Source organism: Neofelis nebulosa, chromosome 5 (assembly GCF_028018385.1).
Source record: "Neofelis nebulosa isolate mNeoNeb1 chromosome 5, mNeoNeb1.pri, whole genome shotgun sequence".
Taxonomy (NCBI): domain Eukaryota; kingdom Metazoa; phylum Chordata; class Mammalia; order Carnivora; family Felidae; genus Neofelis; species Neofelis nebulosa.
The window spans coordinates 37,199,032-37,300,484 of NC_080786.1; the positions used below are offsets into that span (position 1 = coordinate 37,199,032).

Sequence of the window (101,453 nt, forward strand, 5' to 3'; positions counted from 1 at the left end):
ATACTTGTATTATGATGAGGCTGGTGGGGGTACCAAGGGCTCAAGAGGGAAATGCCCAGGTTCGAATCTGTGATCCTCCCCCTTGCTGGCTGGGGGAGTCCAACCCAACCCAGGCTCTGCATCTTCTTGAGTTAAATGAGAATAATATTTCTACCATTTATTGTGTACAAGTGTCAGACACTTTACAAATTAGCTCATTTATTTCTCCCCAAAGCTTGAGCAGATTTTGACCCCAGGCTATCTGACTTCAACCAATTTCTTTGTAATAGTTGATCCTCTACCTTTTAAACTGAAATGATTCTTTTGTGATTCCCACTGCCCCAATCTTTGAGAAAGTTAAATAGATACGTGTATAAACACCTCTGTGACTCAGTAGTTGTCTTGGTCTCCTTGTTTCTCTGCGCAATCACACAGTCTTGCTTGTCCTCCACCAGAGTGGTCTCACAAGGTGCACAGAGGGGCCCTCAATCTACATCACAGATAATACACCGCAGACACAGAATGTTTGCATCAACTATGATTGGCTCCAGAAAACACTGACCTCAGTCTTTGTAAATACACACAGACACAAAAATACGTGGGCACAATTTTTCATCTGTGAAAAACAACACACTGTTAAAAAGAAAACCACAGGCCCAAGATGGAGTCACTTATGCTAGACCAAGTCACCAAACCAGGATTTAATACTTAACCAAATTGCACTTTCACCCTCCCCCAGAAAAGTAGACTTAACGAGTTAGGAATTTTCTGGTCAGCACCAATGAGGTAATCAGCACATGTATCTTTCCCACCGCACCCCCCCCCAAATAGAAATGAGGTAATCTGCATAAGACCCTGTGTCCCCTCCACCCCAAGGGAAACTGAACTTTCCAGAAACAGTTCTTTCTGGTTTGTTGCTAATAACTTCCTTGCCCCACCCTCCTTCCTATAAAAACCTTCTATTTTGTCCAACCCTTTGAAGCTCCCCTCTATTTGCTAGCTGGGGTGCAGCCTGATTCATGAATCACTTAATAAAGCCAATTAGAGGGGCGCCTGGGTGGCGCAGTCGGTTAAGCGTCCGACTTCACCCAGGTCACGATCTCGCGGTCTGTGAGTTCGAGCCCCGCGTCGGGCTCCGGGCTGATGGCTCGGAGCCTGGAGCCTGTTTCGGATTCTGTGTCTCCCTCTCTCTCTCTGCCCCTCCCCCGTTCATGCTCTGTCTCTCTCTGTTCCAAAAATAAATTAAAAACGTTGAAAAAAAATTTAAAAAAAAAAAAATAAAGCCAATTAGATCTTCAAATATACTCAGCTGAATTTTGTTCTTTAACACATACCTAACAATCCACGAAACATAAGAAAGAAAGCTTAAAGAATTATTATATAAGCTGAATACACGTGTAACTGCCCCCAGGTCAAGAAATACCTTATCACCAGCACTCAGAGGCCCCCTCATACCCTTTTCTAAACACACCTCCCACTCTGTCTTACCAGAATTAACCACTACTCTTTCATAGAAATCACTTCCTTACTTTTCTTAATAATGCACAGCCCAGTAGGTATCCCTAAACACTGTAGTTACATCTTGCCTATTGTTGAACTTTATATAAATGGGGTCATACAATATGTATTCCTCTGTGTCAGGCTTCTTTCACCCAACATTATGTTTTTGAGAGCCACCCATGTTCTGTGTGAAAGCAGTTTGTCCCATTTCATTGCTGTATAGTATTCCGTTACATGAAAAAACGTACATACCATCCAGCTGCTATGGTTTATTTTGGATTTCTCTTATTTCATATATATACATGTACACATGCACATATATATATATATATATATATATACATGTATATATACATACATCTATATGCATATGCACATACACATATATACATATTATATATATACATATGTATATAATAAAGTATAATTTACTTATCACTTCTACTACAAGTAGGTATGGGGATTCCTCCATTTGGGGGCTATGATGAATAATGGTATTTTGAAGACCCCTAGTGTATTGAGTCCGGTGGTCTTTTTCACTAATCCACAGGTGTATTCCTTCTCTCTTCTGTTAAGAAGTGACACTTTCTCCCCAACACACACTACCTCACCCCTACCACTTCATCCACTATTTAGCTTGGAAATGTGAGAACATTACAGTACAAGTTAGAAACCATAAGCTATTAAAGAAATAGGAGGTCAGAGACTTTCCGGAGGCCTCCCTTCCTTTCTGCTTTAGATTTGACTTCTGATAACAAGAGCAACAACGACAACAAAATACTTAAAAGCATGGAAAGAATTCTTATTCATTTCCTCCAGGTCTTGGAGGGAAGCAGGGGAGAAAATGCTGATCTTGTTGGTATTGCTGGTAAGGCTGGGCCCAGGTTCTTAAAAACCTCAAGCAGAGAAGGGGTTCTACTTCTGCACCAGCGGAAGGCAAAGGAGAAGTGGCTGGGCTTCCCGTTATCTGGGTTTCTGCTTCCATGCAGGGCTTGATCCATAGCCAGGTTTCAGATAATTTGGCAGGGTTGGGAGTGAGGGGAAGGACAGTAAGACAAGTAGCAAAGGGGCTCATGCTAGTTGCAGACTATGCAAGAAGCTGGTTGGGCTATCTGGGCTATCAGCTTGCTCCATCAACCTGGCTCAGAGAAAGTGGGCCCAGGTGAAGTGGAGGGAGGATTCCCTCTCCAGCTTATGCCAAGAGGTGCCTGAGTGAACTTCCCCACAGTGGAGAAGAATCAGAAGCCTGGAAAATATGCTTTCCCTTTGACCTAGCAATTCTACTTCTAGGAAGCCATCCTAAGGGAATAATCAGAAATAGACACGAGAAGGGGTGCCTGGGTGGCTCAATCAGTTAAACGTCTGGCTCTGGACTTCAGCTCAGGTCATGATCTCACAGTTCATGGATTCAAGCTCCACATCAGGCTCTGTGCTTACAGTGCAGAACCTGCTTAGGATTCTCTCTCCCTCTCTTTCTGCCCCTCCCCCACTCTTGTGCTCTGTCTCTCTCTCTCTCTAGAAACAAATAAATAAACTTAAAAAAAGAAAAAGAAAAGAAAAGAAACAGACACAAGAATATTCATCCTAGTATTGTGTATAATACAGAAAAACTCCAGACAACCCACATAGCCACAATAAGGAATCAGTTAAATAAATCTCTTTTCGTCCTTATAGAAATGTTATCAAAGAATGTTTAATAGCATGGGATGGTGTTAACTCATATGATAACATGATACTTAAGTGTCCTCCTGAAGGGGAAAAAGACTGAAATATATCTATGGATTCATATGTAATTGCAGAATCAGTCTATGCTATATGTAATATTTTCAAATATTTTTTTATTGCAAAAGTGATGCATGCTCATGCGACTCACATCATTCTTCAAGGCCACTCCCTGAAGGTAATCACTGTCAACAGTTTACATTTACATTTTCAAGTGCTTTACAATTCACAAAACAAACATCTCTTAATTCTCACAATACTGTGATGTAGTAGTTTTATTTTCCTGATTTTTACAGCTGAAGAAAAAGGCTCAAAATGGTTAAATCTGGAATACCATCACTATTCTCTGAAATACAAAGTGTACATCAACATAAAGACTCATATTGTTGACTGGTCCTAGACCACCTTGTAGTGTCAGTTCTTTGGCCCTTGGGAGAGTTTTGAGGTGATGGCCTTCAACCCCCTCATGGTGCAGGAGTTATCTCTGCTCTATTCAGAGAGGTGGCCCTTCAGCCACTTCTTGCACATGCCCAGTGACAGGGCCCCTGCTTTCTGAGGGAGCCTCTTTCACTTCGTGGAGCTGAAACCTACCTGCCTGCAATTTGAATTCTCTGGCCCCAGTTTCTCTTCCGAGTCCAGGTTCTCTTGGTGAGTCCTGGCAAACCTGGCAGAGTATTGACTCAGAGGGGTAGAGGTAGCATTCTAAGAGGAGAAATGCAATCATGAAAAAGAAAAAGAGAGCCAGACCAGAGGTTAGACCAAGGGTCAGGTTTGAGAGCCAGCTTTTAGACCCCAAAGAGAAAATGAGTCAAATGAACTGGAGGCTGAAGAAATAAGCCAGTTTGGAGGTTGCCTGTATGTTAGGGCAAGCATGCTGGGATTGGACGGTATCCAACAACTAGCCCTACGTCAAGTTGGGCTAGACACTGGAATGGTGCACAAGTCCACTTATTCTTCCGCATGACAGTACGCCAAATATTTGTACCCCTGCCATCACAACTCACCTTAACCTTCTCTTGTAAACAGCCCTGCAAAGTTCTGATGTCCTTTCCTATCCAGTTAATATTTATGGATATATGGTACATTGAATCCTTTCCTTGTTTTGTTTTTGCTCTTGTTTTTGTTCTAAGGGGGGGGGGGGCAGAAAGAGAGAGAGAGAGAGACAGAAAATCTTAAGCAGGCTCCACACTCAGTGTATAGCCTGATGCAGGGCTCAATCCTATGTCCCGGGGATCATGACCTGAGCAGAAATCAAGAGTCAGGCACTCAACTGACTGAACCAGCCAGGTGCCCCTGAATCCTTTCTTTGTTAATTTGGTTTTATTTAACTGTGTTCTCAGATCATTGGAAGAAAGTCCTATATACTTTATTCATTGGGAGTGGGACACAAGGGACTTCACTAATAAGGGTTGGTAGATATCTGAGCATTTGTTGTATTATTCTTTATATCTTTGTGTTATATTAAATATCTAATGAAGAACATCTCAAGTCTCCTTAGAGGATGTGGGAGCACAACTGCTTCTACTCATGCACAAACTACCATGCTAGCTAAAGGGTAGCCTGGTAAGCTTCACACCCTAAAGGCTGGATGACCTCCATTTCTTTTCTTTTCTTTTTTTTAAGTAGTCTTCAGGTCCAGTGCAGAGCCCAACGTGGGGCTTGAACTCACAGCCCTAAGATCAAGCCCTGAGCTGAGATCAAGAGTCAGACACTTAACTGATTGAGTTACCAGGCACTCCTGGATGACCTCCAATTCTAAGGAAAGCAAAGACTCTTTAATGAAACAGCTGGTTGATTTTTAGGTTTTGCTCTTTCCTTAGGCTTCCTCCTAATTTAGTGGAATTACAAGGAAGTTTGTTGATTATACCAAACCATAGAATGAAATACTTGATACTGAGCCCCAAGTGGTCCTTTCTGCACACACATAAACACACACATCTACCTAATTAATGGACAGTATCCAAATTAGATTGAATGTGTTAGCTTGTTAATTTGGCAAGACTAGTAGAAACTTCCAAGTTACATTCATTTTATAAATAAGAAAATAGAGAATATGAGATCTAGTGATATAATTATTCTAGTCCCTATAGTTTTGATTTAAAGCAAATCCCCCTGGGGCACCTGGCTGGCTCAGTTGGTAGGGCATGTGACTCTTGATCTCTGGGTTGTGAGTTTAAACTCCACTTTGGGCATAGCGTTTATTTAAAAAATAAAAGTAAGAGGGGATGAGATCCCAGTGCATAGGTTGGTTGGTATGGTAGAAGTGCATGGAACTACTCTTTTGATTGCTGCTATTTTCTCCTTGGAAACAGGTAGGAGTCAGAAGGTGATAAAGAGGAGACACAGGAGAAGTGGAGGACTGAAGAGAAGAAAAATTGGAAACAGCAGTCTAACAAGGAAATGTTGGAGGACATTACTAAACACCCGACTGAAGTATTTGGTCATTAAAGTGAGGTGAGATGGGTGAAATAGGTAAAGAGGATTAAGAATACACTTATTGTGAGGCAACTGGGTGGCTCAGTCACTTGAGCATCGACTCTTGATTTTGACTCAGGTCATGATCCAGGGTTGTGGGATCTAGCCTGGTGTTGGGCTCTGTGCAGAGTGTAGAGCCTAATTAAGATTCTCTCTCTCTAAAATATAAAATTTTTAAAAAAAGGATCCATGGGGCGCCTGGGTGGCTCAGTCGGTTAAGCGGCCGACTTTGGCTCAGGTCATGATCTCACAGTCAGTGAGTTCAAGCCCCGCGTCGGGCTCTGTGCTGACAGCTCAGAGCCTGGAGCCTGTTTCAGGTTCTGTGTCTCCCTCTCTCTCTGACTCTCCCCCTTTCGTGCTCTGTCTCTATCTCAAAAATAAATAAACGTTAAAAAAAAAATTAAAAAAAAAAAAAAAAAAAAAAGGATCCACATCATGATGAACGCTGAGTAATGTCTAGAATTGTTGAATCACTATATTTACACCAGAAACTAATATAACACTGTATTAATTATACTTCAATTAAAACCATTAAAGGTTTTTTAATGTTTATTTTTGAGAGAGAGAGAGAGAAAGAGAGAGAGACAGAGTGCCAGTGGGGGAGGGGCAGAGAGAGAGGGAGACACAGACTCTGAATCAAGCTCCAGGCTCTGAGCTGTCAGCACAGAGCCTGACACAGAGCTTGAACTCACGAACCAGGAGATTATGACCTGAGCTGAAGTCAGATGCTTCACTGACTGAGCCTAATTTCTAAATTAGGCACAGTAAGAGATTGAAACAAGAACTAACAATAAAATAGAAGAATTATAACAATATAGTACTGTAATAAAAGTTATATGAATGTGATATCTCTATCTCAAAATATCTTATTGTGTTGTATTTGCCCTTCTTCTTGTGATGATGTGAGATGATAAAATGCCTATCTGATGAGATGAAGCAAGGCAAATGATATAGACATTGTGGTGTAGTATCAGTCCACTCTTGGCCTAATGATTCCTCAGAAGCAGGACCATCTGCTTCCCAGCCTGATTGACCTTGGGTACCTAAAACCATGGAAGGCAAAACCACAGATAAAGAGGGACTAGTGTATAGAGATCAAGTATTTTTGATGAAAACTTAGCTTCTGAATTGATATGTACTAAAAGTATAAATCACACATTAGATTTCAGAGCCTTAGTGTAAAAAAAGAATATAAAATACAGTTGACCCTTGAACAACACCAATTTGAACTGTGTGGGCTCACTTATACATGAATTTTTTACTGTACAGTATTATAAATGTAGTTTCTCTTTATAATTTTATTTTTAAAAAATGTTGGCGTGTCTGAGTGGTTCAGTTGGCTAAGCCTCCGACTTTGACTCAGGTCTCCCTGATCTCATGGTTCATGAGTTCAAGTCCCGCATTGGGCTGTCTGATGTCAGCACAGAGCCTACTTCGGATCCTGTCTTGCTCTCTCTCTGCTCCTCTCTCTCTGTCTCAAAAATAAATAAGCATTAATTTTTTTTTAAATGTTTACTTATTTATTTTTGAGAGAGAGAGAGAGAGAGAGAAAGAGAAAATGCATATCCATGCATGTATGCAGGGGAGGAGCAGAAAGAGAAGGAAAGAGAGAATCCCAAGTAGGCTCTGAGCTTTCAGCACAGAGCCCTACGTGGTGCTTGAATTCATGAACCATGAGATCATGATCTGAGCCGAAATCAAGAGTCAGTCACTCAACCGATTGAGCTAGCCAGGCGCCCCTCCTTAAGATTTTCTTAATAACATTCTTACACTAGCTTACTTTATTGAAAGAATGGATAATACATATAACATGGAAAATATGTGTTAATCAACTATCTATGTTACCGGTAAGGCTTCCAGTCAATAGTAGGCTCTTAGTAGTTAAGTTTTGGGAGAGACAAAAGTTATGTTCAGATTTTCAACTACACGGGTGGTCAGCACCCTTAGCTTCATGTTGTTCATGGGTCAACTGCACCTTATTAATACTTTTTACATTATTACATGTTGAAATAATATTTTTGATGTATTGGGTTAAATACAATGTATTATTAAAATTAATTTCACAGGTTTCTTACTGAGTTTTTTAAAGCAGCTACCAGGGGCACCCAGGTTGTTCAGTCAGTTAAGCATCTGACTTTGGCTTAGGTCATGATCTCATGGTTTGTGCGTTCGAGGCCAGTGTGGGGCATCTCGCTGGTGTCAGGGCAGAGCCCGCCTCGGATCCTCTGTCCACCCTCCCTCTCTCTCTGCCCTTCCCCGGGTCGCGCGCTCTCTCTCTCTCTCTCTCTTTCTCACAAAAATAAACATTAAAAAAAAAAAAGGCGTGAAATCTGCAAGTCCTCTAGATTTCTTCTACATCACATGTGTATCAACTCTGCTTTCTCTTCCTTCTACTAGACCATGAGTTGTTTGGGAACAGGAGCTGTGTTTTGTTGATCTTGCCTTTCCCAATGTGTAGTATGGTACCTGCATCCGGCGGTGCTTATTAAGTGTCTGAACTACTGAACTGAATAATTCTATCTGACCTTCAATTCTACCTTAAATTATAACCTTTATGTAATTTACCTTACTTTTTATCCCCTTGTATTTGGAAAACCTGTTACTCAGTATAATCTTATGCTACTTTTCTTAATAATTAACAATATTAGCTTTATATTAAAAAGGAATTACTAGTTTGTTTCTTTTTTCCTAAAAAAAAGAAAGAAAAAAAAAAAAAGAAAAAAGCAGCTACCAGAAAGTTTAAAATCACATATGTGGCCCACATTACATTTCTGCTGGACAGTGCTGTTCTAGGCCCTCGGAATTCTCCTTTGGATCTTCTCCATCTGGCTGGCAGATAATGAGAGGGAGAAAGCAGGGAGCTACACGGGCGGTTTCCCTATTCCTTTGTGCAGAACTCAGTTATGATACCACACCCAACTCTGAAGGAAGAGGGCAAACACAGTCTGTTCAGGAAGGAGAGGAAGCAGCTTTGGACAGCAGCGAGCTGGCCTCTGGTGCAGATAGGGTGGAAGGACAAGATCACCAACAAGAGGCAGCTGAGGTGCCGACAGTCTGTTGGCAAGATTACTCACATGGGTTTTGATATTACCATGAATTTGCAAAGAGTGGCAGGGTACAAAACTCTTCAAGACCCCCAGGGACCACAGTTGATTAGACAAAGGGGAATATTTAATCTAGTCTGACAACACATGCACCAGAGCTCAGAGCTTTGGAGGAAGAGGCACAATAATCTGGAAGAAGCAATCAGGGGAAATGAGGATACTTCTCCCACCCTCGGGCCCAGTGTCCCATAGTGTGCAGGGACGAGGAAAAAAATCCCCTCCGTGTCTTTACCAGAGACTGATGTTCAGTGTGTGACCTTAAGTTACTTAACCATTCTTTTTGAGGTTTCCTTATCTTTTTTTTTTAAATATTGTTTCAATGTTTATTTATTTTTGAGAGACAGAGTGTGAGTAGGGAAGGGGCAGAGAGAGAGAGGGAGACACAGAATCCGAAGCAGGCTCCAGGCTCTGAACTGTCAGCACAGTGCCCGATGCGGGGCTGGAACCCGAACCATGAGATCATGACCTGGGCAGAAGTCGGATGCCCAACTGACTGAGCCACCCAGGTGCCCCTGAGGTTTCCTTATCTTAAAACAGGGATAATAATACTTATCTTATAGGGTTGTTGTATTAAGTACTAAGACACCTGTAAAGTATTTAGCATGTTGAAATGATGATATAAAACAAGTTCCTAACGTTGTACTTAAAGCACACTGGTTTCTTCTTTGTTTATATCTTCTTCCTTTGTGTATTTACTTTCCTTTGTGTGAGCATTCATCTGGCCTTGCCCTCAGATAAATGAAAGCAATCTGTTAGTTCTGCCCTTGTTCTAGGACATGATTCACTAGCAAAAATCACCAGTTTCATGCAAATTTATGTTGCCATTCAAAAGAAAGGGTCAGCTTTGATATGAGGTGAAACTGATTTCATCTCAGAGTGTAGTTTGGGAAAGGAGCACACATTTCTTCTATAAATAGAACAAAAATGTCATTTTCAAAAGGAGAAAGCTTTGTGTGTGAAGGGGGAAGTCCTGAGAGGAGGGTGTGGCTACTTTCCAAATCACAGTAGATGAAATTGCAGAGACTTTTTTCTTACTGCCTAATATGGATTTGTATATAAATGGCCAAAGGAGGAAAGATGCTGAGCAGTCCTTCCAATGCTCACACCATTTCCAGAGCAGTGCCCAGAGAATCGAAGCCTTCCATTAGTTGTCCGAAATAAGATCTAAGCAGGACATCCTGAGCATATGAATTAAGTTAGTGCTCTGCACTACTCTTTGCTTTCCTAGAGGGGACATCCTACAAATCACTCTTCAAATCTCACATCAGAAACTAAAGAGCTCATCAGGCCTTCCTTTGAAATGTAATTGTGCTGAGAGACAGGTACCGGTCAAAGGCGGAGGCTAGGAAAAGAGGTAAGTGATCCTTCTGTTCCCCTTGGCTAGATGAGAACAGTGAAGCCCAGCCTCTCAGTTAGAAAGCTTCATCCCGTGTGTAATTTTTATTTATATTTATTTATTTATTTATTTATATTTATTATTATTTTTTTTAAATATAATTTACTGTCAAATTGGCTAACATATCGTTATATGTGCTCTTGGTTTTGGCGGTAGAGTCCCGTGATTCATCGCTTACGTACAACACCCAGTGCTCATTCCAGCAAGTTACCTTTATTTTTAAGTAGGCTTCATGCCCAGCATGAAGCCCAACAGGAGTCTTGAACTCATGACCCTGAGATCAAGACCTGAGCTGATCAAGAGTCGGATGCTTAACTGACTGAGCCACCCAGGCACACTTGTGTGCCTAATTTTTTTTTTTTTAATTTCTTATCGGGGTACATGGGTGACTCAGTCAGTTAAGCGCTGGACTTCCATTCAGGTCATGATCTCTCGGTTTGTGAGTTCGAGCCCCACATCGGGCTTGCCGCTGTTAGCACTGAGCCTGCTTTGGATCCTCTGTACCCCATTCTCTCTGCCCCTCCTGTGCTTGTGCTCTCTCTCTCTCTCAAAAATAAAATAAACATAAAAATTTTTTTCTGATCAGTTACTTGGTCGAGGAGAGAGCAAATCTGACCCTTTGCGATGGTTTTGTGAGTTTCCACCAAGTCTGATATGAAGGGCACTCTGCCCAGTGCTGGGTGGGTCTGTGGGGCCTACCCTGTCCACCTTCACCTCTGTAGCAAGTCCCAATTTTTAAAATCAAAACTGAGTCCAAAAGTCTGAGGCATTTCCAGGATGTGAAACGTTAATTTTTCAAAAGTTTCATTCACCTGGTGTTTCATACCACCTACACGTAAGTTCTCCTCAAATCCTGTAAGGAAAGTGTTCCTGTCCTTGTTTTACAAATGAGGGAGATGAATCTTGGAGCAGTTTTGTCTTTTCCAAGTTCACACGGTGATAAGAAGAGAGCAGAGGTTAGGTTAAACTGACCCTCTGATGTGAAGTCCTGGGCTCTCACACAATGCCCACCCTTTCTCGTGATTAAAAATGAAACTGAGCCAAAATGAAATTAAGTACTGCTTCCTCATATAGCTGATTTTATCACAGAATCACTGTGACCCATGAGTCACAGTGTACAGGGCACCCACTTTCTCTATGAGGTGGTAGTCATGGCCACCAGTGGTTCCTGGGCCCTCCCAAGGTATTCCCAGCATGGGAAATCTTGGGCAACACGTGTCTAATGCAAATGGAAGAAAACTGCCCATGTCGCTCTGCGACATGGTATTTTCTTGGTATTTTCTTCATGGTTCCTCTATATTAGCTATTAGTAACTTAGGAAGTGGGTGGGGTAGAGGGCATTTCTGTGCCTGATCATCGATCACTTAAATTAAAAAACCTGGCTGTCAGTTCCTCCCCCAAGTGCTGTAAACCTCACAGTTGATCCCCATCACTTACAAATCCCCCTCTAAATTTTTAGCCAGGAATTAAGGGCCTATATAACCTAACCTACCATTCAAAGTTTATTTCCCTGGAATCCTGTGTAAAACTGTTTGCCCTCTCTAGCCGGTGCTTCCGGCCCTCCCAATCGACAGCTTCTTACAGTTATATTACTTCCCAGCCTTCAGGCCCTCATTCCAACCTCATCTCTTTAGATGAGACTCCCCTGACCTCTACAACTAGGAGGGATTCCTCCTTCTTCTGAATCTCAGTAGTAATAATGGTTTGATAGCTAACCATCATCTTATCTTATCAATAAATATTTGTTAACTGAATGAGTATTCCCAAACGGATTATAAATCACCAGAAGGAGGTAACCAGTTCTTTATGTCACCAATACAATGTGTCTGTTTCAAGGGGATGTGATTGATGGATGGATGGATGGATTGACTGATTTTCCTTCTGGTGTTTGCTGTTTGCATTCCAGGGATTAATCTATTACACCTGGCTCAGGAGCAAGCGCTGGTGAAAACAGTTTGGCCATTTTGTTATATCCTATAAACAATGGTGATTCTTTCTGAGAGCTAATGGTGCTAATGGGGCCTGTGGCCTTCCATTCTTTGGGTGGTTATATGAAGGGACAAATCAGATCTCTCTTGTTCACAGTGCACCGTGTACCCCTCTCAGGAGAATGGAGACCTGTGGCTGTTGTCCTGGCTATCCATCTGTCTGTGTTATCCCCTTCTATCTATGTATTCATTTACTGATGTTCCTAATGGCCATGGTAAAATCTCGGATGCACATCCTTTCAGTTTCTTGGCCTTTTAATTCCGTATCATTCAGCTATTTGATGATTTTTGGAAGATGATTTTTATATATCACCCATCTTTTTTAGTTATGTTCAAAGGATGAGTCTTTCAGAAATATTTAGTCCACTGATTTCAAAAATAAGTCATGATATTTTTCCCTTTGAAAGGTCAATAAGTAGTGCGTTGCAGCTGTAATGTCACTTTCTTAAATGTTGAATGTGGTGTTATTTTAAATCTTTAAAATTATTACAAAACTAAATGCAACATTAAAGTAATTATGACAGCTAAAAATGTCTCCAGATATTGCCAAGATGTCCCCTAGGGAGCAAAATCATTCCTGGCTGAGAGCTACCTTTCTAATGACTCACTGAGTCCAATGACTTGAATTTCTTTGTTTCTGTTTCCCTACATGAAGGATTCTACTGGAGTCAAATATTTCATAAGGTATCGCATTAGAAAAAATTTGAACGTAGAAAAGAGAAATATACTAGTTGATTGAAATACATGAAATCTTAGAAATTCCAGATGTCCGTAACGATGAGGGAAATCCAGGAAAAAACTCCTTTGTCACCATTTGAACCACTTCTTTACTTTGAAAGTGGAAAACTAAAGAGAAATGATTAAGCATTTAACTTGCCTGTCAGGTAGCAACTATATTGCAGAAACCAAGTGGCTCCAATTGAGAAGGGAAGGGTCACTTTACGGAAGAATCATTTTATAGTTCCTAATGAAATTATTGATTCCAGCAAAGACTACTAATTGATGCTAAAACCTCTATGAATGGGGTATTGGTTATTCATATGGTATGAAAGCGATAGCATTTTGGTTACTTTATGGCCATAAGAGATAAAAATTTAACCATATAATGGAGGGATAGGCTAGTGGTCATTTAGTCTAGTGGTCATTTATCCCATTACCATCACTAATAGTGAGACAAGCAACTATTATGCATCTTTCTGATGTGATGTGATATGAAGTATACAGCATCACTTCTATTGCATTCTAGCCAAAAGTGTTTACCTTGAATCTAACTGAATGTTTATATATAACTTATTTACATGAATTATAGGCATATAGGGACAAGCTGAATAGTAATAATGGGGAAGCAAAGCTAAAATGTGGCACGTTCTTTAGGACAACTGGCCTGGGCTCTTCAACAAATCAATGTCATAAGAAAAGGGACTGTTCTAAGTTAAAAGGTACTTTAAAAACATGACAATTAAATAGAACATGTAGTTCTAGATTGGTTTGTGATTTGTACAAACCAGCTAGAAAGGACATTTTGGGGCCAAATGAGAAAGTTTGAATGTGTGTTAAGTATCAGATAATATTAAGGGGGTCCTTGGGTGGCTCAGTCAGTTAAGTGTCTGACTTTTGATATCAGCTCAGGTCTTGTTCTCAGGGTCATGGTTTGGGCCCTGTGTTGGACTCCACACTGGACATGAAGCCTACTCAAAAAAAAAAATCAACATTAATTTTGTTAAATAGGAAAATGTAATTTTTGTCTATACAGGAAGATGTTCTTATTCTTTAGAAATACACAGTGAAGTATTTAAGGCTGTATCAAGAGTTTGGAACAACAAAGATTTATTTCTCACTAACACTACTTGGTTGTCTCAGGTCAGCTGCCACTCTTTATGTCATCTTTAGTCTGTCACACAGGCTGAAAGAGCTGGTCTATCTTAGCACACTGCTCCAGAAGGAAAAGAAAGATGATAGAACCAGACCATGACTCAAAATGTGGGTTTCACTTCCACTCATATTTATTGGCTAACACAAGTCACATGGCTGAGTCTAGCATCAATGGGGTAAGGTATAATTCTCCTTAAGGGTGGGGCAGCAAAATTATTAATAATTAATAAGAAGAATTATTAAGCAGGATTATTAAGAAACCAATGACAATGAGAACAAAGCATCTTAAACTCGAAGTCATAACAAAATTGTTTCTCAGGGAGCAAATTGTAATGTTAAATCCAGATGTTAGAAAGCAAGAGAGACTGAAAACAAATGAACTTAGCTTTCAACTGTAGAAACTAGAAAAGAAATAACATATAAACCAAAGAATAGAGAGGGAAGGAATTAATAAAGATAAGATAGATAATATGAAATAGAAAACCAAAAACAATAGACTTAAATTCTATGTTTTGACAAGATCAAAACAAAGAAAGCCTTTGGCAAGTATTATCCAGTAAGTAAGGAAAAAAAAAAAGACACAATAAAATGAGAAATGAAAACAGGATGCAGAGATTAAAAAAAATATTTTTATTGAGATTAAAAAAATTTTTACATGCTATGTGCAACTTTATTCCAATGACTTTAAAAATCTAGACCCCGAAGAGTGACTTTCTACAAAAATGTAAATTACCAAAATTAATTCAAGAAATGAACTTACTTACCAAGGGGTGCCTGGGTGGCTCAGTCAGTTAAGTGTCCAACTCTTGGTTTTTGCTCAGGTCATGATCTCACGGTTTGTGGGATCGAGCCCCTTGTCACGCTCCAGGATGACAGCACAGAACCTGCTTGAGATTCTCATTCCCTCCCCTGCTCACATAGGTGCTCTTTCTCTCTCTCTCTCTCCCAAAAACAAACAAACAAACAAACAAACAAACAAAAACAAAACAAAACTTAAAAAAATAAGAAATGAACTTACCAATAATAATATAAAAAATAGACAGTCAAAGGTCTACCTTCAACAACAACAACAAAAGTCCACACAGCCCATAAGGGTAAATACTACTAAGAGTTTAAGGGGCAGATAAACTCCATAGAATATGAAATGTCTCATGGCTTAGTAAAAGTACAAAGCTTACCAATGGCAGATGATCACTTTTTAAAGATTCCATATGACTAAGTTCTGGTCAATGAGATGGAACAAGAGGGAGAGGGGGGTATGTGCTTTGGGGAAAGGTTTTCTTCTCCAACAAACAGAAAGGGATGTCTCTGAGGAGACCCCACTCCTTCCTCCTGGCCTGGGGACATGTCCCGGTGGATCTGCTGCACCTGTCTTGTCACCCTGAGGGAACACATGGCTGACCCACTGAGAATGAGATGGGAAGCCTTGGATTCTCCATGATGTTGTTGAGCATTGAACCAACTCTGGAACCTCCACGTGAGAAAAATGTATTTTTGTTTTATGAGCCACTTTTAAAACAATGGTTTCTGTTACAGGCAGCTGAAAATACCCTAATTAAAATATGTGAGCCCTATCAAACTTCTACAGCATAAGTACCCCAAGTGATATCAATGGTTTCAGAGCCCAGAAAAAAATGCAAGAACTTTACAGCTCATTTTGCATGTATTTGTCTTATATAATGTTCATACTGCAACGAAATATTTTCATATACCATTTCTAAAGGGAATTTTTTCTTTTATTTAAAAAAATTTTTTTTTTTTAACATTTATTTATTTTTGAGACAGAGAGAGACAGAGCATGAACGGGGGAGGGTCAGAGAGAGGGAGACACAGAATCTGAAACAGGCTCCAGGCTCTGAGCTGTCAGCACAGAGCCTGACGCAGGGCTTGGACTCACGGACCGCGAGATCATGACCTGAGCCGAAGTCAGCCGCTTAACCGACTGAGCCACCCAGGCACCCCAGGAATTTTTTCTTTTAAATCCTGTGCTGTCATTGGTCTCTTGAACCCTTTCAATGGTAACATAGAGACAGAAAGCCCTTTAAGAAGCTCCAAACGAATTATCTCTGAAGTTGAAACACATTTTTTTTCTGCCAAGATAAACTTAGAGATGAAACAGAATATATCATTTTCACATCCGTTTTTTTGCCTCCTGTTTTAAATAGCAAGATGATTATGACAATTGTTATGACTTCAATGATTATTAGTTCTTAAACTCCTTGTCTCTTATAAAGAATGAAAATGGGATTCTTGACCAAATGGCTATTACAGTAGGTTCATATTTTATTGAAATGTTTGTCCATATCTTTATTGATCTTTAAGGTTCTTTCTGATTATATTATGAGGTGTTAGGTATTGCCAAGTTTATGTGGCCTATCTTGTTTATATTCTTGTCAGCTGACACAATTCAATGTAAATAAGTTAATGAGTTGTTTTCAGTGAGATTCAGGGCATTCTATAAGTTTAATGGCTCAGGTGTGAAGTTTTCTGTTTATTAAAAATAAAAAAATTGGGGCGCCTGGGTGGCTCAGTAGGTTGAGCGTCGACTTCGGCTCAGGTCACGATCTCGCGGTCCGTGAGTTCAAGCCCCGCGTCGGGCTCTGGGCTGATGGCTCAGAGCCTGGAGCCTGCTTCCGATTCTGTGTCTCCCTCTCTCTCTGCCCCTCCTCCGTTCATGCTTTGTCTCTCTCTGTCTCAAAAATAAATAAACGTTAAAAAAAATTTTTTTAAATAAAAAAAAATTAAAAAAATTAAAGCTAAGTGATATATATACCCCAAATGAAAATGCTAACACTCTCCTACCTGTGTTAGGTAAGTGATTGCATGCCAAGGAGGGTGAAACGTATGCAGAGGATGCAAGCATAGTTTAGGACTCAAGGTCAGACAAATCCAGTTACTGGAGGAAACAGAGGGCAGTAATCTCACTGAGGGACTGGGAGGGAAATGCAATTACTAAGGACTCGGGAACAGAACAAGAGTCAGCCATGAATAAGAAGGTAGGCAAATACCTCGTTACTAGAAACCTGGAAACAAAGGTCGAAGCAGTGGCAGGAAAGAGCAAAACCAACTGTATCCTGAGCCAGTGAGTTCACCACCAGGGCTCTAAAGACCTCATGCCCACAAGCATTGTTCCTAGGGTTGGAGGCAAGGCTGATCCTGGAGGTGGGAAGTGGAGATAGTTAGGAGCAAGGCAAAACCTCCAAGTCAAGTTCATTACACCAGACAGGTGAACTACTTCTTCAGAATCTCAATTGCAATCAGGAAAGGGTGACAAAATACTGCTATAGGAAGAAGACCCATTTATCTCCTGGGTCTAAAAGGAGCTGAATCTGGAAAAAATTATGAAGACATCACGTTTTATGTTTAATGTGTGTAAACCCCCTTCCAGGCCCCCAAGTTAACTCCAGTAATCCAAACACATTCATTTTATTTTGACATTTATTTATTTTTGAGAGACAGAGAGAAACAATTCACAAGCAGGGGAGGGGCAGAGAGAGAAAGAGAGAGAGATACACACAGAATCTGAAGCAGGCTCCAGGCTTCTAGCTGTCAGCACAGAGTCAGATACGGGGCTCGAACTCACGAACCACGAGGATCATGACCTGAGCCGAAGTCAGATGCTTAACCCACTGAGCCACCCGGGTGCCCCCAAACACATTCATTTTAGAAGGCTGGCTCCCATCCCGGAAGTCCAAAGTGCTTGAAAGACATCACCGAAATTAAGCCCTTCTTACGAAGCCCACAAGTAAACACCTCGCCCCAACTTCCAAAATAACTGTTTGAGGATCAGCTCTATTTGTAAACCTGCAGGACACAAAAGGGAGTTTAGTGTCTGCTGGTATTAGCCTGTTTGAGAGAATCCATCCCTAAAGGCCACAGGTAGCAAGTACAAATGTCAGCTCAGAAGCCATCCTCTTGGGAATGTCCTACAGAAGAAGAGCACGGAAGCAGGATGGAGACTAAAGCTTGGATTTGAGTTTCCTCCTGGCCAATGTGCGTTTATCTTAAAGATCCCACTTTTCTCTTGCGCTGCCATTTTTCCCCCTCAACACCTAAAGGACTTCCACTAAAATATTTGCTGAAGATACAGAGTCAAATCTTGGTAAAAATCAAGTTACATCTTTTTTCCTACTATTTTGCAAGTTGGGTCAAAGGCCTGCTGTTGTCTTTCTCTACTTTTCCATTTTCTTCTCTTTTGCATTTCCTCTCTCACCTTCCAAGTGTACGTCAGGTGTGCCTGCTCCCAAGCAAGGGCACTGAACAAGTTTACATTAGGAAGATCAGAGCATCCCCGTTGAACACCAAAACATTTACTCCCCCCAGAAAAGGAAATAGAAAGAATCCTCAAGGCCCATAAATCTAGTGAGATCAATTTTAAAAAAGCAGCAGCTGTGCTTAATATATGGTACAATCACCAGAGCCCCCCACCCCTTTTCATGATGCCCGAGATATGTAACAACTTCATTTGGTTATTTCAGAATGTTTTGTAAACAGGGCACAAAGAATGGTTAAAAACATTTCAGTTGTATTTGTCTCTCATTTTCTGCATGTGTTTTCCCAAAGGCTTCTTTCTCAAAGTGACCCTGGAGAGGGGCCTCAATCATCTGTTCTCTCTCGTTGCTTCCTGCTCAGTCAGTGGGAACATTGAAATATATGAACATTCCTTGTCCCTTCCTATTTTGTATAACCCATGTGCTCAAGAGAGTAAGTTTTCAGATCTAACTCCACCCAGGACTTGGGTGGCATTTGGGAACCCAAGTCCAACCACTATATGCTGTAACTACCTCTCCCCTCAACTTAGGTAAAAGTTGATCTCGCCCAAGAAGTAGAATGTGCTTGTCCTTCTTTGGCCATTCAGAAAAGCAAGACTCTGTTTCAATGTCACTGTCAAAACATAATATCATTGTAAATCTCATATCCAAGACTGGATCACCTATATCTTCATGATAATATTAGCCTAAGGGTTCTTAACCCTGGGCCTGTGAATGGGCTTTAAGGAGTCAACCTCCAAATTGTAAATGATACAGCTGGAAGATATGCCTGGGTAGGGTGTGTGGATAGTGGGATGCTGTTTTCTCTTCCTTTCCCAGAAACCTGAAAATGTAAGGAATGGGTCCTAAAATATGGAGGTTTTGGGAAACCAGTTTTCCTAATCTCTCTCATAATTCTTCCCCCAATCTGAGGTCCAATTCTTAGATTTTCCTCTTGCTTTTAAAGGGGAACCTGGAAATGGAGTGAAAAAAATGGAGTCAAGACCTCACATATAGGGGTGCCTGGGTGGCTCAGTCGGTTAAGCATCCAACTTCAGCTCAGGTCAGGATTTTGCCATTCATGAGCTCAAGCCCCATGTTGGGCTCTATGCTGTCAGCACAGAGCCCCCTTCAGATCTTCTGTCTCCCTCTCTCTCTCTGCCTTTCCCCTCCTCGCTCTCTCAAAAATAAATAAACTTAAAAAAAAAAAAAGACCTCACATATAGTGAGCCCTGAAAAAATATTAGTTGAATGAATCAATGAATGCACAAATGACTCTAGGTTGAGATGCTAGTGTCTGAAGGCATTTAAATAGAGGGCTGTAGGATTGGGGTGCCTAAGTGGCTCAGTCGGTTAAGCGTTGGTTGATCTCAGCGCAGGTCTTGATCTCAGGAGCATGAGTTCAAACCCAACATTGAGCTCCACACGGGGCGTGGAGCCTACTTAAAAAAAAAGAAAAAAGAGGATTGTAGGATTTATCTCCCTTTCCTTCTCCCTAACACTATTTGGAAATTTCTTTTTTTGATTAAAAAAATTTTTTTAACTTTGACACAGTGCATGCAGCATGGGTGAGAGAGGGGCAGCGAGAGCAGGAGAGAGAAAGAATCCCAAGCAGGCTCCCTTTGTCATCACACAGAGCCTGACATAGAGCTCGATCCCAGGAACCATGAGATCATGACCTGAGCCAAAACCAAGTCGGACATTCAGCAGACTGAGCCACCCAGGCTCCCACTATTTGGAAATTTCTTAATCATGTGTTTGAGAGGGATTGACCCCACCCCAGGTGGACCCTTCTGGGCTAATCCTATCAGCATGTCCCATCTCCCTGGCCTTCACAGTTGGTTTAGGACAAATATAATCATAAGTCAGGGAAGTGAGGAGCCAATGAGACTACATTTGGGAGTTTTTATTTAGATTGCTAAGTCTCTTTTCTGCTGGATATGAACCTGGAAGTATGTAGGTCCAGAAGCTTCTGGAAACTGACCCTCAATAATGAAAGCCAGAATCCAGGATTTATTTAATCCATTTGGGCCCTGAGTCAAACCTTTCCTGAAGCCGGGAAAACCTCTGGATTTTAAGCTATGTTCAACTGTAAATTCTCCTTACTATTTAAATCCATCTGAGTTTGCTTTCTGTTTCTTGATATGGAAAGATCATTACGCAACATAAACTTACGTGCTTTGCAGGAAGTTGAAACACAATATGCATTTATGAGGATTTCCTAACTCCCAAACCATCACTTAACCCAAAGACCACTTTCCTCATAATATTGCCAGTAAGGCAGAGTTATATACTTGTACACAATGAATTAGAAATAATGAATTTGTGTAAAAGTAATTAAGTTATGGTCATAGAATGAGTAGGTTGCAAAACAATAATTAGAATCAAGGAAATTGGATTCCCACGCCCCTGGAGACATTATCAAGTCTCTTAGGAAATAATGTTGAGATATTGCCTAAAGTGACATTTAAATTTTCCCTCATGTTCCTCTTAGTCGGATTGTGACAGATAGTTCCTGCTTAAAAGAACATAGTCACTTCTCTGACACAATTATTTTCCACTAAAAACAAAACATCACACTGAAAGGAAAAGAGATTGTAAATAATAAGTCAGTTATTTATTAATACTATCAGATAACACAATCCTGCCTGAAACTAGAAAATTGGATCCAAGTTATGAATTGGTCCCACTTTGCCCTAGGAGTTTTCTGGCAAATGCACCAGAAGCCCACAGCTTATTTGAATAGAGGGAAATGAGTCTTGATCATGATTTGTGAGATATCTTTGTTCAAATAAAGATGGAATATGGATAGATAGAACCTTCTATTCTTTCAGACCACATTTCCTTATTCATAGAAAGATGCCCTAGACTTCAGGATATGGAAAGAATTTTGTTTACCATCATTATTCCTGACCTCTAAGGGGCAACATTTTTTTATTTATAGAATTTCTGGAGAATCATAATTTTCCAGATTTTCAAAAGCCCCTTTTAAACTAGTTTCTTGGCTTTTAAACACTGATATTTTTGATGGTGAGTGTTTGAGTTAAGGAAACAACAGTATAACAAATTCTCACCAGGAGCTGAACACTCTTTGGTCATTTTATATATCTCATTAATTTTTTTTAAGTTTTATTGATTTATTTTGAGAGAGACAGAGATTGTACAAGCAGGGGAGGGGTAGAGAGTGAGGGAGAAAAAGATAATCCCAAGCACTGACAGTGCAGAGCCAGATGCGGGGCTCAAACCCATGAACCGTGAGATCATGACTTAAGCTGAAACCAACAGTCAGATGCTCAAACGACTGAGCCACCCAGGTGCCCCTATCTCATTAACTTTCTGTGGAGACTAAATTTCTCAGTCTCCGAGCATCAGTTTCTTCATCTATGAATAGTGGGGCTTAGACCAGCTGATCTCAAGGGTCTCTCCCTTAGAGACATAGGAGTCTATGAGCAATATGCTTATCCTACTGTAATGTCAAGAACTAGAATCTGAAACTACACATCCTCTGTAGCTTTTAGTATTTCATGGTAACAATCAGAAATAAACTGTCACATACAGAATGAAGGATTCTTCATGAAGGACTCTTAAGGAATCAAGTACCTCAAATTTGGCAGGAGCATTTATTTGAGTTTTATAAACAATAACAACAAAAGTCCTAGAGCTAACTTGTGAGATTTAGATGCTATCAAGTTATGCTATAAAACAATTATTAAATATGATACATTATTCTTATAATTTATTTATTTTTGAGAGAGAGAGTATGCATGCATGAGCAGGGCAGGGTCGGTGGGGGGGTGGGGGGGCAAGGCCAGAGAGAGGGAGAGAATCTCAAGCAGGCTCCATTCTTTCAGTGATGAGCCCAACGCCGGCCTCAATCTCAGAAACTGTGAGATCATGACCTGAGCTGAAATCAAGTGTCAGCGCTTAATCAACTGAGCCATTCAGGCGCCCGGAGACATTATTCGTAAATCTGTTTTGCCTTTATACAAGGAAATTGTTTCTGGCCCCTCTTTAGTTAGCACTCTTCATGAAAGAAGTAAACTGAAAAGTTGCAGTGCGTGTATTAATTCAACATAACACATGTGCAAGGAGCCTGACTATTCATTAGATGCCTTCATATGACACTCTTTTAGTTTCAAATTTGTGTTAAATTAGCATGCTGCTTTGCAACAGACATGTGAGACAACCAACACTCACTGGAGACTGATGGCTTAGCTCTTTTCTTTTTTTCTTTTCTTTTCTTTCCTAGCTCTTTCTACCTATGATTGAAAGTTTTGTGTTTTTGACAGAGTCCTGTGGGGTAAAAAAAATTTTTGTTAGTTAAATTAAGTAGGAAAATCAATACAGAAACTAAATGGTGTATAACAGCCTATAATTTTGGTTTTGGCTTCATTTCCACACTTTAAAAAATGTTAGTTCTTACCCTGTCACTGAATAACTTGTATCTTCCTTTAAAGAGGGAAAAAAAAGTATGCAGGTAGGGATTGTGAGTCTCAGAGTTTTTAAGGGGACTCACAATCCCTACCTGCAAACTTTTATACTAAAGTGCTTTTACCCAACCACTTAATTTCAACTATCAAAGCAGTACAACACATACATTGGTTTAGAAACAATTAAATAGTACAAAAGGATTAAAAATGAAAAGTACACATATCCTGTCCTCCATCCCACTAGAAAAACATGATATTCATTGAACTCCCTAGGAAATGACTTTAAATCCTGTCTACCTTTATTTTATATGGTCACTGCTATGGTCTGAATGTTTATGCCTCCCAAAATCCATATGTTCCAATCCTAACCCCTAAGGTGATGGTATTAGGAGGTGGGGGCCTTTGGGACGTGATTAGATCATGAGGAGCCCACATGAATGGGGTTAGTGCCCTCATAAAAGAGGCCCCAGCTCCCTCCCTGCTTGACTATGTGAGGATACAACTAGAAGTTTACAACCCGGAAGAGAACTTTCACTCAATGCTGGCGCTCTGATCTTGGACTTGCAACATCCAGAACTATGAAAAATAAATTTCTGTTGTTTATAAACCACCCAGTGTATGGTATCTTGTTATAGCAGCCCAAATGGTTAAGAGAGCCACTGTCTCCTTAGCTCTAAATTACATGCTTATATACCTATTCTTTTTGGTCAGTTTTAAACACTGTTAACTCCCTGGAGAGGAAGATGATAAATGAGCTATTTATGTATTAAATCCTACTTCATCCTCCATCTCATATTTTGTTAGTTGAAGCATTATTTTAGTATTGAAAATACACAGCATTTACTTTTTTACTTCTAATTTTTGAAAAATTTACTATTGGGGCACCTGGGTGGCTCAGTCGGTTAAGCGTCCAACTTCAGCTCAGGTCAGGATCTCACGGTTCATGAGTTCGAGCCCAGTGCTGGCTCTGTGCTGACAGCTCGGAGCCTGGAGCCTGCTTTGGATTCTGTGTCTCCCTCTCTCTCTGTCCCTTCCCCACTCATGCTCTGCCTGTCTCTCAAAAAAAATAAACACTAAAAAAATTTTTTTTAATTTAGTATTTATTTTTTCTACTGGTTATATATTTACAACTTTAAAGAATATATTTATATTTTCACTTTCAGCTCTACCATCTTTAAACTCTTAACATCTCTCTCTCTCTCAATCTCTCTTTTTTAAAAAGACACATTTATTCAGTGTCATGACCAGACTATTACATTTAGCAATCAACAGCAAGTGTTCCAAAAGAGAAAGGAAGAAAGAAAAAAAGAAAGAAAGGGAGGAAAGAAAGAGAATCTACATTAAAACTTTGTTGGAAAAGCGACATTAAAGGTTTGTTGGAAAGCTTCACGCTTTCCGTAGAATAGAAACTAAAATAACCTGTTATACAATTAGTCACAAATACAGTCGTTGAGTTTTTTGCCCATACACATGAGTAGTGCCTAAAACATGTCTTCTTTGTTGCAGCAAGGCCCTGCCACCACTTGGCTGTTGTAGCCTGTAGCTTTCCTTGTCACTTTTCTGGCTTTTCTCTCCTGCTAAATTAAGTAGAAATGTTTCCTGGCAGTAATTAAAACCTTCTGCCACTGCCATAGCTGCTGCTGCTGCTGCTGCTGCTGGAACCGCCATAGCCACCTTGGTTTCATGGTTTGGCAAAGTATTGGCCTCCACCACCACAGGGGCCAGAGCTTCTGCCTCCAAAATTTTCTCCTTTCATAGGTCCAAAATGTGAAGACTGATTGTTGTAATTGCCAAAGTCATTATAGCTTCTGTCATCTCCAAAATTGCTTCAACCATTACCAAATCTGTTATAGCTGTCCCCATCGCCACTATATCCACCACCACCTTGACTTCCACCAAAGCCACCTCATCAGTGAACTTTCCTTCACGATCAAAGTCGTAGTTCCCACTAAAACCACTTCCATGACCACCACCAGAGTTTCCAGAATCACTTCGACATCTTTAGCTGGATGAAGCACTAGCCGTCTCTTGCTTAGATAGGGCTTTCCTTACTTCACAGTTGTGGTCATTCACAGCATGGTATTTTTTTAAATTTGTTTATTATTTTGAGAGAGAGTACATGCAGGGAAGGGGCAGAGAGAGAGAGAGAGAGGGTGGGGGGGAGAGAGAGAGAATCCCAAGAAGGCTCTCACAAACAATGAGATCATGACCTGAGCCAAAATCAGAGTCAAACGCTCAACTGACTGAGCCACCCAAGAGCCCCCAGTATGGTATTTTTGAATGACAATCTTGTCCACAGAGTCATGGTCATCAAATATTACAAAAGTAAAGCCTCTCTTCCTGCCACTGCCTCAGTCAGTCATGATTTCAATTACTTCTATTTTCCCATAATGTTCAAAATAATCTCTTAGATGATGTTCTTTAGTGTCTAATGCCACCAACAAAAACCTTTTTCACAGCTAAGTGGGCACCAGGTCTTTGAGAGTCTCCTCTTGAGACAGCCCTCTTTGGTACCACAACTCTTCCATCCACCTTGTGTGGCCTTGCACTCATGGCTGCATCCACCTCTTCCACAGTGGCATACGTGACAAACCCAAAGCCTCTGGAGTGCTTGGTGTTTGGATCTCTCATTACCACACAGTCTGTGAGTGTTGCCCATTGCTCAAAATGGCTCCTCAGACTCTCATTGGTTGTTTCAAAGCTCAAACCTCCCATGAAGATCTACCTCAGCTGTTCAGGCTCTTTGAGAGATTCTGACTTAGACATGTTGGTAGTGGCAGGGGAGACTTTAATAATACTTGTTAGCATCCACGGGCAGAAAGCAACTCTTAACATCTCTTACCTTATTATTTATTATGTAAGAGAAAGAACACATCTACATTTCCCTTCAACTTTCTTCCTTCAACTCTCTCTCCATAGAAATCTCTTTTTACAATTTTTCTAAAGTGTATTTATTTTGAGAGAGAGAGAGCGAGCGAGCTTGGAGGAGGGGCAGAGAGAGAGAGAGAGAGAGAGAATCCAAGGCAGGCTCTGTGATGTCAGCACAGAACTGTAAGATCATGACCTGAACGGAAACCAAGAGTTGGACATTTAACTGACTGAACCACCCAGGCACTGCCCCCTCCATAGAACTCTTGACTTCTGTCAACTCCACCATTACTTTCATATTGTTAGAATTTATAACATTTACATCTTGTTCTGTGAATGGCCATTCAACTGACACTAATTATTGAAAGTCAATAAACTGTAATTATACTATTTTGCTTATGTAAATAGCATTCGCTGTAGAACAAAAGGCATTAGTTAGAATAGAAAAGGCAAATCTATATCGCTAGCCCGTGACACTAGGAGGGATTCTTCAAACATCAGGATTATATAATTAGATTTTCAAATACTCCATGAGAAGGACCAAATAATAGCACATTTTAGTTTGCTTTATATTTGTTCATATTTCTGCTAGTTTTAATTGCTTTCCATTTTTCCTCTTAACAAAGGAAGCACGTGCCTTCACCATATGACTAAATTTGTCTAGGATCTTAATCCCAGTCTTTGTAGCATGGAATCCACCTTCTGCCTGAGGACAGACATTCTTCTCCAGTTCAGTATCAGTTGCTCTGTCAGCCTGCTGTACAGCTATCCTTCTAGGCCTTCCTTTCATTGGGTTAGGGATTAGTGTTTGTTGGGTCTCAAGTTTTTCTTATTTGTGAATTCCTTTCTCTTTGTACTGATTGATCCTTAATTGATTTTTTCAGAAAGAATTTTTGAAAGGTGAGCTTTCTGAGTTCTTCCTGTCTTCATTTTATCCTTACAGCTGAATGATAGCTTAGCTGGTTATGATATTCAGATCCTCACAACTCTGAAAGCCATGCTCCACTGTCTTCTGGCACTGAGTGTTTTTGATGGGAAAACTATGAGTACCGATTGTCTTTATTCGTTATAATTGACCTGTTGCTTGTTCTCTGGAAGCTTTTAGAATCTTCTCTTGGTATTTAATGTACTATAAACTCACAAGTTTATAGTGAAGTATGGGTTTATTTTCATTTATTTTGCTTGGCACTCAGTAAGCCCTTTTACTCTGAAGACTCCTATCTTAACTCTAAGAAATAGTCTTCTATTATTGCTCTCGTTATTTTTTCCCCTGCATTTTCTTGTCTCCTTCTGAAACTATTAGTTGGCTATTACCCTCCTGGATTTGACCCTGTATAGTCTTCGGGCTTTTAAAAATATTTCTTCCCCTCTGTATTTTTGCTTTACACTTTGGGAGATTCCACCAACCTTTTCTTTCAGCCCTTATGTTGATTTTTTTTAATTGAAGGACTTTGGGATGTCTGGGTAGCTCAGTCGGTTAAGCATCTGACTTCAGCTCAGGTCATGATCTTATGGCTTGTGAGTTTGAGCCCCGTGTAAGGCAGCTCAGAGCCTAGAGCCTGCTGTGGATTCTGTGTCTCCCTCTCTCTGCTCCTCCCCTGCTCGCGGTCTCTCAAAAACAAATATTATAGAATTTTTAAAAAGGAATTAATTATATTTTAAATTTCCAACAATTCTTTTCCTTTCTTTTCTTTTCTTTTTTGTCTCTGATTGCTCCATATACATAAACTTGTTTTATGGATACACAGGCTTCTCAAATTTTCCTGAGGTCACTAATGAGAATACAAAAAAAATAAAGTAATTACCTATTTCCTCTGAAGTCAGCTTCTTTTTAAATAGTTCTTTTGAAAATATTAAAATTATACCTCCTTGTGGTTATTTTTCAATTAAGCGAACCAGAAAAATGTATATCAGGAAAATTGCCTAAACTTTTCTCGGTTAAAAAAACCAGTTCTATTTTGGAAAATTTCAATCATATACAAAGTAGACAAAATATAATGAACTCCAGTACTCATCACCCAGCTTCAATAAATATAAACATTCTGCCATTCTTGTTTCACCTGTACCTTCCCCTTCTCCTATATATTTTTATAACCAAATTATTAATTGATCTTCCACATTGAGTTAGTCATTTGAATTTATTTTTCATTTAGTAAACTATCCTGTTATATCGTATCATACATTTTTTCATAAGTCACCTAATATAGTGAATGACAGTATTAAAAATTATAACAAAACTCCCTCCCATTTAACAGAGCACTTTCTATGCTATATACTGTGCTCACGCTTTAAAAAAAACACTGGTTCATTTAATTTAAGATGATTATAATGTAGGTGTTGCCCTTTAATCTGCAAAGGATGTAGAGATGTTGTTTGTTAAAGGATTAATCAAAAATTAAAATTGAAACCGATGTTTCCATAAAGAGAATTGTGTGTTCATGACTGTGTTTCTCAGGTATAATAAAATGCCAACACAATTGGAGATGCTGTTTGTAAGGAAGGACTGATTCTAAAGAAATCTTTTTTTAAATGTTTTATTTATTTATTTTTGAGAGAGAGAGAGAGAGAGAGAGAGAGAGAGAGCACGTGCACATGTGAGTGCAAGCAGGGAAGGGCAGAGAGAGAGAGGGAGGCAGAGAATCCAAAGCAGGTTCCAGCCATCAGCACAGAGCTAGACGCGGGGCTCGAACCCATGAACTGTGAGATCATGCCCTGAGCTGAAATCAAAACTCAGACACTTAACTGACTGAGTCATCCAGGTGCCCCTCTAAGAAAATCGTAATATCTATTGTCTAAGGGACAAATAATGGCCTTTCAGTGATTTAGTACCATATTAGCATCAGTTATAATACCAAATTATAAATAAGATGCTATAAGAACTGAAATACTTTTTTACTGTGTACATACTTCTAAAATTCAAGAATAAACCAAGAGTTTTAGCAAATTAAGAGCCAAAAAATCTTGTTTATGCCCATAGAAGGCAGAAAATGGATTCTGCTGAGGGGGGGAAATATTTAACTAAGTGCCTCACAACCGTTTCTCTCATTCTCTCTCATTCTGTCTCGTTTAGCTTTATGAAGTTTCCCCAGAGCTCTGCCATCATTCACTGGTGAACCAGTACTGGGTAGTTAGTTGAGGGAAGATGGGGGATTTGAATCAATATACTGTTTTTTGATAGCTTTTTGACTATGGGCAAGTTACTTAATTTCTCTAAACCTCAGTTTCCTCATTTACAAAATTAGGAAAACAATACCTCCCTCTTAGAGTGTTTGTAAAGATTAAGAAATACACCACACTAAGCAAGTAGTACAGGGCCTAAGACTTAAATATATATAAATGATCATTATTATTCCTGTGGGATTCATAGGATGCTCTATGCTACAGGCAGGGTAGCCAGATTTGGCAAATAAAAATACAGGATATCCAGGTAAATTTGAATTTCGGGTAGATAATAATTTTTTATTATATCTAAATATATCGCAAATATTGCATGGAATATACTTATACTAAAAACATTATCCATTGTCTATCTGAAATTCAAATTTGAGTGGGCATCCTGGCAAAATAGCTTCTCTTTTAAAAGGGCAACTTTTAAAACAAACTTATACGGAATAAAGCTGTGATTAAATTTGATATTTCATCTGCTCATACTTGGTACCGTCTCCTTCCTCCAATACACTCAGTATTTTCTCTTCCAGGTAATGCTCAAGCATCATATATCAGAGAAACAAACAGTGCCCGTATTTTGGAGCAGAATGTCGACTTTTCCCCCAAATTGAAATCTGTTGGATCGGTTACTATCCCAAACTAGGCATGGGTTTTAAAACTACTTACTGAATTATATTTGTATTTAAATCTTTATTTGGAAAACCATAAAGCACTACATAGGGAAGTCATATTGAGGACCACTAAAAAATGTACAAACTACAAATCCCTGACAGCGCTCAATATCTCTGAAACACTATTTCAAATGTTCTCGTTTTCTTTGTGTGCACGAGGTTAATTATTTTTCAAACTGCTTGTGACTAGCACGGAGACACACAAGATAAATAAAGCAGATGGGTTTTACATTTTATTCCAAGCAGACCGTACAGCTTAACCTCTTAGCTAGACTAAAAAGCCTGTTATCCTACCGGTATTTTGGCTAATTTGTAGTTAGATTTTTTAATGAGATAAAATATAGCTTTCCTAAACGCAGGGGTTGGGAATTACTTTGTGGTAATATATTCTTCTATCTCTTTTCCACTTGCGGGACATGTAATCCATAATTCCTTGCTTCAGCAAGAAACGTGAGGAAATGAGAGACGCCGGAATGTCTTCATCCATTTACTCCTTAAAAGCATTTGCAGGGGCGCCTGGGTGGCTCAGTCGGTTAACCGTCCCACTTCGGCTCAGGTCATGATCTCGCGGTCCGTGAGTTCGAGCCCCGCGTCCCTGAGTTTGAGTCCCGCGTCGGGCTCTGAGCTGACAGCTCAGAGCCTGGAGCCTGTTTCAGATTCTGTGTCTCCCTCTCTCTGACCCTCCCCCATTCATGCTCTGTCTCTCTCTGTCTCAAAAATAAATAAACGTTAAAAAAAATTAAAAAAAAAAAAGCATTTGCAGGCTGTGTTTAAACTTCAGGTAGATTATAATGCAATTATTCCAAACGGTACTATATGTGCCACATTTATTTCCTCATTCATAATTTATTTGCCAGTACACTAGAAGCAGTGCTCCATTTGTTTTTCCTTAAAAACACGCACCTTCTGCTCAAACTCCCTATTTCTTTTCCTCCTGTCGCCAACAGTCGCAGGGCGCTGTACTCTTCAGCTCCATCTCGTGTAGAAAAATGTCGACTGCACCCTCAGCCCGGACCAAGGGGCGCATCCACTAGTGGAAAAGATGGAAAAGCCGGGAACTTTACTTAGGCGTCACCACTAAAGGAAGAAATGATTTCCTTTTAGATGCTGTCTCAGAAGAAAGCAGGTCTTTAGAGCTGACAGGAACCTCAGGAAAGCATATATATTGATTTCCTTGATAAATTCAACCGAATCTGGAGAAAAGCATACTCCATTTCGTTAGTACTGAAGTAGTTAGAGTGAAATTTCCATCGAGCTGCGATTCCTGGCGAAATCCTTCCGAAGAGCCAAGTAAGGGCATTCTCTGAGCGGCAGTACGTACTACGCTGGATGCCTCACGGGATCCTAAAGCAGAGTTTACGCACGTCAGAGAGCCCAAAGGAGAACGCCTCGAGGCGGTTTGGGAGGCCGGTCGGCGAGAGGGTGGTGAAGTCCTCTGCTCGGTGAAGAAGACCCGAGCAGACAGGAGTCGTTTCCGCGTTTTGGCCCCACGCTGCCGCAGGCAAGGAGCCGAGGGGCCGCCGGGCCCCAGTTGCCCACAGCATCTCCCCAGAGTTCTTCTCCTGAGAAACCTGCGGGTTACGGACGCCCACCTTTTGCTTGTTAATGTAAATGTGCTTATGAAGCCCTCGTGATTTTTAAAGTTGCCATGTGTGGTTTTTGCTTCCTCGGAACAGGGCAGAGGGAGCCCCGAGCGTCCCTAAGCCTGGCGGGGAGGCGCGGGGCGAGGGGGGCGGGGCGAGGCGGGGCCGGGGCCTGGGGCGGGGCGTCCTCTCCGAAACGGGCCGCTCCGGGCGGCGGCGGCGGCGGCGGCGGCAGCGGCGGCGGCGGCGCGGATCGAGCGGCGCGCGGATTGGTTGCGGCGGGCGGAGACGTCAGGCTCCCGCGGCCCGAGCGGCCGCCGGGCTAGCGCGGCGCAGTAGGTTCGAGTGCGTACCGCAGCGCGGAGGTGTCCTTTGCCGTCCCGCTTTTCGCCCCCGTCGCCGGGCTGTGCCGCTTGAAGCGGGACGCGCCTCCGCGTTCCTCGCCGCCTCCACCCGCGCGGCCGCCGCTCCCCTCGCCGTAGGCACACGCACCATGACGAAGAAAGAGAAGAAGTCCTTCAACCAGAGCCTAGCCGAGTGGAAGCTCTTCATCTACAACCCCACCACCGGAGAGTTCCTGGGGCGCACCGCCAAGAGCTGGGGTGAGCGGGCGGCGGTTGGGCGCCGGGACCGGCAGCGGTCCGGGGGACGCCGGGCGGGGTGGGGTGGGAAAGGAAAGGCGGGAGGCGGCTCCCCGCGCGGGGGCCCCCAGAGCAGCCACAGCCTCCGCCGCCCACAGCGGTGTTCGTCCCGGGCCGCCAGACTGTCGTACGGGCGGTGGCGGAGGAGGGGCAGCGCGGCCCCATTCATTTCTAGCGTGGCGGGCGGGCCGCCGCTCGCTCCCGAGGCAGCCGGGCCCGCGGGCAGCCCCGGCCGGGCCGCGCCGCTCCGGTTTCTTCCTCCCAGTCGGGAGCGGGGCGCACGTGCTGTGCTGCCCAGGCCTCCGGCCCCGAGCGGCGCCGGAGGCTGGGGACCCCTGCCCGGAGCCGAGTCCCGAGCGTGCGGTAGCCGAGAGCCCGGGCCTCCTTTGTACGGAGCGCGCGGTCCGGGAGAGGCCCTGGCTGAGGCGGCCGGTGGCGCCGAGCGGTTCGGGGAAGCCAGACCCTGCCCCACGCCCGGGGAGAGGAAATTTCCACTCTCGCCGCTATCTTGTGACTCGTCCACGCTGCCACCCCGGTCGGAAGAGTGTGAGTGAGTGTTAAGTGTGTGGGTTGCATCTTTGTGCCGCGGTTAGTTAATCACACAAGTACTTGGTACACGAAAATGCACTTGAATTCGGACAGTGAGAAGACCATTAAAAGGGTTGGTTCCTGCCTAATTCCTTTTTAATTAGAGACGTTTTCTTCCTGGCAGAGAGGCTTCTTTTGGGGAAAGTAAATCCCAGGGGGAACAGTTTTTGTGCCTTCAAAACATGTGATGGTTGTGTATGTTAGCAGTTTTTCTGTGTATGAGTTCTTTGTTTTAAAAGACATATTTAAGCCATCCACCAGTGGAGTGCTGCTTTAGGGTGCGTTTTTGCTTTCCGAAAATTTACATTAATTTATAATTTATAAATTAAATAAGGACTAGTGTTTTGTTTTTGCCTTTTAAAGAACACCTTGTTAGTAGGTCTTGACCTTTTTTTTCCGAGTGAGAATAAATTTCTAGAGTTGAGAACTATTTGGGCACGACATTTTTAAGAGAAACAGGGAGAGGGTAAATTAGCTATGACTCAAAAAATAAACTGTTGCTTTTGACTGAAATTGGCTCCTCCAGAGTGGAAAGGAGGCTTAAAGTCCTATCACAAGCTGAAAGGGGCCTTGGAGGTTTTTTAGCCCAACCCCCAGTTTAGAGATGAGAAAAATGAGATCTAGAGAGGTTGTGATTTTGCTTTGTGTAAAATTACATATTCCACAGAGCCAAGAAAAGAACCCAGTTGTCCTTTAATCCTAGTCCAGCAGTTTTATTATTTTACAGATGCCTTGCCTAACTAACACTCACGATTTTTATTTAGATAGCTGTCTTTTGGGAACCCACTAATGTGAAGAGGAAATAAATCTTGCATCCGGAGTTAAATGGGGGAAAAGTGGTGAACAATTATTGCTTTTAGAATGTGCTACCATTTTGCTGAAGGAATTTTTGAGTGGTGGAGAGGGATTAACTTTTGTAGACTACTTCCCTCAGTGCCTTATTTCCAGTAATAAGTACCTTCATTTTGTTAGAATGACATTTCTTAATGCAGGTAGTACTTCTTACCTAACCTTTGTATTTATATGATGTTGAAGTTGAGATTTTATTGAGTATATGCATTTAAGTAAATAATAGGCACAAACTGTCAAAGTGTAAAGGCATATAAGAGTTCTAGTACTACAGGTAAAGTTGGGATTAGTTTTAGAAGGATTAAGGGAGACTTATTCAAAATTGAAAATAAGGGTTATTCTTTTTTTTTTTTTTAACATTTATTTATTATTGAGAGACAGAGAGACACAGAGCATGAGCAGGGGAGGGGAAGAGAGAGGGGGAGACACAGAATCTGAAGCAGCTCCAGGCTCTGAGCTGTCAGCACAGAGCCCAACGCGGGGATCGAACTCACCAACTGTGAGATCATGACCTGAGCCGAAGTCAGTCACCCAACCAATTGAGCCACTCAGATGCTCCAAAATAAGTGTTATTCTTATCAACAAATAATACATTTCCGCGTTTATTGGAGTAATAGTAAACCAGTGCAAAATGGCATAAATTGCCATCCATAATCCTATCCCAACATAAGAGCATCTCTCTAAGGATATATGTAGATGTGGTGTGTAGAGGCTGAAGTCCATACTCCACTCTCCAGGCTGTGTACCCTTGAGCATGGGGAGTCTGCCTAGAGAAAAGAGTATCTTGTTCTAGTTCTAATTCTTAGAAAGGCACTGTATGGGCTAGCTGCCTGATCTCATCACCACAGAGATACCCACTGTTAATATTTTTGATACATATCTGGGCAGACTTAAATGGGTATAATGTCAATTTTTTTTTTTTTTAACAAAAAGAGATCCTACAACAAGTGTTGCTTTATAGTGTTTGGAATATATTGTGGGCACCTTCTCATGTTAATAAAAATCTGTATCATCATTTTTAATAGCTCACTAATGTTCTATTATATAGGTCCATGTACTACCATGATTTTTTAAAACAAACATGTTGATTAACATGTATATCTTACGTATGCATGGGAGATACCCAGAGAAATATGAATAACTCCTGATTTTTTTTTAACCAGTGCTTTATCGTATGTACTGGTCTCTCCTCTGCCCATTCCCTCCAGCCTTGCATGCACATTTCTGCAAATTTATTTCTTGATATATGTTTCTACTAGTGCAATTTCTAGGTTGTATTTAATATGTGTACCCTTTACGTTTTGGAAATAAGTTACTTTTTTTAAAGAAACTCATTTGCAAATTTTTTCTAGTTGCTTTTGAATTTCAGTGTAGGTGTAGGGGGGAGATGGTTATGTGTTGTTTTTTGGGTTGACTTTGGTAAAGTTGCAGTGTCTGCTGGCCTATAGAAAAAAGCCTTCTCTACCTCAAAGATTTTTTTTTTTTTAATGTGTATTTATTTGGGAGAGAGACAGAGACAGAATGCAAGTGGGTTGGGGCAGAGAGAGGGAGGCACAGAATCTGAAGCAGGCTCCAGGCTCCGAGCTGTCAGCACAGAGCCTGAAGCGGGGCTCGAACTCACGAGTTACGAGATCATGACCTGAGCCGAAGTTGGACGCTCAACTGACTGAGCCACTCAGGCGCCCCTACCTCAAAGATTTTTTTATTTTTTATTTTTTATTTTTTTTATTTTTTTATTTTTTTTCAAAGATTTTATAAAGACATTCATTTAACATATTTCCTAATTTTATTTTTTACATTGAAGTCTTTAGTACATTTATCCCGTCTAATTTGAGGTTCTTCAATGCGTGGGATATATTAAAAGCACTCATTTAAAGAGCAATTTTAGCATTTATACTTGGGATAGAGAAAATAGTGGAGGTTATACCATATTGTCTTACTTTATAATATTTTTTAAAATTTTATTCATTTGTGAGAGAGACACAGCGTGAGTGGGAGAGGGGCAGAGAGGCCAGAAGAGAGAATCTCAAGCAGGCTCTGCACTGTCAGCACAGAGCCCGATGTGGGGCTCAAACTCACAAAACTGTGAGATCATGACCTGAACCAAAACTAAGAGTTGGACACTTAACTGACTGAGCTACCCATGCACCCCACATTGTCTTATTTTAAATGACCATATAAAAGATTTTTTTTAAGATTTTATTTTTTTTTAAGTAATCTCTATACCCAATGTGGGGCTCAAACCCATGACCCCAAGATCAAGAGTTGTGTATGCTGTACTGACTGAGCCAGCCAGGTGCTCCTATATGAAAGATTTTGAGTTGCTTCTTGTATGTTTGGCAGTTTCAAAATACTCGCAGATATAAAATCACTTCAGTTGATTTTCACAACAACCTTCTAAAATAAAGTGCACTATGTAGATGATCAAAGTATACCTAGAGCTGGTTTCTTATGCTGAACAGTAATGACACATCAGGAATTAGTAGTTGCCATGTATGAAAATAGGACAAAAAAATAGCATCTTGTGGCTTATGTTGCAAATACTAAAACTAAATGCATTAAATACAATTAGAGTGAAAGATAGCTTAGAAATCATCTATTATTTAAACTGTAACAGACCATGTGTTGCAATTAACACTTTTAAGAATAATGAAATAGAGGGGCGCCTGGGTGGCTCAGTTGGTTGTGCATCCAACTTCCACTCAGGTCATGATCTCGTGGTTTGTGAGTTCGAGCCCCGTGTCGGTCTCTGTGCTGATAGCTGGCAGCCTGGAGCCTGCTTCAGATTCTGTGTCTCCCTCTCTCTCTGCCCCTACCTTGCTTGTGCTCTGTCTGTCTCTCTCTCTCTCTCTCAAAAATGAATAAATGTAAAAAAAAAAAAAAAAATTTAAGAATAGTGAAATAGAATAGTAAAAATACCAGTTTATTCTGCCTGATAAGTTTATTCTAAGGAAACATGTTCCATGAAACTTTTCTGTACTTTATATATACAGATACCTTGAGTAAAATGTATTTCTTATTGTGGCTCACAGTCAAAAAAGCTTGAAAGCCACTAATGTAGCCCTATGTCCTCATTTCATAGGTGAGAAAGTTGAACTCGTAGATCTGATTTGTCAAAATTTACTCAGCGATAGAATCCTTGGCCTTTAAACTACCTCCAAGGCCAGAGGCTTTTTTTTTTTTTAAACTATGCTGTGACTTGATGTCATTTAATGACATATGCTGTGGGCTTCTTTGGAGTTCATTATCTGAGGGCTGTCAGTAGATGCTCTATATTAATATTAACTTAAAACTTGAGTTACTGATTTCCAAGCATACTCGGGATTCTGGACCAAAACTATTAACATCTACATTTTGTTCATGTACCTTTTCTTTTATTATAGATCCACGAAGTGCCATTTTCTCAGTCACCTGCTCCCATTCTGGGTCATGCCTCAGTAAAAGCTCTGCTTTGGAGATCAGACTCCATCCCATCTTGGGTGTCTGACTGTAGGGGAGAAGGCAAGTGTGTTTATTTTCCCAGTATCACATAGTTTTGTAAGATGTTGTTCTTTGTCCTGTGGAGTGTGACATACTAAAGAAACTTTACAAAAATGTGCACTGTTGGGAAAGTAACAGGACTTGCCTTACCCTGTGTGCAGGCTATAAATGAAGGTCAGTGGTGGGTGTGGCAGCGGCAGCAGCAGAGGCATAATGAGCCATCACCCAGCAGGAGACAGCACTTCCTGGACTGGTAGTGGAAGGGAGGGGACGGGGTAAGTTTGTGTGTTATGTTCTAGATGTTGTAATTACAGTAGTATGTGCTTTACTATTGTTAAAGACCAACCTTCCTCTACCCCCACAATTTGATTCTTTGAAATTGACTTTTGAATTTATATCTGTAGAATTAAATTAATTATATTAAAAGAAGTTTAAAAATCTTTCTATCTTTAGTCACAATATTTCCACGATTTGTCGTGTTTAAGGACCAATCGTGTAATGGAAAGAGAAACATTTAACGTTGAAAGATAAGTTTATTATTTTCTAATTATGCATTTATTGCATTAATTTTGAAGTAAAATTAATCTGTAATCTTTAACCACTTAGAATAAGCACTATTAACATTTTAATAGTCTGTTTCTTTTTTGTAAATAATTTTTTTTATGTATAAGTAAAAATTTAAGTATACACTTAGATAGCTAGTTTTATCTTAATTTTTGATGTTTGAGGGGATGGTTTTTACTCCTCTGCCACCTTGGGGGCATAACCTTGGGGTTATGTGTTGGGGATAACCTTGCCCCACTCCATCACCTCTGTGGGAAGTGTTCACACTTCCTCTTAGAATTTATGTATTCTGGTGTCTTCAGTTATTCTATGTTGAAACTTCCAAATCTACATCTCTAGTTTGTATGGTTTTTTTATATTAATATAACCAACTGCCTGTCGGAAATCTTCAATTGGATGTTTCATAGGACTGTGGAATGTTCAGTACACTTCTTGTAAATAAATCTCCATTGTCCTCAGGGGCTCCTTAGTATGACACACACACTATAATCTTGCTGACTTATTTCTCTGTCTGCCATTCTCTACCCCTTCTGGGCCTGTTTCCTAGCTTCTGAATCTCTCTCTTTGACCTTGGCTTGGGTATTCAGATGTCAGCTTTGATAGCCTGATCTCTGGTACACATCTTTGAATGCCTGTTTGCCTTAAGACTGCATCAAGTGCCTGTGTATCCCACAATATTTTTTTCTATTATAGCATTTATGACTTTATGTAGTAGTGTTGCCTGTTTACTAGACTATACATTCTTATTTACTTGTCTTTGATTCCCTAACATTGAGCCTTTTGCCCAGCACTTAGTAGGAAGGTAATAAAAATAAGTTGAATGAGTGAGCTCTATTATGAAGTGTTCCCATGTAATTAGTCTTTTACAACATTTTAAAAACTGTTTTGGTATTGGTGTATCATAGTATAAAGGTTCCCGCATGTTTGGGCATCCCACTACCCCCCCCCCCCGTTTTGTTTATTTGTTTGTTTGTGTGTTTTAACATAGGCTTCATGTCTAGTGTGGGGCCCGAACCCATGGCCCTGGGATCAAGACCTGAACTTAGATCAAGAGTTGAATGGGGTGCCTGGGTGGCTCAGTCAGTTAAGCGGCCGACTTTGGCTCAGGTCATGATCTCGCGGTCCGTGAGTTTGAGCCCCGCGTTGGGCTCTGTGCTGACAGCTCAGAGCCTGGAGCCTGTTTCAGATTCTGTGTCTCCCTCTCTCTGACCCTCCCCCGTTCATGCTCTGTCTCTCTCTGTCTCAAAAATAAATAAACGTTAAAAAAAATTGTATGAATAAATAAATAAATAAATAAATAAATAAATAAATAAATAAAGAGTTGAATGCCCAACTGACTGAGCCAGCCAGGTGCCCCTACCACCCCCACCTTTTTAATAGCATTGTGAGTTTTCATAGAAGTTCAGAGGAAGCATCCACTTAACTTTCTTGTTGAAGATTCAGCTGAGTTTGTGACTGCCTGAGTGGTGCATCTGATTAGGATAACAGAAACGAGGTGATTATCCAGGTCTCCTGCTTCCTGCTTTATTGCTCTATTTAGCTTTTTATACTGCTCTTATGAGACCTGCATAAAGGACCTGTGTGTGTGTGTGTGTGTGTGTGTGTGTGTGTGTGTGTGTGTGTGTGTTTTAACTTTTCTCAGATTTAATGGGTATTTATTTAACAGTAATGTCCTGCGTCCTGCAGGGTGCTTTACAAATAATATTTCTGAAAATAATCCTTTAACTTAGCAGCCTCCCACATATCTGTTTAAACTTTGTTACTGATTGTGGACTGGCTCTTATTTGTGACTTCTTAGTATTTTGCTGATGCCATAGTAAGGTATGACTCACCCTCATCCAAAGATACTTTTCTTTAAAAAAAAATTTTTTTTAAGTTAATTTATTATGAGAGAGACAGAGAGCTAGTGGGGGAAGGGCAGAGGGAGAGAGAATCCCAAGCAGGCTCTGGGCTGCCAGTGCTGAGCTCGATGTTGGGCTCAAACCCACAAAACCGCGAGATCATGACCTGTCCAAGAGTCTGACGCTTAATGGGGCACCACCCAGGAGCCCCAGCATAAGGTACATTTCTGTTGGTAGATTCTGGCCCATAAATAGTTGCCCTTTGTGTGCCCTTACCACCCCCCTCCCCCAGTATCTCTCATAATCATTTTCCTGATTCGCTCCAGTCTGTTCTACCTTGTTTCCTAAACGTGTATTTCTCAGGTGCTGTCTTTGGCCTTGTTTTTTCTTCATCTTCTTCCCTGGCAGTCTCATAAAACAACTGCAAAGATCACTCACACATTTTACTTACTGGTTAACGTCTCTCTCAGATTCAGTTGCATCCTGCATATCCCATAAACCTTGAGAGAGAGAGGCTTAGATATCTTGACTAACTCTGTAACTAAATTACCTTATATGTCACCTTGCAAACAGAGCTCTTTTTTCCTTCCTCTACTGAAGTTCTGAGTTGCTCCTGTATTTGCAATTTTTGAAAAGAAGGTCACTATCTTTTTTGTCATTTGGGCTCTAAACCTGTCCAAGTCATGCCAGTTCTATAGTGTCTCTTAAATCTGTGACCCGCATCCTCATTGCCACTACTACAGTTAATTCAGGAATTAATTTACTCTGCCCTATTCCTCTCCCATTCCCATATCTTAGGAAAACCCACATTCAGAGGGGGTGCAGGGTGCTCGTTTTTCATAGCTTCATAATACTAACCACCTGTTTCAAATTTCGTAGTCCTTAACACTTGCATCAACCCTGTCTCCACTGTATCAGGGTCTGGTAGTGCCTTTTCTTATAAATTCCCTGATGAAGGCACCTGGGTAGCTCAGTCGGTTAAGTATCTGGCTCTTGTGATTTCGGTTAGGTTATGATCTTGTGGTGGGATTGAGCTCCGCGTTGGGATTCTCTCTCTTTACCCCTGCCTCCCTCTCTCTCTCTCTCTCTCTCTCTCAAATAAACATTAAAAAAACTATTAAAAAAAATAAAACTTAAAGCACCAGATGAAGAGCTTTCATAACTTTTCCAAAGTTGTTCCAAGTTCAAATAGACCATTGGCTTTCCAGCTTCTACCTGCTTCTTAAAACAAAAAAAGCTATAGTGTTATTGACTTTGGGGAAGCTCATAACTTCTGATGCATCTCCAGAAAAACCCAAGGAATCATTTGGAATCATTGTGACCTAAACCACTGCAACTTCACTGCTGTCAGGTTATTTTTAAGGCTACAGCTTTGATCATGCTACTTCCCATACCCTAAAATTGTATTTGGATCCCCACTGTTTTCAGAAAGTTTAAATAATTTCCAGACAGCCTGGCATTCCGGGCTTATTACATACTGGGTTAGAACTAAGTTTCCAACCTTATAACCTGTCATTTCCCACCGTACTCTACATATACCACATGTCATAGCCCAAATGGGTGGATCTGAGGGCCCTTGGTCTGGAATGCTCTGCTCATTCCCTCCCCCATGCCCTTTCATCTCTGCATTGAAAATTCTTTCCTACTTCACAGATCTAGCTTGAGTACCAGCTGTCATAAGCTTTCTCTGATGTGCCCAGATGAAAATAATACCACATTTGTCTCCTGTAACACCTAAAACTTTGTATCCTGGATTATAGTTGTTTATGTACATTGCTCTTACTAACTAGATGTTCTCACACATCAGGATTTCATTTGCACATCCCTGTAGCATCTGGCACATAGTAATAGTAAGCACTTACCTTTTTTTTTTTTATGCACAAATTGTCATTTAATCAATTTGTGATTGATTCACCTTGAGATTCACCTATTCCTTGGGCTAAAGTTGAAAGTATTGTTGGGCTAGTATGGCTACACACTGTGAAAGTCTTATTCGTGGAGATACTTGTACATAAAGGCATAATTCCCCATAACTTACCATGATTCTGCCCCACTAAAGTAATTCATTTTGAAGTTTCCACATAGGGCACTGTAGTAAAAGTGAGCCTGTGGGCATATATATATTTTTTACTTCATGAACCTTAGAAGTATATCAGTATTCTGAGATGACCAAACTAGGACTCAGAATATAGACCTAATTTTTGGTTCCACACATCCAGCTAAGCTTAGATAACCCATTTAAAATCTCTTGGTTTTAATTCTGTAGGAGAAAAGTTGAATGAGAGAGTTTCAAATGTCACTTTGAAATGAAAAAAAAAAAAAAGATGTAAATGCTTTAGAACTAGAGGTGGCCAACTTTTCCTTTAAGGGACCAGGTAGTACTTTAGCCTTTGCCAGTCCACTGGTGTCTGTTGCAACTACTCAACTCTATTGTAGCTTGAAAGTAGCTATAGACAATGTATAAACTAATGGACCTAGCTATGTTTCAATATTTGAATTATAAAAACAGGCAGCACCTGTGGTTTGCTGACCTCTTTAGAAGTTAGTGTCAGTGTAGGCTAACTCAAGAAGTCTGGACTAGTATTAGATGTAGACTCTTGGCTTTGTTCTTTTTATATAATGAAAGTAACCCTATTGGTTGAATTTTTACAATACAGATGTGAATAATCAGTAAGTCCACTGTCTTCTTCAGCTTCTTTCCTGGGTAACCACTGTTAACAGCAATGATTTTTAAAATGTAATACATGGTATATCCACTTTGGATAAAGGTCTGGTAGTTTTTTATAAAAGTAAATACACATCTACTCCATGACCCAGCAGTTCTACTCCTAGGTGTTTACCCAAGAGAAATGAAAACATAAGTTCACAAAAATACTTGTACAAGAGTATTCATAGTAGCTCCAAACTGGAAACACTCCAGGCGTCCATCAGCAGGAGAGTAGGTAAACAAACTGGTATGTCCAAACAGCAGAATACTATCCAACGATAAAAAGGAACCAACTATGGATACACAAAACATGGATGAGTTTCACAGTCAGGCTGAGCAGGAAAGAAGCTTTGCCTAAGAGAACACATATTATATGATTTCATTTATGTGAATTCTAAAACAAGCAACACTTACCAATTGCTGGAAAAAAGCCCAGAATGGTGTTTACCTCTAAGGTGGTGGTTGTGGGGATTGGGAGGGGGCACAAGAGAACTTGATAGGATGGTGGTAATGTTCTGTATCTTACCAGGGACTTGGATCATACAGAATGTAGTTGTCAAACAACCGCCCCCCCCTTTTTTAAATTTTTTAAAAATTTAGTTAACATACAGTATATTAGTTGTAGGTGTACAATATAGTGATTCATCAGTTCCATACAACACCAAGTGCTCATAACAAGTGCATTCCTTAATCCCCATCACTTGTTTTACCAGTCCCTCTACCCACCTCACTTCTGGTAACCATCAGTTTGTTCCCTGTAGTTAAGAGTCTTTTGTCTGTCTCTCTGTCTCTGTGTCTGTCTGTCTGTCTCTCTTTTTCCTTTGCTCATTTGTTTCTTAAATTCCACACATGAGTGAGATCATATGGTATTTGTCTTTCTCTGACTGCCTTATTTAACTTAGCATTGTATTCTCTAGCTCCATCCATGTTGCAAGATTTCATTCTTTTTTATGGCTGAGTAATATTCTTGTGTGTGTGTGTGTGTGTGTGTGTGTGTACACACGCGCGCGCGCACACACACACACACACACACACACTACTTTATCCATTCATCTATTGGAGGACACTTGGGCTATTTCCATAACTTGGCTATTGTGTATAATACTATAAGCATTCTGGTGCATGTATCCCTTTGAATTAGTATTTTTGTATTCTTTGGGTGAATACCTAGTAGCGCAATTCTGGATTGTATGGTAGTTCTTCTTTTTCTTTCTTTCTTTCTTTTTTTTTTTAAGATTTTACTTTTAAGTGATCTCTACACCCAGTGTGGGGCTTGAACTCACAACCCCGAGATCAAGAGTTGCATGCTCTACCGACTGAGCCAGCCAAGCACCCCAGTAGTTCTATTTTTAACTTTTTGTGGAACCTTCATACTGTTTTCAGAGTGGCTGCACCAGTTTACATTCCCACCAACAGTGCAAGAGGGTGGTTCTTTCTCCACATCCTTGCCAACACCTGTTGTTTCTTGTGTTGTTGATTTTAGCCATTCTGGTAGGTGTGAGGTGATATCTCACTGTAGTTTTGATTTGCATTTCTCGGGTAAGTGATGTTGAGCATCTTTTCATGTCTTTTGGCCATCTGTATGTCTTCTTTAGAAAAAATGTCTATTCATGTCTTCTGCCCCTTTTTGGATTATTTGTTCTTTGGCTGTGATGGTCAAAACCTGTGTAATGGCACATTAGAGACTTGTGTATTTCATTAAGTGTAATTTTTCCCCTCTGTTTTAGTTATTATGCATGATGAAGTGTTTAGGAGTGAAGTGTACATACTGACATCTAGAACCTGAAATGCGTTTAAAAAATAAGTGGTGAATAGATACAAGATATAGTAGAATGTTAACGGTAGAATCTAGGTGAATTTCTGGATGTTCATTGACATTTGACCTTACTTTGTATGTATAAACAATGCTAATAAATACTAAAGAAAAAAATATATGCATACATTTATGTGTTTCTCCTGACTGCTTTCCACCAGTTGTGGAGTCTCTCCTATAGAGAATGATTAATGATTGTTTTATCAGTTTTCCTACTAGTCCTGTTTCAGTGCATTTAGATATGTGTATATACTTATTTGTGTATGTGTATATATATGGAATATGTAGGAATAAGTAATTTTCCACTTTTACATGAGTAATAGGAAGAATGTATGTTTTTAAACTTGCTTTCTCCCTTCCCCTGTCACTTAATGTGATTTGACTGTGTTTCCATGTCAGTATTTATTTCATTCCTTTGAATCATTGTATAATCCATAGTGGAGAGATATTTATCCAAGACATATATTTTTGGTTATGAATATTGAGATTGTTTCCAGTATTTCTCTTAAAAACTGCTGCTCTGCATGTGTGCCACAATTTATCTAGGCTAGATACTGAATATGGCACTTTATGGTAGCGGAATTACCACTTTATAGTATATGCTTTTTTTTTTTTTTTTTTTTTTTTAACTCGAGAGAGCACAAGTGTGGGAGAGGGGCAGAGGGAGATAATGAGAGAGCATCTTAAGCAGGCTCCTTGCTGAGCCTAGTGTGGGGCTTGATCCCACAACTCTGGGATTATGACCTGAGCCGAAATGGAGTTGGACACTCAACTGACTGAGCCACCCAGGTGCCCTAGTATACGCTTATTTTTATATTAACATTTACTGTCCTCCAAAAAAGCTGTACCAATTTATACTTCCATCAGCAGTGGATGAATGGACCGGTTTCCCTTCAACTTTCTGAGCACTGGATATTATTACTCTTTAAAAAAATTTTTTTTGCCAGTTTGATGGGAAGGTAACATCTGGTTGGTTTATTTTGCAATCTCTCTGATAACTACACCTGAGCATATTTTTGTTTGCCCAGTTTCCTTTTTTTTTTTTTTTTACAGTCCCTCATCTCTTTGCTCCCTTTTGTCTAATTAAATAATTAATTTTGATGCAGAGACAGTGCAGGTGGGGGAGGGGCAGAGACAGAATCATAAGCAGGCTCCCAGCTGCCAGCCCAGAGCCCAGGGGAGGGCTTGAACTTGGGAAACTGTGAGATCATGACCTGAGCCCAAACCAAGAATCAGAGGCCTAACCAACTGAGCCACCAGGCGCCTCTCTTAATTTGTTTATTTAAAAATACTTGTTTTTCATTAACATTATCACAGATTTAACATTTTTTTATAATTTATTTAGTTTATTCACTTTGGGAGAGAGCACCTACGCAAGTTGGGGAGGGGCAGAGGGAGAGAGAATGAATACCAAGCAGGCTCTGCACCATCAGCGCAAAGCCTGGTGTGGGACTTGAACTCACAAACTGCAAGATCGTGATCTGAGCCGAAGTCGGTCGCTTAACTGACTGAGCCACCAGAAGTTTAATAGTCTTAATGGGCTCTTCCTAATCACTTACCCCAAAATATGTTGAATAATCCATCATTTCCTCACTGATCTGAATTGCCAAGTTTCTTACATACAAAACTTTGTCTTACGGATCATTTCTTGGATTTTGTTGATTTGTGTCTCTGTTCCTGTGTCCTTATCACACTGTAGTATGTAAGCTGTATGTGAGCGTTTGTAAAATACATGTGTGAGGCATGCCTCCTCGGTGGCTCAATCAGTTGAGCGTCCGACTCTTGATTCTTGAGATTCTCTCACTTCCTGTCCCTCTGCCTCTCTCCTCATGCGCATGCATTCTCTGTCTCTAAAATAAATAAAGTGGTGAAATTTGTGTGGATACTTAGTGTCCAGTTTTGGTATCACATAGGCTGGCCTTAAAGTAGGGGTGCCTGGGTGGCTCAGTTGCTTAAGTATCTGACTCTTGATCTCAGCTCAGGTGTTGATCTCAGGGTGGTGAGTTCAAGCTCTGTGTTGGGCTCCACGCTGGGCATGCAGCCTAGTTTAAAAAACAACAACAAAACACTTAGGTAACTTACAGGGCATACTAAAAATATAGTTGATCTGTAGAAAGAGGCTATTCTCTGAAAATTGGGAGAACAGTTAAAGCCATTTGGATGTGTATGTGTTTTAGGGGTAGAGCTCTGTTTATTTTTCTTAAAAACTTCTGATTTGGAAATGTTTATTTCCTAAAAAAATCATATTTCATTTATTCTCAAGTTTGCTAATTAAAACTGGTTTTAGTGATCAAGTTAAATATTTTTGCATTTCTATTTTCATCTTTATTCTTCCCTTTCCTTGAATTTATTTTAGTCTTGAATTAAAAACCTGGCTTGTTGTTGTTGTTAATCTTGTGTTTTAGTGAATGAACGTAAGGATTTTTGTTTGCTTTCTGCTCTGAATATATTATTGTTTTGAATTTTGAATATTTCAGGTTTCATTGTCTTTTTTTTTAATTTTTTAAATGTTTTATTTTTGAGACAGAGAAAGAGAGACGGAGTACTAGCAGGGGAAGGGCAGAGAGAGAGAGAGAGAGAGAGAGAGAGAGAGAGAGAGAGAGAATGAATCCGAAGCAGGCTCCAGGCTCTGAGCTGTCAGTGCAGAGCCTGACGTGGAGCTAGAACTCATGAACCATGAGATCATGCCCTGAGCCATAGTTGGAAGGTTTAACTGACTGAGCCACCCAGGCATTCTTTTTCTTTTTTTTTCTTTTAACGTTTATTCATCTTTGATGATGGAGAGAGACAGAGCGTGTCAGGGGGAGGGGCAGAGATAGAGGGAGACAAAGAATCCGAAGCAGGCTCCAGGCTCCGAGCTGTCGGGACAGAGCCTGATGCAGGGTTGGAACCCCCAGACGGTGAGATCATGACATGAGCTTAAGTCAGATGCTTAACTGACTGAGCCACCCAGGCATCCCAGATTTGTCTTTTTAATCCAAGGACTAAATAGAAATCCATTTTCTAAATTTTTGTTTTAATTTCTAATATATTTACTTAAATTTTAAAGAATGTGGCTTTGATTTTTTTTTAAGTTTATAAATTTGGGTTTTTTTGTGTTTTGTAACTTGTCATGATCCCTTTAGGGACAGTGTTGCAAGTTTGTAAAGAGTTTATTTTCTGGTGACTACAAAAGTTCTGCATATATTAGGTAACTGTTAGTTGTGTTTTAAAAATAGTTACTGTCCTTTTTGTTATTACTTACATCATGTGTGGATTTTTGGGAGAGCTATGTTAATAGGATTGAGGTAATTTTGTAATTTTGCCTTTGCTTTACATATTTTAAGCGATTTAGCATCACAAAGGCTCATGGTTGTTATGCTGCATCTTCTTGATGTGTTTGTATTTTTATTAATAAGAAACATGTTTGTACTGTTCATGCTTTTTGACTTGAATTCTAGTTTGCTTAGAGTCATAATGTTACATCTAGATTTCTTTTTGTTAGGCAAGACCTACTTTGTTTTCAACCATTAGGTGGTATAATTTTAGGTTTTCTTCCATAATAGCATTCAGTGGATTTTTTTAACTCACTTTAAGAATGTTTTTTAGGGGCGCCTGGGTGGCTCAGTTGGTTAAGCAGCCCGGGTCATGATCTCGCGGTTTGTGAGTTTGAGCCCCAGGTCGGGCTCTGTGCTGACAGCTCAGAGCCTGGAGCCTGCTTCCCATTCTGTGTCTCCTTCTCTCTCTGCCCCTCCCCCACTTGTGCTCTGTCTCTCTCTATCAAAAATAAATAAAATGTAAAAAAAAAAAAAATTAAAAAAAAGAATTTTTATTATTTGATTTAATTTTTTTGTCATATTATTTTTGGATTTTGTTATTAAATTTAAACAAATTAAAATTTTTAACTTTATATAAAATATTAAGGAATATAGTGACAAAAGGAGATCATTGCTCACCTGGCAAATGATGTGTGGATTGCAGAGGGGCACAAGGGCTCTTTGGAAGTGATAGAAATGTTCTGTATCTTTCGTGGTAGTTTCACAGATTATGCAACTGTCAAAACTCATTGGGATTATACAGTTAAAATTGATAAAAGTTATTCTATCTAAATTATTCCTCAAACCTGAAAAGGAAAAGAAATTAAAATCAACACTTAGATGTTGCCAGTAAGTCTTACTGGTTGCTTTGCTCACCATTGTTTTATGTATTCTTCCTCCTAGATTTAAAAAAAAATTTTTTTTTTTAACATTTATTTATTTTTGAGACAGAGAGAGACAGAGCATGAACGGGGGAGGGTCAGAGAGAGAGGGAGACACAGAATCTGAAACGGGCTCCAGGCTCTGAGCAGTCAGCACAGAGCCCGACGCGGGGCTCGAACTCACGGACTGCGAGATCGTGACCTGAGCCGAAGTTGGACGTTTAACCGACTGAGCCACCCAGGCGCCCCCTTCCTCCTAGATTTTTAAAGAAAACTTTAAAAAATGGAAATACGCAATTATATTAACTTATTTTGGAATTCAGTCTATGATCTTTGTCCTCTTTTTGTGAAGTTAGATATTATGTAAATAAATTGTTTTTCAAAAAAAGAAAAGAATGATGGTGTGCTAGAACTCAAATCCTCCTTGGCTACATCCCCAGTCCCAATCCTGAACCCTTCTTCCCTTATTCAGAGGTCACTGCTGTTTATGAATTTGATTTGCAAGTTTCTGTTCCATTAACAAAGACTCTATTTTATGTATATTTATAGAAATATAATTCTTCTGAGTGTTTTAAATTTAAGTATGTGGTATATATCATTTTGAGATTTTTTTCCACTTGGAGTTTTTGAAATCTGTTTCATTCCTTTTTTTTTTTTTTTTTTTTTTTTAAATTTATTTTTGGGACAGAGAGAGACAGAGCATGAACGGGGGAGGGGCAGAGAGAGAGGGAGACACAGAATCGGAAACAGGCTCCAGGCTCCGAGCCATCAGCCCAGAGCCTGACGCGGGGCTCGAACTCACGGACCGCGAGATCGTGACCTGGCTGAAGTCGGACGCTTAACCGACTGCGCCACCCAGGCGCCCCTCATTCCTTTTTTAATAACTGTTTATAGTTCTCCATTGTGTATTATGTTTTATTTCTTTGCTTTGTTTGAGGACACTTGCATTGCTAGCAGTTTTTTTGCTATTGCCCTTCAGTTTTTTGTATTGCATAACCAATTCTTACAGTTAGGATATGAGGTTAGTAAATTTTCTGAGTCTTTGTATGTCTGGAGATGTCCTTTTGTTTATTTAGTTGGTTGATCTTTTAGTTTACAATCATTCTTCCTCAGTTTGGAATATATCTCATTTTTGGCCAAGAAGATTCAATTACAGTTCTCTGTCTTAGGTACAGCCTGTTTTATTTTTTTAGAAGCATTAAGAAATTTCCTCTTGTTGGTATTCTGAAATGTTTCTAGGTATTGGATGTTTTCCAGCATTTTTCAGTCTTTTCCAGTCTAGACTCAAAATTTGTTACTTCTTTGAGCATTCTTTCACTTCTCTTTTCTGATGGAATTCCTATTAGATTTGTTGATGATATTCTGGTTCTGTCCCCCATATCTCAACAATTTCCATACATTCCCTCCCTGCTTTTGGGGATTGTTGTAGAAAATCTTGGCTTGATCTTTTAGCTCATTGAATTTTTCCTTAGCTGGCCGATTCACTAGGTTAGTCTTCTGTTTTTGTTATTTATTTATTTATTTGTTTTTGGGAATAATTTTTGTTAAGTTTTTATTTATTTATTTTGAGAGAGAGAGAATGAATGCAATTGAGAGTGGGAGAGGGGCAGAGAGAAAGAGAATCCCAGGTAAGCTCCACACTGTCAGCGCAGAGCCTGATGCTGGGCTTGAATCCATGAACTATGGGATCATGACCTGAGCTGAAACCAAGAGTCAGATGCTTAACCAACTGAGCCACCCAGGGCCCCCTCCTGTATTTGTTTTTTTAAACAGCTTTATTGAAGTATAATTGACATATAGTAAGCTGTACATATTTAAAGTGTACAACTTGAGTTTTGACATACACTGGCATATATGTGTATATAATAGTGTACTCATGAAACTATGACTAAACAAGATAACAACCATAATCATTACCCCCCAAATTTCCTATTGCCCCTTTGTAATTGATCCTCTCTCCCTACCTCCCAAGTCTCCAGGCAAAAATAGATCTGCTTTTGACACTTCAGTTTGTCTTTTCTGAAAAATTTTTTTAAATTAATTTGGTTTTTTTTTTAATTTTTTTTTAACGTTTATTTATTTTTGAGACAGAGAGAGACAGAGCACGAACAGGGGAGGGGCAGAGAGAGAGGGAGACACAGAATCTGAAACAGGCTCCAGGCTCTGAGCTGTCAGCACAGAGCCCGACGCGGGGCTCAAATTCACGGACCGTGAGATCATGACCTGAGCCGAAGTCGGACGCTTAACCGACCGAGCCACCCAGGCACCCCTGTATTTTCTGAAATTTTAAAAACATGGAATGTAGTTTATACTCTGTGTGTGCAAGAAGGGGATGACTTCTTTCATTTAGTATGATTATTTTGAGAAATAGTTTAAGAATAGTATTCCACTGTATGGATATACCAGAATTTACTTATTAATTTATTCATTGATGTGCATATGGATTGCTTGTACTTTTTAATAATTACAAATAAAGCATCTATGAATATCCTTATACCTTACTTTCTGAACATGTGCTTTTTATTTTTCTTGGTTAAATATCTAGGAACGGATTAGCTGGATCCTATCATAGATGTATGTTGCTAATTTCAAAAAATTGTCAAACTGTTTTTCTAAAATAGGGCTTTTATTTCTTGTATACTCCTACTAGCAGTGTGCAAGAGTTCAGTTGCTCCACTCCTGAGCCACCACTTGGTACTGTCAGTCTTAAAGTTTCCAGCATTTTTGGTGGGCATGAGCTAGTGGTGTTGGTTTGCCCTTCCTTGATGACTAGTGATGTTGAGCACCTTTTCTTGAGCTTATTTTTTGCAATCCTTACATCTTTGATGAAGTTTTGTTTCAAAACTCTTGTGCATTAAAAAAAAATTTGTTGTAAGAGTTCTTTGCTAATTCTAGGGGCAAGGAAGTCCTTTGTTGGTTACATGTTTTGTAAAAGTTTTCTCCCAGTCTCTGGTTTGCTGTTTTATTTTCTTAGGTGTCTGGATTTTTCTTTAGAGTTTAACTCTTCTCCAGGTCAGCTTATCTAATGAGCTTTTTATTTTAATAATCAGAATATGAAATCTGATTTTTAAAAATTGTCCTTTCACCTTCTGTATTTTAAATTCACTATTTTTTCCCCTTTGTTTTATTTGCACCCACTTCTTTTGGGTATTACTTTTCTTTGTTGAGCTTGGTACTTTATCAGATTAGCTTTTTCTGAAATCTTTGGTACTTATTGGGTTTGTACTCCTGCTCTTTGTGTTTAGACTTTCCTCTCTCGAGAAACCGAACTGTAGGTAGCAAATGTTAGCCGAGAGCCGGTCTAGATATGGGAACTCTCTACTCCGTTAGGTTTTCACCAATCCTTCCAGACATTGCCAAGTTTTTCAGCCCAAGCATCCATACTCCCTGCTCCCACTCTGGAGTAGATGTTATTGCTACTATTAGTAGTTGCTTGACACTGGGAGCAAGTGTGTATTGGGGGGTAGGAGCAAAGTTGCACCCAATCTGGCTGTTCCTCCTATGGAGTCCGCTAGTCCTCTGGTCTTTGACTCAGAGCTCACTCCTCTTCTTCATCTTGGGTGAGCCAACTCACTTATTCCTGGAGGCCTTCTCTGATGAAATCCTTTTCTGTCCTCTCCCTGCTAGAAACAGTTCATTCTTTCTCTCTCTCTCTCTCTCTTTCTCTTTTTTCCTCTAGCCCTTGATGTCTATAATTTTTTGCTTATAGGTCTGTCACTTGTGATAACTGAACTCTTGGAGAGAAGGAACAGATCTTACTCTTTGTAAATTTCTATCACCTGGAGCAACACAGAATGCTTGAAAGATAGATTTTTCAGACATTGGGAGTTTTGATTATGAAAGGTAACAACTTGGAGCATGTGGCTGGCTCAGTCAGTAGAGCTTGTGCCTTTTGATCTCACGGTTGTAAGTTCACGCTCCACGTTGGGTGCAGAGATTACTTAAAAATAAAATCTTGGGGTACCTGGATAGTTCAGTCATTTAGGTATCTGACTCTTGACTGGTTCAGGTCATGATCTCATGGTTGTGAGATCTAGTCCCGCATTGGGCTCTGTGTTGAGTGCTGAGCCTGCTTGGGATTCTCTCTCCCCTTCTCTCTCTGCTCCTTCCCCACTCACGCTCTGTCTCTTTCTGTCTCTCTCTCAAATATGAGTAAACGTTAAAAACATTTTTTTAAATTAAAATCTTAAAAAAGTTAACAACTTGAGGCCTGCCAGGAAGAGCAGACCAGGTAAAGGTACCACATGGAGAGGTACTGCTCTGAATGTTTCTCTTATGGTAGGTTAATCTTCAGCAGGTTATTTAATCTTATTTAGTTATTTTATGCTACCATGATTTTAATAAATTATAAAATATGAGTGCAAGTGTACATATACATTTTTTTATTATAAAGATAGTATATGCCCATTAGATTAAGAAAACTTTTTCAGTGGGAACAAATGTTTTGTGTGTGTGTGTTTTTTTTTAAGATTTTTAAGTAATCTCCATACCCAATGTGGGGCTCAGATTTAACAGCCCTGAGATCAAGAGTCACATGCTCCACCGACTGAGCCAGCCAGGCACCCTGGAACAAATAATTTTTTGAACAAGTGGTACTGGGAAAACTGGATATCCACATGCAAAACAATGAAATTGAACCCCTTCGTTATACCTTATACAAAAATGAACTGAAAATAGATCAAAGACCCAAACCTAAGAGCTAAAAAATCTTAGAAGAAAACATAGATGCGCGTCTTCATAACTTTGGATTAGGCAGTGGTATCTTTTTTTTTTCTTCATTCTTTTTTTTTTTTTTTTTAACGTTTATTTATTTTTGAGACAGAGACAGAGCATGAACAGGGGAGGGTCAGAGAGAGAGGGAGACACAGAATCGGAAACAGGCTCCAGGCTCTGAGCTGTCAGCACAGAGCCTGACACAGGGCTCGAACTCGTGGACTGTGAGATCATGACCTGAGCCGAAGTCGGACGCTTAACCGACTGAGCCACCCAGGCGCCCCTAGGCAGTGGTATCTTAAATATGACACCAAAAACACAAACAACCAAGAAAAAAATAGATGAATTAGACTAGTCAAGATTAAGAACTTTTCCAGGGTGCATGGGTGGCTCAGTTGGTTAAGCATCTAACTCTTGATTTTGGCTCAGGTCATCATGATTTCACCAACAGTGAGCAGTGGAGAGCCTGCTTGGGATTCTCTCTGCACCACCCCCCCCCACCTCCAACTTCACTTGCTTGCGATAATACATAAATATATGTATTTATATACATATAAATAACATTTCTAAGTTTTAAAAAATTTAAGAACTTTTCTGCTTTTTTTTTTTTTAATATTTATTTATTTGTGAGAGAGAAAGACACAGTGCAAGTTGGGGAGGGGCAGAGAGAGGGAGACACAGAACATGAAGCAGGCTCCAGGCTCTGAGCTGTCAGCACAGGGCCGGTTGCGGGGCTCGAACCCACGAGACGTAGGATCATGACCCGAGCCGAAGTCGGACGCTTAACTGACTGAGCCACCCAGGCACCCCTAGAACTTTTCTGCTTTTTAAAAAAGTTTCTAAAATGTTTATTTTTGAGAGAGAGAGAGAGACAGAGCACAAGTGGGGGAGGGGCGGAGAGAAGGGGAGACACAGAGTCTGAAGCAGGCTCCAGCCTCCAAGCTGTCAGCACAGAGCCGGTCATGGGGCTCAAACCCATGAATTGTGAGATCATGACCTGAGCCAAAGTCAGACGCTTAACCTACTGAGGCACCCCAACAATTTTTCTGCTTTAAAGGACACTATCATGAAAGTGAGAAGCAACCCATAGAATTGGAGTCAACAGATATCTGATTAGAGACTTGTATCTGTACTATATATAAAGAACCTTAGAACTCAAATAAAAAGATAACCCAATTTAAAAATGGGTGTAATACAGGATGTAAATACACAGTTCTCCAAAGAACATACCAATGGCTGATAAGCTCATGAAAAGATACTCAACATCATTAGCCATTAGAGAAATGCCAGTTAAGCCCACAATGAGATACCACTTCACACCTACTAGTATGGCTGTATAAAAAGACAAGAAGTGCTGAGGAGAATGAGGACAAATTGGAACCCTGCTGGTGAGAATGTAGAATGGTACAGCTGCCTTGGAAAACAGTCTGGTACTTAATCTAAGTTACTATAAAACCTAACAATTCCAGTCACAGGTGAATGGACTGTGAATTATACCTCAATAAAAAGCCACTTTTAAAAATTCAAATATACAGGGGCGCCTGGGTGGCTCAGTTGGTTAAGTGTCCAACTTCGGCTCAGGTCATGATCTCGCGGTTCGTGAGGTCAAGCCCCGCGTCGGGCTCTGTGCTGACAGCTCAGAGCCTGGAGCCTGTTTCAGATTCTGTGTCTCCCTCTCTCTGACCCTCCCCCATTCATGCTCTGTCTCTCTCTGTCTCAAAAATAAATAAACGTTAAAAAAAAAAATTTAAAAAAAATTCAAATATACAAAAGATTTTGAACTTGCACTTTTCTATGCCATTGTGTTTTTTTATTATTATACTTGCCTCTCTTTAAAAAAATTTTTAACTGAACAGAATGCTAATTTATTTACAAAGAGGAAGTAGTTTCTAGCCATCAGAACTCTGAGGAGAGGAGTCTTTGTAGTACCTAGGTACCATCAGGTAACTAGGAAGTTTGCAGAAGTTAGGGAATCAGATCACATGGTCTTAAAGTGTGTTGAGAGGATATGTATGTTTGGGCCTTGATAAAGCCTAGTAACTCCGTTGTGCCCAGGTTATGTGTGCTGGTATTGTGGAATAAAGAATTTTTATGGTCTTTTCCCAGGTGCCTCGAGTTTTGAAAAACCCTTGGAATTTCCAGACTGGAGTGTCTATGTTATGCTAGCAGAGTAACTCCTGGTGGGTCCCTTAGTAGCTTCCCTGGAGGCTGGTCCTTAGAAAGACCAACCCTATGATTAGAGGGTTGGGACTTTGACTGAAGGGAGGGAAGAAGAGGGGGCTGGAGATTGGGTTTAATTACATGGCCAGTGATTTAATCACACTCACATAATAAAACCCCGGTAAAAACTCTAGACCCTGAAGCTTAGTGGAGCTTCCAGGTTTGGGAGCAGATTAATGTGTTGGGAGGGTGATTCCCAGAACATTCCTGGAAGATTGGGTGTCAGAGACTGCATTCCATCCCAGACCCCCTCTCTGTTTGTGTGGGTGTCCTTTATAACTAATCTTAAGTAGAGCCCTTTCTGGGTTCTGAGTCATTGTAGCCAATTCTGAAATCTGAGGGAGCATTGCGGATCTCCTAGATTGATAGCCAGTTGGTTAGAAGTTCAGGTGGCATCTGAAGTAAGGGCATTCTTGTGGAGGGCCATGCCCTAAGCTAGTGGAGTCTGTGCTACCCTGGGTGGTTAGTACTGGAACTGGATTGTTGAACACCCGTCAGGGTTGAAACAAAGTGGCCGGTCAGGACCTATTTCTCCTTCCCTTGGGTGATACAGAATAAACCTTGGCCAGATTTTTTGCTGTTTAGTTTTCTTTTATAGAATCCACATTAATCTCATTTATGAAAACATTTTTTTTAGAGTAAAATGCAGTTGATTAGGTTAAGACTTAAACCTTAAATTTAGCCTTAAAGCCTAGTTGCAGTATCATTCCAAAAATATTTCTAGTTTTGTTGTTGGCCTTTTTCTCCCGTGAAGTTCGCTTTTGTCAAATATCTGGACTTTTACTTGCCTTTCTATAATGTGAATAATTAGATAGGTACAACCGTCATCCCTTTTTTTCATATGGGAGTAGATACTTGCCCAGGGTTACAGCAGAAAAGTGGTCAGGCCAGGATTTGAGCCTAAGTCTGACTCTAGCATAGCCTGTGCATATACCCACGCTGCTCCATAACCTCCTGCTGCATCTGTCCTGTCACCCTTCCCCTAAACAAAATTAAAATGAGAGAGAAGAAAGGGATTTAAAAGTTGGGGCTTCTCAAGGAACAGAAATGAGAGCAGAGGAAAGTCCGTTCCTGTGTTAGAGAAGGGTAGAAGTTTAGTCATTGACAGTTCTGTAATGTGCCCTTAGATCTAAGAGTGTAAGTACAGAAGTAGCATTTGTTGTGCTTCTATATATGCCGTTAGAACAATGTGATAATATAAAAATACCAATTACAACATGAAGCTTTTTGGTATTTGATATTTATTTAAAAATTTTTTTAACATTTATTCAGTTTTGAGAGACAGACATAGACCGTGAGCAGGAGAGGAGAAGAGAGAGAGAGGGAGACACAGAACCTCTGTGCTGACAGCTCAGAGCCTGACACGGGGCTCAAACTCAAACTGTGAGATGATGACCTAAGCTGAAGTCGGAGGTTTAACTGACTGAGCCACCCAGGTGCCCTGATATTTATTTGGAATAAACCTCTTTGGTTATAATTCTGTTGACCTCAGACTATTTAAAATGCTGATGTTTCTTCAGAATTTAGTGCATGCCAATTTCTTTTGTTCCTTAATGACTTAAGGAAATTCTTGAAGGATTTTAAGCTGGGAAATATCAGTAGTATAATAAGCACTATTTAGGCTTCATTTGCTGTTTCCTACTTACATTAAGTAAAACTGAGGCAGACGTGGCACACTGAACAGATTATGTCAGCACCATCCATTACTGACTAGGGTGCCTCCAATTTGATCCCCATCAGTATGTTTGCTAAGCCTATCAGCAAACTGCCTCTAAGGAACTATATGTAAGAGCGGTAATTGACAACTTGTGTTTTTCTGGTATTTTTCTTAGTAGGAGAAAAGAGGTTAAAAGTTGATAAAGGTAGGGGTACCTGGGTGGTTCAGTTGGTTAAGTGTCAGACTTGGTTTCGGCTAGGGTCACGATCTCACAGTTCGGGAGACCAAGCCCCATGTCAGGCTCTGTGCTGACAGTGTGGATCCTGCTTCAGATTCTCTCTTTCCCTGTCTCTCTGCCCCTCTGCCACTCATACTCTCTCTCAAAATAAATAAATAAACATTAAAAAAAGAAGTTGATGAAGTATTGCTACCCTTGGGAGTGATCCTTCATATATGATATTCGTAAGAGATTAATTTTAAATATTAGGTGTGGGTCTTGGCAAAAGGAATAGATTCAAGTAGAGAAAACTCATTTTAGTGCTGGAAATCATGTCTATATTCTTGTTTCTACACTCCCTACATTCAAAATTGACTTAATAGCCACTAGTATATGGCATCAGATTTGGGACATGGTTATTAATTTGTGTATTTTATGAACATAACTCTTAATAGGAACTTTCAACACTCTTTTTCATTGTGTAGTGGTTCTTTCGAAAGCCTGTTTGGGTATAGCTTGTTCATGTCTGTTTTATGTTTATTTGCTTTGTAACTTTTTATAAATTTCATTTACATTATTTTTCCTGGAAATTGAAAATCAGATTTTGAAAATGGTATAATATTTTGGGATGACTTAAAAACACAGCTAAATAATTAAACTCTTACCACTTTTGTTTTAAACTTCTCCAGTTTCATACTTACTGCATCAGTCAACATACTACTATGGCCTCATTCCACCTGTTTTTGTAGTTTTATTGAGTGTGGAACAGTCTACACTTGTTACATTTTATATATTTTTTAAATATTTTTATATAGTATTTTATATATTATAATGTATAAATGTATATATGTAAATATATATATTTATATAAATATAAATAACATAACCCTGGTCTGTTGAATGCAGGATTTTATCTGTTCCTATAAACATCGAGATCTGAAAGAATCCTTTCTCCTATATCTCATTAAATTAGCTTTTGGACTCTGCATGTGTTTCATTTTCCTGTATAGTAAATTGAGCACTACTTTGATATTGGTCTTCCTTTTCTTTTTCTGCAACAGGATTGCTGTATGTGGTAGGATAGTGATGCTATCTGAAGGTCCTCCTGCTGTCCTATCTTCCTTCTGTTCTCTCACTCCCTATTTTGGCCTGCTGGTAATTGGGGCAAGGGAGGATGGGTGGATTAAGATGAAATTGCTTTAACTATTTCCCCTTTACTTGAAGGGAGGGGGGCAGTCTCCTGCCCACATTTAAGAAATAAAAATTATCTAGTTTTTGGCACAATCTGTTTTGGGGTTGTGGAGTCTTTTAAAAATCAGAAAAACATTGTAGAGCATTTTTCCGGGAGGAGGAAAATGGATATATTAAGAAATATATTATTATAAGAATCTCAAACTCTGAAGGTAATCCTTGCCTGGGGGTGGTGGGAGTCCATAAATTATAGGTCAGGAACCTCTGCTGTAGCCCCTTTGCTGGTGATAGAGTCAGGCAAACAAACAAGTAGGTTATTAAGACTGGGAAGTAAAGCTGATGTTAATTCAACTCTGGGGAATTAGTGTTTCTCACTGTTGCTGTATCTGGGGATTTATTATCCTTTGATCAATTTTTAAACACGTAAATGTAAATGTGTGGCTTTAACAACATATCCTAATATGTAATCTTCATGGTGAACTCTTCTGATGTTGGAACTTTGAATGTGGACATTTGAGAAAAGTAATTGATTTTAGATGTTCCTAAAATAAATCACTGGCTTAGGATAGATCTGTTTTAGTGTTTCCAGATTTTGAAGTAACAAAAGACTAAGCCCTTGATGTTGAAACTTGGGTATGCCAACTCTTGGTTTGTGCTTAGCAGTAGAAGTGTGAAGTCCCATTGGTTGGGTCACTTGTCCTGTCATTGCTTTTGCATGAGCCTTCCACTTGACTAGTGTTTCCTAAACATCATTTATTGAATACCATCTTCATGATTTGCTTTCTGTGCACATTTCCTGGCTGTTAAGTCCATTCACTTTAAAAAACCTTAAATTTATGCAAATAATTATTGTGAAATATGGGATTGAAGTGCTAATTCCTTTCTGTTTGCCACTTAAAGGAATATGTGCATATAGGGGTTTTATTCCACCTGAAATCATCTTTTATCTTCCTAGAGGACAGCAAGTCCATCTTGGGAGACATTCCCCATGTGCTAGAATTTTAAAGCTCTGACCTTGAACCAGAGTATGATCTGTAGAAGCTATCTGTACTTGAAAGTATCAGTGGAGATGAGGGGTCATGGGATGGGTGGGTCCTGCCTGCTGAAATACCCTTTGCTTGGGCAAATGTGTATTGTTCTGAATATGGAGATATTTGGCTGTGTGCATGGCAAAGCTTGGAATCCTAGCTTTACAACAGTTGGTTTGTTTCTTTAACGTGTCTGCCCTCCCATTACCCCCACACATATGCACTGTGTGTGTGTGTGTGTGTGTGTGTGTGTGTGTATCTAAATTTCCTAAGTTTTATTTTCTTTTGCAGGTTTGATCTTGCTCTTCTACCTAGTCTTTTATGGGTTCCTGGCTGCACTCTTCTCATTTACAATGTGGGCTATGCTTCAGACTCTGAATGATGAGGTTCCAAAATACCGTGACCAGATTCCTAGTCCAGGTAATTCTATTGCAGTTATTGTGACTTTTAACAAAATTTGGTTATATTTTTTCTTCACTGTAAATTTTTTACATAGGTAAAAAGTTAAGCCTTAGGGTTAGGTAACGTGGAAAATTTTGATTTTTGTTGTTAAATATTTACATACTGATAAAAAGACCTTTTATATTTACATACTGATTTGAAAACCTATTCTATTTACGTAGTGATATAAAGACCTGAGCTGATAAATCTTGAGTCCTTTGCCAGGAATAAGCAGAAATGAATATTGACAATTATAGTGAAGCCAAATTTGATCAGTATGGTCAATGAATGGCTTTTGCAAATATTGTATAGCATTTTCACTTGGCCTTGAGTAATTTACTTACAAAGTAAACATTTTAGCTCTAGCTTGGGCTAGAGCATCAGTCTTACAAAGCTTCATAGTTTTAATTGCTTAATATGGAAGTGGTAAGAAATATTAAATAATGATACATCAGAGAATAAAATGAGTATACTGTTACTGTGTTCAATTCTTCTCTGTTGTCTTAAGGAAAAAATATTCTCCAGGGTTGTCCACTACAGAAGAAAATCTCAACTGAAACACTAATTTGAATGCCAGCTTTACCTTCGTTATTGGACATGAACGTTCAAGGTGCTGGCACTTTCTATAGAGGAAGATAACAATGTGCAGAACTCCAGTATAAATAATTCCCAAAAATGTGAACAACCTTTAGAGATACTAGAGAAGGGCAGGCTTCTCATGGAGGACTGGGATTTGGACAGCAGGCAGGGTGGGCAGGCAGGCCAGTGAAGGGACGAGTGTAGTAGAATGTTTCCTTTTGGAGCAGTGGTTCTCATCCAGCAGTGATTTGCTCCCCAAGGGCCTTGTGGTTGTATCTGGAGACAGTTTGTATCGTTACACCTCGAGAGATGCTGCTAATGAGCAGAGGTCAGGGATGTTGCTTAACATCCTACAAGGCACAGGACAGCCCCCTGCAACAAAGAGTTGTCCAGCCCAAAAGGTCAGTAGTGCTAAGGTTGACGAACCCTGAACTAGATCTTGGCTCATCGTATGGATTTATGAGCCATATCAACAGCCAGACTACACCACTTTCCCCAGCCATCTTTTCTTAAACATTTTGTTCTAATGACTTTTCCTTGGTTTGCTGTTAACATTTGTGTAAACACCAGGAATCACTCTTTTCTCTTTTTTAGTTTATTTGACCAAGTATCAGAGACTAACTCCATACTCATTTTTCCCTAACCTCTCATTGTAGCGTTTTCTTCTACCTAGACTAATTCTAAGATAACTATTTTTCTTGCTGAGTTATGTGACTTTATTACCAGTGAACATGATCTGATCTATTTCAGAAATAAACTGTTTACAATTGCATGAATAATATAAGCAATAAGATGTGTTCCATATATTCAAGTTTCAAACCAAGTTCCTTAAAATTATTTACAAGTATATTATAGTACTTAAAGTCTTATCATTACCTTAAATAAATATATATGTACACACATACATATGTATATATAACACTGGATGAATATACACTAGTTTGTTAAAATATTCTCTTTACAAAGGGATTAAGGATAATATTTTTTCTTCCTACTTGTACGTTCTGCATTATATGCAGTATTTAATATACTGGTTTTTTTGCATTGACCATATTTTATTTCTATTTAAAAAAATTTTTTTTTAACGTTTATTTATTATTGAGAGACAGACAGAGACAGAGCGTGAGCATGGGAGGGGCAGAGGGAGGAGGAGACACAGAATCGGAAGCAGGCTCCAGGCTCTGAGCTGTCAACACAGAGCCCAACGCGGGGCTCGAACTCAAAAACCGCAAGACCACGACCTGAGCCGAAGTCGGATGCCCAACTGACTGAGCCACCCAGGCGCTCCTTAATTTTATTTTTAAATAACATTATTTCCATAATATTGTTTCTACCCGGTAAAATAAATGCTGGTTTGAAATTGGTACATAAAATATACATACATATAACATAAACCCTGCCCATCACACCCCAACAAACATGCACATTGTATGCACACATTCTCATATTCCAGTGGTTTAAATTGTAAGGTGATAGAGGAGTTATTATAGTTTTTGCATTCCGTTGATGATCTTCATTTTGAGTAAGATAAGACTTTATTTGGAGGACTTTAGCATACCGTGTAGAAAATCCACCTGTACTGTACATGCCTGCTTTGGTTTTTTACTTAAGAGTTTCAAACACGTTGTTAAATAGCAAGTTACTAGGGCTCCAAGAGCATTGTTAGGCAAGGTCTAAGAAGTAATGGGTATCAGAAGTTCAGTTTTAGGGGCACCTAGCTGGCTCAGTTGGTAGAATATGTGAGTCTTCATTTTGGGGTTGTAAGGTCAAGCCCCACTATGGGTGTAGAAATTACTTAAAAAAAATAAAATCTTGGGGCACCTGGGTGGCTTAGTCAGTTGAGCATCCGACTTCGGCTCAGGTCATGATCTCACAGTTCATGAGTTCGAGCCCCACATCAGGCTTTGTGCTGACAGCTCACAGCCTGGAGCCTGCTTTGGATTCTGTCTCCCTCTCTCTCTGCCCCTTCCTGGCTCATGCTCTGTGTGTCTCTCTCTCCTTCAAAAATAAACATTAAAAAAAAATTTGCTGGAGAGAGTGTTTAAAAAAATAATAAAATAAAAATCTTTTTTAAAAATTCAGTTTTAGACTTTCATGTCTTAAAGTTTTTGCAAATTGAATCATTGAAAAATCCCTTAGGAGCACCTGGGTGGCTTAGCCATTAAGCGTTTGACTCTTGATTTTCGACTTAGGTTATGATCTCATGGTTCATGAGATCAAGCCCAAACATTGGGCTCCCTGCTGAACAGCACAGGGCCTGCTTGGGATTTTCTCTCTCCCCTCTCTCAAAATAAATACAGTCAGGTAGGGCTGCCTGGTTGGCTCAGTCAGTGGAGCATCCAGGCTCTTGATTTTGGCTCAGGTCATGATCCCAGGGTTGTGGGATCGAGCTCTGTTGGGCTCTGCACCGTGTGTGGCACCTACTTAAGATTCCCTCTTTCTCTCTTTTCCTCTGCCCCTCTTCCCTGCTCATGTGCGTGCTGTCTCTCACTATCAAAAAAAAACCCATTAGTCATGTAAAGGAATGTAATCTTTTGTATAAAACACAGATATCTTCATGTGTTTCTTTAAAATTTCTTTAGTTTAGGGACATCTGGGTGGCTTCAGTCAGTTAAGCATCCAACTCTTGATTTTGGCTCAGGTCATGATCTCACGGTTTGTGAGTTCGAGCTCCATGTGGGGCTCTGCCCTGACTGTGGAGCCTGCTTGGGATTCTCTCTCTCTCCCTTTCTACCTTTCTCACTTGTGCTCTCTGTCCCTCCAAATAAACTTTAAAATAAATACTTAAAAAATTAAAGTAAAATTTCTTTAGCAATCTGAATATTTTATGTTGGGTTTTTCTTAAAATTAGGGGTTTTTAATACAGTTATTTGCAAGCTGCCTTGATTCTCTTGCTTTTTTACTTGCAGGATATTATATCCTATTCCTGCTATAAAACCTTAAGAATAAAAGCAAACAATTTCAGACATATACAGATGGTCATTTAATATACTGGACTGTAAGATGTATTATTCATTAAATACTTTTATAAGAAGTCATAAAGTTTTTGCCCAGAGATTTTGCAGTGGATGGAAAATCAGGCATAGGGGATTATCTAAATCCAAGTGATCTCTGGTTTATGTAAGTGAATAGGGAGTTTAATTGGGAGGTCTTTTGTGTTGAATATATAAGATTTGCTCTGCTATTTAGGAACATTGTTTCATCATATTTGGGTAGCATTGCATCTAGTTTAACTCAAGATCAATGCAAACCAATACAGGCAAGGATTTAAAAGAAACTGGATCTGGGGCACCTGGGTGGCTCAGTCGGTTAAGCGTCTGACTTCGGCTCAGGTCACAATCTTACAGTTCGTGAGTTTGAGCCCCGCGTCGGGCTCTGTGCTGACAGCTCAGAGCCTGGAGCCTGCTTCACATTCTGTGTCTCCCTCTCTCTCTGCCCCTTCCCTGCTCATGCTGTGTCCCTCTCTGTCTCAAAAATAAAAATAAAACATTAAAAAACAATTTTTTTTAATTAAAAAAATAAAAAAAAAAGAAACTGGATCTGATCTAAAATGTTAACACTATTTAAAAAAAACAAAAAATAACAAAAAAAGAACTAGAGATCTGTGAGCAGCAGTTTTAATGGAAATTAAAACAACCCTTGTCATTTGTGTATTTTCAGATTCAGTGAAAGGCATAGCATCTCTAATAACTTTGATATGAGAAATGTTTAGAGACTAGTGAAAATGTTAGGATTGTTCTTAAGCCTGGGTGCAAGGCTGAATTAATCTAGATTGGATGCTTTTAAAACAAAGAAAGCCTACATTAAAGTTGGAAGCCTGATTATGTTTCCTTACAGATAAATATGCTTACATTTTCTTTTCATAAACTCATGCAACATGTTCTGTATACATGGGTGTTGACTTGATATGAAATTGTTGGTTATATGCCAAATTCAATATGTGAAAACCACATTTGAATTATAGAGCAGTGTTTATTATTGAAGGAAGAATATTCAACCATAGAGTTAAAATTTTATAGGCCTCTTCCATTGAAAAAGTTTTATGTATGTTTCCATACAGTTGTAATTTGAATGACTAAAGTGCTGAGACTGATTTGCTAAAACTTTTCTAATTAATAGCAAATTGACAAAACCTAAAAATATTTGATAGAAAAATGAGTGTAGGAAGTAAAAAGTAAAATTTGCATCTTTTAAAATCAGGAACAGAGCAATTATAATTTAACTGTAGATTAAAAGATTTCGGGGAGGTTTTTAATTGGTAATGCCTGAGATGATTTTGCAGATTTCCAATTCTCTTCATTTTAGATGTCTGTACCTTCATAATCAACTGAGAAGTTCTTGATAATTTCAGCATACCTGTGAACAGTTTTCCATGTAATTTACTGAGATCTGCCCCTCAGGTATAAGAATAAGCAGAAAGAAGGGAATTTGCTGCAGTTAATCTTCCCCCTTTTCTTTTATCTCTGTATAGGACTTATGGTTTTTCCAAAACCAGTAACCGCATTGGAATATTCATTCAGTGCGTCTGATCCAGAGTCCTATCAAAGGTACACTGAAGACCTTAGGAACTTTCTAAAACGTAAGTATATTTGCTTAGAGTGAGGTAAAAGATTTTAGGTACTGAGAAACTGGTACCAAATAATGATTACTTTTAGAAACCTCTTTCTTAGAGTCTGTTTTACCTTTTGTTTTGTTTTGTTTTTCTCTTAAACTCAGTCAACTGAGAGGACTGGCAAGTACATTTTATAATTAGTCATGAGAATATTCTAACTTATGGAAGGACATAGGGGTCTAAGCTCAATGGGCAGTTGAATTTGACTTTTCTGTATTAAGTATATGAATAAATCTATTGAGACATGACATTTATATCTGCATTAAAAAGCATTTGACTAATAAAGCAAACTGAATTATACAAAATAATGCCTCTAAGCATTTGGATCTTTTGAATCCAATGTAGTACTTACTTGTGGAGGGAACAAGGAATGATGTTTGTTATTTAAAAACAAAACAAAACCAGGGGTGCCTGCGTCGCTCAATTGGTTAAGCATCCAATTCTTGATTTTGGCTAAGGTCATGATCTCCCGGTTTGTGGGTTCAAGTCCTGTGCTAACTGCACTGAGCCTGCTTAGGATTCTCTGTCTCTGTCTCTCTCTCACACACACAAAAATAAATAAGTAAACGTAAAAACAGAACAAAACCAGGGGTGCCTGGGTGGCTCAGTCGGTTGAGCATCCGAATCGTTATTTTGTCTCAGGTCATGATCCCAGGGTTGTAGGATTGAGCCCCAGGGCACTGTGGAGCCTACTAGGATTCTCTCTCTCTCTTCTTTTGCCTCTCTCCCCCACTCATGTTCTAATTTAAAATAAATAAATAAATAGGGGTGCCTGGGTGGCTCAGTCGCTTGAGCATCCAACTTCAGCTCAGGTCATGATGTCACAGCTGGTGGATTCGAGCCCCGTGTCGGGCTCTGTGCTGACAGCTCAGAGCCCGGAGCCTGCTTCAGATTCTTTGCTTCCCTCTCTCTCTCTGTCCCTAACCCACTCACATTCTGTCTCTGTCTCTCTCAAAAATGAACATTTTTTTAAAAAATGAAAATAAATAACCCATCCAAATACATATCTGCTGTGGGTTTTGGAGTTGCCAGTCTGTAATCCTTTCTAATAGTTGTCGTAGCCCAGTTTTCCTCCTGTTTGGTTTAGCCTACCTCATGTGGTGTTACCATTCACATGAATAATCATCACATGCCCTGGCCTGTTGGTTCATGATCACCTCACCTCTTCCAGATCTACATTCATTCCTTAGAACACGTAGGACCCCATTGCCAAAATCACTGAGGCTTTCCTGACACAACCGTGTAGTTTAATTGTTCAACTTTCCCTCACTATTCTACCTCATTGGGACTTCCACTTCACTGACCCTTTTATTTTGTCCCATCCTCTTCTCCCTAACTTCCCTTTTTACTAAGCTTATTAATTCCATGGTTTTTCATTTCACTTTCAGTTTTGCCAGTACTCTAAAATCCTCTACCTGGGGGCGCCTGGGTGGCGCAGTCGGTTAAGCGTCCGACTTCAGCCAGGTCACGATCTCGCGGTCCGTGAGTTCGAGCCCCGCGTCAGGCTCTGGGCTGATGGCTCAGAGCCTGGAGCCTGTTTCCGATTCTGTGTCTCCCTCTCTCTCTGCCCCTCCCCCGTTCATGCTCTGTCTCTCTCTGTCCCAAAAATAAATAAAAAACGTTGAAAAAAAAATTTAAAAAAAAAAAAAATCCTCTACCTGTCATTCTGTCATAAAATGCACATGGATGAAGCCACATAGTTCTCCTAGATGAAACCATATAATTCCTGAATGAAGGCCCTTCCTTTGAGCCTGCCCCGAGCAGGCTGCTGAAGGCTTTCCATGGGACTATTTAGCACTGTGAATACTTGACCACCTCCCTCAAATAGAACTGCTCTATTTCCTGGCTATCCTGCTGAATTTCTCTGGATAATTCTTAGAGGATTATTTCCAATTTCTATTCAAACCTCTAACCCTTTTCCTCTATATAAAACTCACTTCATATAACTTGCTTCCCTACTTCAAAAAGTAATGGAAGGACTCACTCAGATGGGAACTCCTGCAGTTTCCTCATTACTAGAAAAGCCAACCTACAGTTACAGCCATTTTGTGTGTGCTATTTCTCCTGCTCTGAGGCCCTTCCTTGCATAGGCCACCTGTACCGGTCCTGCTTTGGATCTCTTCCTCTTCCATGGTCTTGGAAGCATTGTTTACTCTCCTTTTCCTGTATATTTAGCCTCTCTTTATTGGATCCTTCTTGTCAGCATGCAGAATTCCTCAACTTCCTCTTATCTTAAAAACCTCAATCCTACACCATCCACTTGACTTTCTAAATCTTTCCTTGATAGTTCTTTAAGGATGTTTTTGTGAGCGTATAATCCATGGCTTAAAAATCAAATAGTAAAGAAAGTTCTGTAATGAAAACAGTTTCCTGCCCTACTCTTTTCTAGCTGCAGTCCTTTTAATTTCCTCGACAAATATTTTTTCAAGGCTGTCTTTATGTCATGCACTCTTTGAAGTTTAATCAGTGAACACAGGAAAAAAATGTGTGTTCATGGAGCTTGTAGTCCAGTGGTGCACAGGAAGGTGATGAGTGCTGGGGAGAAACATGAGGCAGAGAACGGAGATGGGAAGGGTTGTAGTTTGAACAGGGATGTCCAGGAGGCCTCATGGAAGGGGGCCCTTAAGGAGGATATCAAGATGAGGGAACTGACCTGAAGCTTATTTATAATGCCCAGCACATTCAGGGTTTATCAGGAAAGCTGGAGGAGCTGGATGGAGTAAGCCAGGGCAAGAGTTTTAGGAGGTTAGGGAAGTAAAGGATGGGTTGTGTGGGTCCTTAGAGGCCATCACTAAGTTCTTTGGTTTTTACACTGACCAAGTGGGAGGTTTTTAAGCAGAGAATAACATCATCTCACTCCCAACTTTTAAAGGATCACTCAGGCTGCTTTTTTGAGACTGTGGGTTGAAGGGTACAGGGAAGCTAGTCAGGAGGCCATTACACTAACCAGATGAGTAGAATGGTGGCTTGGCAAGAAAGGAAGCAATGGAGGCTGTAAATGTTTTTTTTTAACCTTTATTTATTTTTAAGACACAGAGAGCATGAGCAGGAGAGGGGCAGAGAGAGAGACAGACAGAATTGGAAGTAGGCTTCAGGCTCTGAGCTGTCACCACAGAGCCCAACTCAGGGCTCGAACTCACCAATTGTGAGATCATGACCTGAGCTGAAGTCGGACTCTCAACCGACTGAGCCACCCAGGCCCCCCTCCCCCCCCCCCCTTTTTTTTAAACCTTTATAGGTTGTGAGTAATTTGATTCTGGATACATGTTCAACAGGAAAGAACTTCATGCTCTTGAAATTTCTCTTATGGTATTTTTTTCTGTATTTCTGTTATACTTTCCTTCTAGCTGTTGATTTATCACTTTTATATATTGTCTTTACTTCCTGCCATGACAGATGAGCATTTACTTCACATGCCTCAGACACTCCACCCTACAACCCAGTTTAGTAATTATTATTTTTAGTTTTGCTATTGGTTGCCTTTCTATACTTAATCTTTATGTCTTATTCCATCATCTGTAGACACTCTTCTGGCTCCCTTATTTGCACACTGATTTGAGGTATCCTCCTAAGTCCTTTTTTTTTTTTTTTTTTCCCCTGGAAAACTCTTTAGAGCTTTTCCCTTCCTGCCGTAGTCTGTACTAGTAACTGTTTAGAACTTTACTATCCAGCTGTCATTTTGGGACTCTTTTTTTTTTTTTTCAATCACTTTAGCTGGATCCACTGTTTCTTGGCTCCTACCTTTTTTCTTAATTTACTGCCTAGTTTTGGTGAAGTATATTTATTCTCAAATAACTTCATAAGAAAAGATACAAGAAATGTAAATTTTGAGTCCTTTCATTTCTGAAAATGACCTCAATCTGCATTTATAGGTGGTAGTTTAGCTGCATCTAGAATTTTAGTTACTTTGTATTGCCTTTTTCTCCTCCACAAGGCTGGATTTTTACTTTGTTTTTATATGTATTTCCTTGGGGTTCTAAAATTTACTTTAGTTTCAGTCTTTAAAATACCACTTTACTGGGGGGCACCTGGGGTGGCTCAGTGTTAAACATCTGACTCTGGATTTCACTATCTCACAGTTCATGGGTTTGAGCCCTACATCTGGCTATGTGCTGACAGTGTGGAGCCTGCTTGGGATTCTCTGTCTCCCTCTCTCTAAACTTAAAAAATAAAATAGAACTTTACTGGGAACTTGATGGAGATCTTTCAGGATGAAGGCTTAGGTTAATAAATTATTACCTTTCAATAATAATTTCACAGAAATTACCTTCTATTAATTACTTTGATCATTTCCACAACTCAGTTTTCTGGTTCTTTCTAGAACTGTTCTCAGTTGGCTCTTAGATCTCTTGTTTTTCTCTCATTTTCTACTTTTTCAGTTGTCATTGCTGAGTTTTAGGAAAGCCTTTCTCCTGTTAAAGTGTACCATCTCTGGTTAAAAGATACATTGTCTTCTCTTTGTTCTAATAGATACTGCTTACACAGTAATTAGCATGTTCTTTTTGTTTTTGAAGAGTGCTGTCCAAAGGATGATGTGTTCCTAGTTGTATTTAAGATCTATTTCTAGCTGACCTATATACGCATATATGTTTTCTTTTTAGCATATGATTTAGAAGAACAGAAGAATCTCACAGCTTGTCCTGACCGAGCGCTTTTTGTACAGAAGGGTCCAATTTATCATGCATGTCAGTTTCCTGTTGCCTTACTTGAAGCATGCAGTGGTGTGGATGATCCAGAGTTTGGCTACTCCAGAGGAAATCCTTGTATTCTTGTGAAAATGAACAGAGTATGTACCTATATTGCCGCTGCTGCTTTTTTTCTAATATCCTCTATTGAGTAGCTTGGAACTGTTTTTTTCTCATTTAGGGGTAACTTGCATAAAAGGTTAGCAGTGATATTAATTGACCTTTAGAAAGTGAATACAGCAAAAACCAAGACTGGTTTATTAAATCAATCATGGATTAGGGAGGTAAAACAACTTCCGCTTTTCCCTTTTTAGTTACATGCATTTAGGCATAGGTTAATGCTTCAAGGGGCAGGTATTCTGGTTGTCATACATAAAGCATGGTTTTATTAACGTGCAGTGCTCATCTTTGAATCATCTTTGAATCATCTTTGAATTCGGTTATAAATTTAAAATTCCATTGAGAATCTATTAGGCTTTAGTTTAAACTTTGAATATTTAGTAGCAAAGCATAGTTTTATAGTGTATGTACATATAATTAAAAAGTAGAGATACAAATAAAATTGCATTAAAATGAACTCAGTGGGGTGTTACAGTTGTAACCAAAGTGGTAGCATTTTGCTTTGGTGTCCAGAAGATGTTCCTGAATTATATAGCCATTAGAAAATTTTGAAGCTCATTAGCTTCTCTGTGTGTTAGTAAGTATGACCTGGGAGTCATTGTGCAAAAGAAGATGCTTTTCTTATGTAATAAGTGATCTCTAACCCCTGTACCTTTCTGCTCTATAAATATTGTATTGCAGAGCTGTGTTCTGACACAGTTACCCTATTGAGGCCTGCAAGGTCTCCCTTGAAGAATGAGGTTATTCCTGATCATTTACTCCAAGAAAAGGCAGTTTCTTAAACAGGTGGAGACCTCTCAAGATCATGAGTTTATCACTAAAGTTACCCTTGATAAGCGAATTGCTACCATCTCTTGGCACTGCTAAATAAAGAGTTTCCCTATAGGAAGAGCCAGCTAGACCCCGACGTACCCAGACTGACACCCCTCCAGTCTCTCCTCCTTTCCCCACATGGACAATGACAAGTTCCTAATTATCCCATCGTACTCTAGAGATCGTTCTGAAACATTGCCTGACACATAGTAGGTACTCAAGAATAATTATAGTCGGATGTTTCAGCAAGACTTCATTAAATTAAAGTTAACCAAATAAGCCAAGAGTAATGGGAAACTTGACAGTCTAGCTTGTAAGGTGAAGTAAATGTATTTACCTTAACAGAAATGCCTTTTAGAATCCCAGCCTTCCAGAAGTGAATATCTTCATAAAGTCTAGATTCCTGGAAAATCTATTCCCAGTATAAAGCCAAGAGAAGTTCCAGTTCCTTCTCCTACAGGACCAACCTTCCAAGCTTGTTTTTCAGTATGTCCTCTTTGAATGCAGAGGGTCTGAGATTATACTTGGCTGATGGGACATGGCTTTACAGGGCATGACAAGATGACAACATCAAGCTCAAGTATGGATCATTCATGAGCTATGCATGCTGAGTGTAGCAGGGGATTTAATCCCAGTAGAGTTTGTTCCAAAGTCCTCACATAGGCAACGATAGTTAAAGATGTTGATATTATTTAGGTTCCATAATACTTCCCTCTTGGGAGGAATTATTTACATTTACAGGCATTCGCACGTAAAATGAGTGTAAATTCAAAACATAAAAAGATCCTCCCACAAAATAAATATCTATTGCCATTCAGAGTTAGTTATATCAGCTACATACATGAAAGTAGCTTTATTACATAGAACTGAATGGTACTGTGTCTTAAAATGGGATTCATCCCAGTGTATGCATTTTTGTGGAATAGATCGATGCGAAATACGGTAAGGCTCCATGCAAGCTTTATGGAAACAAATGTTGAGGGTTTGACCTAACACAGTTTCGTGAAAAACAGTTTTATTGTGCTTCTGCAATTCTTACGTTTGCATTAAAAGTTTCTGTTTGCTTCTTGGTTTAAGGGTAGCAAAGTGCAATACTGTGTCTTATTCAGGAACGGATTTATTTTCTGCACTGCCCCAATACAATAAGACAGCAAATTGGTAAGATTATTCTATTAAAAAGTCCATTGTAATCCTCTACACAAGAGTAAAAGGCAGATGTAATAGGGTTTTAATACCTAGAGTTGATATGCATCTCAACCCTTCCATCTCTGGGTCCCTAGCAACAGTGCAGGAGGTTCTTTCATATACATTTGTGATGTTTCAATTAGTTTTTCTTTTCCTTAGATAATTGGATTAAAGCCTCAAGGAGAACCAAGGATAGAATGTATTTCAAAGGTTAGTATTCAAAAAGCTTTAGTATATCTGAATGTTTTAAAAGTCTGTGAGTCTTAGTCATTGTTTTTTCTTCCTGTCCCTTTTTGAAAGTCCTCTGTAGTGCCAATCTTAGAAGAATAAAATTCCACCGAACTTTGGGTGTAGAGCCCTTCTCTACTTGCAAATGATAATTCCTAAAGACGTGCTTTCTATGAGCATTGATTTCACAGACACTGCCTTTGCATATACCATCTTTCATTGATTCTGAGATCACTTTTTTCTAGCTTAATAACACTGAAATTGGGGATGGCCTTATAGTTAATGGCATCTTAATACTGTATCATAAGAGTTTTTTCTATCTTAATAGTACATAAATTGGTGTACATCAATGGCATCTGAGATTTCAGGAAACAGGATACATTTTCCTTAAGCTGGAGGCAGTATTTTTCTCTCCTACCCCTACTTTATTTTCTTCCAGAGTGCTGTGAAGTTTTCATCTCATAACTTCTTTTGTTTTCTCTCCATGCTGCAAGTGCAACTAAGACAAATATGTAAATTGATGGGTAAGAGTTCTAAGGAGAAATGTAAAGTTCTACATTTAATTTTATTGTTGTGCAAAATATTAGCATTCCAGCTCTAAATCTATGTCAAAGGTATTTTACTTGAAATGTTACTTTGAAATCACTTCTCAAGTTGTTTGTGAAGAAAATTATATTCCTTTTCGCCTTGAATGGATTTCTTATGTGGGCAGAAATCTCTTGCTCCGTGGTTCTCAAATTCATTCATGCATCAGAATCACTTGGAGGACGTTTTGGGTCCCATTCCCAAAGTTTCTGACTCCCTAGTTTTGGGGTGAGGCCCAAACTTGGCATTTCTAACTCAAGTTTCCAGGTGATGCCGATGGTCTGGGGCTCATGCTTTGAGAATTTCTGCTTTAGAGTATCCTTACTTCTTTTGAGTATTCACTATTTAGAATAAAAAGCCAGAAAGTTTGTGGCTTCTCATCTGGGTTGAAGTATAAGTGTGTGAATCCTCGGCAGTTCCCTTTACCTCCTTATACTAACATAGCTCAGTCAGTATGCTGCTTACAACCAGGTGCTACATCTAAGTTGAGCTTTTCTTGATAAATCCTGCTGAAAATGAAGTAAGCATATGCTAGTATCTCTTAAGATGAAAAGGAAGTATTATGGCTATGAGATACATTTAGAGAAAGCAACTATTCTGTTCTTGCTTGCAAGCTTTCCAAGTAGGAAGTTTCTGAGGCTCAGGTGCTAGGCTCCGGCCAGGTTAGATGTGCTACTTTCGTGACCACGTAGGACTGTGTATCTGGACGCAGGAGCTTTTGCCTTTGTGTGTGAGTGGACCACACTGATAAGCTTGGAGCAGGGGCTCTACGGGGCCAATGCTACTAAGAAAGGAAAGCGCATTTTGGCCAGAAGGCCAAAAGCTTTAGTAAACTTCTTTCCTAAGATTTCAATTTTGTGAACCTTTGGGCAGTATAAACAACTCCGTGTAACTGTTCCCTTAGGGTTTAAATGTTAATGAAAAATCCTGGTCTGATGACTCAGATTTCAGTTTGTTGTCCCTTTTGCTTTCAAGAGTTATGTGTAAAGTACATAAACTAGATGGGGATTTTGTTAATTGAGTTGTGGAATATTTTTGTTTTTAGAAAGTTTGTAAATTTTGCCTAGTACTCCTAGGTTAGTCACAAAGGAATAATAGGTGGGGTGCGTACATTTTAGAGGTGGTTCTGTAGGGCAGATGGCCGCATTTATTGCACATCATCCTAGTTGCTGTTTTCCATTACATTTGTCTTGTATCTTGTACTCTTAAATTTGATCTGCTTTAATTGCGTTTATGTAAGAGTTCTGAAAATACTGAAATATTGAGGACAACATGCTCTTGAGCATTTAAAAGATGGTTCCTACAAAAGATGGAATATTCATTTTGTCATTTTTTCAATTTTTTCTATAAAAATAAATCCTATTAATATAGAAAAATGCAGAAGAAAAAGGTAAATGCCTACCCATTTCCAATTTGTGTTCTTCAAGTCTTTTAAGGGTGGTGACTGTATAAAAAAATGTGATTTTACAACTTTGTTTTCAGTGGAACTTAGTGACTGTCAGTTGCTCCTAGTTTCCAATATGATGTTGTCATTCATATACTTAGAAAACTGTGACATGTATGCTTCACCCTAAAGTATCTCAGTATTCAGATATGCATAATTTCGAAATGTTTATTTTAACAGAAGGTATAAAAAGTACAAGTTTAAGTAAAATCCTGCCAATGTTACGTTTTTGGTACAAACCAAGAGAACAATGAAGAGTTACCCTGGGTGATCTTGGGCATGTCCTCTTAACTGAGCCTCAGTTCCCCTCTTTGTAACTGATCCTGCCCACTTAAGGGTGTTGGACCTAAATGAGGTCAGTGTAAGTTAAGTGTGGTGTCTGGCTGGAATTTCCAGCTCAGTAAACTATAACCCAAAGAAAACCTCCTTTATGTGTTGGGGAACATCTCTGTTTCTGTGAAGTAGGCTCATGTATTAAGAGAAAATAGGTTAAACAAAAGCAATTAGTACAGAAGCGCACTCATCACAGTGATTTTTTAATTATAGAGTACAAATGTAGGGTGGTGACTGAACATGGTTTTTACTGTTTCTCTTAGCCTTGTCAGTTTCTGTGGGGTAGCATCACTCTGTGCTTTGTGCCGTCTTGCTTTGTCACTTGTTCCTCACACGTGCTACTCGTGATAGAGAAGCAGAGTAGGACTTCTCCTTAGAGGAGATTCTTAGTTTTGCTATAGTGTTTCCTGTGTGCTTTACAAAATAGAAATTAGGATGCAAGCATTTTCTAATATTTTAATTAGTGCTTAGTAAACTTCCACTGATTTCAGTCCATGTCATCCACTCATTGTGTGTTAAAGTTACTCATTAAAATTAGTCCTATTCAGAATGTGTTACTTGAGAATTCTCTATCAAGAAGAGATGATAATAGAGATATCACCATGATTTGGATTGTGAAGGATTAACTTGTATATTTGTCATGTTTATTAGTTTAAGTACATGGAATATAATTCCAGTAATTTCAGTACTTTGATTTACACGTGCTCATAAATTCAAAGGTATTTAAATTGGTTGAGAAGACTTTTGCTTGGAGTACCTTAATTTTTCCTAATAGCTTTTGTCACTTGCATCATAGTTTACCCTTCTGGTTACCATTACTAAGCACAGAAAACTTTCGGACCTGCTGCCTCCTAGGCCAGCCACACATTCTACAGTGTGGAAGCACAGTATTTTAAGTCATTTCAGGAATACATTGGTCCATACAGACTGGTGCATTCCTGCTGTCAGTAGTTAGAGGCAGATAAGATTTTAAGACAGTGTATGAATAGATGTTGGGCTATGAGTTAGAAGGGACTCTCATGGAACAGCATGTAGGGTCTATCAGGAAATGTAAAAAGAATCAGGATAGTTTATGTCCAAGGATTTAAATTAAGATTAGCACATCTGTTCTCAAAAATACACTTGTAATTAATGCAGTTGGGATAGGATTGTAACATCATCATACTGTTTATAATTGATTATAATTGATATTGCCTTAATATACATTTTGGTTTTTGTGACCTAAAAAGGGGTTTCTTTTGTTTTCTGCTTTAGAGTGAAAACACAGCAGCTCTATCAACTTATCCTCCCAATGGAGCTATAGATTTAAAATATTTTCCATATTATGGGAAAAAACTGCATGTAAGTACTTAGAAGTTCATAAGTGGTTGTGACTCTTGGGAAATTGGTACATCTGTACTAAAATATCACTTGTCGGCAGACACATGTTCTGTGTAATTTGTGTATCTTCTGGTCTTCAAATGGTGATGACAAGTAGAGGTTCCCCACCGCCCACCCAATCTACAGTTCAAAACATAAGACTTACGATAAATTTTCAAAATATCATTTTCTCTTTCGTTAAGAATTTGCTTAGAGAGTATACAGAGGTGAAAAAACAAAATGGATAGAATAGTACAAAGAATTTCTGTAGACCGTTTACCTAGATTTCCCAGGTGTTAGTATTTTACCTCATTTGTCTTTCCAGTCTCTGTAATTTTTTTCCTAAACCATTTGGGACTAATGAAACATGTGCCCCTTGCCCTAAATGCTTAAATTTTATTTTCATAAAGACATTTTATATAACCATAATATAGTTATAAAAGGAAATTAGCGTTGATAAGAGGACTGTCATCCAATCTACAGACCTAGTCAATATTTTACTAGTTGTTCCAGTAGTGTCCTTTATCGCAAAAGAAAAAACGTTTTCCCAGTGCAGGATATCTCACTGTTACATTTTTGGTCACCTGGAACAGTTCCTCAGTGTGTTTCATGCCCTTGTACTCTTAAATGAACACAGGCCTTTTGGGGCCTGTTTTGTTTACATTCCTCAACTTGAGTTTGTCTGATGTTTTTCATGATTAAATGTCAGTTTACATCAAAATGTAAAATGTACATTTTTTTTGCAAGAATGCCTCAGAAGAAATGTTTTTGGAATTAGCATATCAGGAGGGATGTGGTATTGATTGGTCACATTAGTGGTGATGGTACTCTTAAACACTAACTTGATTAAGGTGTTATCAGCCAGGTGTTTTTTTTTTTTTTTTTTGTAATCAGTAAATATTATGTGGAGAGAATAATTGGAGAGTCTACACAGTTCTGTTTCTCCCTTCACTTGAAGCATGTATTGATTCTTCCTGGGTTGTTCCCAGATGTTTTCTAATTCCATCTTTTCCTTTCTCCATTGACAGGGTGGCATTCTGTTCTGAGAAAGAGCTTTGCCTTCTTGCCACCATTTATTTCCATCTGTATATTGTCATGGACTCATTATCTGTTCTATTTATTTTGATGCTAAAATCGTCCCAGATTTGGCCAATGAGAGACCTTCAGGCTGGTTCCTATGTCCTTTAGACATGCTTCCATGATTCTTTCTAGCACTGTAAGACATTCCAGATTCATCTTGTAGTTTCTCTGCCCCAGTCCTGAAATCAGCCCCCTAGTTCCTTTTAGTGAAGAAATATATCTAGAAACCACAGTGATGGTAATATAGTTACGAATATATTTGCATCAGATTATACAGCAACCATAGTAAGGATATAGGAGATCTAAGTAATCAGTAGAGTAGTCCTTGGGTGAAAGAGGAAACTCAAACCAAGATTATAGAGAATGTCTAAAAAATGATCATGGTTGACACAACCAAATTACAACCTATGGGATACATCTAAAGCAGTGCTTGCAGGAACACTCATGGCCATATGAACACTTTTATCCATAAAATTAAAGTGAAAATAAATGAATATCCAGTTTAAAAGAAAGAAATAATTTTACAGAGTAAACCAACTCCTGATAAAAGGCACAGAAGGTACATGAAGTTACTGTAGCATTTGAATTAATGTGTTTTCCTTTATTTGCCAGGTGAGTTATCTGCAGCCATTAGTTGCTGTCCAGGTGTCCTTTAATGCTAGCAGCAGTGCCGTAAAAGAAGTAACAGTCGAATGCAAGATTGATGGATCACCCAACCTAAAAAACCAGGATGATCGTGACAAGTTTTTAGGACGAGTTGTGTTCAAAATCACAGCACGTGCATAGTAGGAGTTAGGATCTCCACAGAGTAAATGTTGTGTTGTCTGTCTTCGTTTTGTATCAGCTGGACCTGCCATTCTAGAATTATGAGACCACCTTGGAGAAAGGTGGGGTGGTACATGACACTGGGGTAACATCATAACATGCTTCCAGATCATAGTGTTCTGTGTCCTCTGAAGTAACTGCCTGTTGCCTCTGCTGCCTCTTGAACCAGTGTACAGTCGCCAGATAGGGACCATGAACACCGATTCTGAACATGTAGTACAGGGGGCTTATTTTTATGTGGTTTAATTGCCAAGTGTCTAAAGCTTAATGTGCTGTGCTATGTAAATATTTTATAGATTTAACACTGGTTAACTTCCTATTTTGATGCCAGCAAAGTTGTAGGGATAAAATGGTACCTGAACAACATCAAGTGACTTTCATAGCTGCAAGAAATGTGGTGTGAGGAGAACTTCTGTATGTGAGGAGGAAAAAAGAAAATAAAAGTGGATTTGAAAGGTTGACTTGGATGTTTTGTAAAATTATTTTTTACATGCTGAATTAGTCTGTGGATCTTTTTGATTAAGAGCACAAACTTTCTGTTGTAAAACATGTAAAAAAATATATATACTGATGGGTTTATTTTTAGTGCTGGAACTAAAATCTCTTATCAAGTATTGTAGACCATAGATGAAACAGCATTTTTAAGTTAGCCACTATGAATATGCACCTAATTTTTTATGGAGTTAAATTCATATGATTTAAATTGTACAATAGTTTGTGAAATATATTGTGACTGCTTTTATTTAGCAGACTGTGGACTCTAATAAAAAATATAAATTGTGAAATTTAAAAACTTGGAACTTATTCAAAGCTTCAAACCAGCTTTATTTCAGCATGCTTTAGTGTCGTGAAGTATCTTCTCCTTCAGTCAATGTTTGTAATGGTATGATTGTCATAATGTGAGCTATTTTCTCCTCTGTTGAAAGGTATGCTTCCTGTATAATCTCTGGGTTTGTTTTTTTTTTTTAAGCCAGTTTTGATTTTTATCCTTAATGCTAAAGCTGATAATCTTGAGGTTTTCTTTGTGTTGGTACAAGCCAGGATGACACTGGTTTGTGACACAACCCAGCTGGTTCAGGAACAGCTATCTGGAGAAAACATCAATGCTCCAAGTGGTCTTGGCTAGCCAAATGGGCCTTGGTGACCCAGTGGCAGCCTCTCTGCCACTAAGATCTTCGTGATAACAGATTTTTGTTTTAGAAGTCTTCTTTGCAACTAAAGAAAATGATTCTTGGAGCTGTTAATGACGGAAACAACTTCTGGGCTTTTGATTTTCCATTCTGCCCTCTTTTAAGAGTGGAAAACAATTTCAAAAACGCTACAGTGCTAAAGCAATGTCATGGGCTACAGCTAGAGCATCACTTTAGCTGGTCCAGTGTGAACAGGTCTTCATTTGTTGGTTGTGGAATTCATATTATTATGTATTCAGTTAAATTTGTATTTTTGTGTCTTTGGAGTATAACACAGATTGAAGTTGTGTTCTAATGAGCTTAGATAAAAACAAACTAGTTCTCAGAACATGAAACAAGCATGGAGATAACCAAAATGGGGAAGTGGGTTTTGTAGAGAATACAAATAGGATATTCACAGAAGTGACTAAATCATATTTGTGCCTCCCTGGTTCAGGAGTTTGGGCATGGCTCAGCCCGATTGCTGCATGAGTTCAGCTGACCTCCCCAACTCTTCCTAGCTCTCTTCTACTGAAATTAGGGGTTTTTAACAATGATCACAGGCCTGCTCTGTGCCAGGTTACTGATGTGCCAGACTGAGGATATAGAGATGAAGACATGGTCTGGAAAATGAGAGGGAAATAGAACAGGCCCTGGGACAAGATGTGGCGTAATTACAGTAATGGCAATTATGTGCAAGGGTCCAAGGAGGTGGGGTATGACTCCTCTACAAAGGTCCCTCTAGAGATGTGTTTTGTGGAGGGGAGGGTTGGAAGGAGCTGGGCCTATGTGATGAAGATGAAGAGTTTGGGAATGAAAGGGACTCTGGACACCATCTGAGTCTGCATTTCTGCTTCATTTCACGTTTTCCTCAGAACTTCACCAGACCTCTTACATGCAGATTGATTCCATAAGAGACTCTATATGCAACAGTTTCTTAAGTCATGGCTATTCTGCTTATTCATAGATCACAGTTTGAATAACAAGGGACCAAAGGAATAAAGACAACCAGATTTGCATCCTTGGTGATTGGATCCAGCACTGGTTTGACTAGTGGATGGAGAAAAATTCAACTGTCAGCTGACTTTAGCTAATACTTAAAAATCCAGCAGGTTAGGGGCTCAGGGTCCAAGATGGCAAGGTAAAAGACCCTGAACTCCCCTCCATGGACACAACCAAATTTATACCTATTTATAGAGCAATTTCTCCTGAAGACAGCTAACTGAATAGCTGTAGAACAAGACAGACCACATAGAGAATGGTAAGAGGGACAAGACTGTAACAAAGGGAAACCCCAACCCTGATGCTTGCCATGGGGTGGAATAGTACTACAAGACTGAACACGTATGTCTGAGGGCACAGAAAAAAAAAAAAAAAAAAGCTGTGATTTATTTTTTTTTTTAATTTTTTTTTCAATGCTTTTTATTTATTTTTGGGACAGAGAGACAGAGCATGAACGGGGGAGGGGCAGAGAGAGAGGGAGACACAGAATCGGAAACAGGCTCCAGGCTCCGAGCCATCAGCCCAGAGCCTGATGCGGGGCTCGAACTCACGGACCGCGAGATCGTGACCTGGCTGAAGTCGGACGCTCAACCGACTGCGCCACCCAGGCGCCCCAGAAAGCTGTGATTTAAAAGGGCTATGAGAGTATAAAAATTAACAGCACTAGAACTCTACCAAATGGATGGGACCTGTTGGAACTCTCAGGGTTGGAGGGACTGGTGATTGCTACCATCTACATTCACCCTTCACCTTGATATCAGATGGGAGCAGGGTCCAGGCACTGTAATCAGCCTACTGTCAGCCCGACTACTTGGCACCTCTTAGCCCAAGGCAGCCCGATGTGGTGCACACCAGAACACTCCTGATCAATGCTCACTACAGTACCTGTCTGAACAAGGTGACCAGTCTGAAGCATCCTCGAACACTCCAGACCCACACCACTTAGGCTCCAGACAGCTTGCTAGGACACTCCAGTGGAGAGTCCCAGGACCTCCATGCTCCTGCTCATTTTGGTCCCTGCCACCCCATAAATGTGCCCCTAGCCCATGGCACACAATGGCTCCAAGCTCCCCACCAGGACACCCTGGTGTGCACTCACTTTAGCTCTAGCTGTCCTGCCAGGGTGCCTTCTAGAGAGTCTCAGGACTGCCATGGCCTGTGCCAACATCAGCTGTCAGGACACTCTGGATGGAAACTCACAGGACCACCCCACCCTGTGCCCACTTCAGCTTCAACATCCCAAGGGCAACCCCATCATGGAATACCCCCAAGAACCCAGCCCATGCCACCACAATTCTAGACAAACAAAAGTTGCCAGAAATTCAGCCTGCACAAGGGGACAAGTATACACGAGACCAGTCCTTCAGTCCTTCAAATTTAGGAGAAGTAGCTATTCTAATTCAGAGAAAAACAAAGTCAACCAAAATGATAGGAATATGCTCCATATTAAAGAGCAAGACAAAACCAGAGGGAGAAAATGAAATCAAAAGGAGATAACCAGTCTACCTAATACAGTGTTCAAAGTAATGGCCATAAAGATGCTCACTGGACTGGAGAGAAGAATGGACATGACATACTCACAATTTCAAAAAGAGTATTAAAAAGAGTCAATCATGGTTGAAGAAGAAAATGAGAAATGCACTAGAAAGAATCAACAGATTAGAGGATACAGAAGAATGGACTAGTGACCTGGAGAACAATCAAAAGTAAACACCCCTCAAAATAAGAAAAAGGGGGAGGAGTTAAGATGATAGAGTAGTAGAGGGACCCTATACTTGCCTCATTCCTCAAACACAGCTAGAGAAGTACCAAATTCTTAACATCCAAGAAATCGATCTGAGGACTAAGAGACAAACTGCATAACCAGAGAGAAAAAATAGGCCACATCGTGTAAGATAGGAGATGTGGAGACAGGACTTGAGAGAGAAAAGAATTTCAAGTACTGTGGGCAGGAAGGAGCCCTGACCATGGAGAGCAGAGAGCAAGCGAGCCCAGCATGCAGGGCACTGCACGCAAAAGACAATTCCCCAAAACCATTGACAGGGAAAATTAGAGGGGCTGATTATCAAATTTTTACAGGCAGCAGAACTAAAAGTCTGAAGTTATAGAAGTCTGCACCATTGCTGGGGTATAGCCTGGTTGGCATAGCCCTGCTCCTGTAGAGAAGGAGGGCAGAGGCCCAAGAGCAGACAGTGTGGTCTGAGGATCCCCTGGGTCACACTTGGAGAGACCATTCCCCTTGGAGTGCTTTTGGAAGAGATGGCACTGGTTCTTGGGACAAAAGAGGTGGTGGATGCCACTGAGCTGCCCTGTTCATTCGTGTATGAGTAGAGGCACCTACTGAGGGCAGTGAACCTGGGCACCTGCTTTTTGCTGCACTTTACCATAAACTCTAAGCTCCTGTGCATTCCTGCAACTACCTTTCTAAGACAAACCAGCACCAGCCACAGCATAGCAAGACCCTTTCCCAGAGGATCAGTGCTGGTGTGCACCATGCCAGGTCCTAAATTTGACTTTTGAAACCCAGCCAGTGTGCCTAAGATGAAACATAGGAGCACTGTGCTGCTGGGTGGGCAGATGGCTCAGATGCAGACAGGGTGAAGGCAGTGATCTGAGGGATGCCTGGGACACATGAGGGAAGATTGTTCACTCTTCCGTGAGCACTTCCTGAATAGTAGCACAAAATCCCCTCTAGGGCGCCAGAGAGCCAGCTGACACCATTTTTACCCCTGCCCATCAACATGGACTGACTTTAGTGAGCAGCACAGCATCTACAGTGGAAGCTTGAGTCACTTACACAAACGTTCCCCTGAACTCTACTGGTTCTTCTGGACTAGGGCAAGTGTACCTGAGAATCAGAGCAGCAGCAGGTCTCTCCCCCAAGAAGACCAGCACAAACTGCCCCCCAAACCCTCACATGCACCAAGTCCACTGACCACAGAGTGCTCAGCTCTAGGGGAAATAGGATCTAGTTTCTTGTAACAAACAGACCAAAATACACCTAGCTAAAACTTCCTACACAGTGGACAACCTTCAAACAGTCCCCACTGCAGGCAAGAAGCTCTGCAGAAGACTGATCTGAGAGAAAGAGTAGTGAAAACCTAACAGCCAAGTGCACACAGCATACACCAGAAACACTTCTGATGTGTCAGCCCCTGGACAGTATATGACTTTTTTTTTTTAATGTATTTTAGTGTTTATTTTTGAGAGAGAGAAAGAGAAAGGGAAAGCAGGGCATAAAGAGAGGGAGATAGAGATCCAAAGCAGACTCCAGGTTCTGGGCTGTCAGCACAGAGCCGAACACGGGGCTCAAACTCACAAACCATGAGATCATGACCTGAGCCGAAGTCAGATGCTTAACTGACTGAGCCACCGAGGCGCCCTTTTTCTTAATGTAGTCATTATTCTCAGGAGCAGGAAACATAACTGGCATTCCTAACACACAAGAGACAGAGACCTAGACAAAATGCCAAGATGGAGAAATTCATTCCAAAAGAAAGAACAAGAGGTCTTGGCCAGGGCTCTAATCAAAACAGATATAATATGCCTGAACCAAAATTTAAAATGACAATCATACGGATACTAGCTGGGTTTGAGAAAAGCATAGAAGACACCAAGGAGTCCCTTACCACAGAGATAAAAGACCTAAAAACTAGTCAAGCCAAAATAAGAAAATGTTGTAACTGAGATGCAAAACCAACTGGATATAATAACCACAAGGATGGAAGAAGCAGACGAACAGACAAGTGATAGACAAGATAAAATTATGGAAAATAATAAACTGAAAACAAGAGGGAAAGAAAAATAATTGGATCACAAATGTAGACTGGGAACCCAGCAACTCCATAAAGCATAGTAACATTCCTATCATAGGAGTCCCAGAAGAAGAGAGGAGAAAAAGGGACAGAAGGTTTCTTTTAGCAAATTACAGCTGAAAACTTCCCTAATCTGGGGAAGGAAACAGACATCCAAATCTAGGAGGCACAGAGAACAGCCATGAAAATCAACAAAAGCAGGCCAACACCAAGGCGTATCATAGTAAAATTTGCAAAATACAGAAATAAGGAAAGAATGCTGAAAGCATCAAGGGAAAAGAAATCCCTAACTTACAAAGGAAGAAAAGGTTAGCAGCCAATCTCTCCATAGAAACTTGGCAGCCCAGAAGGGAGTGGCATGGTATTTTCAACATGCTGAAGTGGAAAAATATGCAGCCAAGAATACTGTATCTAGAAAGGCTGTAATTCACAATAGAAAGAGAGATAAAGAATTTCCCAAACAAAAACTAAAGGAGTCTGTGACCATTAAACCAGCCCTGAAAGATATATTAAAGGGGACTCTTTAAATGGGAAAGAAAGAACAAAAGCAACAAAGATTAGATGGGAACAAAGAAAATCTACGGAAACACTGACTTTACAGGTACTACAATGGCACTAAATGTGTATCTATCAATAATTTTTCTGAATGCAAATAGACTAAATGATCCAATCAAAAGACATAGGGTATAGAATGGTTAAAAAAAAAAAATCTAAATGCTGCTGCCTATAAGAGATTCATTTTAGACCTAAAAACACCTCCAGATTGAAAGTGAGGGGATGGAGAACCATTTATTATGCTAATGGACATCAAAAGAAAGCCAGAGTAACCACACTAATGTCGGACAACTAGATTTTAAAACAAAGACTGTAACAAGAGATGAAGAAGGGGCACTATATCATAATAAAGGGATCTATTCAACAAAAAGATCTAACAATTGTAAATATTTATGTCCCTACCTGCAGGGAACCCAAATATATAAATCAATAACAAATATAAACTCATAGATAACAATACAGTAATAGCAGGGGACTTTAACACACCACTTACAACAATGCACAGATCATCTAAGCAGAAAATCAACAAGGAAACAATGGCTTTATTTTTTTTTTTTTAATTTTTTTTTCAACGTTTTTTATTTATTTTTGGGACAGAGAGAGACAGAGCATGAACGGGGGAGGGGCAGAGAGAGAGGGAGACACAGAATCGGAAAGAGGCTCCAGGCTCCGAGCCATCAGCCCAGAGCCTGACGCGGGGCTCGAACTCACAGACCGCGAGATCGTGACCTGGCTGAAGTCGGACACTTAACCGACTGCGCCACCCAGGCGCCCCTGGAAACAATGGCTTTAAATGACACACTGGACCAGATGGACTTAACAGATCTATTCAGACAATTTCATCCTAAAACAGAATACACATTCTTTTTTGGGTGCACATGCAACACTCTCCAGAACAGATCACATACTGGATCACACATCAGGCCTCAACAAGTACAAAAAGATTGATATCATACCACGTATATTTTCAGACCACAACACTATGAAACTTGAAGACAACTACAAGAAAAAATTAGCAAAGGCTGCAAATATATGGAGGTTAAAGAACATCTGACTAAAGAATGAATAGGTTAACCAGGAAATTAAAGAAGAAATAAAAAATATACAAGGAAGCAAATGAAAATGAAAACATGACAATTCAAAACCTTCGGGAGACAGCAAAAGTGCTAAGAGGGAAATATGGAGCAATACAAGCCTACCTCAAAACCAAGAAAATTCTCAAATACACAACCTAACTTTACACCTAAAAAGAGCTAGAAAAGGAACAGCAAATAAAGCCAAGAGCCAGCAGCAGAAAAGAAATAAAGATTAGAGCAAAAATAAATGATATAGAAATAACAACAACAAAACCAGTAAAACAGATCAATGAAACTAGGAGCTGGTTCTTTGAAGAATTAATAAAATTGATAAACCTCTAGCCAGGCTTATCAAAAAGAAAAAAGAAAGGACCAAATTAAATCACAAACGAAAGAGGAGAGATCACAACCAACAGCTCAGAAATACAATTATAAGAGATTATGAAAAATATGCCAACAAATTGGGCAATCTGGAATTAATCAATTCCTAGAAACACATAACTACCAAAACTGAAACAGGAAAAAACAGAACATTTGAGCAGATCCATAGCCAGCAAAGAAATTGAATCAGTCATCAAAAATCTCCCAAGAAACAAAAGTCCAGGGCCAGATGCTTCCCAGAGAAATTCTCCCAAACACTTAAAGCAGAGTTAATACCTGCTCTTCTCAAACTGTTCCAAAAATAGAAATGTAAAGAAAACTTCAAAACTCCTTATACGAGGCCAGCATTACCTTAATTCCAAAACCAAAGACCCCACTAAAAAGGAGAATTATAGGTCAATGTCCCTGATGAATATGGATCCAAAAATTATCCACAAAGTACAAGCAAATCAAATCCAACAGTACATTAGAAGAGTTATTCACCATAATCAAATGGGATTTATTCCTGGGTTGCAAGAGTGGTTCAATATCTGCAAATCAATGTGATACACCAAATTTAAAAGAAAAAAAAAAAAGGAAGAAACACATGATCCTAATAGATGCAGAAAAAGCATTTGTATTTGACAAAATACAGCATCTATTCTTGATAAAAGCCCTCAAGAAAGTAGGGATAGAGGGAATATACTTCCACATCATAGAGGCTATATATGAAAGATCCACAGCTAATACCATCCTCAGTGGGGAAAAACTGAGAGCTTTTCCTCTATGGTCAGGAACAAAACAGGGATGTCCACTCTCACCACTGTTATTTAACATAGTACTTGAAGTCCTAGCCTCAGAAATCAGACAAGAAAGAAATAAAAGGTATCCAAATTGGCAAGGAAGAAGTCAAACTTTCACTATTCTCAGGTGACATGATACTCTATGTTAAAAAAAAAAAAAACAAACCAAAGACTCCACCAAAAAATTGCTAGAACTGATACACAAATTCAGCAAAGCCACAGGATACAAAAATCAATGTACAGAAATCTTGCATTTCTATACACCAATAATGAAGCAGCAGAAAGAGAAATCAAGGAGTCAATCCCATTTACAATTGCACCAAAACCATGCAAGATACCTAGGAATAAACCTAATCGAAGAGGTAAAAGATCTGTACTCTGAAAACTATAGACCACTTATGAAAGAAATTGAAGATGACACAGAAATGGAAAACCATTCCATGCTCATGGATTGGAAGAATAAATATTGTTAAAATGTCTCTACTACCTAAAGCAATCTACACATTTAATGCCATCCCTATCAAAATACCAACAGTATTTTTCACAGAGCTAAAACAAATAATCCTAACATTTGTATGGAACCACAAAAGACCCTGAATAGGCAAAGCAATCCTGAAAAAGAAAAGCAAAGCTGGAGGCTTAATTCCAGATTTCAAGCTGTATTATACAAAGTTGTAGTCATCAAGACAGTATGGAAGTGGCACAAAAACAAGACACATAGATCAATGGAACAGAATAGAAAACCCAGAAATGGACCCACAACTTTGTGGTCAACTAATCTTTGACAAAGCAGGAAAGAACATCCAATGGAAAGTCTCTTCAGCAAATGGCGCTGGGAAAACTTGACAGTAAAATGCAGAATGAAACTTGACCACTTTCTTACACCATACACAAAAATAACTTCAAAATGTATGAAAGACCTAAATGTGAGACAGGAAACCATCAAAATCTTAGAACTAACATAGGCAGCCACCTCTTCAAAAAATTTTTTAATGTTTATTTTTGAGATATAGAGAGACAGAGCATGAGTGGTAGAGGGGCAGAGAGGGAGACACAGAATCTGAAGCAGGCTCCAGGCTCTGAGCTTCAGCACAGAGCCCTGTGCAGGGCTCCAACTCATGAGCTATGAGATCATGACCTGAGCTGAAGTCAGACACTTAACCAACTGAGCCACCCAGGCACCCCATGGCAGCAACCTCTTTGACCTTGGCCATAGCAACTTCTTACCAGACACATCTTTGGAGACAAGGAAAACTAAAACAAAAATGAACTATTGGGATTTCACTACGATAAAAAGCTTCTGAACAGCAAAGGAAACAATGAAAAAAACTAAAAGGCAACCTACAGAATGGGAGAAGATACTGGCAAATGATATAGCTGATAAAGGGTTAGTATCCAAAATCTATAAAGAACTTATCAATGTCAACACCCAAAAAACCAAATAATCCAGTGAAGAAACGGGCAAGACATGAATAGACAGTTTTCCGAAGAAGACATACAGATGGCTAACAGATACATGAAAAGATGCTCAATATTACTTATCATCAGGGAAATATAAAAACCATGATGAGATACTACCTCACATCTGTCAGAATGGCTAAAATGAATAACACAAGAAACAACAGATGGGGAGGAGCTTGAAAAGTCAGCTGACTCAGCACTGGGCTAGCCAGGAAGTCCAGTGATAGCTTGACTGCTGCCCTTAAAGAGATAGCAGCCTGCACAGAGGGGCAACATAAAAACAGCAGTTTACCCAATGTCAGGCGCAAATGAGAGGTCTGTTCATTCTGATTTTGGAGTGTGTTGGGGGACTGCTTTGAAAACAGGGGAGCTGGCATCCACCATTTCCTCCCCTGCCTCTCAGCTTCAATACAACCACCTGTGGGAGGTGGGACTGCACAGACACTTGTAGCCTAGGCCCAGGGCTCAGGGAAAATTTCGTTAAAGCTGCACATGCACCATGTCAAGACACTGGCTGCACAGCCATTTCTGCACAACAGGTCCAGCTGCACCCAGCCAGTGCATCGCATCCAGCCATGTGCCCGCAGCCACCATGGTGCACTGGGTCTAGCTACACCCAGCCTCATAGACCCCAGAAACTGCACTACTTTGCAGGATTCAGCATAAGACTAGTGGCCCAATGCAGATTTTGCTAACACTGCTGTGCAGCTCCCAAATTATCCAACAGGCACACCCCCTCAGCACTGGCCTAAGTCCCACTACCACCAAAGAGAGGAAGCACAACCCGAAACAGGCAGAAAGGAAAAGTGACTCAGCCTCAACAGCAGGGTAAAAGCAACACACATAGAATATTCTCCTAAAGCACCAGGTTCTGGTGTGAACAGAGGATACTTCACTGCAGGGCACTCCAGGACTTCCTCTTCATACAGTCACTACTTTCTAGAATGAAGACACAGCTGACTTTCTTAACAAATGGAAACAGACACAGAGAGGCAGAGACAGATTTATCCCAAGTGAATGTACAGGACAAGGTCACATCCAGAGATCTAAGCAAAACAGATCGAAGTAACATGCCTTATAGAGAATTTAAAGCAATGAGCATAAGCATATCCACTGCACTTGAGAAAGGAGTGGAAGACACAAGTGAGATCCTTAACACAGAGATAAGGAATAATACAGCAGACATAAAGGGATCAATAAACAAAATAAGAAACACACCTGATGGAATGAATAGCAGATGGAAGCATCAGAGAAATGAATGAGTGACCTAGAAGACAGAGTAAAAGAAAGTAAGCTGAGCAAAAAAAGAATTGCAGAAAACGAGAAGAGACTTAGGGAACTCAGTGACTCCGTCAAATATAATATACATATTATAGGAGGAGGAGAAGAAGAAGAAGAAGAAAGAAGAAAGAAGGAAGAAGGAAGAAGAAGAAAGAAGAAAGGAAGAAGAAGAAATCAGGAAGAAGAAATCAGGAAGAAGAAGAAATCAGGAAGAAGAAATCAGGAAGAAGAAGAAGAAGAAGAAGAAGAAGAAGAAGAAGAAGAAGAAGAAGAAGAAGAAGAAGAAGAAGAAGAAGAAGAAGAAGAAGAAGAAATCAGGAAGAAGCAGGAAGAAGAAGGAAGGAGGAGGAAGGAGGAAGAAGGAAGAAGAAAGAAGGAGGAGGAGGAAGAAAGAAGAAGAAAAAAGAAAGAAGAAAGGAGGAAGAAAGAAGAAGGACCAAGGAAGGAGGAAGAAAGAAAAAGAAAGAAAACAAAGAAGGAAGAAAGAAGAATAAAGAAGAAGAAAAAAGAAAGAAGAAAAAAGAAAGAAGAAGGAAGAAGAAGAAAGAAGAAGGAAGAAGAAGAAAGAAGAAGGAAGAAAGAAGAAAAAACTAGAAAGAAGAAGAGAGAAGGAAGAAGAAAGAAAAAGAGAGAAAGGGGGGAAGAAAATTTACTTGAAGAAATAATAGCTCAAAACTTCCCTAATCTGGGGAAGGAAACAGACATCCAGATGCAGGAGGCACAGAGAACTCTCATCAAAATCAACAAAGCAGACCCCCACACCAAGACATACTGTAATTAAACTTACAAAATATAGTGATAATAAAAAAATCTTAAAACAGAAGAAGAAGTCATTAACTTACAAGGGAAAACCCTTAAGGATAGGAGATTTGTTGACAGAAACTTTGAATATATCATGCTACTCCCTTCTGGCTTGCAAAGTGCTGAAAGGGGAAAATCTGTAGCTAAGAATCCTTTATCCACCAAGGTTGTTATTCAGAATAGAAGAGATAAACAGTTTCCCAGGCAAAAACTAAAGGAGTTTGTGACCACTAAACCAGCCCTGCAAGAAATGTTATTAAAGGGCCCCCGTTGACTGGAAAGGAGAGACCCAAAGTGACAGTATACAGGTAGAAAACACAAAAGCAGTAAAAATAAATATTTCTGAAAAAAAAATTGGTCAAGGAATTCACCAAAAAAGAATATAAAATAACATACCAAAAATGTGAAGAAACAAAGGATTCAAACTTAAATGCTCATCAACTTATTATAGACTGCTACATGTACAAGAGGTTATAAACAAACCTAAAGGCAACCATATGTCAACAACTAATCAAAATGCAAAGAATAAAGAGAAAGAAACCCAAATATATCACTAAAGAAAATCAGCAAAACATGAAAAAGAGAGAGACAAACCAAGAAACAGGCGCTTAACTATAGAGAACTGATGGTTACCATAGGGGAGGTGGTAGGGAGATGGGTGAAATAGGTGATGGGGGTTAAGGAGTGCATGCACTTAGTGATGAGCACTAGATGATGTGCAGAAATGTTGAATCATTATATTATACACTTGAAACAAACACTAAAAAAATAAAGTTTAAAAAAAAAAGAATTTTTAAAATTAGGATATGGTAGGTTAAGCCATCACTTTGACAACATTCAGGTTATATAGGACCCAAAAGGAGAAGACCAAGAGAACGGTAAGAGTATTTATTTGAAGAAATGACAGCTGACAATGTCCTTAACCTGGGGAAGGAAACACACATCAATTTTCAAAAAGCACAAAGAGTTCCAAAAAAGATAAACCCAAGGACATCCACACATGACACATAATAAACAAAATGTTAAAGATTGAAGATAAGAGAATTTTTAATGCAGCAAAAGAGAAGGAACTTGTGATGTAATTAAAAAAAAAACAAACAAACAACGGCTAAGGTGGTGGAGGGGCAGCCAGCCCACCTAGCAAGACAGAGCCCCTGAGTCTGGCTTGCAAAAGCAGAGGGGCCGGTCGGAGTGTGTTCCGACAGCCAGCAGGACTTAACATCTGGAATGTTATAAGTCAAAAGTTCTGCTAGGAGAGCGGGAGGGAGAGTTGTTGAGTCCCAGAGGACAGAGCTCAGCTTGGCAGGGAACAAAGGTGCTGGGAAGTGCCATCTCCCTCGCCCATCCCCTAGCCAAAATCCCAAAGGGAATTAGTTGCTGTCCCGGAACTTGCTTGCACAGCACAAACACCCAACGTTGTGCTTCTGAGGATCCATCCCTCTGATGAGTCTGCCTCCCTCCTGGCACCACAGGGCCCCTCCCGAAGCAGACCACCAAAGGCAAAGCGAGCTAAGTCTGCCCCTCCCGCCCCTGTGCACTTTGCGGATCCACCCCAGCTAATACGCCAGATCCCATTGAAACAGCAACACAAGCCTGGCAGTGTGCAAGTAGCCCAGACAGGGGCCACACCACTGCACAGTGAGTCCTGCCCCTGGGAGAGGGGAAGATAAGGTACACACCAGTCTGACTGTGGCCCCAGCGGTGGACTGGGGGCAGACATTTGGTCTGACCGCGGCCCTGCCCACCAACACAAGTTACTCAGGAGGGCACAGGAGAAGTGCCCTGCAGTTTGGAGCCACCACAGGGACTACCCAAAATGACAAAACGGAAGAACTCTCCTCAAAAGAAACTCCAGGAAGTAGCGACAGCTAACGAACTGATCAAAAACGATTTAAGCAATATAGCAGAGAATGAATTTAAAATAATAGACATAAAATTAATTGCTGGGCTTGAAAAAAGTATAGAGGACAGCAGAGAATCTATTGCTACAGAGATCAAGGGTCTGAGAAACAGTCAGGAGGAGCTAAAAAATGCTATAAATGAGCTGCAAAATAAAATGGAGGTGATCACAGCTCGGATTGAAGAGGCAGAGGAGAGAATAGGTGAACTAGAAGATAAAATTATGGAAAAAGAGGAGGCTGAGAAAAAGAGAGATTAAAAAATCCAGGAGTATGAGGGGAGACTTAAGGAACTAAGTGACATAATTAAATGAGATAATATATGCATAATTGGGATTCCAGAGGAGGAAGAGAGAGGGAAAGGTGCAGAAGGTGTACTTGAAGAAATCATATCTGAGAACTTCCCTGAACTGGGGAAGGAAAAAGGCATTGCAATCCAAGAGGCACAAAGAATTCCCTTTGGACGTAACTTGAATCGATCTTCTGCACAGCATATCATAGTGAAACTGGCAAAATACAAGGATAAAGAGAGAATTCTGAAAGCAGCTAGGGATAAACATGCCCTAACATAAAGGGAGACCAATAAGACTCGTGACGGATCTGTCTACTGAAACTTGGCAGGCCAGAAAGGAATGGCAGGAAATCTTCCATGTGATAAACAGAAAAAAATGCAGCCAAGAATCCTTCATCCAGCAAGTCTGTCATTTAGAGTAGGACAGATAAAGGTCTTCCCAAACAAAAACTAAACGAATTCATCACCAATAAACCAGCCCTACAAGAGATCCTAAGGGGGATCCTGTGAGACCAAGTACCAGAGACATCACTGCAACCATGAAACCTACAGACATCACAATGGCTCTAAACCCATATCTTTCTATAATAACACTGAATGTAAATGGACTAAATGCTCCAACCAAAAGACATAGAGTATCAGAATGGATAAAAAAAACAAGACCCATCTATTTGCTGTCTATAAGAGACTCATTTTAGACCAGAGGACACCTTCAGATTGAAAGTGAGGGGATGGAGAACTATCTATCATGCTACTGGAAGTCAAAAGAAATCTGGGGTAGCCATACTTATATGAGACAAACTAGACTTTAAATTAAAGGCTGTAACAAGAGATGAATAAGGTCATTGTATAATAATTACAGGGTCTATCCATCAGGAAGAGCTAACAATTATAAATGTCTATGTGCTGAATACGTGAGCCCCCAAATATATAAAACAATTACTCACAAACATAAGCAACCTTATTGATAAAAATGTGGTAATTGCAGGGGACTTTAATGCTCCACTTATAGCATTGGATAGATCATCTAGACACAGGATCAATAAAGAAACAAGGGCCCTGAATGATACACTGGATCAGATGGACTTGACAGATATATTTAGAACTCTGCATCCCAAAGCAACAGAATATACTTTCTTCTAGAGTGCACATGGAACATTCTCCAAGATAGATCACATACAGGGTCACAAAAGAGCCCTTCATAAGTATACAAGAATTGAAATCATACCATGCATACTTTCAGACCACCATGCGATGAAGCTTGAAATCAACCACAAGAAAAAGTCTGGAAAACCTCCAAAAGCATGGAGGTTAAAGAACACCCTACTAAAGAATGAGTGGGTCAACCAGGCAATTAGAATTAAGAAATATATGGAAACAAATGAAAATGAAAATACAATAATCCAAATGCTTTGGGATGCAGCGAAGGCAGTCCTGAGAGGAAAATACATTGCAATCCAGGCCTATCTCAAGAAACAAGAAAAATCCCAAATACAAAATCTAACAGCACACCTAAAGGAACTAGAAGAACAGCAAAGATACCCCAAACCCAGCAGAAGAAGAGAAATAATAAAGATCAGAGAAGAAATAAACAATATAAAATCTAAAAAAAACTGTAGAGCAGATCAACGAGACCAACAGTTGGTTTTTTGAAAAAATAAACAAAATTGATAAACCTCTAGCCAGGCTTCTCAAAAAGAAAAGGGAGATGACCCAAGCAGATAAAATCATGAATGAAAATGGAATTATTACAACCAATCCCTCAGAAATACAAGCAATTATTAGGGAATACTATGAAAAATTATATGCCAACAAACTGGACAACCTGGAAGAAATGGACAAATTCCTAAACACCCACACGCTTCCAAAACTCAAACAGGAAGAAATAGAAAGCTTGAACAGACCCATAACCAGCAAAGCAATTCAATCAGTTATCAAAAATCTCCCAACAAATAAGAGTCCAGGACCAGATGGCTTCCCAGGGGAGTTCTACCAGACGTATAAAGCAGAGATAATACCTATCCTTCTCAAGCTATTCCAAAAAAATAGAAAGGGCAGGAAAACTTCCAGACTCATTCTATGAAGCCAGCATTACTTTGATTCCTAAACCAGACAGAGGCTCAGTAAAAAAAGAGAACTACAGGCCAATATCCCCAATGAATATGGATGCAAAAATTCTCAGTAAGATACTAGCAAATCGAATTCAACAGCATATAAAAAGAATTATTCACCATGATCAACTGGGATTCATTCCTGGGCTGCAGGGCTGGTTCAACATTCGCAAATCAATCAACGTGACACATCACATTAATAAAAGAAAAGGTAAGAACCATACGATCCTGTCAATCAATACAGAAAAAGCATTTGACAAAATTCAGCATCCTTTCATAATAAAAATCCTCAAGAAAGTTGAGATAGAAGGAACATACTTAAACATCATAAAAGCCATTTATGAAAAGCCCACAGCTAATATCATCCTCAATGGGGAAAAACTGAGAGCTCTCTCCCTGAGATCAGGAACATGACAGGGAGGTCCACTCTCACCGCTGTTGTTTAACATAGTGTTGAAGGTTCTAGCACCAGCAATCAGACAAGAAAAGGAAATCAAAGGCATCAAAATTGGCAAATATGAAGTTAAGCTTTCACTTTTTGCAGATGACACAATATTATACATGGAAAACCTGATAGACTCCACCAAAAGTCTGCTAGAATTGATACATGAATTCAGCAAAGTCGCAGGATACAAAATCAATGTACAGAAATCAGTTGCATTCTTATACACTAATAATGAAGCAACAGAAAGACAAAGAAGCTGATCCCATTCACAATTGCACCAAGAAGCATAAAATACCTAGGGATAAATCTAACCAAAGATGTAAAAGATCTGTATGCTGAAAACTATAGAAAGCTTATGAAGGAAATTGAAGAAGATATAAAGAAATGGAAAAACATTCTGTGCTCATGGACTGGAAGAAGAAATATTGTCAAAATGTCAATACTACCCAAAGCTATCTACACATTCAATGCAATCCCAATCAAAATGGCACCAGCATTCTTCTCGAAGCTACAACAAGCAATCCTAAAATTCATATGGAACCACAAAAGGCCCCGAATAGCCAAAGTAATTTTGAAGAAGACCAAAGCAGGAGGCATCACAATCCCAGATTTTAGCCTCTACTACAAAGCTGTAATCATCAAGACGGCATGGTATTGGCACAAAAACAGACACATAGACCAATGGAATAGAATAGAAACCCCAGAACTAGACCCACAAACATATGGCCAACTCATCTTTCACAAAGCAGGAAAGAACATCCAATGGAAAAAAGACAGTCTCTTTAACAAATGGTGCTGGGAGAACTGGACAGCAACACGCAGAAGAATGAAACTAGACCACTTTCTTATACCATTCACAAAAACAAACTCAAAATGGATAAAGGACTGAATGTGAGACAGGAAACCGTCAAAACCCTAGAGGAGAAAGCAGGAAAAAACCTCTCTGACCTCAGCCGCAGCAATTTCTTACTTGACACATCCTCAACGGCAAGGGAATTAAAAGCAAAAATGAACTACTGGGACCTCATGAAGATAAAAAGCTTATGCACAGCAAAGGAAACAATCAACAAAACTAAAAGACAACCAACGGAATGGGAAAAGATATTTGTAGATCACATATTGGACAAAGGGCTAGTATCCAAAATCTATAAAGAGCTCACCAAACTCCACACCCGAAAAACAAATAACCCAGGGAAGAAATGGGCAGAAAACAGGAATCGACACTTCTCTAAAGAAGACATCCAGATGGCCAGCAGGCACATGAAAAGATGCTCAACATCGCTCCTCATCAGGGAAATACAAATCAAAACCACACTCAGATATCACCTCATGTCAGTCCGAGTGGCTAAAATGAACAAAACGAGACTATAGATGCCGGAGAGGATGTGGAGAAATGGGAACCCCCTTGCACTGTTGGTGGCAATGCAAACTGGTGTAGCCACTCTGGAAAACAGTGTGGAAGTTCCTCAAAAAATTAAGAATAGACCTACCCTATGACCCAGCAGTAGCACTGCTAGGAATTTACCCAAGGGATACGGGAGTACTGATGCATAGGGGCACTTGTACCCCAATGTTTATAGCAGCACTCTCAACAATAGCTAAATTATGGAAAGAGCCTAAAAGTCCATCAACTGACGATGGATAAAGAAATTGTGGTTCATATACACAATGGAGTACTACGTGGCAATGAGAAAGAACGAAATATGGCCTTTTGTAGCAACATGGATGGAACTGGAGAGTGTTATGCTAAGTGAAATAAGTCATACAGAGAAGGACAGATTCCATATGTTTTCACTCTTATGTGGACCCTGAGAAACTTAACAGAAGACCATGGGGGAGGGGAAGGAAAAAAAAAAGTTAGACAGGGAGGGAGCCAAAACATAAAAGACTCCTAAAAACTGAGAACAAACTGAGGGTTTATGGGGGGTGGGAGGGAGGGGAGGGTGGGTGATGGTATTGAGGAGGGCACCTTTTGGGATGAGCACTGGGTTTTGTATGGAAACCAATTTGACGATAAATTTCATAAAAAACAAAACAAAACAAAAAACCCAATATGGTCAGGGGTGCACCCGGGTGGTTCAGTTGGTTGAGCGTCCAACTTCATCTCAGGTCATGATCTTGCAGTTCGTGGGTTTGAGCCCCACGTCGGGCTTTGCACTGATAGCACAGAGCCTGCTTTGGATTCTCTGTCTCCCTCTCTCCCTCAAAAATAAACAAACATTAAAAAAAATTTTTTTAGACAACAAGGCTGACAACAGATTTTTTAAAAAAGAAACACTGCATACCAGAGGGAGTGCCATGGTGTATTCAAAGTGAAGAAAGGAAAGAAACTAAAACTAAGAATACCCACTCAGAAGGGTAATTGTTCAGAATTGAAAAAGAGTTTCTCAGAAAAACACAAGTTAAAAAAATATATCATTACTAAAAGAGCCTTACAACAAGTTTTCAAGAAACAAAAAGATAAAAGGACATAACCATAAGTAAGAAAATTAGAAAAAGACAAAATTTTGTGAGTAAAAGCATATAGCAAAGTTACTAGATAAATAACATAAAAGCATTTACAAAGGTTTAAAAAAAGTACCAAAATCAATTATATCTTAAAAATTAGCTATGGATCTCAAGATATAAGAAATATAAAATAGGACATGTAAATAAATTGAGTATGGGGGAGTGAAAATGAAGTTGACTGAAAATATATTCAAACTTAAGTGACCATCAACTTAGCATGTACGGCAATATGCTTAGGATGATATATATAAACCTCACATTATTCACAAAATAAAAAGCTATTATACACACACACACACTATATGCATATATATATACACACACACACACACACACACACACACACGTGTGCATGCAAGCATGACATGAGTCACTAATAACAATCAGAGCAAGAAATGAACTATAAAAATAATTTTTTACCAAATTAGCAAAAAGCAATCGAGTATCAATAATTACATAGAGTGTAAATGGTCTAAATATTCCTGTCAAAACCATAAAATAATTCAATAGATTTAAAAAAAATCTGTATGAAGCCAACAAGAAATTCACTTCATACCTAAAATCATATACACATTAAAACTAAACAAATGGAAAACATCCTATGGCATGGATGGAAAAAAAAAAAAAAGAAAAACCAATACTTATACTAGATAGTGAGGGTTTTAAAAGAAAACAAATATAAAAAGAGACACTGATGAACAATACATAATCATAAACCCAAAAAAAAGCCCTTAAAATATTACAGAGACACACTGAAAAATGTTCAAAAGTAGGAGGAACACTTATAGCAAAAAAGAGTTAACCCATAAAGCAACAACAACAACAAAAAAAATTCAACCCATCCAACATTATGCTGAAAATTACAAAGAGAAGAATGAACAAAGCCCCAAGTCAGCAGAAAGAAGGAAATCATAAAGATCTGAGCAGAAATAAAGAAAACAGACAGAAAAAAAAGAAGAACAGAAAAGATCAGTGACACCAAGAGCTGGTTCTTTGTAGAGATAAACAAAAAAGATAAATTCTTTGGCCAGACTCATCAAGAAAACAAGAGGGAGGACCCAAATAAAATCTGAAATGCAACAGGAGAAGTGACAACTGACACCACAGAAATAGAAAGGATTAGAAGAAATTACTATGAAAAATTATATGCCAACAAACTGGAAAAGCTAAAAGAAATGGGTCAATTCCTAGAAGTATACAATTTCAACTGAATCAAGAAGAAACTGAATCAACATACAGAATCAACTGAATCATACAGTTATCAACTGAATCAACAGACCATTTGGTAACAAAACTGATTCAGCAATCAAAAAACTACCAACAAACCAAAGTCCAGGACCAGATGGATTCACAGCTGAATTCTACCATATACTAAAAGAAGAGTCCGTGCCCTTTCCCCTCAAACTATTCCAAAAAATACAAGAGGAAGGAAAGCTCCCAGATATATTCTAATGAGACCAGCATTAACCTGATACCAAAACCAAAGACACTTCAAAAGAAAAAAAAAAAAAAACAGGACTAAGAAGAAGAGGAAGAAGAGAATGAAAAGGAGGAACAAAGGTAGGAAGGAAGGGAGGAAGGCAGCAAGAAGGAAGAAAGAAAACTACAGGCCAATATCACTGATGAACGTAGATGCAGAACCCCTCCACAAAATATTAGCAACCCTCATTCAACAATACACTTAAAGGATCATTCACCACCATCAGGTGGAATTTATTCCAGGGATGCATGGATAGTTCAGTACCCACAAATCAGTCAATGTGATACAGCACTTAACGAAAAGGAAGGATAAAAATTGTATGATCATCTCGACAGAAAAGACATTTCACAAAACATCTGTTCATGACAGAAAACCTCAGCAAAGTGGATTTAGAAGGAACACACCTCAACACAATAAGGGCCACCCAAAACAAAACCCACAGCTAACATCGTACTTAGTGGTGAGAAAACTGAGAGGTTTTCCTCTAACATCAGAATGGGAGAACAATGTCCAATCTCACCACTTGTATTCAACACAATGCTGGAAGTCCTAGCCATAGCAATGTGACAAGGTAAAGAATTGAAAGGCATCCAAACTGGTAATGAAGGAGTAAAACTATTTGTACATGCCATGATACTATACATAAAAAATCCTGAAGATGCCACCAAACAGCTAAGGAAACTCATGAATGATATCAGTTATGTTGCAATACACAAAATTAGCATACAGAAACCTATTGCCTTTCCACACACTAAGAATAAAGCAGCAGAAAGAGAAATTAAGGAAACATTTGTGATTACACAAAAAGAATAAAATACCTGGGACAAACCAAGCCAAGGAGGTGAAAGACCTGTGCTTTGTAAACTTCAAACATTGATGAAGGAAATCGAAGATAACACAAAACAGCAAGATGTAGAATGCATGCTCATGCTTTGGAAGAATATTATGAACATGCCCATACTACCCAAGGAAATCTACAGATTCATCACACTCCCTGTCAAAATACCAAAAGCATTTTTCATGAACTAGCACAAATAATCCTAAAATGTATATGGAACCACAAAAGACCCTGGCTAGCCAAAGCAGTGTTGAGAAGGAAGAACAAAGCTGGAGGTATCACAACCCGAGATTTCAAGGTATACTACAAGGATCAAATAGTAGGGCATGGATGCAGAGGTAGACACACAGGTCAATGGGACAGAACAGAGAGCCCAGAAACAAACCCAGGCAGATATGATCAATGAGGTGAGAATAAATAATGGGGGGAAAGACAGTCTCTTCCACAAATGGTGCTGGGAAACCTGGACAGCTTCATGCAAAAGAATGAAACTGGACCACTTTCTTACACACCATACACAAAAATAAACCCGAAATAGGTTAAGGACCTAACTGTGAGGCCAGAAACCATAAAACTCCTAAGCACAAAGGTCTTTGACAATGGCCTTAGCAACATTTCTCTAGAGATGTCTACTCAGGCAAGGCAAACAAAAGCAGCAATGAAACTATCAGAACTACACAAAAAATAAGGACTTTTTGTGCAGACTAAACGAAGAGGCAACCTACCAAAAGGGAGACAATGTTTGCAAATGATATATCCAAGAAGGGGTTAATATCCAAAATATATAAAGAACTTATTCAACTCAACACTGTAGAAACAAATAGTCTAATTAACAAATGAGCAGGGGAACTGAATAAACATTTTTCCAAAGACATGCAGAGAGCCAGCAGACACAAGAGGGAATGCTCAACATCACTAATGGTCAGGGAAATGCAAATCAAAACCATCATGAAATATCACCTCACACCTGTCTGACTAGCTTGAATCAAAAAGACAAGAAGTGACAAGTGTTTGCTAGGACATGGATAAAAAGGAGCCCTTGTGCACTGTTGGTAGGGATGTAAATTGATGCAGCCATTGTGGAAAACAGTATGGAGATGATTCTTCAAAAAATTATAAAGCACACCTATGCTTACTACAGCATTATTTACAACAGCCAAGACGTGGAAGCAACCTAAATGCCCATCAAGAGAGAAAGAGACAAAGTAGAAGTTTATACACTCCAATGCATACGCACACGCACACACACAATGGAATATCACTAAGCCATATAAAGAATGGATTCTTACATTAGCAACAACATGGATGGACTTACTGGGTATTATGCCTAGCAAAATAAGAGAAAAAGACAAATACCGTACGACTTCACTCATATATGGAATCTAAAGTATAAAACACACAAACCATAGAAATAGGTCCATAAATACAGAAAACCAACTGAGAATTTTCAGAGGGGAGGGGCATGAGGAATTGAGTAAAGTAGATGAGAGGTGCAGGCTTACAGTTATGGAATGACTAATTCATCACGATGAAAGGTACAACACAGGCAACACAGTCAATGGCACTATAATAGTGTTCGATGGTGACAGATGGCAGCTACCCTTGGGGCTGAGGTTAGCATAACTAACAGAGTTGTGGCATCATTATGTTGTAGACTTGAATCTAATGTAACAATGTTTCTCAATTATACCTCAATAAAAAATAGAAATTTTTAAATAAAATTCATTAAGTATATTTTATTTCTAGTTCAAAGATAATTGTGCATTAATTTCTTTAGATATCCATGCTGGTTTATACTTGGAAGTTTTTTATACTGTCTTTAATTTTGATCACTTTAGTGGGTGACAAATAACAAATACAGTATGGTTTATTTGGTCCCATTTTGTATATATAGGCATTCACTCTTACACCGTGTTTAGTGCCTCTTTTAGGTTTTTCTGTAAAAGATATTCTTTAAGTAGGTCTTCTGTAGTTTGTCCTGTACCTTAAGCTCTGTTGTCCTTTCTCAGTGTGAATTTTCCCCATGTGTGCAGTGGTGAGAGGAGAAAAGCTTGTTTGCCCTCTTTGCATAATTCAAATAGAATAGGACTGCCTGTCACTGCAGTCTGTGCAGAAGGTACAGTCTGTGAGGAGGTGTTCCCAGGTTCCCTACAGAGTCTGCTGGAAGAGATCACTTCAGCTTGAATCCATGATCACTCATCTTGGAGAAAGAGGAAAGTAGTCTTGGCTTTAATTCACATTTACAGGGGCGCCTGGGTGGCTGTTGGCTAAACATCCAACTCTTGATTTTGGCTCAGGTCATGATTTCACAGTTGGTGAGATCGAGTCCCACACCAGGCTCTGCGTTGACATGACAGAGCCTGCTTGGGATCTCTCTCTCTCTCTCGCTCGCTCTCGCTCTCACTGTCTCTGTCCCTCCCGTGCTTGTGCACACTCTCTTAAAATAAACAAACTTAAAAAAATTCACATTTACATTAGATCACTTAGAAATGTGAGGCAGATTATTTAACTTCTGCTCTGCAGTTCTTTAATGGTAAAATGAGTGTAATGCCATCTTTCAGGGCTGAGCAGATTAAA

At 39.6% G+C, this 101,453-nt stretch overlaps 1 protein-coding gene and 1 pseudogene across 1 annotated transcript; one reads left to right on the plus strand and one right to left on the minus strand.

Moving 5' to 3' along the window:
• Positions 1–21,252: 21,252 nt before the first annotated feature.
• On the minus strand, positions 21,253–31,155 carry LOC131511940 (heterogeneous nuclear ribonucleoprotein A1-like; annotated as a pseudogene).
• A 109-nt stretch (positions 31,156–31,264) lies between these two features.
• On the plus strand, positions 31,265–77,442 carry ATP1B3 (ATPase Na+/K+ transporting subunit beta 3). Its single transcript, XM_058730080.1, has 7 exons — positions 31,265–31,608; positions 58,984–59,112; positions 64,184–64,291; positions 68,926–69,110; positions 71,287–71,337; positions 74,972–75,058; positions 76,769–77,442. The coding sequence occupies exons 1-7, from the start codon at positions 31,500–31,502 to the stop codon at positions 76,940–76,942; spliced, it is 843 nt and encodes a 280-aa protein (XP_058586063.1). The 5' UTR covers positions 31,265–31,499; the 3' UTR covers positions 76,943–77,442.
• Positions 77,443–101,453: the final 24,011 nt, after the last annotated feature.

Excerpts from the sequence above, each read along its gene's own strand:
- ATP1B3 (XM_058730080.1), top strand. The coding sequence starts at position 31,500 with ATGACGAAGAAAGAGAAGAAGTCCTTCAACCAGAGCCTAGCCGAGTGG. Across the intron at positions 59,113-64,183 it reads TGACCAGATTCCTAGTCCAG|GACTTATGGTTTTTCCAAAA; the intron begins GTAATTCTATTG and ends ATCTCTGTATAG. Across the intron at positions 64,292-68,925 it reads CCTTAGGAACTTTCTAAAAC|CATATGATTTAGAAGAACAG; the intron begins GTAAGTATATTT and ends TTTTCTTTTTAG.